Here is a 144,179-nt window from a genome sequence, read left to right as displayed (position 1 = left end):
ATTTTACAGGTGAAGAAACTAATGCCAAGAGAGTTAAAATTATTTTTTGAGCCAACAGAAGACTATAAGTATCCTAGCCAGCACCCAGAATCCTGCCTTGCCCACTCTCTGTTTTCTCGCATTGCTTCTCTCTGATTCTTCCATACCTAGCTTCTCTTTTCAGCCTCTCCACAATGCAGTGCTTGCACAGACATTTGATATGACGGACAAAGATAAAAATATCTATTTCCCCAGCTATGTATGATAGTGACATTTTGATTACCAGGTTAAGATTTCTGCCTGAGTAGAAACAAAAGCTAATACAATATTTAATTTAGAAATAATATGAATCACAAGCCCAATTCCTTTCTCCTCATAGGAGTCTAAAACCATCCTGTACTTATTCAATAAAAAGAAATGGAATGATCAGGTTTCTTGCAATAAATTGTTTCAGCCAGAGCAATGTTTAGTGTGAGCTGGAAATACTTTTGTCTCCTGAATGTGCAGTGAGATTAACAACTGCCACACAAAGAGCTGAGCTTAATACCCTTCTCACAAACAGGTTAATTTGATGAGAGTTGAGTTTTCAAAGACAAAAACCATCTGTATATATAATCTCCATTATTTAATCACACACACACAGTGGGCATTATTCAGAAATAACTATAGTAATTACTCTCCAAGAAGCTATGAGTTATATATGTGATCATACCAAAGAACATTTAGAGATCTAACATTGAACATTTACCATGAGTAAAGGTAAGCTAATTACTACTTTCCAATTAAAAACATTTGAACAAATAGCAAAATTACTCATAAATGTGATTGATCCAGAACCTTAACCTACGTTTGTCCTTTTCTTGAAAAGCAAGGGGGCATATGTTAAGAAATAGTCTCTAAAAACATTAAGGAAATGACATGGCCATAATTCTAAATTAAAATTATTACAACTATCTTTGGTTTCCAAATGAACTTAATTATAGTATGCCTGAATTGCTGCAGTATGCGTGTTGCAGTCCATAGGGTCACAAAGAGTCAGACACGACTGAACAAGTGAACTGAACTGAACTGAACTGAATTTTTTGTTTGTTTGTTTTATGATAACTTTGTTCCAAGGTTTTTGTCTTGAATAGCCTTTTTTTAATATATATCTCTTTTATGGAAAAAGAGTCAAATTAATTTTCTATTTTTGTGTGTATGTACAATTAGCATAAAAGGGAAACTTTTGTGAGAAACTCCCAGGATCTCTTTTCCTCTGGGATTTGGTCGTGTATAGTGGAAAAGGATCTGAAACAATAGGTTTTATAACTAGAATAATGTATCAGTATTTAGTCTTTATATCTTATTCTCCAAATACTGCAGATTTGGTTACTCTTGATTGATTAATCAAAAACACCAGTTCAAAGGACAGTCCCAGTTCAAGGTTGCATTTACTATGGTTTACTCCCAGAGCAATTAATACTTTTTACAATAAATCTAAACTAGAAATGAAGCAGAGGGTGGACATAGCTTGCCATTGCCTCTTCCATTCCTTTTAAGCATGTCTTCAAGCTAAGAGCTCTCAAAAACCTCAAGGAGGGACAAACCCTCAGGGTCAAAGGCTCATAGAATGGTGGGGTCCCTGATTTATATTCAGAATCACATCAGCACATAACATCTGCTCATATTTTTATATAAGAAACCACATCACAAAGCCTGCTTTAAAAGATCTACAATTCTCATTGTATTAGCATAGAGATAATGACTTCTCTCTGTGTACAGACTGTGTATAATTCACAGACCTTGCATATCTTGCTTTTGGTTTTGTTTTAATTCACACAGGGGACTTCCTGAAGAAGACTAATCATAGACCATGATACTGTTCAAGGGAGAAAGACTAATCATAGACTATGATACTGTTCAAGGGAGAAATTTTTAATGCACTTTAATCATCCTTATAGGATGGTTCATCCTTATCATTATAGGAAAATAAATAAGAGCAGAAGATTATTGGTGGTCACAAGACCCTTCATTGCCCCAGCTCTTCTCCTATGAAGAGATAACACTAGGCTAAACTTTTTAAAAAAGGAATGCTGTCTCCATGTTCTCAACGTGAATTATATAGAGCAGCTATCTCCAACATTTTTAGCTTCAGGGTCAGTTTCCTGGAGGATGACTTTTCCATGCACGGGGGGATGGGGAGAGGAAGGATGGTTTGGGGATGATTCGAGCACATCACATTTATTGTGCACTTTATTTCTACTTTGTGGCAACCTCAGAGTATTCCACCTTGACTTAAGGGTTAGGGTTCAAGCTCCTATGAGAATCTAGTGCTGCCACTGATCTGAGAGGAGATGGAGATCAGGTAGTAATGGGAGCAACGGGGAGCAGCTTTAATACAGTTTGCCTGCTGCCCACCTCCTGCTGTGAAGCCCTGTTCCTAACTATCATGTACCCCGTAGCAGTCTATGTCCTGGGGGTTCAGGACCTCTGATACAGAAGGACCTTTAGATGAAGTTCTGAAGTTTTTTTTTTTTTTTTTAATTTAAGCCAGTCTTTAGAGACTGTCAAAAGTCCCAATTAGTACCAAATAGTACAACATTTTTATTTTAAAGCAAAATCAATTTTACAATAAACCAATGTATGTTAAGTGCTTTATATTATTCAGTTGAAAGAAAACTACAAAAAAAAGAAAGCAGATTAATATTCTGGCAACCAATTTTGAAGTCTACCACCATGAATTATTTAAAAACTTGTAAGAGGCTGTTATATATTTCCAAGAGATATTTTAAATTAAAAAATTAAATATTCTTAGTCCAGATGCCATATTGTAAATAATATGACAGTCACTTCAACATATTTTTCCCTTGTCAAAAGAAAAGAAAGAATTGTATATAATTCTTTAATATCCTCTATCTTGTGTAATGATCTTCTGAGTGGCTAGGGACTCAGTTTATTTGAAAGGAGTATTATCAATATTAATGAACCGGGGAATCTGCCCCAGATTCTCCAAAACTGACAGACTGACTCTCTCATATCCAAAAGGGCTTCCCTGGTGGCTCAGTCAGTAAAGAATCTGCCTGCAATACAGGAGACACGGGTTCAACCTCTTGGTGGGGAAGATCTCCTGGAGAAGGAAATGGCAACCCACGCCAGTATTCTTGCCTGGAGAATCCCATGGACAGAGGAGCCTGGCAGGCCACAGACCATGTTCTCAGTTCAGATGGTTAGAGAGACATTGAGGGGGAGAACAGTATTTAGCCAGGCAAAGATTAATTGACACTTTAGAAAGAAGAAGAATTATGTCAAAAAGAATAAAGAACTGGCATTTTACTGGAGAGAAGGTAGGAAACATTGGTTAGGATTAGGTTCTGGAGGATCTTATCTGATATATCAAGCTGGGACTCTATCCAGAACATTGGAATGAGTCATAAAATAATTTACCTAGAGCAGAGAAAGTGAATTCAATGGTATTTTAGAAAGAGAACTCTGCAAGCAATGTGGAGAATAGATTCAATCAAATTAAGACTAAAGACTTAGTTTAGAAGTAAACTAAAATACATTTCTTCCCCAGGGAGAAATGACAACTGATTGTATCAAGGCAATGGCTATGAGAATGGATACAGGATGGATTCCAGAAATGTCAGCAAGATTAGTATTCAGCAAGATGGAGAAGGTAATGGAGAAGGAGAAATTCAGAATGATTCCCTAGTCATTGACTTGAAAAACTATATAGGCTGCCTACTTCAATATTCTTGGACAGAGGAAAACTTTTTCATGGAGAGAGGACCCTGGTCAGCAATAGTCCTTGGGGTTGCAAAGAGTCAGACACAACTGTGTGACTAACACTTTCACCACTTTTTCCACTATTTACAGAGATATAGACTCAGAGAAACAGAAGGTAGATTTAGGAAGTGGGTGGGGTGGGATGGAAAAGATGAATTTAATTAAACTCCGGGTTGTAAAATAATAAAATTAATACTACAGGCTAACAAGCACTATCCTAATCTACTTGTATCTTTACCTCATTTTCTCTGTGAGGTTATTATTATTATTACTCCGTGTTACAAATAAGGAAAATTAAAGAAGCTAAGTAATCTTTTCAAGTATACCCGAATACTTAAATTCCATGCCCAGTACTGTTGTGAATACATAGTTAAATTTAAGAAGAGAATATGCTCAGTTCACTTCAGTTCAGTCTGAGTTGTGTCCAACTCTTTGCGACCCCATGAACCACAGCAAGCCAGGCTTCCCTGTCCATCACCAACTCCCGGAATCCACCCAAACTCATGTCCATTAAGTCAGTGATGCCATCCAATCATCTCATCCTCTGTCGTCCCCTTCTCCTCCTTCCCTCAATCTTTCCCAGCATCAGGGTCTTTTCAAATGAGTCAGCTCTTCGCAACAGGTGGCCAAAGTAATGGAGTGTCAGCCACAACATCAGTCCTTCCAATGAACACCCAGGATGGACAGGTTGGATTTCCTTGCAGTCCAAGGGACTCTTAACAGTCTTATCCAACACCACAGTTCAAAAGCACTAATTCTTCAGTGCTCAGTTTTCTTTATAGTCCAACTCTCACGTCCATACATGACCATTGGAAAAACCATAGCCTTCACTAGACGGAACTTTGCTGATAAAGTAATGTCTCTGCTTCTTAATATGCTGTCTAGATTGGTCATAACTTTCCTTCCAAGGAGTAAGAGTCTTTTAATTGCATGGCTGCAATCACCATCTGCAGTGATTTTGGAGCCCAGAAAAATAAAGTCTGACACTGTTTCCACTGTTTCCCGATCTATTTGCCATGAAGTGATGGGATCAGATGCCATATTCTTAGCTTTCTGAATGTTGAGCTTTAAGCCAACTTTTTCACTCTCCTCTTTCACTCTCATCAAGAGGCTTTTGAGTTCCTCTTCACTTTCTGTCATAAGGGTGGCGTCATCTGCATATCTGAGCTTATTGATTTTTCTCCAGGCAGTCTTGATTCCACCTTGTGCTTCTTCCAGCCCAGTGTTTCTCATTTTGTACTCTGCATATAAGTTCAATAAGCAGAATGACAATATATAGCCTTGACGTACTCCTTTTCCTATTTGGAACCAGTCTGTTCCATGTCCAGTTCTAACTGTTGCTTCCTGACCTGCATATAGGTTTCTCAAGAGGCAGGTCAGGTGGTCTGGTATTCCCATCTCTTTCAGAATTTTCCACAGTTTATTGTGATCCACACAGTCAAAGGCTTTGGCATAGTCAATAAAGCAGAAACAGATATTTTTCTGGAACTCTCTTGCTTTTTTGATGATCCAGCGGATGTTGGCAATTGGATCTGTGGTTCCTCTACCTTTTTTAAAACCAGCTTGAATATCTGGAAGTTCATGGTTCATGTATTGCTGAAGCCTGGCTTGGAGAATTTTGAGCATTACTTTACCAGCATGTGAGATGAGTGCAATTGTGCAGTAGTGTGAGCATTCTTTGGCATTGTCTTTCTTTGGATTGGAATGCAAACTGACCTTTTCCAGTCCTGTGGACACTGCTGAGTTTTCCAAATTTGCTGGCATATTGAGTGCAGCACTTTCACAGCATCATCTTTCAGGATTTGGAATAGCTCCACTGGAATTCCATCACCTCTACTAGCTTTGTTCGTAGTGATGCTTCCTAAGGCCCACTTGACTTCACATTTCAGGATGTCTGGCTCTAGGTGAGTGATCATACCATCATGATTATCTGGGTCGTGAAGATCTTTTTTGTACAGTTCTTCTGTGTATTCTTGCCAACTTGTCTTAATATCTTCTGCTTCTGTTAGGTCCATACCATTTCTGTCCTTTATTGAGCCCATCTTTACATGAAATGTTCCCTTGGTATCTCTAATTTTCTTGAAGATATCCCTAGTCTTTCCCATTCTGTTGTTTTCCTCTATTTCATTGCATTGATCACTGAGGAAGGCTTTCTTATCTCTTCTTGCTATTCTTTGGAATTCTGCATTCAAATGGGTATATCTTGCCTTTTTCCCTTTGCTTTTCACTTCCCTTTTTTCACAGCTATTTGTAAGGCCTCCTCAGACAACCATTTTGCTTTTTTGCATTTCTTTTTTCTTGGGGATGGTCTTGATCCCTGTCTCCTGTACAATGTCATGAACCTCCGTCCATAGTTCATCAGGCACTCTGTCTTTCAGATCTAGTCCCTTAAATCTATTTCTCACTTCCACTGTATAGTCATAAGGGATTTGATTTAGGTCATACCTGAATAGTCTAGTGGTTTTCTTCACTTTCTTCAATTTAAGTCTGAATTTGGCAATAAGGAGTTCATGATCTGAGCCATAGTTTTTTGGTCTTGTTTGGTCTTATTTTTGCTGACTGTATAGAGCTTCTCCATCTTTGACTACAATGAATATAATCAATCTGATTTTGGTGTTGATCATCTGGACATCATGGGTGATGTCCATGTGTAGAGTCTTCTCTTGTGTTGTTGGAAGAAGGTGTTTGCTATGACCATTGCGTTCTCTTGTCAGAACTCTATTAGCCTTTGCCCTGCTTCATTCTGTATTGCAAGGCCAAATTTGCCTGTTACTCCAGGTGTTTCTTGACTTCCTATTTTTGTATTCCAGTCCCCTATAATGAAAAAGACATCTTTTTGGGTGTTAGTTCTAGAACGTCTTGTAGGTCTTCATAGAACCGTTCAACGTCAGCTTCTTCAGCATTACTGGTTGAGGCACAGACTTGGATTACCATAATATTGAATGGTTTGCCTTGGAAACAAACAGACATCATTCTGTCGTTTTTGAGACTGCATCCAAGTATTGCATTTTGGACTCTTTTGTTGACTATGAAGGCTACTCCATTTCTTCTAAGGTTTCCTGCCCACAGTAGTAGATACAATGGTCATCTGAGTTAAATTCACCCATTCCAGTCCATCTAAGTCCACTGATTCCTAGAATGTTTCCCTCTTGCCATTTCTTGTTTGACCACTTCCAATTTGCCTTGATTCATGGACCTAACTTTCCCAGTTCCTATTTACTAGCTTTGTCATTGGTGTCATGAAAGTAGACACGTCCACCCAGATATAATGTATAGAATGAGAAGGGAAATCAAAAGGCAACCTCTGGGAAATAACAGTCTCCCAGGAACAGAGTGAAAAGGCAAGATGTATAAGGGCAGGAAGTCTGTGTAGGAAACATTATTAAGGATGAAATTCTTTAAAGTTGAGAATCTGTGCCTTGATCAGGTACTATAGCATGGAGTACATCATCTGGATTGAGCATGTAGTATGTTAGCTATGCTAGTATGTTAGCTATAGTTTTCCCAGTAGTCATGTATAGATGTGAGAGTTGGACTATAAGGAAAGCTCAGCACTGAAGAATTGATGTTTTTGAACTGTGGTGTTGGAGAAGACTCTTGAGAGTCCCTTGGACTGACTGCAAGGAGATTCAACCAGTCCATCCTTAAGGAAATCAGTCCTGAATATTCATTGGAAGGACTGCTGCTGAAGCTGAAACTCCAATACTTTGCCCATCTGATGCAAAGAACTGACTCATTGGAAAGACCCTGCCTGATGCTGGGAAGATTCACGGCAGGAGGAGAAGGGGACGACAAAGTATAAGATGGTTGGATGGCATCACTGATGCAATAGACATGAGTTTGAGTAAGCTCTGGGAGTTGGTGATGGACAGGGAAGCCTGGCATGCTGCAGTCATGGAGTCGCAAAGAGTCGGACACAACTGAGCGACTGAACTGAACTGAACTGAACTGATTTTAAGAGTAGCTTGGTGCAAAGAAAAGGTATTGGATTTTTCAAGTCCAAAGTCAGATAACGGTGTGTGTGGGCATCATTAGGAGGAGAGAGAGTGGAGAGAGAAAATTAAAAATGAAGTTTTAAAGTGGCTTTGCTACAGATGCAGAGGAAAGACTAGCAAAATCTGATGAATAGGTTGGCTTATTGTGGCATTGTTTTTAGACAGGTGAAATTTGAAGAGAAAATATCAGGGTATAAAGTTAGGGATAAAATGAGAGGACAACTACTTGAATGATGTTCTTTAGGAGACACGATTTTAGTAAAAATGAACTGATAAACCTCAAACAAAAGCAAGCATTCCTATTGCTCTAAATAGAAGGAAAGTTCTTTTCTGTCAAGATCTGCATTCATTTAAGCTTTCCAAACAAGGCAGAGGGCTATATAAATGAAGTTATTTATTTTTGTCTCAAAATATTTTAAGTAATTTCAAGAATTTAAAATCCCTTTTCCCAACAATAGTATCTAGCTAATGGCTGAATTTTCTAAACCAGATTCCTTCCTTTTTGCTTATCACTGACTATATATCTTTTATTTCTAAAATAGTTGTGGAAAACATAACATAGTCAACCTTTTAGTGCAACTGTGCTTTTTTTTTTTTCAAAATACATTCTTCCATTGGAAGCTTAATAGCGATTGTAGGCAAAGGATGACTTACCTCAGAAAAGGATGGGGGATGTGTATTAGAAAGTTTTGTTCACTGTACAGTCCCTGCTTCCTCACAATTATAGATAATATTTATTTTTCACTCTTTGTGACTGACTCTGTGCCTCCAAACTGCATTTCTAATCCTTAGTTGCCTTAGTCTCCCCAGACTGTCACAACATAATACCATAGGCTGGGTAGTCTAAACAAGAGAAACTCGTTTCCTCACAGGCTAGAGGCTGGAAATCCAAGATAAAGGTTTCAGCATGGTTGATTCTGATGAGGACTCTCTTCCTGGTTTGCAGATGGCCACCTTCTGTCTCTGTCCTCAAATGGTGGAGAGATCTCTCTTTCTCTCCTTATATGCCCACACTCCTACTGAATGAGAGCCCCACCCTTATGACCTCATTTAACTTTAATTATATTTCAAGGAGTCTGAATGAACTCCGGGAGTTGGTGATGGACAGGGAGGCCTGGCGTGCTGCAATTCAAGGGGTCGCAAAGAGTCGGACACGACCGAGCGACTGAACTGAACTGAACTGACTGATATTTCAAAGACCTTTTCACCAGATACAGTCATATTGGGGGTAGGGCTTCAACATACAAATTTTGGGGGGACACAATTCTGTCCATGTTATTGGTATTAATGTTTTTTTTTTTTTAATCTACCACCACCATTAATTTTATTTTATTTATTTTTAATTGGAGGATAAGTGCTTTACAATGTTGTGTTGGTTTCTGTCATACATCATGAGTCAACCATAGGTATGCATATGTTCCCTTCCTCTTGAACCTCCCCTCCACCTCCCACTGGTTAATGGTTAATGTTAATGTCCAAGTTAACATCTGTCATTAAATGACCAACCTGCCATTCTAGCTTCATCAGCTATTGATGAGGGTAATATGCAGATAGTATGTTGATCTCACCTGGAAGAGTGTTCACTGGGGAGAACTTAGTAATGAGTTTACATTCCTCCCATTGTCCATAGCTCTGAGGAAGCACAAAGGGACTTAGCAGGACTTGTTGACAAGTAGAGGGGTCCTGGCCCTTGTACTGTGGGACGTACTATCTTAAGTTAAAGGAAACACTAGTGCTTCCTCTTGCAGAAGACAGTGGCACCCCACTCCAGTACTCTTGCCTGGAAAATCCCATGGACGGAGGAGCCTGGTGCGTTGTTGTCCATGGGATTGCTAAGAGTCAGACACGACTGAGCGACTTAACTTTCACTTTTCGCTTTCATGCTTTGGAGAAGGAAATGGCAACCCACTCCAGTGTTCTTGCCTGGAGAACCCCAGGGACGAGGGAGCCTGGTGGGCTGCTGTCTCTGGGGTCGCACAGAGTTGGACACGAGTAAAGTGACTTACCAGCAGCAGCAGCAGCAGCAGCTGTGCTTCCTCTAGAAAGAGTCAGCACCTGGCCAAGGCTTACACTTAAGAGTAGAAAGAGGTATTTAAATCTTGTTCTGTCTACTAGGTAGTCTACTAGAGTACACACACCTTATGTCTTTTTCCATTTATTGACATTCCCTTTCCAAGCAGTCCTTCTATGCTTAAGACTCCTGTTTCCTCTGGACTGCAGCCGTAGGGGACCAATTTCACATCTGGTTAACCTTAACCTCTCATTTTCCTACTCTACTCACATACCAATCACTCAGAGCTGATTATCCTGAAGTAGTTACACTCATCACAATTCCTAGTTTTTGAGTTCTTTCTCTTTGTGTCAGATTTCTCTTTTTTTTTCTTCTACTTGGGGAACGTCTTCTGATCACCTAAAGCATTCTGTATCCACCACAACAGAGCCAAGAGAAATCTCTCCAACTATGTTCCCATATTGTTTGGAGTATTCTTCTATGATGGCACTTACCAAAGTATTTATTTATTAAATATGAATTCATGAAAGACAGAAATCATGTCTCATTCTTCTTGTATTCCAAGGTTTTATTACTATGCTTGATCTTTAGCAAATGCTTGATAAATCTATGTTAAGTAAGTCATTAAGTGAAATAATTTCTCCAGTCTTGGAATTCTTAAAACATTTGTAACTGGTACTTCACATTGTATTCATCCATTCATTCATTCTTCTACCAAAAAGCTTTTTGATACTCTGTGTTCTAAGCATCATGCTAGGTCCCCTGTGTACAATCATGGACAGCAAAGTGGATTCTGGTGTCAGAACTGAGCTCACTTCTGTTTTTTTCCACAGTGCATGACGGTGAGATATTTTACCCCTTCAAGTTTCAGTTTCTCTATATATAAAATGGGAGAAATCAGAGTGCTTTCTTATGCAGTGTGCTATCAGTGGTCAATCAATTTTAAAAGCTTAGCACTTTTTTGCCACATGAAGTGAAGTGAAGTGAAGTCGCTCAGTCATGTCCGGCTCTTTGCGACCCCATGGACTATAACCTGCCAGCCTCCTCCATCCATGGGATTTTCCAGGCAAGAGTCTTGGAGTGGGTTGCCATTTCCTTCTCCAGGAGATCTTCCCAACCCAGGGATTGAACCCAGGTCTCCTGCATTGTAGGCAGATGCTTTCTTGTCTGAGCCACCAGGGAAGTAAGGTGTTTTGTTGTTGTTGTTGTTTTGCCACATAGGACTTCCCTTTTAGCTCAGTAGGACTGCCCTAGTGGCTCAGAAGTATAGAATCCACCTGCAAGGCAGGAGCTGCAGTAGACATGGGTTTGATCCCTGAGTTGGAAAGATCCCCTGGAGGAGGACATGGCAACCCACTCCAGTATTCCTGCCTGGAGAATTCCATGGATAGAGGAGCCTGGTAGGCTACAATCCAGGGGATTGGAAAGAGTCAGACACGACTGAAGGGACTTGGCATGCATGCATGCAAATGCTCAGTAAAGGATATCTTTTTCTTCTTCTCTTGCTACTTCTTAACATTGTTACTTGAAAAAAAAATTCACTATTCTCATGTATTCCATCCGTGGTAAGTACATAGAAGCCCTTTGTGTTGACATAAAGCTGTTGCACATGTGTAAATATTACTTGTATGATTGGATTACAGATTCCTTGGAGGCAGGGATTCTGTGTAAACAGAAACTCTGTGAAGAGCAATGTCTCCTTCATTATGACACTGCAGTATCATTTCTTATGGTCACAATATTAACAAGGATAAAAGTTAGTTGTTCGATGTATGCGTTAAAAAGGGTGAAGAATCAGGGAAGAATCCCATCCAATGGATGAGCGTTAAGTACAATAATAAAAACATGCATTGACAGAATGATTCCTAGAGATCAGACAGTGTTCCACGTGCTTGAGTTCAGTCATAGATCATGTTATTTTATTCTCATAGCAACATCTTCATATACATATACTATGTCCTTGTGGAAACTGAGTCAGAAGTATTAAGTAAGCTGTCCACAGTCACTTCTTATTTCACCCATTCTTTTCCAGGCTAGTGATTCCCAGATTTTAACATAGCTAACAACATCTTAGCACTTTATATTTTATTTTGTGTTTGTCTTTCTGTCTTTCTGCTTCCATCTTTCTGTCCATTCCTAGACTATAAAGCAATATTTAACACATGATAGTTTTTCTTTAGATGCACAAAGTATTTTTGGTTTGTGGTTTTTCTTTTTAAAAAGTGTGGTGCTCTAAAGAATAAAAGGAGTTCTCTAGGAAATAGAAAAATCTAGGTGAGTAAATATGATAAATCAATTAAAACATGTTTAGCACATTTTTGACAATGATAAATTTTTTGATATTAGAGAGAAATAGAGCCCTTTGTATTGACTTTAAGTTGTTTCACATGTGTAAAAATTACTTATATGATTGGATTGCAAATTCCTTGGAGGCGGGGATGCCATGTAAACAGATATAACATTGCACATGTTGGATATGGAGAGTATCAAATATGGACTGGAGCTATCTGTCCCTGCGTGCACCAGTGCTAAGTCACTTCAGTCATGTCTGACTCGTTGCGACCTTATGAACCATAGCCCCCAGGCTCCTCTGTCCATGGGATTCTCCAGGCAAGAATATTGGAGTAGGTCACCATGTGCTCCTCCAGGGGATCTTCCTGACCCAGTGACTGACCCAGAGTCTCTTATTTGTTCTTAAATATGGGCCAGAGGAAACAAAAGTAATCAATGGATGTAATGAGCAATCCCATTAGTTTGGTCATTTTATCTTATCTTAAAGTGCTTTAAAGTCTCTGTTGATGATTATTATTATTTAGATTTGAAATTTTTTGTATCCTCCATTTTTGTTATGTAGCATAGGTGTATTTATAGTGAATGACTAATTGGATACAGTAATCATATGCCCTTATTTAGCAACTGCTCTGTATTTATCATTTTTTTAATAAACCGTTATTATTAATATTTACAATAAAATGACCCAGCATAGATCTGGAAGACCCCTGCTTTATTCTTCCCACTGCTAGCATGACCACATCTGCTGGTTGTAAAGCTTATATGCAGTGAAGAGAAAACACTAACACATGGTTAAACCAGAGATGAGCAATTTTTCTTTCTCAGCTGTTTTTGTGTGCTTATTTGCCAAGTCATGTCTTCCTCTTTGTGACCCCATGGACTGTAGCCTTCCAGGCTTCTCTGCCCAGCTCTGCTTTGGGGGCAATGTCACCAACACCACCCTTTCAAGGGAAACATGCAAAGTATTTTCTGATAAAAAGAGTGATTTTGGACACAATGGCTAAGAGCAGCAAATTCCTTTTAGTCTTTAGTAAATGTAGAGAAGTAGTCACCACTGCTCCCACTATGAGACATTTGGTGAGCCAGCTATTGTACTGGGGCACATGCAGTGAGCTAAGAGATAAGGTGAAGCTGCAGATTATCAGTTGGCCTGTAATATGCTGGACAGGCAAGAAAATAATAATCATTAAAGTGTACATCATAGAACAATGGTCCCCTTAGGTCCCAGTGTGTACATGCTAAGTCACTTCAGTGGTGTCTGACTCTTTGAGACCCCATGGACTGTAGCCTGCAAGGCTCCTCTGTCCATGGAATCCTCCAGACAAGAATACTGGAGTAGGTAGACATGCTCTCTTACTTAGGTCTCTTAGTAATCATTATTCTGGTGTTGAGAGGTCAGGATCACTGAGTGGAAATCTCTAGTATTATTAACAATCTAAATCAACCCATTCTCTCAGATAATGCTTGTCACTCTTGGTAATCCACCATTTATCATGTCCATTGGTAATAAAAGAGGTTGAATTCAATTTCAGTCTCCATTGTAAATGCCCCTGTTTGACATCTCTTAGACGGTGTAACCATGACATTCTTGCAGTTGTTCTTCTCAGTAGATGAAGATCTGGGCTTCTATTATTCATAATCATTCCTCCTGAATATAAAGGCACACTCATGTTGACTACTGAGTATCAGCTCATACCTGTATTTCTACTCAGATGCTCTGATGTCCTGGAGAGAACTTCTGCTTATTTTAAAGCCCCTGTTATTTGTTTATCTGTCTTAACTTTGAGTAAAGTTTGCTGCAAACTTTGGGTTGTGTGCTTTGGCCTACAGAAACTAAATGTTGCTAAATTTAAAAGATTCTCAAGTTCTTGGTTTGCTCTATCAGACAAATCTGTGTCCAATAAAGACAAAATCTGTGGGGGAAAAGTAAAGTAGAGAAGAGAAACACAAAGTTCCTTGGACTTCAGTTTTAAATTAAGTAGTCACAGAAGTTTTCACTGAAAAGATAGTATTAAAGAAAAGATATAGAGGAAATGAGGAAGATATGAAATGTTAAGAAAAGAATGTTTTAGACTGAAGGAAAACTAAAGGACCAAGGCTTTGTATCAAGAGCTTGTGAGATGAGTTCAGAGACAAGCAAGGAAGACAGTTTGGTAAGAAAGGTAAAGAAGTAGCAGGTCAGAAAGATAATGAAGCATAGATTATTTTGAGCAGCACTGTCTAATGGATATCATAAGTCACAGATCAGATCAGATCAGATCAGTCACTCAGTCGTGTCCGACTCTTTGAGACCCCATGAATCGCAGTACGCCAGGCCTCCCTGTCCATCACCAACTCCTGGAGTTCACTCAGACTCACGTCCATTGAGTCAGTGATGCCATCCAGCCATCTCATCCTCTGTCGTCCCCTTCTCCTCCTGCCCCCAATCCCTCCCAGCATCAGAGTCTTTTCTAATAAGTCAACTCTTCGCATGAGGTGGCCAAAGTACTGGAGTTTCAGCTTTTGCATCATTCCTTCCAAAGAAATCCCAGGGCTGATCTCCTTCATGATGGACTGGTAGGATCTCCTTGCAGTCCAAGGGGCTCTCAAGAGTCTTCTCCAACATTACAGTTCAAAAGCATCAATTCTTCGGCGCTCAGCCTTCTTCACAGTCCAACTCTCGCATCTATACATGACCACAGGAAAAACAGTAGCCGTGACTAGATGGACCTTTGTTGACAAAGTAATGTCTCTGCTTTTGAATATGCTATCTAGGTCGGTCATAACTTTCCTTCCAAGGAGTAAGCATCTTTTAATTTCATGGCTGCAGTCACCATCTGTAGTGATTTTGGATCCCAGAAAAATAAAGTCTGACACTGTTTCCACTGTTTTCCCATCTATTTGCCATTAAGTGATGGGACCACATGCCATGATCTTCGTTTTCTGAATGTTGAGCTTTAAGCCAACTTTTTCACTCTCCTCTTTCACCTTCATCAAGAGGCTTTTGAGTTCCTCTTCACTTTCTGCCATAAGGGTGGTGTCATCTGCATATCTGAGGTTATTGATAGTTCTCCCAGCAATCTTGATTCCAGCTTGTGTTTCTTCCAGTCCAGCGTTTCTCATGATGTACTCTACATAGAAGTTAAATAAGCAGGGTGACAATATACAGCCTTGACGTACTCCTTTTCCTACTTGGAACCAGTCTATTGTTCCATGTCCAGTTCTAACTGTTGCTTCCTGACCTGCATACAGATTTCTCAAGAGGCAGATCAGGTGGTCTGGTATTCCCATCTCTTTCAGAATTTTCCACAGTTTATTGTTATCCACACAGTCAAAGGCTAAGTAACTAAAAAATTTTCAGTAAAAATGGAATATGTGAAATTAATATTTTAATAAAATGTTACTTAATACAATATATGAAAATTGTTATCATTTTAACTTCAATCAATTACAAATATTGACGTATTTTACATTTTTTTGTACCAGGTAGGTCTTTGGAATCTGGCATATATTTTTTACTTATAACACATCTCAATTTAGACTCCACATCTGGAGTGTTCAGTAGCCACATGTGGAGGTGGCTATGCTGGACATTGCAGATTAGCGACTTGAGAGCTATTTTAAGGGCCTTGGATTTTACTATGAGATGAAAGCTACTGGAGTATTTTTAGAACAAAAATGAGGTGAGATTTGACTCACACATTTTTAAGGATCACTCTGACTATGGTGTTAAAAGACTGAAGAGTGGAGACTACTGCAGTATCCCATGTGAGATATGATAGTAGCTGAGGTGACAACTGTGGAGACTTGGGGGGTTGCTTGTATTCTGGATCTATTTTGAAAGTAGAGCTCGACATAATTTTCTGGCATATGGGCTGTCAGATGTGGAAGAAAGCACTCAAAAATATAAATTGGGCCAGATATGTTTGTGTATGTATATATATATTACATATATACACATACATATATACATATTCACACACATAAGTATCTCTGATTATTCCAAAGTGCATTATTGGTCTTGTGGCAGTTCCTGTTTATCTATCCTGATGCAATCCCCATTGCTCTGCTTTTATGACAAACTTCTAGACCTAGAAGATTTCTATTTTGGACAGAGATGTGGTGGGATTTGGAACTGGAGTATTCACTTTTATTACGCTAAGGGCTTCCTAGAGCCTTAGAAATTAGGCAATTGGGAAGCACAGTTTCTTTAAGCAGATAAATTCCTTGATTATAGTTTAGAAAGCAGCAAGGAAGAGAAATGAAAATTACTTTGAGGTCTATTTCAATGACCCAGGTAAGCAGTCCATAGCCTTACTTGGGCTAGGTGGGGCTTAGGGTGCTAACCACTTCTTTTTCTTCATCAGAATTCTGGTTAGTGGTTATTGTCAGTGTCTAAACTCATGGAGTTTATGTAGATATATTAAAACTCATAATTTTATGTAGATATATTATTCCAATAAAAACAAAATGACCAATTTTGCTGAAAAGTATCAACATTCACCAAGCTTATAATATAAAGCCAGAAGGCCAATGTTTTAATTTATAGTGAAAAATGCAAGTATTATTTAGACTGAAAAATTGTCTTAACTGGCAGGTAAAACTACATAAGAACCCAAAATACAATCAGAAGTTGGCTGGCTGAAAATGGAATCAGAACAAATAACATTATTAAAATGAAATTGATTACTGGTGTAATTGAGCCCTGAGAGCATAATTCACCCATTCTCACTAGAGACATAGGTCTTAAATATTCAGGTTCGGAGCTGGGCACTATTTTCAATGAAGGGTGCTGAAAACTGTTATGTCTCACTCTTCTGCCTTTCATTGTTGAGCCATCTACCAAGACTGACATAATGTTTTGTTATTGTTTCCTTGAAATAGTTTAGTACCTTAATAAAACCTGGAAATAAAGGTTATTTTAAGATTACTTTCTAGATCTTATTCTAGAATATCTGTATTATGATTCGACTGAGAAAAAAAATTTTTTTTTCAAAGCTTTTTAAAGAAAGTCACATTGTTTTCCTCACATAAAACACATAGCATCTTGGTGAGATGCTAGACATAGCACTTAGGACACACTGAAAAGGCAAAAATGACCTGGAAGATCTTTGCCTTGGAGCATATTATGTCCTTTCATTCAGTTCAGTTCAGTCGCTCAGTCGTGTCTGACTCTTTGCGGCCCCATGAATCACAGCACGCCAGGCCTCCCTGTCCATCACCAACTCCCGGAGTTCACCCAGATTCACGTCCATCGAGTCAGTGATGCCATCCAGCCATCTCATCCTCTGTCGTCCTCTTCTCCTCCTGCCCCCAATCCCTCCCAGCATCAGAGTCTTTTCCAATAAATCAACTCTTCGCATGAGGTGGCCAAAGTACTGGAGTTTCAGCTATAGCATCATTTCTTCCAAAGAAATCCCAGGGCTGATCTCCTTCATGATGGACTGGTAGGATCTCCTTGCAGTCCAAGGGACGCTCAAGAGTCTTCTCCAACACCACAGTTCAAAAGTATCAATTCTTCGGTGCTCAGCCTTCTTCACAGTCCAACTCTCACATCAATACATGACCACTGGAAAAACCATAGCCTTCACTAGATGGACCTTTGTTGGCAAAGTAATGTCTCTGCTTTCCAATATGCTATCTAAGTTGGTCATAACTTTTCTTCCAAGGAGTAAACGTCTTTTAATTTCATGGCTGCAATCACCATCTGCAGTGATTTTGGAGCCCAGAAAAATAAAGTCAGCCACTGTTTCCACTGTTTCCCCATCTATTTCCCATGAAGTGATGGGACTGGATGCCATGATCTTCGTTTTCTGAATGTTGAGCTTTAAACCAACTTTTTCACTCTCCTCTTTCACCTTCATCAAGAGGCCTTTGAGTTCCTCTTCACTTTCTGCCATAAGGGTGGTGTCATCTGCATATCTGAGGTTATTGATATTTCTCCTGGCAATCTTGATTCCAGCTTGTGTTTCTTCCAGCCTAGCATTTCTCATGATGTACTCTGCATATAAGTTAAATAAGCAGGGTGACAATATACAGCCTTGACATACGCCTTTTCCTATTTGGAACCAGTCTGTTGTTCCATGTCCATTTCTAACTGTTGCTTCCTGACCTGCATACAGATTCCTCAAGAAGCAGGTCTAGTGGTCTGGTATTCCCATCTCTTGAAGAATTTTCCACAGTTTATTGTGATCCACACAGTCAAAGGCTTTGGCATAGTCAATAAAGCAGAAATAGATGTTTTTCTGGAACTCTCTTGCTTTTTTGATGATCCAACGGATGTTGGCAATTTGGTCTCTGGTTCCTCTGCCTTTTCTAAAACCAGCTTGAACAACTGGAACTTCACAGTTAATGTATTGCTGAAGCCTGGCTTGGAGAATTTTGAGCATTACTTTACTAGCATCTGAGATAAGTGCAACTGTGTGGTAGCTTGAGCATTCTTTGGCATTGTCTTTCTTTAGGATTGGAATAAAAACTGACCTTTTCCAGTCCTGTGGACACTGCTGAGTTTTCCAAATTTGCTGGCATACTGAGTGCAGCACTTTCACAGCATCATCTTTCAGGATTTGAAATCGCTCAACTGGAATTCCATCACCTCCACTAGCTTTGTTCATAGTTATGCTTTCTAAGGCCCACTTGACTTCACATTCCAGGATGTATGGCTCTAGGTCAGTGATCACACCATTGTGATTATCTGGGTCATGAAGATCTTTTTTGTACAGTTCTTCTGTGTATTCTTGCCACCTCTTCTTGATATCTTCTGCTTATGTTAGGTCCATACCATTTCTGTCCTTTATCGAGCCCATCTTTGCATGAAATGTTCCCTTGGTATCTTTAATTTTCTTGAAGAGATCTCTAGTCTTTCCCATTCTGTTGTTTTCCTCTATTTCTTTGCATTGATCGCTTAGGAAGGCTTTCTTATCTCTTCTTGCTATTCTTTGGCACTCTGCATTCAGATGCTTATATCTTTCCTTTTCTCCTTTGCTTTTCGCTTCTCTTCTTTTCACAGCTATTTGTAAGGCCTCCCCAGATAGCCATTTTGCTTTTTTGTGTTTCTTTTCCATGGGGATGGTCTTGATCCCTGTCTCCTGTACAATGTCATGAACCTCAGTCCATAGTTCATCAGGCACTCTATCTATCGATCTAGTCCCTTAAATCTATTTCTCACTTCCACTGTATAATCATAAGGGATTTGATTTAGGTCATATCTGAATGGTCTAGTGGTTTTCCCTACTTTCTTCAATTTCAGTCTGAATTTGGCAATAAGGAGTTCATGATCTGAGCCACAGTTTTTTGGTCTTATTTGGTCTTTTTTTTGTTGACTGTATAGAGCTTATCCATCTTTGGCTGCAAAGCATATAATCAATCTGATTTGGTGTTGACCATCTGGTGATGTCCATGTGCAGAGTCTTCTCTTGTGTTGTTGGAAGAGGATGTTTGGTATGACCAGTGCATTTTCTTGGCAAAACTCTATTAGTCTTTGCCCTGCTGCATTCCATATTCCAAGGCCAAACTTGCCTGTTATTCCAGGTGTTTCTTGACTTCCTACTTTTGCATTCCAGTCCCCTATAATGAAAAGGACATCTTTTTTGGGTGTTAGTTCTAAAAGGTCTTGTAGGTCTTCATAGAACCGTTCAACTTCAGCTTCTTCAGCATTACTGGTTGGGGCATAGACTTGGATTACTGTGATATTGAATGGTTTGCCTTGGAAATGAACAGAGATCATTCTGTCGTTTTTGAGATTGCATCCAAGTACTGCATTTCGAACTCTTTTGTTGACCATAATGGCTACTCCATTTCTTCTGAGGGATTCCTGCCTGCAGTAGGTGAGGTAAATAAGGCAGCAGAAGGAGCAGGGTTGGGGAGGATGGTGATAGAGGCACTTAAAAACTGTAAATTTTGGGACTTCCCTGGCAGTCTAGTGGGTCACTTTTCACCTTCCAATGCAGGGAGTGCAGGTTTGATCCCTAGTTGGGGAACTTTAAGATTCCACATGCCTTGCAATCAAAAAAATGAAACATAAAACAGAGGCAATATTGCTAACAAATTTGATAAAAACTTTAGAAGTGGGAGTATGTCAAAGCTGTATATTGTCACCCTGCTTATTTAACTTATATGCAAAGTACATCATGAGAAACGCTAGGCTGGAAGAAGCACAAGCTGGAATCAAGATTGCTGGGAGAACTATCAATAACTTCAGCTATGCAAATGATACCACCCTTATGGCAGAAAGTGAAGAGGAACTAAAAAGCATCTTGATGAAAGTGAAAGAGGAGAGTGAAAAATTTGGCTTAAAGGTCAACATTCAGAAAACGAAGATCATGGCATCTGGTCCCATTACTTCATGGGAAGTAGATGGGGAAACAGTGGAAACAGTGTCAGACTTTATTTTTCTGGGCTCCAAAATCACTGCAGATGGTGATTGCAGCCATGAAATTAAAAGACGCTTACTCCTTGGAAGGAAAGTTATGACCAACCTAGACAGCATATTGAAAAGCAGAGACATTACTTTGCCAACAAAGGTCCGTCTAGTCAAGGCTATGGTTTTTCCAGTGGTCATGTATGGATGCGAGAGTTGGACTATGAAGAAGGCTGAGCACAGAAGAATTGATGCTTTTGAACTGTGGTGTTGGAGAAGACTCTTGAGAGTCCCTAGCAATCTCTTGGACTGCAAGGAGATCCAACCAGTCCATTCTGAAGATCAGCCCTGGGATTTCTTTGGAAGGAATGATGCTAAAGCTGAAGCTCCAGTACTTTGGCCACCTCATGTGAAAAGTTGACTCATTGGAAAAGACTCTGAATCTGGGAGGGTTTGGCGGCAGGAGGAAAAGGGGACGACAAAGGATAGATGGCTGGATGGCATCACCGACTCCATGGACGTGAGTTTGAGTGAAACCCTGGAGATGGTGATGGACAGGGAGAACTGGCGTGCTGTGATTCATGGAGTCACAAAGAGTCGGACATGACTGAGCGACTGAACTGAACTGATATCAAATATATATATATATATATATTTTAAAAAATGTAAAGTTTCACGTGATCTATCCAACTGAGTTTACTCTGGATCTCAGACATCCTAGAGGACAAGACAGTTTGAGATATAAATATGTTGATCATTTTGTTCTGAGGGAGAATTTTTGAGATCACTAAGGGAAAGATTGGACTTCTCTAGTGCCTCAGCAGTAAAGAATCCACCTGCTAATGCAGGAGATGCAGGTTTGATCCCTGGGTCAGGAAGATTCCCTGGAGGTGGAAATGGCAACTCACTCCAATATTCTTGCCAGGGAAATCCCATGGACGTAGGAATCTGGTAGGCTACAGTCCATGGGGTTTCAAAGAGTCAAACACAACTTAGCAACTAAAGAACAAGAAGGGAAAGAGGAAGAAGAAAGAAGCATGGAAAGATGAAGAAAAGCGAGGTTTGAGGAAACATTGCCAGCTGGTCTTAAGACTTTCAGTGACTCAATGCACAATGTTTTCTATGGATTAATGAAATAGTTTAGGATCTTGAGATAATTTGGAAAAAAAAAAAAAACTGTAACAGACTGTTAAGAGGCTATAGGTGTGTGCACACAGGAATTTCTGAGCCATTTTTAAAGAGCTTGTATAAGGTTAGACCATATAAAGTCATCCTTATTTTTTTAGGGAAGTTTTCATAGGGTTCATAGCAAAGTTGAGTGGATGATACAGAGATTTCTATTATTCCCTTTTCCCATAGTGAAGTCTTTTAACATATTTAAATCAGTTTTTTATAGCATTACTCAACAGCTACGACTGTACAATATTTTACAAATAAAGGGAAATAGGGAATATGAAGGGCAAGTATTAATATAATCACCATGTTGAATTCCTTAGAAAGAAAACTCAGGGTTCAAGTCTTGAAAGTGGTAGGGTTTGGTTTGGGTTTTCTTTATTTTGATTTGTTGTTTGACAATGAGCTGAAAGATAGTAGGTTGCAGATATGAAATGCTGAAAAATTTCATTAGAGTTTAGAAGATAAAGTACATGAGAGGTGAAAACCTTTGAATAGTCAGTAATGTGGATTTTTGGAGTCACCAAAAATAACCACATAGAAGATGGATATATGGGCATGATATGTGCTTCAAGTGTTCTGGGGATGAGTGATAAAAATAGAAGGAAAGATTGGGGAAGGCTGTACAACAAAGAATTAAAAGAGTGAGAGATGATAACAAAACAAAACACCTCACTAGGAAATAAGAATTCCACATACTTCTTGTGATCAGGATTTTGCAGGTATAGTATACCTGTCCTTACTTGAATAGTTTCAAAGAAAAATGTGTCAGCTGGTTTGTTTATTTTAATAAAGACTGTAATGGTTAAAGTTGTATTTAGAGAATTCTGCTGCTGTCTCATTAGACATTTTTTCTGAACTGTCTATTTGTAGGTTTCAAAGGTGAGTGTTAATGATTTTTTACATTCCACATTCAATTTAGACAGGAAAGTTGTATGTTGATAAACTTACTGACATTCAATCTGCTTATCATTGCTTCCCTTCAAACCCCAAATTGCATATAAACAGAAAAACTAATCAACTGAAGCAGAAACACAGTATCAATTATGTTGATGCTTGGGAACTGAAAAAAGAGCAAACAAAATTAATTCCAATCAGTTTGGTAATAAAAAAATAAAAAATGTGTAGTAACTCAGGATGACTATGCCAGAAAGTAGTTGTATTTTAGCAATGAATTTTTATATAAATGCTTAGAATCCTTCAAAACTGTGTTCATATATGTATCTTACTGTTTCTTATTATTGTTTTTAAATTATTTTCAGAATCACTGTTAAGATGGTTAGGCTGTATGAAACAGAAAACTGAGCTTTTCAAACATCTATTTCTTTTTTGGTGGCTTTATTTTTTGGTGTTTTATTTCAAAGTGAAAATAATAACTAAACATTTATTGAGCATTTGTTATGTACTTTATGAACTTCACACACTTTAAAAAATCATTGTGGTACTCATTCAAAGCATGATGGACATTACTTTTTCATGCCTTGGACAATTTTTCTATAACTATCAAGTTACTGGTAAACACTCATTTGTCAAGACTCACCCCAGTTGCCATCTCCTATATGAAAATGTTTTCAATGCCTCCATGAAAACTGTCTGAGATCTCTATGTTACATCATCTACATCATACTTTAGATCAAGAGGATAGAAGTTCTGTATGTCTTGTCCTTCTCTTCCACGACTAATAGTATTCTCAACATGCAGAACCATAGATACCACTATGAACTAAATGTCACAAAACTAAATATCACTCAGTGCAACCAAGTTGCACTATAATTAGAAGGTTTGAAGCCTGGCTCCATCAGTTAGTAGCTATATAACTTTAGGCAAATTATCTACTAGTTGGAGTTTTATTGATCTCATCTTCTAAATGAGAATAATGTCTAGCACAAATTTTACTGTGAGGATTAAATAAGGAAAAAATAATAGTCAAAATGGTAGTAATATCAAGAACATAGAAAATGTTGAAGGAAGTGAAATTTAGGTGTAAAAGATTAAATTCATGAGCTCTGAGAATTTTTCAGAATGTGTATATATGTATGACTTGGTATATTTCACTAGACCATGGAAAGATTCTTAAATGAGAGTCAAAAATGTCAGTATCAAGTCCTACTGAAAGCAGATGGTGAAAAAGTACAAATCTTTTACTTTATGAAATTATGTTAACCAGAGTAATTCACAAAGCAATTCAAGTTACTTTAAAAATTTAGCTCCAAAAGAAATTTATATGTTTCTTTCTTTGTTCTTTTAGTTTATAAACTACATTAAATGCATTTTTTGGAATTGTGTAATCTTCAGACCCTCTTACCCAGATATTATTAACATTTTTCCAAAGGAAAAAACCATCAAAATATGATAGTTATTTTTAAGAAAATATGATTTAATCAGTGAGAACTTTTTATATTAATGATTATATAAAAAACACAAGGAATGATGCAAGAAAAATTAAGAGACATTGTACTACCCAGCTGGTTACCTACACACATCTGAGTGTTCACACTGAAAGAAATATAGCACTTTGATTCAGAAAACCTGCTCTGTTAATTTTCTTCCAAACCATCAGCCTTCTCATTTTAAAGGAAGAATGAACAAAAAGTTAATTCTGTTTTAAAAACAGACAAAATGTGAGTCAGAAACATGACAATAAACCACTTGAATTCTTCATGGAGGTTTGTCCACAACTTGGTACAACTATCCCCATTAAAACAAGAGAAAAAAGTAATATCAACATATTCTCAAAGGAGGTGTACCACTTCCACACAACAGTTTAATTCCATAAACGTTTTCTTCTAAGTTGGGGTTTTGTAAATTGAGTCATATGTTAAAATCGTGAGAAGGACTAATGATTCAAAGGAATCCTTAGTTCAACCTGTCTTCATAATGCCAAAATTCAGTGGCTTTTCCCTTTTCCCTATTTCATGAACTTGTATCTCCTCAGAAGAGAATCAGGAGTTAGCTAATTAGGATTTTTGTTCTGAATATTCAGGAAATTAAGACCATGGCATCCAGGCCCAACACTTCATGGCAAACAGAGGGGGAAACAATGTAAACAGTGACGGACTTCATTTTCTTGGGCTCCAAAATCACTGCAGATGGTGACTGCAGCCATGAAGTTAAAAGACTCTTGCTCCTTGGAAGAAGAGCTATGACCAGCCTAGACAGCATATTAAAAAGCAGACATTTTTAAAGGTCCATCTAGTCAAGCTATGGTTTTTCCAGAAGTCATGTATGGATGTGAGAGTTAGACTATAAAGAAAGGTGATTGCCGAAGAATTGATGCTTTTGAACTGTGGTGTTGGAGAAGACTCTTGAGAGTCCCTTGGACTGTAAGGAGATCCAACCAGTGCATCCTAAAGGAAACCAGTCCTGAGTGTTCATTGGAAGGACTGATGTTGAAGCTGAAATTCCAATACTTTGGCCACCTGATGCAAAGAACTGACTCATTGGAGAAGACCCTGATGCTGGGAAAGATTGAGGGCAGGAGGAGAAGGGGATGACAGAGGATGAGATGGTTGGATGACATCACCTACTCAATGGACATGAGTTTGAGTAAGCTCTGGGAGTTGGTGATGGACAGGGAAGCCTGGCGTGCTGCAGTCCATGGAGTCATAAAGAGCTGGACACTACTGAGTGACTGAACTGAACTGATTGTACATTCTGATACCAGATATGTAATGGCAGTGTATGACCATGAATTGTGATATCATGAATAATAAATATATCTAATATACTGAGTGCTTGCTTTTTGCCAGTGTGCCAGGTGCTTTATATGGACTATATCATTTGATCCTCACAATACACAAATGAGGTACATTATTTTTTAACAAAAAGGATCATAAATGAGGGAGTTTGCCCAAATTGCAATGATGGAGCCTGGATCAGGCAAAGTTTAATGCCAAAGCCAAAGTCCTTAACAGCTCTACCATCCAGCTTTCCATCTTAAGAGAGGCTTAGAGAATAGTCACATGAAAAAAATAATTTGATCATTAGCCCTCCAAAGATAAAATCCCTCACTTTCAGTGCCCCAATATAAATGAGCTTAAGTAAAAAGATTTGTTTCTCCTCTAATCTTACATGCCCTTTTTTTGGGAGTGTGGAGGAAGTAATGCTTCCTTTATTTTTAGTTTTTCTTGAAAGGATTTGGGTTGCTTTGACTCAATTTGTATAAATGCAAACTGATTTAGAAACTTGTTAAATCTGTTAAATTCACCTGCTACTGGTGGATCTAATTTTGTGGTACAATGAAACATCCTAAAGAGTAAATAAGGAGCTAAATGTGTACTTTCTCAAATACATCAAATAGGGCTGATAAAGGGGTCAACCTGGTAGAACTGTAGGAAGCCTCATCAGGATGGCCATGGTTTCTATCTCATATATTTCTCTCATCAGAAATACTGCATAATTATACTTTATCTATTCAGAAGAGTACACTAGAAATCCTAAGGGGAACAGACTTCTTCTTTAAAAATAATGACTAATTAACATAATAATCACCTCAGTGTTTCTATTAATAAGAAATTTTGTTGAAACCCAAGGGGTTACAAAAATGAAGTCAGACACCAAAAGAGATGTGAGTGAATAGGTAGCTTTTCTGCAAATTATAGTCAGTTCTTCCCAGCTATTTAATTTTCCCCTTTCCTGGTCCTTCTATGAAATAGTGAGCTGGGGGTATATGACTGTTGACATTGCTTTGACAACAGGAATATAATCTAAAAGAAAACAAAACAGTGAGAAATTGTCCAAAGATGAGGTGCAGTTATAGGAAGAATCAATTTTTTTTCTTAAAGAAAATCACTGAACTTTAATCCTCCAGAAGCTAAATTTTAGATGTCTTTTTAGAGCTAAAGAGCCTCTTGATGAAAGTGAAAGAGGAGAGTGAAAAAGTTGGCTTAAAGCTCAACATTCAGAAAACGAAGATCATGGCATCCAATCCCATCACTTCATGGCAGATAGATGGGGAAACCATGGAAACAGTGGCTGACTTTATCTTGGGAGGCTCCAAAATCACTGCAGATGGCGACTGCAGCAATGAAATTTAAAGATGCTTACTCCTTGGAAGGAAAGTTATGACTAACCTAGACAACATATTAAAAAGCAGAGACATTACTTTGCCAACAAAGGTCTGCCTAGTCAAGGCTTTGGTTTTTCCAGTAGTCATGTATGTATGTGAGAGTTGAACTATAAAGAAAGCTGAGCCCTGAAGAATTGATACTTTTAAACTGTGGTGTTGGAGAAGACTCTTGAGAGTCCCTAGGACTGCAAGGAAATCCAACCAGTCCATCCTAAAGGAGATCATCAGTCCTGGGTGTTCATTGGAAGGACTGATGTTGAGGTTGAAATTCCAATACTTTGGCCACCTGAGGTGAAGAGCTGACTCATTGGAAAAAACCCTGATGCTGGAAAAGATTGAGGGCAGGAGGAGAAGGGGATGACAGAGGATGAGATGGTTGGATGGCATCATCGACCCAATGGACATGGGTTTGGGTGGACTCTGGGAGTTGGTGATGGACAGGGAGGCCTAGCGTGCTGAGGTTCATGGGGTCACAAAGAGTTGGACGTGACTGAGCCACTGAACTGAAATGAACTGAACTTAAAGCTTTATGGTGAAAAGACTCACTTGCAAATGACTCACTTTGGGGTCCTAAGTGTATAACTTATAACTGCTGATATTTTAAACTTTGCAAAAAAAGTGAAAAGGAAAATGGAGCTAATAATAAGACTCATTAATAGAACTGAAAAATGAATAATATAAAAAATTTTAAAGCTTTCTAAAATAACAGTGATTGATGGCATTAGGACCTGAGTCTATCATGTATAATGATCAAAACATTTTAAATTTTGGAGGATTAACATATTAAAATAAGAGCTAATCCAGCTGTTTTAATTGCCTTGCCAATTATCAATTATTTAAACTCGATAATTTATAAACCAGATTTGTATATAAACCTTTTTTTCAGAGTTAGGCCAGGGATCTAGAATTAGTGGCTTAAATCTAACAGTTCTATTTGGCTGCTCTTGTAAGTGTGAAATCTTCTAAACCACAAAGGTGCTTTTGGTATCTAGTAATTCCACAGGTAAAAGGATTGGGGATATGTAACTATGTGAGAAACCATTCAACTCCTCAATTCTCCAAAAGAGATGTGTGCGTGTGTGTGTGTGTGTGTGTGTGTGTGTGTCGAGTTTCTCAGCCATATCCAACTCTTTGTGATCCCATGGACTGTAGCCCACCAGGCTCCTCTGTCCATGGGATTTCCCAGGCAAGAATACTAGAGCATGTTGCCATGCCCTCCTCTAGAGAATCTTCCCAACCCAGAGATCGAACTCAGGTCTCCTGCACTGGAAGGCAGATTCTTTACTGATGATCCACCAGGGGAGCCCCACAAAGGAGATGAAACCTAAACAATCCCACATCTCTTTTTTTGTCATCTTAATTTACTCACTGACAAGTACATTTTCTGCCTTCTTGCTAAATGTAATTCTCAAGCCTTGGAAACAAACTTCCTTTTTCATGTGACAAAAGGTCATGTCATTTAGAAACAAGTCACTAAGAGCAGAGTGGATGTTGCCCCCCCCCCGCCCCCGTCAAGAATAATGAATCACAGTGAAGATGGCTTCACTGTGATCCATTATCTCCAACATAGCTTATAACATAACAAAAGCAAAAAGGAAAAACTAATGTCCTTCTCATGGACAAAATATTAGTAGATGCATCATTTTCTTTCTTGTATTTCGTATGCCAAAGATAAAGGTGAAATTGAAGTGGCATTGTATTCTAAAGTAATGAGACTATCTGCAATCAAAACAGAAAAAAAGACAAGGTTTTTTAAAATTACAATTACAACCAATGCAGGTTGAGATTCTCAAGCTGGAATGTGTCTTGCAGAATAATAAAAGTATTTCCTTTCATTACCATCAAAGTACTCACAGCTAAGAAATCTGCCATTAGATAAAAGATTAGCAGTGAGACTTATTTCACTGTTTACATGATTAAGTGCCCAGTGTGGTCTAATGTATACTGGGAGATGCCTGAGTCTCTGAAGGTCAGAGGTTGAAAATACAAAGTAACAGTGAGGAAGAAGATAAAAGCTTGCTTGCAGCAAAAACATTTCAAAGGAAAAAAAAATCTGGTAGTGACTATCATATTTATGGGACTAGAATCTATCTTTACGAACCTTACCAAAACTCATAGGAAAAATGAGAATATATTCTTCACATGATATGAAACGACTGTTGTGCGTGCGTGCTTAGTCACGCAGTCACGTCTTACTCTTTGTAACCCTTTGGAGAGTAGCCCACCTGGCTACTCAATCCATGGGATTCTCCAGGGAGGAATACTGAAGCGGTTGCCATGCCCTCCTCCAGGGATCTTCCCACCCAGGAATCTAACCTGTGTTTCCTGCATTGCAGGTAGATTCTTTACCTCCTGAGCCATCAGGGAAGCCCAAACAATTGTTAGTTAATTCAGTAAACTAGAAGTATATATGTTATTGATCAGAAACAACAGGAGAAATATAACAGTGTATTGGTCTCTCCTTGCTTCTGTAATGAATCAGCACAAACCACAGTGGCATAAAACAATAGAAATTTATTCTTTTACAGTTCTAGAAGGTCCAAAGTCTAAAATCAATGAGTCATCTGGGGCGATGTTTCTATGTTTCTCCCAAAGTCTTCAGAGAGAAATCTTTTCCTTTGTTTGTTTTAGTTTTTAGAGGTTGCCTGCATTTCTTGGGTTGTGGCTCCTTCCTCATGTTACTCCAACTTCTTCCTTCTGTCATTACTTCTCCTACTTACCATCATCTCCTTTTTAAAGGACCATTGTGGTTATATTTAGGACCCACCCAGATCATCCAGGATCATCTTCCCATCTCAGAATCCTTAATCATATCTCCAAAGGCATTTTTGCCATACTAGGTAACATATTTGCAGATTCTAGAGATTAGGCAGTAGCTACCTTTGGGGGGATGTTATTTAGCCTACCATTAATTCTCCAATGATAAATATTAAGTGGTAAAATTACTTATGATTTATATTCATTCATTCATTCATTCATAAGTTATTGCTCTTCAGTCACTAAGTCATGTCTGACTCTTTGCAACCCCATTAGCTGCAGCAAGCCAGGCTTCCCTGTCCTTCACTATCTACAGAGTTTATTCAAACTCATGTCCATTGAGTCAGTGATGCTATCTAACCATCTTCAACCTCTCCCATTCCTTTTTCCTCCTGCCCTCAATCTTTCCCGGAATCAGGGTCTTTTCCAAATTACTCATTCATTATTCTTCATTTCTTCTACATGGAAAATCCTGTATTAGATAGTAGAGATACAGAGGGAAAAAGCACAATTCCTATACTAAGGAATTTAGTGTCTTATTTGAAGAAAGACAAAAAAGTGAAATGTGATGGGTGAATGAGAAAACATGTAACTCATGATTGAGGGGAAGGAAGATGTCAAGGATATTTCCTAGGAGAGATCAGGATTGACATGTGAAGACAAAGCTGGCATCAGTCAGCAAAGGGATAGAGCACAGGATCAGTTAAGGCAAAGATGACAGCATGAGAAAAAAAGTATTCCTTATATTTTTAGTCACATGTTTTAATATTTCAGAGAAAACTGTGAATGCAAGTTATAATAAATATTAAGCAGCCATTTCCTTTTCCTCTACTGATCTCAGCATTCAGTCTTACACAAAAATGTGTATCAGCTTCTGTCACCACTTATTGCTAATTAGACCATGATTGAACTTGAGGACAAGCAAACCTTTACCACTAATAATTACTCGAAATTTCACTCCTGTATGTTGAAACCAAAAGAAACACAGGCTGAGGTTAGTTGATGGTGGGTGCTAGGCTCCAGTGTTCTTGCCTGGAGAATCCCAGGGACGGGGGAGCCTGGTGGGCTGCCATCTATGGGATTGCACAGAGTCGGACACGACTGAAGCGACTTAGCAGCAGCAGCAGCAGCAGCAGCAGCTAGGCTAAAATACTCTAATGTGAAGTAGTGGTATACAAGAATCACCTGCAGAACTCTTTACAAAGGTAAATTTAGAATATCATGCATAGTTTTGTATCTTGAATTCCCACACACAAAAGGACAAACTAAATGCAAAATCAAAACCACACAGAGAACTTATAAGACAAAACTATTTTACTAGTTATCCCTAGAAACTCCAATATATTCTTTACCAGCTGAGCCACAAGGGAAGCCCAAGAATACTGGAGTGGGTAGCCTATCCCTTCTCCAGCGGATCTTCGTGACCCAGGAATCGAACCGGAGTTTTCTGCATTGCAGGCAGATTCTTTAACAACTGAGCTATGAGGAAAGCCCTATATATTCACAGGGGAACACAAATTGCCAACAACTACAGAAACATATATTACTGACGCGAGATCTGATAGAAGCAAAGGGGTGTTTGACCTGAAAATGAGAGAACACCAAATGGCCAAAAGATATTCTTTGGAACATGCAGCAGGACAATTTGAGAACAACAGCTAAAAATGAGGCAGCTTCCTCCACAATAGCAGGTGAGTGAACTCCAGGGGTACCTGGTGAGATCATTGGAGGGGCTGAAACAGCTTGTCCCCTATGAACTCTCAATCTCACCCATGAGAGCTCCCTTCTACAATACAAATCCATATTAAGGAGAAGTAAGAAAGGGAAAGCATCCGGGGGAAAGCTGAAGGAGCCAAAGCATCCAAGAAAAGCTACAATATATACATATAATTTTTTTAATACTAGACATAAACACACAGGTAGAAGAAAAAGCTCTGTGACATTAGCTATCTAGTTCTGTGAAGACAAGTTTCTTAAACCAAGACATTTTCTAAAGATTCAAGAGAACAATAAAAAGCAAAATATAAATATCAGACTCTAATTCCATATAAAATTTAAGTTTACTAAAGAATTGCATGAGGAGTTTGTTAAAAATACATATATCTGGCTCCTTTCCCAGGGGCTCTTGGCTATCAATTATTCACTGTAATATCTCCCCTCCCAACACATATCCAAATTATTTCTTTATTCATGCAAATATTCAAGTATTCTCCATCTTAATGTCAGCAATAAGCCTCTGACTACACTCTTTATATGTGTATCTTACTAGTTTAATTCTCAAAAGGCAATATTTTTCCTACTTTTGTCTATAAATTCATTGCATCCTACTACATTTATAGGATTATATTTACCCTCTTAAAATACTGTTTACTTCTCCAAATATACCTTGATCAGCCTTAATGAAAAAATGTGAAGACAAAGGCATCCAAGGTTAAATCTAACTCACTAGATTATATAGTGCATGAAATGTTTTTAAACATATTGGAAGAAGTTAACAGTGACTCTAAATATATGTTTACTAGCAGAGATAGAGTGAAAATATTATCTAAGTAACATATATAAAAAAAACACATAACAAAACACATAACAAAAATAATTAACTTAACATTTTGACTGTAAAGAACATAATCAAACATAAATTGAATAAAGTACCTATGCTTTCAAACTTTCTATGATAAATGGGCTGTCAAACCAACCCCCTAGGCGACAACTAAAAGCATATCATCACTTTAAAATATTGTATTAAATTTTATAGCTTGTATTTTGGAATTCTATAGTTCAGTATGGCTTAGGTAGAGTGATATGACTTGTATATTGTATATAATCTGAACATATTAAAGCACTGGAGGAATGGCAGGTCAATATGCAATTAGGCAAAAAAATGTATATATGACAGTGTCAAATATATCTGTTACCTGGGAAATACTTAGGATAGATGTTAAAACCAAATGATGATATGAAGTGATGCTTCCAATACCTAAATTATGCTCTGAACTTGATGAAACTGAGCATGACAATCATTCAAAAAACTAACTTAAGTACTTGATGCATAAAATGAATTTCTTACTATTGCGTTTCCTATATTATTATATTCATTTTCATGAATATTCCTAGAATTTCTGCAATTGCCACAAACTAAGGAAAACACAGCTTTCAGAAGACTCTACTTCATGTTGGATTTCTTAAGTTCAAAATATATTTGTAAAATTAATATAATAATATAAAATGTTTAGAATCTTGCTAGTATAAACCTTATGCTGGTAATCTCCATTCATAGCAAATATGAGCATCACCAGTCTTCTCTGAAAACATTATCTACTACATTAACTAGTCCAGGTTCGATGCATGATACTGGATGCTTGGGGCTAGTGCACTGGGACGACCCAGAGGGATGGTATGGGGAGTGGGGAGGGAGGAGGGTTCAGGATGGGGAACACATGTATACCTGTGGCGGATTCATTTTGATATTTGGCAAAACTAATACAATTATTTTTATTGTATTGTATTGTAAAAGTTTAAAAATAAAATAAAATTTAAAAAAAGAATGTTAATAAAGTAATATCTGATTATAATCTAATATATAAAAAAATTAATGAATCCACACTACTAAAACAAGTGAATAAATTAATAAATGAATAGGGAGTGAATAAATTAATAAATGAATACATAAATCTACTGCACAATAAAATTTAAAAAGTATGTAAATATGCAATTCTCAAAAAAAAAAAAAAAAAGTTTAAACACTCAACATTATAAGAAAATCAATACCTTTGACTCATGCCATACATTTAACCTACTGTGCCACTAAAATCTCCTGAGTTACCACCTCAGTAAGTATTCTGGAAGTCTACATAAGAATGAACACTGACATTGTCCAATGTTATCACAGCTGTACTCTACAAAGTGATGTAAAGGCAATTTGTCAGGTAATATGATAAAAATTTACATGCAAATTTGTCTACTTTGACTAATATCCTGAAAATAGCTGTTGACAACTTGCTTCCTTTTATGTTTATCCTTACTTTTCTATGATTTTCAGTGAAGCATTCAGTTTTTTTCTTATTTCTTTTACTCTTAATTTTATGAACTCAAGGTGGAAAGTTGTGTTTAGTTTAATATTCCCTAAATTTAAGTTGAGCTATAACCCAGATCAAAAGTTATTTTATTTTCCTCCAATCTGAAAAATGTTGATTCAATCTCTGTGTTTGGGGGGAAAAAAAAAGATTAAGAAATTAAAGATATCAATTCTGAGTACTTTTTTTTACCTGTATGCCATAGGTTTATTTTTTTCCCAGATTTAAAATGATTCTTTATTCATTAAGATTTTCAAACACTTTATTAAATATCTTTCCTCCACAACTAAAATTAACACTAGGATTTCTCAGAAAAGCTAAATGAGTTAAATGTGTAGTAAATCCACTGTGTTTGAAATCTGGTCATCGTAAAATCTGAGTCTGCTACATAACTCCTTTCTGCCATCAGTTACTTCTGTGCAACCTTCCTTTAGGACTCTAGAACACAGACCATGAATTGGCTAATGCACCACAGCAATCACTGTAATCCTCCGAAAGTAAAGTAATTGATTTGATGACATGCTTATTCGGATGATTACTTACTGGTAAGTAGCATGTCAACCTTATTTACAAGGCATTCATTTTAAGTGCCAATAAATACTAGGCTAGTGGAAAAAAGTTGAAACAAAGCCCTGTCTTTTGATCCCACAAAGTCACATCCAATAAAGACAAGAGAAGGCACATCTGATTTGTCCCAATCAGTCTTCTTAGAATTATCAAAACTTTTCTTCTGGTAAAGATGAATTTGACTTATTATAGAAAGAAAGTTCTTTGAAATCTGCTGCTTAACTCATTTTCTTTTGAAAAAAGTAAACTTCAAGGCACCATAGTGCAAGAGGTAAGTTTTTCATTTATGATTATAGAACATTTATAGACTTCTTGTGCTTCCTCTCTAATTCCCAATTTATTTTAAAGAACAAAAACTACATTTATCATTTACTTTGCTTAAAGTTAACCACATATCCTGGAATCACATCAGAATTAGACAATTTGATACATGGTTGTGCCTTGACATCTGCACACTGGGATGAAAGATGAGGACCCACACACATGAAGTTCCATCAAGGTCTGAGCATAAGGACTCTCCTCTTGGGAGCGTTCAGGGCTCCGAGAAAGCAATTCCGGCCCCCTCCCCAGGATATGTTTTAAAATATTGTCTGAATAAGTAATTAAAAACAAACAGTGCTGAGTGAAGAGTTCCTCTTCTTTAGTTGAATCTGGGAGGTCTGAGTGTTCCCGGAGCCCCCATGGGTACATGTCAGTATTGGCGAATTCCTCGAAGTTGAGTATTCCCTTATGTGTGTGTGGGAGCCAGTGGGAGTTAATCAAAGTTTCATCCTGCTCCACTTCCAGGATACTTCAGTCTGGCATTAGTGAAAGCATAATTGGCAGGGCCCACGGCTTGAGATCAAGGCATAAATACACTTTCCCTGGGAGAAGGGTTGGACGTGGCTTGACTGAATGGGTGAAAATCAAAGTAAGAGGGAGGAGGATCACAAGCCTCTGTATCTGCTAGTGTACACCTGCCTTCAGCTACAAATTCTGGGCATCTGAGGACCAAACATGGTTTCCAAACTTTCAGATGGCATCTGTCTCCTTAGCATCACCTGCTGCAATCTTCTTTCTTGTGCTTTTCTTTGTATTTCATCTGAGTGATTTGTTGTCTTAATTTGTTCGCTTCTGCCTGATAAGATTCAACAACTCACTCACTCTTCTCCACGTCTACACACACTGCCTGTGTGAAGGGTGATATAAACCTATGATAACCCTGATGTCTTTCATTACTTCATCATTGTTAAAATAGTCAAAGTCAGTGCCGTGTTCTTTAGCAACTGGCATGACTTAATATTTGTCACTGAAGACACTTTGTACTCATTCTGGCTAATGTTGCCTAGATTGGCAATAGCAAAGGATTTCCTTTGATTATATTTTTCCTTAATCTGTGAAGAAACTGTTTTAAAGCATAAGGGGAATTGATGGCTGTGGAGATGAAACTGAAGAGACTGAAAAGAAGATTGGTTCTTGGGGAGAAACCTGGGGAGCTGCTTATGGAAAAACTCTCTGAGTGTTTCTGCTGCATGTTTTGCCAGAATCTGTACCCATCAGTAAATTTCTTCATCTGATATTTAAGGATATCATGCAAATTGTCTTCATTAACTTTTCTCTCGCCTAGTGATAAAAACCAAAAAGTTTTGAAGCAGGCTAATAGTTTCAATTACTTGCAGAAATTCTGTGTTGTTGGTTTGTAAGTTACCAATGCTAAAGCTTTCATCTTGTCTTACCTTTTCCAGCAAAAATCCTTCCTTGAATCAGTTCAGTTCAGTCCCTCAGTTGTCTCTGACTCTTTGTGACCCCCATGGACTGCAGCACGCCAGACTTCCATGCCCATCACCAACTCCCAGAGTTTGCTCAAACTCATGTCCATTGAGTCGGTGATGCCATCCAACCATCTCATCCTCTGTCATCCCCTTCTCCTTCCACCTTCAATCTTTCCCAGCATCAGGGTCTTTTCCAATGAGTCAGTTCTTGGCATCATGTGGCCAAAGCATTGGAGTTTCAGCTTCAGCTTCAGTCCTTCCAATGAATAATCAGGGCTGATTTCCTTTAAGATTAACAGATTGGATCTCCTTGCTGTCCAAGGGACTTTTGAGAGTCTTCTCCAACACCACAGTTCTAAAGCATCCGTTCTTCAGCACTCAGCTTTCTTTATAGTCCAACTCTTACATCTATACATGGCTACATGGACCTCTATCAACAAAGTAATATCTCAGCTTTTTTAATATGCTGTCTAGGTTGGTCATAGCTTTTCTTCCAAGGAGCAAGCATCTTTTAATTTCATGGCTGCAGTCACCATCTACAGTGATTTTGGAGGCCAAAAAAATGAAGTCTGTCACTGTTTCCATTGTTTCCCCATCTATTTGCCATGAAGTGGTGGGACTGGGATCCATGATCTTAGCTTTTGAATGTTGAGTTTTAAGCCAACTTTTTCACTCTCCTCTTTCACTTTTCATCAAGAGGTTCTTTAGTTCTTCTTCACTTTCTGCCATAAGGGTGGTATTATCTGCATATCTGAGGTTATTGATATTTCTCCCAGCAATCTTGATTCCAGCTTTTGCTTCATGCAGCCCAGCATTTTGCATGATGTACTCTGCATATAAGTTAAATAAGCAGTGTGACAATATACAGCCTTGACGTACTCCTTTTCCTATTTGGAATCAATCTGTTGTTCCATGTCCTCAGTTCTAACTGTTGCTTCTTGACCTGCATACAGATTTCTCAGGAGGCAGGTAAGATGGTCTGGTGTTCCCATCTCTTAAAGAATTTTCAACAGTTTGTTGTGATTCAAACAATCAAAGGCTTTGGCGTAGTCAATAAAGCAGAAGTAGATGCTTTTCTGGAACTCTCCTGCTTTTTCGATGATCCAACGGATGTTAGCAATTTGATCTCTGTTTCCTCTGCCTTTTCTAAATCCAGCTTGAACATTTGGAATTTCACAGTTCACATACTGTTGAAGCCTGGCTTGGAGAATTCTGAGCATTAGTTTGCTGGCATGTGAGATGAGTGTAATTGTGCAGTAGTTTGAATTGTGAAGTAGTTTGGCATTTCTTTTCTTTGGGATTGGAATGAAAACTGATCTTTTCTAGTTCTGTGGCCACTGCTGAGTTTTCCGAATTTGCTGACATACTGAGTGCAGCACTTTCACAGCAACATCTTTTAGGATTTGAAATAGCTCAACTGGAATTCCATCACCTCCACTAGCTTTGTTCATAGTGATACTTCCTAAGGCCCACTTAACTTCACATTCCAGGATGTCTGGCTATAGGTGAGTGATTTATACCTTCCTTGAATAGTCCATTTCAAGAAATAGTGACCTTCCTTTAACGGTTCCTAACAAATCCTACTTAGGCTGGCATGTCAATGATGGAGATCAAATTGACTCTGGAAATAAAGGACAATGGAAAGCAAATAAGAGTCTGCCTAGCCTAGGCTGGTGCTTGGGTCCCCAGCTTATGATAAAGGCAGACCTCAGAGAAGGCACTGACCTAGGGACCTCAGCGTGGGGCTTGAAGCAGTCCCCATGGGTGTTTATATGTAGAGTTCAGAAAAAAATCCGTTTTATATTTTCAGTATATGTTATCAACCCAATTTAAGATCCTTCAGATTTTTATAGAGGTTTTAAACCATTCAAATTTATTATTCTAATTGTTATTTAGATGTCATCTGCTATAATCCTATTTTATGCTCTTACTTTACTGTTTTCTTAATTACCTAATTACTTATTTTGTAATGTATTAAAAGTTTTGAAATATAGGATATTCTTTTTTCCATGCTGCCTTCAAAAAAAAGAGTTGAACATTTTTATAGCTTCTTGCTTCTCCCTTACCTTCTGACTCTTCCCACATATCTGTATTTCATCTTGAAGTTAGAGTCCATTAATTGTCACTTGTTTTTCTTTTGTATCCTACTCTGATCCAGCAGTTATACCAGTTAAGATTTCAGTACTAGTTCTCCTTTAATTTTGATGTTCTGTATTCTAATTTATTCTTATTAGTCTTTCTCCTATCTTAATGATGTGGTTTGCTGCTGCTGTTGCTAAGTCACTTCAGTCGTGTCCGACTCTGTGTGACCCCATAGACGGCAACCCACCAGGCTCCCCCGTCCCTAGGATTCTCCAGGCAAGAACACTGGAGTGGGTTGCCATTTCCTTCTCCAATGCATGAAAGTGAAAAGTGAAAGGGAAGTCGCTCAGTCGTGTCCGACTCTAGCGACCCCATGGATTGCAGCCTACCAGGCTCCGCCGTCCATGGGATTAATTAAACCTAATTGTTTCTTCTCAAAAACAATAGCCACACTTAGTGGATATTCCATTATTGGTACAAAACAGTACCTATAACTTTGAAAAATCAATCAATTAACTCTTCATGTTCATCAGTGATTCCATGAGTCTTTTTGAATTTCTGAGACATATTTAGGTATACCCTATACAGTATGTTTTTATATATAAGACTAAAGGATGATCAATTTAGATAAAACAGGAATTTGTTTTAAGTGAACAAAATGCTAAAAAAATACAAAAAGAAAAAAGACATTGTTGTTGAGCTCAAAGTGCAGAATTCCACATTTAAGATTGTAGATTACATCTGCCAGTGTTTTATTAAGGAGAGGATATTTAAATAAATTGTGCAATCCATATTTGTTTGTTATGTTATTTCATTGTGTTTAGTATTGAAAATTAAAGTTAAAATTGTTAATGTCTTTCAGTAGTAGCTTATATTTGTACATTTTACTTTGAACATACTAGGTCTTTTTTTAAATTTCTCTTAGTTCCCAATATTGAAAATTTATTTCTTCTAGCTCTAGGTTTTTTATTTTATTTATTATATCTTTGCTTATTTATTCATCCTTCTTTGTTCTGTGTTTTTCTCTGCGGACTTCTCTTACTTACACAGTATATTTTTATTCTCCATTTCCTAGTGGAATAAAATTGCTCCAATCTGTTTTCTATTTCACTTACTTGATTTTTTTCAAGGCTAATTCAATGACACCATGTTAAATGTTTTCAATGCTTATTTTATTTTTTATACAGAAATTATTTCCATCTTTCTTGGATCATTGTTAAGATCCAGCTTCAGTTTACTAGCCATTGATATGAGTTGTTTTTATAAAACTTTCTAGGAATTCATATGAAACTCCCTCTTTAAGAATTCATATTACCTTTAAATTTTGTGATTTTTCTTTTTCTTTGATGTTATAGAATATTTTGTTTGCTTATTTGTTTTAAAGTGAGAACTGAATTTTAAAAATTAATACTATCTATTAATTATTAATACTCTCTATTAATCTTCTGGGATACAGAACTTGAAACAGACATAAAAGTCCCAATGTTTGTAACTGGAAAGTGGACCAGCTTAAGAAGTTCCCTTTACTTGCCTTCAAAACTCAAATATTTTCAGAAACACATTTCTCTTAAAAAAACAACAACAACAACACAACTCTCGATTTCATGTTGGCAATTTAACATCCCAAGGAAGGGATAAATGAATGAACAAAAATGTACTTATATAAATGGTTACTGCAAGCCATATGTTAGAATATAGACAGCAGCACTCTTTCTAACAGCTCAAGCTAGCAAACCAAACAAGTAGCAAAAGCAAATTTTCAAGAACAGCACAATGAATAAATTATAGTATATCCACAAAATGTGATATTAAACAACAGTACTAATGAATAAACTACTAACAATGCCAGTACTCACGCACATAATATTGAGTGAAAGAATCCAGCCACAAAACCAAAACTCATCTGTGGTGAAGAGAAGTGGGCTAGTGTTAACTTTGGTGAGGGCACTTGTGACTGGGAGGGAGCAAAAGGCCCCACTTGGGGACTGGGAAGGTTTTTTTTTTGTTGCTCTGGAAAGGTGTTATATGAACATGTTCACTGTGTGAAAATTTATTGAGAAATGTAATTTATGCAACTGCATATGTGATTTATGCAGTTGTTTGTGTGCTTCTTATACTCAATAGCTTATCTTAAAAATGTGTGGAATGTAGGGGTAACCACACTACATCTGTATCTGCCATACATGAGTAATTAATCACCTGCATTATCAGTAACAGATACGCTGTCTAACGATAACAGGTATCATATGCCATTACACAAGAATAAGTGTTATGCCATAAATGAATGAAAAGAGGCTGAAATAATTTTGATGAGAAAACAGAAATGGCTTTGTACAGGAATTGTCAACGTAGAGGATTGATTAGGTGCATAGAGAGACAAAATTAAAGAAAATCAGTTAAGGAACTACTGTAAAACTACAAGGATCATATCTTAAGAGTTAAGGGTATTGTGCTTTGAGCAGTTAGGTGATTTCTAAATATTTGCTAAATGTGAACAACATTAGACTGAATGCTATCTTTGACAATAAACTGAATTACCATATGGAGGAAAGAAAGCACAAGCTTTTCTCATTAATCATATGAATTACCTTTTGGGAAAATTCTGGCCATGAGCATGGGTTTTTGAAATTTTGATTCTCATTAAACAAAAACACATTGAACAAACTTTTGTTTATATGGTCATTAGTGTGTTGGAAATATGGAAATTAATAAACATCAAAAAAGTGACAAAGTAATTGCAAATTACACATTATAAAGATTTCCAACTCAGTGAACTCATTGATTTATCTTTGCACATGTTCTTTTTCTTTATCTAAAAATTGAAAAACAATATTCTGGAAATGCAGATGTAAGAAAATATAAGAAGAAAAAATTGCATATACCCAAGCGGAGACATTACTTTGTCAACAAAGGTCCGTCTAGTTAAAGCTATGGTTTTTCCAGTAGTCATGTATGGATGTGGGAGTTGGACTATAAGCAAGCTAAGTACCGAAGCATTGATGCTTTTGTTCTGTGATGTTGGAGAAGACTCTTGAGAGTCCCTTGGACTGCACGGAGATTCAACCAGTCTATCCTAAAGGAGATCAGTCCTGAGTATTCACTGGAATGACTGATGCTGAAGCTGAAACTCTAATGCTTTGGACACCTGATGCGAAGAGCTGACTCATTTGAAAAGACCCTGATGCTGGGAAAGATTGAGGACAGGAGGAGAAGGGGATGACAGAGGATGAGATGGTTGGATGGCATCACCAACTCAATGGACATGAGCTTGGGTAAACTCCGGGCATTGGTGATGGACAGGGAGGCCTGGCATGCTACGGTTCATGGGGTTGCAAAGAGTCAGACACGACTGAGTGACTGAACTGAACTGAATTGAAGGTGTTTTCCCTACCGTGGATTAAATGTACCCACTCATCCACTGAGACAGTATCTGTTGTAGAGGGTCTAATTTAACTTTCAGCAGCATTATTCAAAGAACAAACAGAAAAACCCAGCAAGTCTACTAAATGTGAACTTCATCAATCAGCTAGCAAACACAACCAAGTCTAAAACAAGCCAATAATTATTTCTATTGGGTCAGAAAGCAGAAAATCAGATATGTAGCAGCTCTGTATTTCTTCAAGAATGGCAAATTGTCTGAGGTCAACAAAACTTTCTGCAAATGTTGCTTCTCCCTGCAAAAGATCTTATCAGTATCACAACTGCAGACATCCCTGTCATTTTTAATGAATTTGGAAAATGATGTCACTTACAACACTGAACTGTGAAATATAAATGAGAAAGGAAGCAGATGTAGACTCAAAAGAAGAAAAATAACAACAACAAAAAAAACCTCCAAATTTATTCTTAGCTCATGTAGAGGTGATGGTGACAAATAAGAAACCATAGAAGGGAAATAGAGGAGACCAGTGGGGGTAAGACTGAATGAAGAGAGACAGGAACAGCATCAGAAAGCCATGCCACCTCCTCTCCCACCCCATTCCCACTCTTGCCTCATACTTTCTGGCTTGGCACTTTATACAAATATGTAACTGCTTGCAGAACTCCTTGAAGAGGAATTGTTGGGGGGAAAAAACCTCTATTCACTTTCCCTCGGTGGACAACCTGGTTAAATATGCTTGCTTTACTGCAATCTCCAATTGAAAGTAAGTAAAATCAAATGAGCATATGAAAAAATAAGATGTATAAATGTGGGAAGGAAGGATCAGTACATGCATATTTAGTAAAAGAAATTTCTAAAGCCTCATCATATGTGCAGACTATAACAAAACTGATCATTTGTAGATATTTTAAGTCAAGACAGTACCAAATCACTGGCATTCCATAAACCAGAACAGAACTCTGACATGGCATCAATCATCCAGCTAGGTCATGCAGAGCAGCTTAAAGACCAGACTTCAGTTTGTAGCTCATAGTATAATTCTCACTGTAGCCTTTCTGCCCAAAGATTTTAGAGCAGAAAACCTTCATGTCAATAAAGTAACTTTTTGGGGGGGATTGGTTCATTCTTAGGGTCCTGTACTGAGCTAGATTAATAAAAAAGCCTCATGAGCAGAACTGAGACAAAAATGCCCAGATTTTTGTGTTTTATGCTTTGTTTTGTTTTTGGGTTGGGGAATCTATCTTGTCTCAATTCCTAGTACCCAGTGTAGGCAAAGGGGGCAAGTCTTCAGGATAAAGGATATGGGAGGCAATGCCTTGTTTATGCACTTACTCTGTGACCTTAGGCAAGTCATTCCCCCTCCTAGCAACTTTATTGCACCCTTGTACAGTGTGGTTCGTAATAATACCTCTTTCTGGGATTGTTTCAAAAATGTAATTAGATAATGCCTACGAAAGCACTTTGAGAACTCTAAAGTGCTCTGCAAATATAAAGGATAAAAGATTGGAAAGCAGCCTCTGGGTGGCTCCTTCTCAAATATGCCCAGATATTAACATTTTAGTGGTGAAAAAGAAGTGCTAATATTTCTCATTGGCACTTTTGTACTGCAGAAGTAAGGAATCTAAGTAGAAGAAATATATTTTTCCTTGAGACTCAATAAAGCTATTTTCATTTTAATTGGGAATTTGTGACACATAAACATTTTTATTTTCCCTGAATTGACCTTCTTGGAAAAAAAAAAAATTCAAACATTGCTCACCACTTGTCTAATGGAAAAATCCAAAAGTCAAAGGAACCCTGTCCTCATCTTGCCATCAAAACCTTGAGTGTGACCTTGGACAAGTTATTATTCTTCACATCAATCAGTTCTGTGCAACAAATATTTATACAGCCCCAAATGTATGCCAAGTTCTGGGCTAAGCTTGGCCTGAAGAACAAAGAAAAGAGCAGAAGACATCGTCCTTTACATCTAAGAAGTTTACAATTTAATAATTTTTTTCATCTTCCAAACAGAAGGGGTCTCTCAGATGTGTTATGAGGATAAAGGGATTGCGTGAGAGTGCTTGGCAAAATTGGAAAATGATACATATGTAAAGTGGTATTATCACTAGACATGAAACCATCAGTGGCATGAAAATGGTTAAAGAATACTTAAAGATAAGGGATTAATATTTATAGACTTCTGCTCCACATAAAGAGATCTACCTATATTATTTCATCCACACAACAAACTGGTTAGATAAACAGTAATGGCTGCTTTTGACTAGTGGAAAAATTGAGACTCATTGGTTAAAATGACTTAGCTAATGAATTAGAGCTACAATGCAAACCAAGGTCAGTCTCATGCAAAAACTTACAAAAACAGTTGATGCAGATTGTGCATTGCTTCAGAAATCCACACACATTTTCACTGGAAAAGGAGTTGCCCAAACTTAACAAGCAGCAATAATCAGTTGTAGAAATGGCTAAGAAGATATTTTTTCAACTTATTTTTTTTAATGTATTTGAAGAAAAGGAACAAACTGTAAGTTAATTTCACTAACTTAATATATCAATATAAAGGAATCCAAAAATAGTATCACCGTTTTCTTAACTCCCTAGACACAAGTCATGCCTAGAATAATTTTTGTCTAAAAGCAAAACTAATGTTGTTTTCTGAATCTTTAAGTAGCTAGAATGGCTGGCAAGACTGTACATTTCAGCATTCATAAGGTTAAAAGAATTATTTAGAGAGGACTTCGTGAAATAATTTCTGTAATGCTTTCTGTGTGGATTAGCATACCAAGCAAAATACAAAAGGTAGCTTAATGCTTAGATATATTAAAATCAAGAGCTTAACGTCTAATATCCTTTCTCCAATCAGGTATGGATTTACAAAACATTTTACTATGGTTGTTATTTTTCCTGGCTAAAACTCACAACTAAATCCACTAGCCTGAAAGATTGCTGAGTTATATTGGTATGATTTCAAAATTTATCTTCAACCTATATAGCAGAATGAGATAAACTCTAAGGGTATGCAAAAGCTTGAAACTGCTTAGAAACAGCTAAGAGGGGAACATGTAAATCAAGCAATCTGGAATTGTAAATATGTAATGACTATTTAGGGATAAAAAAAAAAAAACTTAAATGATTGACTCCCTTGCTGACCTAAATGGCTATGAATTAACATGGTTCCCTCACAGCAGGAAGAGAGCTACTAATATTTATCTAGCATCTACTAAATGCTAGACTCTGTGGTACATGCTTTTTATACATTATTTCATTTACCTCCCATAAAAACCCTATGAAGCAAGTAATGCTGTCTTTATGTTCAGGCCAGATGATGGAAAACCCTGATGATAGGAATGGGATTTATAATTCAAATAATGATCCAAAACACACAACTAATAAATAGCAGAGTCAAGATTCATCACCTAGTCTGTCTAGCCGCTTCAATATCCTGCATCCCTTTTCATATCAGCTGCCTTAGAAGCTGCCATCTCTTCTCTGTTTGCTGTGTGCAAATACAAAGTCCTTGAAAGGCAATGAAAAGGCAGTGAAAAGAATTCCCATTATAGGTTCATTCATTCACTTAACAAATAATTATTAAGTACCTGCTCTTTGTTGAGCTCGGTGATGGGCAACACAGTAGTGAAGAAAACATATATGGGCTTTGTTCATATGGGGTTTTGCAGTTTAGTCACTAAGTCGTGTCCTACTCTTGTGACCCCAGAGACTGTAGCCTGCGGGGCTCCTCTGTCCCTGGAATTCTCCAGGCAAGAATACTTGAGTGGGTTGCCATTCTCTTCTCCAGGTGATCTTCCCGACCCAAGTATCGAACTTGTGTCTCCTGCATTGGCAGGCAGATTCTTTACCACTGAGCTATCAGGGAAGCCCTCATATGAGGTTTACAGTATGAATTGTTTTACATTTTGAACTCAAGGAGTCTCAAAATAACTCAGAATTGAAAATAAACTAGACTCCATTTTGTGAACCAGATGTTTCTATTCTGTCACTCACTGTCTGGTGACTCAGGCTAAACATTAAGTACATTGAGTGCTGTTGTGTCAGCTAATAAAAGAGAGATAATAAAAGTTGTAGTATTTACCTCAAGGTGGTATTATGAGGAATATATAACACAACGCATATGAAATTACTATCAACACAGATAGATAGATGCATATACCCATATAAGAATTATCATTCAGCTTATTAAGGAAAAGATACACTTTTAGCTTATGAAAAAGTAATTATGTGACATGATGGCAACAGTTTCTACCAGATTGCATAGTTTTGCAGCTCCTGCTCATGTAGACATATAGATGATAAATTGGAAAATGAACTGCAGAAAAAATTGATTTTTTAAATTATTCTAATGATTTGATATACAGTACCAAGGCAATCTGGAACCTCATAGAGTATAACTTTGGAATTTTTATCTTGTGGATTTAATTTAACTGATCAACCCAAATGCTTTACCAACACTGGGTGGTGAGAGCGTACCAGGTTAACAGAAATATTTAACACAAAGAGATGCTCATTGTCCAAGGTGCCAGGCACTGTGATGGGCACAAGAGATGGCCACATTCTCAGGGAACTTGCAGTCTACTGAGGGAGACAGAAAATAGCCAGATGCTATTCATCATTGCTGAATATTAAACGAGGAAGGTTTAGGGCATTACCAAAACACAGTCTGAAGTCATTTAAATCCATTCTGTTGTTGTTGTTGTTACTTAGCCACTCAGTTATATCCAACTCCTCATGATCCTATGGACTGTAGCCTGCCAGGTTCCTCTGTTCATTGGATTTCTCAAGCAATAATACTAGAGTGGGTTGCCATTTCCTTTTCCAGTGGATCTTCCCAACCCAAGGATTGAACGTGTGCCTCCTGTATTGGCAGGTGAATTCTTTACCACTGAGACACCTGGGAAGCCCTAAGAAAGAGGTACCCTGGGCATAAAGACTTCTGAGGATGTGCTGAGCAATGTGAAATTTCTCCTCACAGTAAATATTAGGAGACTTTGATTCTGAGTTGAATTTTGACTTGAGGACAAGCAATAAGATCACAATCAGATTTGCTCTTATGAGCCATCCCACTGGTATCTGGGTGAAGAATGACTTGGTAAAGTTAAGCCAGGAGGCTGATTAGGAGCATGCTGAAATCTCTCAGCTGGAATTTCTGCTGAGTTACCATGACCCAAGACTGATAATAAGTGACTACCATAAAAGTAAATCATAAGCATAGTGAATTATTTGCCAGAGAAATGAAACGCTAATTGCAATGCAGAAGACTAGGGACATGTAGGAAGATCAACTGGAGGAGAAGGACATGGGTTCACAAAACAGCAAAAGTATAGTGAATCATTTGCCAAAGAAATGAAATACTAATTGAAAAGCCAGAAGTGTACTGAGTAAGGTGAGGAAGATCATAGAGGTGATTAAAGTGACTTCCTTTGGCTTAGATTAACTGGACTTCTAGGATTGACTGGAACAATCTTCCTTGCCCTCACCCCTCCAGGCCTCCCAATTATCTTTTTTGTCAGGGGGAGAAGTGCAATTGCTCCCCTTTCAGTAAGTGAAATGTTGGCCCCATCTGTGGGATGCTGAAGGCCAGGCTGATACAGCATTTACTTAGTTGGGGGCAAGGGTCTTCTCTGGCTGAGAATTCATTTGTAGCTTTCAGCCCTTTGTCATCACATTCATAGCACTCAGACTATTTCTTATCTGCACACATCACTGCTGTAGAGCAAGGTATTTTTTGTCTCCCTCAGGAGGATGGATTTATTCATTTCAGTGGTATCATAATATTGAACAGCTGGTCATTGTATCTCACTGTCTCCCTTCTCACACACTTCTGCTTTGTCAGCCACAGTCCCATGGTCAAAGGCTGTGAAAACCAAAGAAAATGTGTTATAAAAGCAACTATGCTGATGAACAAAACACACAGAGCCTCTGGATATAAGTGAAAAATCCAACAATTCATTTATCTGTCCTTTTCCTAATGGATTCTTAAAAAAAAGTTTATGTTGATATAAAGCCTCACATTTGAATGATCTATCTCATATTTTTATAGTTATAATAATTACTGACCTAACTTAATTTGTGACTTTAAAAGGAGTATATTATTAGATAGATCAGTTATGCAACCAGAACATGGAAATTAAATAAACTATTCAGAGCTCACAGATAAATTTAATAACTGCTGATACATAACAGCAGGACACATGACTCTAGGATGAACTGCCAACTCCCACACCAGGTCTAACCCTGGAGAAGGGAATGGCAACTCACTCCAGTGTTCTTGCCTAGAGAATCCCAAGGACAGAGAAGCCTGGCAGGCTACAGTTCATGGTGTTGCATAGAGCTGGACACAACTGAAGCAATTTAGCATATATTCACACCAGGTCTACATGCTCTGGTTAGCTGAACTGGCCCTTTGATCAAACTGTAAAGCAGACTCAAAGATAATCTTTGTTCAAAGTCAAAACTCCATGTGTAAGTCTTCCCATTACTATTTTGTATTATCTGTGGACTTTTGATTGATATTGGAATGATAATAATAATAATATAGTAGTCATAACAAAAATAATGATAATTGAGCAGTTGTCGCATAATGGTTAATATTGAAACAACAGCAACAATAAGGAAATAACAACCCACTCCAGTATTCTTGCCTGGGAAATCCCATGGACAGAAGAGTCTGGGGGACTACAGTCACAAAGAGTCAGACACAACTTAGTGACTAAACAAGAGCAACAACAAGATGATTAAATAGGCAGGTTCTGGTTCACATTTCTAGGTTTAGTGTACTGGCTCCAACACTCTAACACAACGTGTGAGCTCAGGCAAGTTACTCATCCTCTCTGATTTTTCTGTCTGTCTGTTTCTCTTTTTCTAAATAACTGTCATTCATGTGTAAGAAAAAAAGTTCTGTTATGGTTATTGAGGGGAAAGATGGGGGAAAAGAATAGTTATGAATTTTGGAATGGGCATGTACACACTTCTGTATTTAAAATGGATAACCAACAAGGACCTGTTGTGTAGCACATGGAACTCTGCTCCATATTATGTGAGCCTGGATCGGGGCGGGAAGTTTGGGGGAGAATGGATACGTGTATATGTGTGACTGAGTCACTTCACTGTTCACCTGAAACTATCACAACATTGTTAATTGGCCATACACCAATCCAAATGAAAAGCTGAAAAAAAAAAAGAAGAAAGAAAGAAAAAAATGTTGGTAAATTATAATAATACCATCTAACTGATGTATTTTAAGGATTAAAAAATATAATACCTATTAAGTGCTTAGAAAATTATCTGGCACATAGTAAATATTCAATAAATGTTGCATACAACCATTATTTTTAAAATATGTATATTATCTATATAGTATTATATTATTAAAGTATTATTCATATTATTGTCATCATAATTGTTACTTCTAGAAGAGCTGACTCATTTGAAAAGGCCCTGATGCTGGAAAAGATTAAAGGTGGGAGGAGAAGGGGACAACAGAGGATGAGATGGTTGGATGGCATCACCGACTCAACGGACATGAGTTTGAGTAAACTCCAGGAGTTGGTGATGGACTGCGAGGCCTGAAGTGCTGGAGTCCATGGAGTCACAAAGAGTCAGACACAACTGAGTGACTGAACTGAACTTAATCATTATCTGACCTACCTTCTGGCTCACAACAACCTCATGAAGTAGGTGGTAAACACAGCCCTGCAGTTACTCAGCTTATTAAGGGATTGAGTGAGGGTTTGAATCAGATATGCCCAATATAAAAGTCTATAAGGCCTTGCTTATTAATTTCTTATTGCTTCTATAACAAATTACCAAAAACTTATTGTCTAGCATGGGTCTCACTGGGCTAAAATTAAAGTTTGGCAAGTCTGTGTTCATCTGTGTTTAGGGGAGAACCCATTTCCTTGCTCATTCATGTTGCTGGCAGAACTCAGTTCCTTGTGGTTGCCAGACTGAGGTCTCCATTTCCTTGCTGGCTGTCAGCTAACTATTCCCAGCTTCTAAAGATCAACAAGTCTCTGTCTCATGACATCCTTCCTTCAATGTCAAATTGAACTTCACAGAGCAAAGTCCCTCTCATACCTCAAATGTCTCCTGCCTATTCTTCCAATCACATTTCTCTGACCCCTTTGCTTTCCTCTTCCACTTTTAAGGGCCCATGTAATCAGACCCACACAGATAATTCAAAGTAGTCTCGTTATCTTAAGGCCATGAGCTTAATTCCATCTTCCAAGTCCTTTTTGCCAAGTAAGTGTAACCTATTCACGTTTCGGAGCCTAGGGCATGAGCATCTTCTGTGGGCCACCATTCTGTATATTACACTGTGGCACCTCTGATTTGTGTGGGGGACCAGCTGGAGTCAGAGCAGTAAAGCTGCAAGTGATAGAGGAAGAGGAAAATGAGCATTATAAGCAAGAGGATAGGTTAATCAAGCTTTCTAAAAGATAACTCTAATTGCATACTAAGTAAGAGACCAATGGTGAAAGCAAGAGTGTGGGTACAATAGATCAATTTCTTGAGAAACAAATTAGAAATGTATTAAAGTAGTAAATAGGGAAAAGCAAAAAAACTAAAAGAAATTATGGATACATATTAATTTGACAGTACTAATTAATTAATTGGTTGAAAAGAAATGAATTACAAAGAAAGATTATTAGAGGTAAGCAAATAAGATATGTATACAAGAATAATTCAAGGGACTAATATCACAAATTTATTAATATCTCTTACCAATCAATAATATGAAAATTCCAATTGACATATAGGCCAAGGAAATGAATAAACAGGCAATTCATAATTGAAGAAACATCAGTGTTCAATCAATATATGGAAACATACACACACACACACATACATATACACATATATAGAATTACACATCACATTTAGGCAAAGATAAAAATTTGCCCAAGTAAGAATGTTTCCCTGGTGATATAGCTTCTAAATATTTACCTCATGTAAATAAGCAGAAATATACACCAAAATATGTATAAGGATACACATCAGAGCATTATTTACTTATAATAGAAAAAAAATCAAGAAAAAGGGTACGATGAATGGATAAGAAAGCTGTGGTACATATACACAATGGAGTATTACTCAGCCATTAAAAAGAATACATTTGAATCAGTTCTAATGAGGTGGATGAAACTGGAGCCTATTATACAGAGTGAAGTAAGCCAGAAGGAAAAACATAAATACAGTATACTAACGCATATATATGGAATTTAGAAAGATGGTAACAATAACCCGGTGTACGAGACAGCAAAAGAGACACTGATGTATAGAACAGTCTTATGGACTCTGTTGCAGAGGGAGAGGGTGGGAAGATTTGGGAGAATGGCAATGAAACATGTAAAATATCATGTAGGAAACGAGTTGCCAGTCCAGGTTCGATGCATGATGCTGGATGCTTGGGACTGGTGCACTGGGACGGCCCAGAGGGATGGTATGGGGAGGGAGGAGGGAGGAGGGTTCGGGATGGGGAACACATGTATACCTGTGGCGGATTCATTTTGATATTTGGCAAAACTAATACAATTATGTAAAGTTTAAAAATAAAATAAAATTAGAGGAAAAAAAAAATCATTACAAAGAAAAAAAAAAAAGAAAAAGGGTACGTGCAACTAAAATGTTCCCTTGTGTTTGCAATGAATGTCTTATGTAACCACTGTTTAATGTTTTTGGCCAAACATGTGAACATGATTTGGTATAGGAAACAAAATAAAAATCTATTAAAGGTGTTTTAAGAAGAAAATAAAAATCAAGGTATTGGGTTTTCCTAAGAATAAAGATTTGAAAAGTAATCAGAGCTATCCAAGCCATAATGAACCCAATAGGAAGCTGCTTTAAAACCTTTTGGAAGATTTCAAGGTACAAACACAGAACTATTAGGGAAAAATAAGCCAGGATAAAAGCTAAAACACAAATATGAAGCAAGTGTATAAATACATCTGGTTTAAAGCAGACTGGAGCAAACATGGAATTTAGAAAGATACTATCATAAGTTGAGTTAAGAATTAGTCATCAGTTTTCATTTAATGATTCAGAATTAACCATGATTTTCACTTAACGAGTAAGATTTATGGTACTCTACAGAACTGAAAATATTAGTAATTAATACAAAAGGCTTGGTAAAGAAATATGATCACTCACTCAAAGACAATTCAATATTGGAAATGAAGCATGATTACTTTATATCCGGCAGAAATTTATAATACTAAATTGACAGAAACATTTAACTATAGGAAGAGAATTTAAATTTCACTCAAATTTCTCACTATGAGTAATGAATAATCAACTCGGGAATAATTGCAGTCATAAAACATCATTATTCATATACTTCACCTCCCAGGGCATCTCTGCACAATATTGATTATGAAAACCCTGAATCAAAAAATGGAGAAATGGTCATTCCCATTGGCATCTGAAAAGGTTTTAATAGTCAATACCAAAAATACACATGATCATAAATGATCAGTCAATAAAGGACAAGAGATATTAACCAAAAACATGTTTCCCTTACTTCAGGATATTTACCTGGAAAGAATGGAGCTATACTTTTCAGAAAGATTAAATATGAAGACACTTCCATGTACAAAAACACTAATAATTTGATTACCACCATCTTCCTTTGAAGAGCATTTCATTTCCCCCATTATTCCTCTTCTTAAAATCCATTCTTTAGAAAATGTTTCAATTCTGTCCAAAAAATTATTTCCAATAATCTTGCCACTTTAATATTGTTCACAAGCTACAATTTTATACACGGTGTATGAATCCCTGTATCCTGTGTTAAATTTACATTTTCAAAAGTAAATGAGTTCTACTGTCCTATGGAAATAGTATATTACTAAGAAGAAGAAAAATTCAATAGAAAACCTTTTTAATTCCTTGCTTCCCTTTTTGTTTAAGTAGTATTCAAGAGAGGTCAAGCTCCCTACCAGGTCTGCCCTAAATCAAGTACTATGTGAAGCTTCCTAGGAAAGTCCAGTGAATGGAAAATACGGGTTATTCCCAAAGTCAAAGAATACAAACTTCTGAACTTAGAATCTTCCAAAGAGACACGATAACCTTTTTTAATCAGTATTTAATTATAAGCTGGAGAGTTCATGTGAGTCACCTAACAGGGATCATTTTGATAAAAGATTCAAGAGCCTCTTCAATTAAAGTCTTACAGTAAAACTGAGCCTGCATCCACAGTCATCATGGAATAACTACACTACCAAAATGCCAGAGGACTAAAACGAAGAATTGAGAATCCAGAAACACATAAATATACATTTGTAAACCCCATTTAAGCCGCAGGGATGAAGAGAAGGAAGAGATGACTGTTTCAATGACTAAGAAAGTTCATACATTTCTATTTGCTCTTTAGCTCCATAAGTTAAAGTGTTAGCACCCATGCTGTCTATGAGCTGCAATGTAGCCATTTATCCTCACCCTGTAAAGACCTCAGGGCAATACTGGGAGTTTGTCATGTTTTCTGCATATTCCAAAGGGTTAGGTACTGCTAGGAGATTGCACTAATAATAAAGCATGCTCTCATGAATTCACACTAATAACTACAAAACCAACACGAATTGCAGAATTGGAGAGATTAATGGGAATGCAGAGACATACAATAAGCAAATCAGCCCTACTTCATCAAGCAAATGTACTTTGCTGTACAATAACAAAGATAATTGAAGACTGTGCTGGAAGGGAGCCTAACAGTCTAATAAGTACTTGGCTGTGATTTGCTTGCCAATCAGAAACTGAGACATGACAAGTTCTGAAACAGGTAATGCCTGATTTGAGCAGAGGCCTTATTGTTTATTATTTCAAATCTGATTTAGAGGGTTATATTATAGATTAAAAAAAAAAGATTTTGGAGGAGAGACCAATTGATCAACGTGAATTTAACTTAAAGTTCTATCATATCTTAAATCCACTTTTCTGGTCTCCCAGTAATCAAGATATTACTTTTTTATATATGTAAAAGAGGAATGCAAATCAAAGTAATCAAACTGCTGCAGTTTCCCACTCATGGAATAGGCTGCCAACATTTTCGAGTAATGGAATCTTGCTAGTTGTATACCCTTGAGCTAGTTTTCTTTAAAGTTTAGTACACTCTGCTGTAAAACATAAATAATAGTGCCCACCCTGTAGGGTTGCTGTGAGAATTAATTAAGATGCACCATGGATTTGGTTGGTAGCAAATAAAGGTGGGATGTGTAGGACCAATGATAGCTCCCAGCATTTCTTTGCATAAATCTATATGAATTTTATTTTGAGGTCGCAAGAGGAAGAAAGAGGGTGACCAGAGGCAGAGGACACCAAGTTGAGAAAATAGAAAATGAAGTCAATTATCCAGCCACCTCAAGGTCTAAAAAATAGGTGGGAGGCAGAAGACAAGGGGTTATTTTGACAGAGAGTAGCGTGCCACTAGTGGTAAAGAACCTGCCTGACAATGCAGGAGATGTAAGAAAAGCAGGTTCGATCCTTGGGTTGGGAAAATCCCCTGGAGGAGGGCATGGGAACCCATTCCAGTATTCTTGACTGGAGAACCGCATGGACAAAGGAACCTGGGGAGCTACAGTCCATGGGGTTGCAAAGAGTCAGACACGACTGAGAGACTAAACAACCAAAACGGCCTCTCCTCCCTGTAGCTGCATACCTATGGTCCACAGAGTCACAAAGAGCTGGACACGGCTGAGCAACAGCACAACAGTGAAAAACTAGATGTTCAATCAGCCATACACCAGGGCTTAGGGAATAGAGATTTAGGAAGAGCAAAATCCTTCCCATTTTTCTACCAAAGTGGCAGCATCAAGCCAGAGTGTAGAGCAGACAAGAAGTATCAGTAGTGTCGGCTATGCCTGACAGAGAGGCAAAAATTTCAATACCACTAACAGCAGTGGCCATGGTGAAATCTCTTTCAGAACATTTTTGGGTGATAAATACTCAAGAGAATTCTAACAGAAAAGAAAATGAGTAGACTTTTCTTAAGAAAAGTTTCAGAAACTCCAGAGCAATGGGAGAGCTTGGAAGAGAACTGAAGAGGGCCACTAGAAGGAACTGCTGCTACTGCTGCTGCTAAGTCACTTCAGTCATGTCCAACTCTGTGCGACCCCGTAGATGGCAGCCCACCAGGCTCCCCCGTCCCTGGGATTCTCCAGGCAAGAACACTGGAGTGGGTTGCCATTTCCTTCTCCAACGCATGAAAGTGAAAACTGAAGTGAAGTCACTCAGCCATGTCCGACTCTTAGCCACCCCGTGGACTGCAGCCCACCAGGCACCTCCATCCATGGGATTTTCCAGGCAAGAGTACTGGAGTGGGGTGCCATCACCTTCTCCATAGAAGGAACTAGACAGACATTAAAGTCTGGAGCTTAATGTATTTGGTACCTGCAACTAATAGCGCCTGGGTCATCTGAGTTGCACATTCTCCATTGTGTTGTTGTGGTGGTGGGTTTTGCTTTTTGTTAATACCCCAGCAAAAGACAAGCTCCTAGAGATAGGAGCACACCTCAGAGGTTTTGTATTGCTCAAATGTTTTGTATTTCTCACATTGCCCAGCACTGTGCTGGGCACAGGTTAGTTGTTTTACATTTGTATTGACTTTCATAGTGCATAGGCCAGAGGAATGGATCAATAAGTAAATAAGTCGAGAGGATGCTTTAGAAAAAAATTGACAAGACATAAATAAATCACCAAGAACAGATGGCATCCAACCAAATGTTTTTAAAGCAGTCAGAGGACACTGGAATTGCTGGCTGAAATGTTTAATCTTTCATTAGGATTGGACAGTGTACCAATCCATTGGCACATCGCCATCTCGGGTTTTGAAAAGACTTGGAAAGTGACCTTGGAACTGGTTTGCTGCTACAGAGTTGAAAATTAGTAAATTATGTGGTAAATATCCGTCATGAAATAAGCAGTTTTTAGTTGTTTTATAGAAAGGTAAAATAGGCCAAAAATGGAATTAAATTTAACTAAGTGGTGTGTGTATTTTGACGAATAAGAGGACAAAGGGGGAACCAATGGGAATCATTTATTTCAACCTTTAGAAAGTCTTGGGATGTTTCCAGACCAACAAATTCAGTAGAAAATTAGGGGAAATGCTTACTCATGAAGAGAAACCTGACTTCAATAGAGGAAACAAAGGTAAGACTAAACTGTTTTTCTTTATCTGTATAAATGGTGACATTGAAGCATGTGAGGAATAGTGACAGGACAGATATATACATATATGTGTACATATAACATATATATATATATATATATATATATCTTCAAAACTGATTTCAAAGAGGATGCAAACAACTTTAAAGAATGAGTGAGCTTTTGCCAAATAGAGAAGAGAGAGGACAGTTCAGGTGCAAGATACAAGATGTTTCAAGGATACAGAGACTTAATGCTTGTATTGTATCAGGGAACAGCCCCAGCCCAATAAGGAAGGAATGGCAAGGGTGGAGTTTGGTCGGGACCAAATAATCCCCCACTTAGAAACTGGCTCTATCCTTTAGGCAACAGGGAAGGACAGTATTTCCAAGCACAGAATAGAGGTGATGCTATTAGACTTTCTTTATGAAAATAATTTTGGAAATAGAATTTGACTGGAAGTCAGAAGAGATGAAGAGTTGACAGAGATTAGCAGCAATTAAGGTAAAAGGGACAGTTTTTTATTTATTTTTAATTGGAGGATAATTGCTTTACAATATTGTGTTGGTTTCTGCCATACATCAACATGAATCAGCCATAGGTAGACATATGTCTCCTCCTTCTTGAAACTTCCTTTCACCTCCCACTCCATCCCACCCCTCTAGGTTGTCACAGAAGACCAATTTGAGCTTCCTGCATCATACAACAAATTCCCACCAGCTATCTATTTTACATATGGTGATGTATATGTTTCCATGCTACTCTCTATATTCTTTCCCTCTCTTTCCCTAAAGGACAGGTTTTTGGTGTATTTTCAGGTGGTGAAAAGGAGAATTCAAAAATGAAGCTGATATGTTAGAACTTGAGAGGTTGAGGCATGAGATAGATAAATCATATAGTCAGAGAGTAGGCAGAGCAAGCTATAATCCATTCAGTACATACCACTTTAATTACAGGTAGAAATGTTCAATTGGAAGAAATATTGGTTAATAAAAAATAAGAATGTAGACATGTAGACTTGTATCAAGATAAGGATAATTGATATCTGAACAATGTCTATTTTATACCAACTTTTTGGAACACTTCTTACAGACCACAGCATTGAAGATTTCTTTCCTAATCTATCACTCTCCCGAGTTTAAGGCACGGTATGATCATCTCCCCCCTGGACTATCTGAATAACCCATGTACCAATCCCTCTGCTTCCAGTCTGTTTACCTTCAAAATCATTTGCATTCTGTAGTGTGTTTTCACATCTCTGATTCTTCAAGTCAAAGAAACGCTGTCTACCTCCTTGTCTGGGATATTTATGTGGAATATCAACTGTCTCTGAAGGCCCTGGAAGCCCTGTAGCTTAGATATATTCTTCTCTTCATTTAACTCAGCATTTCCCAAATTTATGTGACTACAGAAATGCTGTATTATTTATTCTCACTTTTTGAAGTAAGCTTTTCAATACCCGAGAAACTAACTTTGGACTTCAATCCACTAAATACAGCAATTAAAATGCCACCTTATTCTTATCACTCTTGAATTGAAAGGAAATTTTTCTAGTTTCCTATGCTATACTAAATCAAGGCCAAATGCACAAATTTTCCATTCAACTCTCCAGAGTCTGACACAAATATATCTTCTAGGTCTAATCCTGATTCTTTATTACCCTTTCCCAGCCCTTCCCCTGGGAACACGGTATTTTTGAGAGACTACTATGTTACAGCTATTTATTCATATCAAAGTTTTCCCAACAAGACCATTTTAACTGAGTGTCTTGATGGGAGTTATTTTGAGATAAATAAGTGAAAATACCAACATTCAACTATTTGATTCTGGAAAACATTTATTTTTTACCTTATCCTTCAGCCTCAGCCCATCTCACCACTTGATGATCAACTCAAGCTTTGAGTATGAGAATGGAATAACGCAGAGGCCAGGGTGGGTGTGGGAGGAAATGGGCTGAAGAATGAAATGGTTTGTGAGAAACACCTAGCAGACAAACCACATAGTCAGGAGTCATGTCACTATATTTTTCCCCCCTCAGGAAAACCATAAATCAAAATAAACTGCTTATTCTCTCCATAGTAACATATACCTTATATGAACTATCTCTTAGCCTTTGATTTCTCACTTCAAAACAACACTTCATAATGGAAATAGAATAAATAGCCAGTTTAATAATGATACTTTTCCTATATATACAGGAAATTGTTTTTGGTAAGCTTCCTGATTTGGCCTATCAATGAAAACTATTGCCTGCCATATGAGTAAACAATGATGCTGCAACCATCAAGCCATCACATTATAGCTGCCCAGTGAGGGACCTAGTGAGCCCTGAGGGACCACAGGATGGAGGCAGGATATTCCCTGCATCTAGCAGTCAGCTGCTGCAGTCACCCTGAGGGTGTACCCTTAATGAGACTCAAGATGAGAAAACACAGGATACTGGCCCCAGATAGATGAGGTGCATATCAAAGGAATGATTTCAGTGAGCCCAGACTCTTGTATCTTCCAAATACATAGCAAAACACTACATTCACTAAGTTGAGATATCTGGTTTTCCATAAGTGAGAATAATCACTGTTCCGACTACCTGGTTTTTGTTGCAAATCTCCTATACATCTTGGGTCTCCCACTTGCCTCCTTGGAGCAGCCCCTCAGAATTATCTGAGATGCTGTGTACCAGGTGTAAGTCCTCAGTTTTGTCCCCCAAATAAAATGTAACTCTCAACTCTTAAGTTGTGCATTTTTTTCAGTCAACAGGCCAATGCTATTTCATTGAAAATATTTATTTGAGAAAGGTGATTTATGGGGAAATAGGACAGAGAATTGGGTCATAATATGATCACTTATCTCTGCATCAAATTGCACAGAAAATTCTCAGTGATGTTTCTATTATTTCTCTTAGTAATAATGGCCTTCATATATTGCATTTTGTTAAATGTTTTTATAATAACAAAAATATCAGGTGTTAAACTCCTAAACTACTTTCCTTGTATTGGTTGTTTTCTTGTTGTAAAAAAGTAATGCTCATTGAGCGTCAGAAATGGAGGCTAAAAAAGAAGTCAGGATCAGAGGTATGTGTTGCAGCTTGATGAACAAATAAAAACAAACAACCTATGTAGCCCAAATGAGTCTGTGTTTTAAAACAGATTAGAGGCTCATCTTGGCCTTGTCACATCTAAAGAAACAAATCTAACTCCAATAGCCTTGAAAAAAAATCATACAATTCTCTACAGAAGTACCTTGAAGAGGCAGTGAAGGAGGTAAGGAATATCACACAAAGCCCTCCAAATCCTAATCAGTACTGTTTACCCATCTGATGCCCCCCAAATCTTCTTTGTCAGACAGCTGCTACTCCTTAAACCTCCTTTCTGTCTCAGATCACCAGCCCCCTTTCTCTGACTCCTTGCCCTCGGAATAAATATTCTTGTTTTTTACATAAATCAGTCACACCTCTCCTGTCCTCCAATTCCTCTCTACTGGAAATAGAAATGTTGGTAATATGTCTCTAATGAGAAGTAATTATCATTATCTGATCACCACAACAAAATGGAGAAAGGAAAAAGAGAAAATCCAGGCACTTTTCTTGCAGCCGAAACAGAAGAAAAGCCTCTGAATTTTTGTCATTTGATATAGTTGTCATTGTTCCATCTATTTTGCCAGAACCATTTTGATGCAAATACATAAAAAAAAAAACTAGAGTATCAAAATGGCCCTATCAAAATATCCTGCTTTACATCCTGCTATCGTTAATGCATTTTGAACTCTAGCCAACCACCTTCAAATATTTATTCTGTTACATTTGAGCTTAAGTTCAATTATTGCCAGCCCTGCCAATCCACAGTCACTTCAAGCTACTTGCTGTGCTCTTATTCATTCATTCAAAAGTTATCTACTGAAAGCTTGTGATTACAAGAGATCTGCGGAGGGAAGAGGTAACCAACAACAAGACAAACTTCAGTTTAGCTTTTAGGATATTTTACTTTCTATCAAAATGGAGTGGGTAAATAAATGATAAACACATTCAAGTAAACAAACTAACAAGAAAATGTCAAGTAGCATGAAGTCTTAAAATTTAAAATTACAACAGCTTTGTATTATAGAAGTGAACAGGAAGCTGCTTTTGATGTGTGGTCTGTCTGAAATCAGAATGACAGAAAGGAACCAGTCATGAGAAGATCAGGACAGCGTATCAGGGAAAGAGAAACTAGTGTGAGTAGGTAAGAGTGAGTTGAAAGGAGGTAGAAAATAGAAAGGAGGCTCTATAACAGCTGAAGATGCAGTCTGAGAAAAGCCCAGATTAGGATACAAATGACAGATTATGAAGGGCTTTTTAAGACAGAGTCTTGGCAGGTGGATTCCTAACAGCTAAGCCACCGGGGAAGTGCCCACCCCCCACCACCACCCACCCCCCTACCTTCCAACAAATGGGTAACTAACAACAAATAACAAGTAACTGGTTCACATGAATAGATTTAAGGATATTGTTTTGAATCCAGAGTCTTAGAGCTCTCAACACCTACACATCATAGTCAATTAAAAAAAAAACAAAGTACAGCTTGGCCACAGGGTTTAAAACTCAAAAGCTAAATAGCATCTTATATTTTTCATGTGGTCTAATTCCTCAGTGAGGTAGCTACCCAGGTAGTTCAGTGGTAAAGAAACCACCGCAATACAGGAGACTCTGGTTCAATCCCTGGGTCAGGAAGAATCCCTGGAAAAGGAAATGGCAGCCCAACTCCAGTATTCTTGCCTGGGAAATCCCATGGACACAAGAGCCTGGTAAGCTACAGTCCGTGGGATTGCAAAGAGTCCAACATGACTTAGCGACTAAACAACGATACATGGCCTCTCCTCCCTGTGGCTACATACCTATGTTATGTTCTTTCCCCTAGAGATCAGGTTCTGTTGGAAGGTAGGATATTTGCACAGTTGACCTGCCTCTCAAAATTTTTATTTCCTTTTGCATATCCCACAATGTAAAAGTTACCACTTGCCCATCAAAAAAGAGGGCTCTGGTCAATTTTTCTGCTTAACAACCCACTAAAGCTCTGTCTGATTTAGAAATAGTTTTACATATGTGGATTTTTTCTGTTTCTCTTTTTTTTTTCCCACACATCATGTTCTTGCTAACTTCAAAGCATGGAGGTCGCTTTAAATTCTCTTTTAGGTTGAGGTTGCACCCATTCTTCACCAGTCACTGTTTATTTCTTGCATTCTTTTTTTTTTTTTTTTTTTTTTCTTTTCAGTACAGAAAATGCTGAAAACACATGTATTATTAAACTCCTCCTTACACTTAAAACTGTGCTGAGTCCTGGATTAACCAAAAACACAGCATTGCTGCCCTATAAGAAATGTAAATATATGTGAGAATCACATCTGATTCTATAATCTAAAAGATATACCTATCTAAACAAAAGCAAACAGATTCATATATGCACTAAAAGGTCAAATGGGCAGTCTATCAAAACTATTGCATTGTTAGTAGAGTCACTGCTTTCCATTTTAAATGGAAGCTAAACTCTATTGGTTCATTTGTTGTTTTGAAATGAGAATGTGCCCTTTCCTGTTTATTCCAGAGGCAGCAGTTTTATGAGTTCGGCTGTAGCACTATATTTTTGCAAGGGACAATTATGACCATAAAGGGAATTGTGTGGTAAAAACTACAGAATCTGCTGTTAGGCAAGAAGATGACCTTTTTACTCAGCTGGCTGGCCAAATTTGAACAGGTTCTTAGCATTTGGGAGAGATTTATGACCACTAAAGGAAGCCTGTTACCAACCATAAGACTGAAAGTCCTTTCTTAAAAAAAAAAATCTATGAGCAAACAGTAACAACTCCTTGATTCATATTGGTTCAAGAATGCTCTATTCACTAACACTTTTCTCCTGAGCATTGAGACTTGGAGTTTCTTCTGCTCTGTACTTCATGCCCTGCCCCTCTGCTCAAGGCTATTTCCTCCCCTAAATCCCTCAAGAGTGAACCTATTTAGTGACTGTCTCCATACACACTTGGAAAAGTTAAATTTGCAAGAGTTGAATCTCCCAGGAGAAGCCTCTGATTCAGACTGGAAGGAATAAGCTAGAAATTTCCCAGTCTACTTATTCAGAAGCTCTTGAGAATATATCATAAATAACTTAGCTTTTCCTGATAACCAGAAAGAAAGAACATTAGGGGCCCAGAGCAGGTGATGAAAGGGCCTGATTCTGCATCTTTCTGGCCTGAAGCAGGCATTGATTATTGGGTAGAAAACGCAAGTTGATTTCTTTGCTAATAAAGGGCATGAAGGAAGACAATGTAATTAAGATCCCAATCAAATTCTGAAATAATAACAAATCAATTCTTTAAATATTAAAAAAAAGATGATCGATTAAAATGGTGGATTGAAAGATAATCTTGGAATGATAAACGTTTTTATAAGTAACTCTGCTATAAATTTTAAAAAGAAAGACCATTACTTATTAAAAATTAATGATTTCCAGTGGCTACTTTTTTTAAGTAGGGTATAAAGACTACTTTAAAAAACATTTGTAGCATATGTACATTTTTAAAGAATATATAAAACAATAATAATAAAGATAATTAGTCCAGTAAAAAGAATAAAGAATATAATGAAGAAGTATATGTTGACTTGGGGCCTAATCCATTATCTAGTGTTTTCAGAAGACAAGGAACCATGGGACTCACAGATGCACAGATGAGAAGGGCATTAAAGAAGGAGGAGAGATTATAATTAATAGTGTGACCAACCATTCCAGAGATAACAGAAGCTGGAAGAGACAGGAAAGGATGCAGCCGTAGAGGTTGCAGAGGGAGCATGACTCTGCCAGCATTTTATTTCAGGTTTCTGGTCTCCAGAACTGTGTGAGAATAAATTTGTTGTTTTAAGCTACTTGGAGTTGGTAATTTGTTACAGCAACCCTAGGAAAGTAACACACCAAGCAAATAGCATTAAAAAAAAAAAAAAAGAACCAGCACAAGCAGTCAATAAAAATGAAAAGTCAGTTTGAGCATCTTTTTTATGAAATATTGGCCATTTGTAATTTTGCCTCCAACTTGGCCATCATGTATTCATTCCATTCTCCACTGAGCACAAGAATGTACTTTTAAAAAGTATATTGGATTAAATCAAACTCCTGCTTAAAAAAAAAAAAAAAAAAAAACAGCCAATAGCTGCCATATTAGGATCAGATTGCTTACAATAAACAAAAAATCCAAATATCAGAGGCTTAAACAAATCATGTCACTTCAAATGGGGACTAGAGGCACATAGGTCAGCAACTCAATAGTGACTGGCTGCTTTAAATCCATGAATCTACTCCTCTATTTTCAGATTAATACAACACTATTTCCTATTGCCTGGAAAATCCCATGGACGGGGAAGCCTGGTAGGCCACAGTCCGTAGGGTCTCAAAGAGTTGGACATGACTTAGCGACTTCACTTTCACTTTTCATTTCCTACCCCTTCTCTACTTATCCTTGCACTCTGCTTTCTGCATTTCAAAATCATCAAATCATTATCATCAAAATCCTTAAATTACTTTAACTTCCTAAAACGTTTCCTTCCTTTGGTTGTTTGAATCTTTATCTGCTCTCCTTGGAAGACTGCTTTCTTTGTACTCACTTGTTAGTACTGACTCCATTTCTCCCATGCTCCTCACACTTTGAAGCTATGAGTGTCAGATGCCCTCCCTGCTGTTCATTAGTGAATCATGACCATTGCCTTCCTTCTTCTTTAAATCCCCCAGCTTTAAAGTATATGCCATTAAACTACACCACTAGCATCCTCTCCAGATTTCCATCATCCACAGGTCCTGAATCAAGATCACTCTCTCCAATGTCATTCATCATGCTGTTGTTGTTCACTTGCTGAGTCTTGTCCAACTTTTTGAGACTCCATGGACTGTGGCATGTGAGGCTCCTCTGTTCTCCACTATCTCTTTGAGCTTGCTCAAATTCATGTTCATTGAGTCAGTGATGCTATGCAACCATTTCATCCTCTGCCACCTCCTTCTCCTCTTGCCTTCAGTCTTTCTCAGCATCAGGGTCTTTTCCAATGAGTCGGCTCTTCCCATCAGGCCAAAGTATTGGAGGTTCAGCTTCAGCAACAATCCTTCCAAAGAATATTAAGGGTTGATTTCCTTTAGGATTGACTAGTTTTATCTCCATGCAGTCCAAGGGACTCTCAAGAGTCTTCTCCAACACCACAGTTTGAAATCATCAATTCTTTGGCACTCAGCTTTCTTTAAGGTCCAGCTCTCAATCTGTACATGCCTACTGGAAAAAAGCATAGCTTTGACTATGGATCTTTGTTGGTAAAGTGATGTCTCTGCTTTCTGATATGCTGTCTAGGTTTGTCACAACTTCCTTCCAAGGAGCAAAGTGAAAGTGATGTCACTCAGTCATGTCCAACTCTTTGTGACCCCATGGACTATAGCCTATCAGGTTCCCCTGTCCACGGGATTTTCTAGAATACTGGAGTGAGTTTCCATTTCCTTCTCCAGGAGATCTTCCCAACACAGGAAGCATGAGTTGGATTGTGTAAAATGTCAAAAAGAGTCATGTGAAATATTACTCAGCCATTAAAAAGAATGAAACAATGACATTTGCAGCTACATGGATGGACTTAGAGCTTATTATACTAAATGGAGAAAGTGAGAAAGAGAAAGAGAAATATATGATATCATTAATATGTGTAAACTAAAATATAACACAAATGAACCTATGTATGAAACAGAAATAGATCACAGATATAGACAACAGGCTTGTTGTTGCCAAGCAGGGGTGGGGCAGGGAAGGATTCAGAGTTTGAGATTAGCAGATGCAAACTGTTATGTATAGGATGGACAAACAGCAAGGTCCCACTGTATAAAACAGGGAACTACATTTGATATCTTGTGATAAACCATAATGGAAAAGAAAATGAAAAAGAATATATAGGCGTAATTGAGTTTCTCTGCTATACAGCAGAAGTTAACAAATTAACACAGCATTGTAAATCAACTCTATTCCAATAAAATCTTTAAAAAGGAATTGTGCACTTTTTCAAGTTAAAGCAATGCTAAGTAATATTGCTCAAGAAATAAAAATTCAGATCCTCTCATATAGAACATGAAAACTCATGTTTGCACCAATAAATGAAAGAAAGAACATAATGACTGAGAGAGAGATAAAATGCTGCTATTTAGAGCTGCTGGCATAAGCAAAAGGTACATATGCTCCCTGGAATGTGAAACTGAACTGTGTCTGAGACTTTTAAGATTCAACAATGTAGAAGCCACTAAAAAAATGGCTTTACTTCTATGCCACATTTGCCAACAACGTCATGGATCCTAAATGAGATGGAATGCATTTGATGAATTTTCAATGACCAATCAAAAAATTTAATTGAAATTCAAAGGGAAGAAGAAAAGCATCCATTTTTCACCTTTCATCATTTTAAAGCAAATTAAATTTAAATAAGAAAACTGATGAGACAGAGAATCAAAATAAAGAATGTTTCCAACATTCTTAGGATTTAAAAAAATGTAGAGATGATCTAAGCCAAATTGGAATTACTTAACTCCATTTTTTCCCACTTGCCTGTAGTTCCATAAGAGCAGAAAATATGGCTATCATTATTGTCTTATCTTCATCACCTAGCACAATGCCTGGCACAGAGTTCTGACTCAATAAGGTGACTCTAACTAAGCCTAAACTATATTTATGTCATTGCACAAAGAGTAAGTAAAAATTCGGGGGCTTAACTTTTTAACACAAGTATGCAAATATAGTTTTTACATGATAACGTAGTTTGGTGCTATGGAGTTGACAACAAACATGTTACTAGAAGGAGATGCTTCAAGTAATATGTTTTATAGAAAGGAGAATGGCAATACTTAACAAGAAGTTTGTGTGTGTTCATTTGTGTATCACAAATCTAAGGTTAAATCCTTGTGGTTAGAGGATTGTTAGGGTAGTACATTGATGATTTCTTAAAGAGAAGTCAGAGAGAGGCTACATTTTTTTAATCTATACTAGGAAAGGAGCAAAAAGAAAGAAACTGAGTATTTATGGAGGAAAAAATGACTTCTCAAAGACTCATTTGACTGAAAGCAGAATATCAGAAAAAGTCTTGATGTATCTCTGACAATATCTATACTCATAAGAACAATTCCAGTTCTATACAAATTCTTTTAGAAAACAGAAGAGGGAAGAATACTTTCCAACTCATTTTGTGAGTTTCAACTCATCAATTTAAACTAATATGAAAAGTGGACAAAAAATATTACAAGAAAACTATAGATCAGTATCCTTCATAAACATAGATTCAAAAGTACCCCCCGAATTATTAGCAAACTGAATCCATCAAATCCACCATGACCATGTGGGGCTCATTCCAAGAACGCAATTTTGGGTCAGCATTTGAAAATCAATGTAAATCACCATAGTATTAATAGCAGACTAAAGAAGAAAAATCATATGATAATTTCAAAATATGCAGAAAAACACTTAATGACATTCAGCATTCATTAATGATATGGAAAAGATTTCAGCTATCTAAAAATTAAAGGGGACTTCCTTAACCTGATTAATAGCATGTACAAAAGAAACTTAACAGCTATTGTCATAATTATCATTAAAGTAAACATGTTTCTCACTAAGACCAGGACAAGTCAAGGATATTTTCTTTGATCTCTCATTTCAACTTATAAAAATTGAGAAAATCATTCATAAAAATACTTCACCAAAGAGGACATATGGATGAAAAATTAACCCATGAAAAACTCTCAATATCATAAATCATTTGAATGAAAATTAAAATCACAATGAAATACCTCTACAAATATAATAAAATGGCAAAAACAAAAAATAAAACTGCTAACAATGAGTCTCGGTTGAAGCTGCAAATCAGCTGAAACTCTTAACACATTAATGATAGGAACAAAAAATGCAGCCACTTTTCACAATAGTTTGCTAGTTTCTTATACAGTTAAACCTATACTTACCATCAGTTCAGTTCAGTTCAGCCACTCAGTCGTGTTCGATGCTTTGCGACCCCATGAATCGCAGCACGCCAGGCCTCCCTGTCCATCACCAATTCCCAGAGTTCACCCAAAGTCACGTCCATCGAGTCAGTGATGCCATCCAGCCATCTCATCCTCTGCCGTCCCCTTTTCCTCCTGCCCTCAATCCCTCCCAGCATGAGTCTTTTCCAGTGAGTCAATACTTCACATGAGGAAACCATATAAATTCCACCTTTGGTGTTTAACCAAATAGGAAAAGTATATGCCCACCCAAAAAAATGTTTATAAACATTTAGAGTGGCTTTATTATAATCACCCAAGTATCCCAAATACTCATCTTCTGATAATAGATAAATAACAACACCTGTCAACAAAGGAGACGTGGGTTCAATCCCTGGGTCAAGAAGATCTGGAGAAGGGAATACCAACCCAACTCTTGCCTGGGAAATCCCATGGAAAGAGGAGCCTGGTGGGCCAAGTCCATGAAGTCACAAAGAGTGGGGCAAGACAGCATGCACACCTTTTATGGCATATACATAGAATGGAATGCATGCGTGCATGCTGTCACTTCAGCTGTGTCCAACTCTTTGCAACCCTGTGGACTGTAGCCCACCAGGTTTCTCTGTCCATGAGATTCTCCAGGCAAGAATACTGGAGTTAGTTGCCATTCCCTTCTCCAGGAGATCTTCCTGACCCAGGGATCAAACCTGTGTCTCCTGCAGCTCCTGCATTGTAGATGGATTCTTTACCTGGGGAAGCCCTAAAATGGAATAATGCTCAATGATTAAAAGGAATTTACTGCTGCATTCAACAACTTGGATGAATCTCAAATACATTATATATGAAGTGTAAGAAAGCAGATACAAAAGGCTACATGCTACATGATTCCATTTATATGACATTCTGGAAAAGGCAAAATCAGAGGGACAGGAAACAGATCTGTGTCTGCCAGTGGTGAGGAAAGGGCAGGGAGGGATCGATTAGAAAGTATCAAGAGAGAACTATTCAGGGTGAGGTTGATGGAAATGTTCTGTATCTTGATTGTGCTGGGGGCACAAAGCTGTACACATTTGCCAAAACTCAAGGAACTGTATACCTAAAAAGGTGAATGAACTATACTGTAAAAAACTGTACCAGTCATCTATTACTCTCTAACAAAGCATCCCAAAACTTAGTGGCTTAAAACAATAAACACTATCTTACAATTTCTGTGGGTCAGAAATGCAAACTCAGGTAACTCCGGCTCAGAGTCTCTCTCACAAGGTTGCATGATAACTTCTGAGCTGGTACCACTTCCAAGCCCACTCAGATGGCTGTTGGCAGTATCCCATTCCTCACTGCTTATTGACTAGACACCTCCCTCAGTTCCTTGTAAGGGGGTTTCTCCATAGAGTAGCTCATAGCATGAAAGCTGGTTCCATAAAGTGAGTAAACAAGGGACAGAGAGATCAGCTCAAGACAGAAGCCACAGTGTTCTTCAGTCTAACCTTGGTAATGACTTCCTGTTGAAGTGAAAGTGTTAGTCACTCAGTAGTGTCTGACTCTTTGTGACCCTAAGGACTGTAGCCTCTGTCCATGAAATTCTCCAAGTAAGAATACTGGAGTGGGTTACCCTTCCCTTCTCCAGGGGATCTTCCTGAAACAGGGTTCAAACCTAGGTCTCCTGCAGTGCAAGCAGATTGCTTCCCGTCTGAGCCACCTACTTTTACCATATTCTATTCATTAGAAGCAAGTTGCTACCTCTAGCTCACAAGTGAGGGAAGCAGATTACACAAAGACATGAATACCTGGAAGTAGATCACTGAGTACCAAGTTATAGCCTGTCCACTGCACAAATTATACCCTAAAAAGCTTACCCTTTGAAAAAAAAAGAAGCATTAGAAATAGGATTAAAGTGAAATGTATACTTAAAGGCAACTAAGGTAAGGAGACCAAAGTAAACCTGAATGTGTTAACAACATGTCTGAGATGTATGCTTACATGTCAAGATTGATATCTCTATGGAGAAGATCAGACAGCTGAGGAGGTGGAGGGAAGAATGGTTAGAAACAGGACTTTATTGATTAGACACAAATGGGGTTTTAAGAGCAAGACCTGAGACAAGGAATGAAGACAGAAGTCTCAGGACTTGCAGTGACAAGAGATGATGCCAGCTGTTAATATTAATCCCTCTGGGACAAACTTTAAAGAGCAAAGCAAAACAATCAAGCAACAACAACAAAAAAACCTAGTGACAATATTGGTCAACAAAACCATGGATTAATAAATGCTAAATTGCCAAGCCCCAATTATAGCATTCTTAAAGTTTACTAGTGGCTCTCACTCAGGTCCTCAGGAGTGGCATATGATGGGGACAAGAGCCAGGTAGATCAATACAGAGACTTGACTTGATAGCAACACATGTGAAGAAACTCTGAAAGGCTTTAACTTACAACAAGTTCAATATGTGCCAATAGTGAAATTAATTTGCTTGAAAGGTCAATTCAATATTAGGCTGTACTCAAAGACTACCATGTCCATGCACCTTTATGGTAAGATCACACTAGAATTAAATGACTTGGCAGATGTTTTCTCTCACTGAGATCAATCTTTGAGCTTTAAATGATATGACAAAAATTTTAATAGGGAGTTGAGACCTAAAATGTAAGTGGGTTATATAGCATGATCACAGAGCATGGAAACATACAAATTTATTTTTATATATTAATATATAATATTCATTATACTTAATATATAAATTTTTATTTATATATAAATATGAAACATTTCAAATATTCTGCTCCATTGCCAAAAAACAGTGATTTTCCCCTGTGATAATATTCAGGGAGAAGTAAGAATTCTATTTCAGTCATTTTGCAGATTGAGGAATGCTAAAGACTTCAGTAGAAAGCAATACAGTAGCAGTGCTGTTCTAATAAAGCCTATTCCTTTAAGCACTGAAATATATATTAATATATAAAGAAGGAGAAGCTTGTGGTTTATTTCTCACATGTAGATAATGGGCAAGAATATTTACTACCAGGTTTCCCTTTGTAAGTGTTTAAACATGCCATTAATTTGATTGCCTTCTAAGTGATGAGTTGTTGTTCAGTTGGTAAATTGTGTCTGACTTTATTGAAACTCCATCGACTGTAGTTTTCCAGGCTACTCTATCCATAGGACAGCAAGAATACTGGAGTGGGTTGCCATTTCCTTTTTCAGGGAATCTTTCCAACCTGGGAATCACACCCGAGTCTCCTTCATTGGCAGGCAGATTCTTTACCACTGAGCCACCTAGGAAGCCAATTGATGAGTAGAATTTAATTTTCACGTATGACTTCAATAAGAAATGGAGTCATTTGGGTCTGGAAAGTTTTTCGGTTATTCTTGTTATCCCTTTTCTTATATGTAAGATCCAGAAGATTAGGGACTGGATGTTTACCAGCCCCTAGAGTAAACCTTGCTATATGGTAGGTAGTCAATGTTTGCCTCAGAACTAGGTGATAGCCTCATTACTTTTTCTATTCTGTCACTATAATAATATGAATTCTTGTTGGTATAAATGCACTTGTTCATCTCAAGTGTTACCGTGCGTTAATGTTTTTTTCCAAAAAAGAAGTGCATTTTTTTCACATAATCATCCATAAAATGCATAATTACGTACAAAGTTAACCTCACCCTCTTAAACAACCTGGAGAAGCCTGGAACAGTGGAGAAACAATTACAATAATTTTTCTGAAGATACAAAATTTCCATTGAAAAAATGCTGAGCAAACATGCACAAGGTTAGTTACCATAAAAAAAGATTGTCCTTAAAAAATTAAAGATAAAGTTCAATCAAGTTATAAATTAATTTATAAATTAATTTGAACTATAGCTTAAAGAAGACTGAGATAATTGACTGGATGTTTTAATTCAGATACCATTAAAAATAATTTTAAAAACCTTTGGTATCCATAATGACAGTATATCAGTAAAAAGAGCAAGCATTTATTTTTGGCCAGAGTTCACATATATGACAACATAGGTGTGTACTATACAACCTCAGTGTGCAGTTTGTATACCTGAATATGAATGATGAATCACTATTTGCCAAGCACAGAGTGATTTGCATACAACATTTTGTTTAACAGCAATCTCATGAGCAAGACATTACAACCTCCATTTTACACAAATGGTAATTGAGGTACACATAGTTTAGACGGGATCCCCAAGTTCACACAACTAGTAAAGAGGGGAGCTGAAATTAAAACTGCATCTGTAAACTCCTAGATGCTTCTTAGAGTTGATTCAATTCCTTTTATTTAGCATCTCTATCTGAAATACTACTGCCCAATTAATTTAGTTATTTAAACCAATATTTATTTGATATGTAGAATTTCGTGTTCTGATTTCATTTCTTCAAGATTATACTAAGGTATTAGCCTTATATGTAAATAAAGTTTTAGTTAAAATGATATTTATTATAATATTGTTTAAAAATAAAACAACAATTAACAGAAATATAAACAGACTAAAATTCAAAAATGGGCAAGCATTTTAAAATATTATGAAATACAGGGTATTCTCAAATATTAATGGTGTGTAAAGTGTTCACCAAGTATATAATCTTAAGTGTTTATAAGTACTAAGAAGCTTACAAAGTAGTCTCACAGTAACTTATAACTTTACTGTCTTTTTCCTTGAATACCGCATTCATGAAATTCCATTCAGCATTTTACTTTTTTTAAAATGTCACCGTCTGACTCTTAAATTCTCCTGATCCTAGTTCCATATAGGAAATAGAGCCCTCTTCTCTACAAAAGATAAATTTTAATAATAGAAAAAATATAAGTATTAAATAATCCATAAATCCAGTGGAAAACAAAGGAGCCTTTTTCTAAGCAGCTCTGAGAAAAACTGTGAAAATTTTAGGAAACTGCATTGGGTTAATGACAAAACCTTAGAGCACCAAAAAAGGAAAGAAAGAAAGAAAAATTTCATCAAGCAAATAGAAAAAATAAAATTGCCTTTAGAAAACCTGAACTCAAGGTCTAGATCCACCACCACAGGATGGAGTGAGAGTAAGTCAGCAGGTTGCTCATTCAAGTCAAGCGCCATCTTCCATATGCTTGGCTGTGATGTTTGTTCTCAGCGAATGCTGTGAAATTAACTCTTGAAATAATGTAGAACATGTTTCTTGATTAAGTTCAAGGATAGGTTTTGCAGCCAGAGAATTAGTGGGGTTCCTTGGGTAATTTTACCATGGAATAAGCAAAGGTTACAAAAAAGCTCTTTTTACTTTCACAGAGCTGATCATTAAACATTTAACAGAACATCACATAGCTGCAAGGGAGACTGGAAAATAAAAACTTTTCTTTTTTATTATTGATCTAAGCTGACCATATTTCCATCCCATATTTTGTTGGCAGAGAGGATGGAATGGCAGAAAACTAACAGTAACTGATACATGGAGAGATGTGATTTTAGTTTTTGAAAGTTAAAAACTTGATTACTAAAATAATTTCAAATCTCTGCATAAAGAATAACTTCTTGAAGAACAAATAATACTTAAAATGGAATTAGTAATCTAGAAGAAATATTTATTTTTTTCCACATGTGTGCTGAGTCACTCAGTCGTGTCAGATTCTTTGAGACCCTATGGACTATAGCCTGCCATGCTCCTCTGTCCATGGGATTTTTCTGGGGAAGAATACTGGAGTGGACTGTCATTTTTTCCTCTAGAGGATCTTTCTGACCCAGGGTTTGAACCCCCATTTCCTGTGTCTACTACATAGGCAGACGGATTCTTTACCACTGAGCCAACTGGGAAGCCCATTTGTTTCCATAGTATAGTACAAAATAAAATTAACATAAAACTGTACAGAAAATTTAAACACATAGAGGGTAGATCTGAAAGGTTCAATATCTGTAATAATAGAAATTTCACAAGCAATGTAAGTATTCTACAAACAAAGAATAGAAATAATGGATGAAGAGAAAACATCAAATAGTTAACATAGAAAACTTTCCCTTAGAGACACGTATCTAGGACAAACTTTCAAGTAATCTGGGATGCCAAAGGATAAAGAGAAATTTCTATCATATTCAAAATAAGAAAAATAAGTTACCTATGTTAGATTGAAAATCAAACCATAAATAACTAACATTTACTTAAGAGTGAAAAATGAACTGGATTTTAACTATGGATAGAGTGTAAATTGGGGGCAATTTGACACATTTTACAAAACTGTTAAAAGTGCATATCCTTAGAGTGATGAGATGATTATTCTGGCAGCTATCTTCTGTGAATATTGGCACACATGTTCAAGGACATATGTAAAAAATTGTGGCACTGTGTAGCAAAAACTAGAGTCCACCTAGAGTCTTCTTGCCCAAGAATAGTTAAATACACTTTAATATTTTCATATTATAGAAATCTATATAAGCAGTTAAAAGAAAAAGTGATATCTCAATGTGGTATGAGGAAGGATTCTATACATTAAGTAAGGAGCAAGTTGCAGAACAATGGATATAATTTGCATATGCAGATAAGTGCAAAGGATACACAAAAAGTCATTAATAGTAATTAATCTTAGAACTGGTAAAGGGAGATAACTTCCACTCTTTCTTTCACACATTTGTTTAATCCTTAATTTTTTCACAAATAGCAAACACTTCTCTAGTATTATTTTTTAAAGTTATACTGGAATATATTTATGAGCAAAGGCTAGATTTCCAAGAAATATGGATAGTCCAAAAATAGTGGGGAAAATACAATAATAAAAAGCTGATATCCTTATGAGTTACAATTTTCATACTTGGTCAGAAATCATGACATTTGATAAATGTGGTCATTAGAAAAACTAAAATACAAAACAGCTCCCACCACTAAAGAAAAAGAAAAGAAAAAGTATATGGAAAACAAATATCACAAGAAATTGAAGAAACAACAGCATGTAACATGCATAATAAAGTACTAGATATATGCATACATATATACATATATATAATATTTAAAAGTTCTAAGTAGAATAAAGAGAGTTTAAATAGCTTGTCCAAAATTATATAGCTACGAAAGCAAAGATATGATAAGATTGGAATTTTACTCAGGCAGCATCAGTGAAGGGCTCAAGCCCTGACCACCCTGCCGCCCACTTATAACTAGCAAGTGCTGGCCATAGAGGCAAGTCAGAGCCAAGAGTCAGGACACAACAAGCTCTCTCAGGCCCTATTGGTAAATGTTTAAGTAAGTTCAGAATTTCTGGACATAAATCTATAAAATAATTAAAATACCTTTAAAACATGACTACCCTTTAATTCAGTGATCTCACATGTAGAAATTAACCCTAAGAAAATAATCAGATGAGCATTTAAAACAGTTTTGTGAAATTGTGAAGACCACTTGAATATCTAACAGTAATGGACTGGTTAAAGTAATTGTGATGTATAGATAGATAAAGACCTAGATACACAGAGAGATATTCACACATAGGCATAGAAATTTGTTAACTTTTACATATTTTAAGAGGTGAGAATGTAAGATATTTCATGTGCTCCCATTAATGAAACTATATGTCTATAGAAGTGTGTCTGGAAATATATTAAATTTCCTCCAGACATATTGATTGAGCATCTAATAGAGAAGCCAGCACTATATAGTGGGTATAAGTACCCTCCCTGCAGCCAGGTAGCCTAAATGAATCCCAAATCTGCTGCTTGCCTGCCCTACAGACTTTGGCAAATCATGCGTGATCTCTCAGTGGAAAAGAATGCTGTGAAGAAAACTGCATCAGGAAAGAGGAATAGAGAATGATGGTAGGTCAGTTAGAGTGGCTATGGTCTCAAGAGAAAAATTGTGAGGAGTTGGGGAGCAGAGCGCAAGCTCCCCAGATTTGCAGGGAATATAAGCCTACACAGAAGGAATTTCAAATGAAAAAGCCTGAGGTTTGGGAGTTTGTGGAGGGTTCTGGGAGGAGCAGGAGGTCAAGGTGGCCACAGTAGAGTAAATCATTTCCAAATGTTCATAGTTGAATGCCTGGAGCTAGCTTTCTTTTCACACTTGTTTGGATTTTTGCAATTAGCATGAAGTACCTCTACAATGGAAAACAACAAAAATATTCACATTGGGAAAAAGAAAATAGCAAGTTACTCTATTTCTGATTACTCTCTGCAATCAGCATTATCAGTGTTCCATTTCTTAAAAATACATACTCAAACTTTCTAAGTAAAATTCAAAGCCATCTGCTTATTCAGGCTCTCATGGGAGGACTTAGCAGTGAAAAGTTTTGCTCATGAGTCTGCTCAGGATAGGGCTGTTTTAATGCTTTGCTCTTTACCATGCCTCCACCCTCCAACCATATTTGATTACAAACCATTTTTAACTTTAAATGACTTTTTTAAAATTGGCATTTCCCTCATGTGCCAAAAGTAATAAGCATATATTTTAAAAGAAGAAAATGAATTTGATAAAATATTTTGCTTGGCTAGAAATGTTTTCAGTAGTTTATTAACTGCAAAGTAATTCCCTACTGAATGCCAGAGATCCTGTGCAAGATGTTGCCTGGGGCTAAATAATATGTGTTCACCTTTTAATCACACTGACAGAAGGGAAATGGAAAGCAAGTCTCCCAGTACTCAACATGCAGTCTTTATTTTAGTGGAGAGGAACATTAAGCATGAATAGCACCAAATATCATATAATTCAAAAAAAGTTTATTCTTTTGTTTGGTAGTATAGTATATAGGTATTTCCAATAATCTTGGAATTCACTCCCATTCAAATAATGAAACCATATTGTCAAATTGAAACTCCCTGTCTTATTCATCTTGTCTATTTCTGCCTGATCTTCAAGCTAGTGATGGACAGCATCCTTTCCTTCCCAGAATATATATTCATCATTTTCAAGAGCCATGGCTTGAAAAAAAAAGTATAGGTTACTTTGGCTCATTTTTGCAGTCAGGTTCACAATATTACCAATGTGACAGGGACCCTAGACCTTATTTACTGAGCTGTTGTACAGGTGCTTAACTTTACAGCTCTATTATAAGCAGATTGAGGGCAGGAAATAGTGCCGTATTTACATTTTAACCCTGAGCAACTAACACATTGCTTGGCAGGTAATAAATGTACAATATTTGTTTGTCAAAAGACAATTAAAAGATAATTCTGGACTACGGTAACTTTACACTTCATGTTGTTATAACAGAAATTTGCAGTTTTATTTCAATAGCAATTTTCTTCTACTCTACATCTAATTCTCCAAGTCCAGTAAGAAGGTCAGCAAGGACACAGTCTAATTGAAGAAATTTGTTAATTAGTGAGAACCATTCCAGTCTGAATTTATATTTCCAGTTTTATATCCTTAATGTTTAAAAAAAAATTATTTTCTAGAGGAAGCCAAAAGTAGTTATCATGAAAACTCAACTCATTAACTATTCTGAACTAAAATAAGTCTTGTTCATTGTTTGGCTTTGGACACTATTATGCAAACTTGAAATATTTGGTTTTTCTTTTGTTTATTTTTATTTACTTATTTTTCCCCTCTATATATTGTTACACAATTTTTAAGGGTTTGCTCCCTTTACAGTTATTATAAAATATTGATTATATACCCCATTTGTACCACACATCCCTGTAGCCTTATACCCAATAGTTTGTACCTCTTACTCCTGCACCTCTACATTGCTCCTCCTCCCCCACTGATAACCCCCAATTTGCTCTGAATATCTGTGAGTCTGTTTCATTTTTGTTATATTTACTAGTTTGTTGTATTTCTTAGATTCCACTTATAATAGATAGCATAGAGTATTTGTCTTTCTCTGACTTGTTTCACTTAGAATAATCCCCTCCAAGAGCATCCATGTTGCTGCAAATGGCAAAATATAACTATTTTTTATGATTCAGTAGTATCCCATTGGGAGAAGGCAATGGCACCCCACTCCAGTACTTTTGCCTAGAAAATCCCATGGACGGAGGAGCCTGGTAGGCTGAAGTCCATGGGGTTGCTAGAGTCGGACACGACTGAGCGACTTCACTTTCACTTTTCACTTTCATGCATTGGTGAAGGAAATGGCAACCCACTCCAGTATTCTTGCCTGGAGAATCCCAGGGACGGGAAGCCTGGTGGGCTGCCGTCTATGGGTCGCACAGAGTCGGACACGACTGAAGCCACTTAGCAGCAGCAGCAGCAGCAGCAGCAGTATCCCATTGTGTATATGCATATCATATCTTCTTTATCCTGGAGAATTTGGTTTTGTTTTGCTTGGGGAAAAAACAAAACACAGAGTATAAGAGATTTAATAGAATTAAGTAGATTATCCATTTTATAGGCACCTTCCATCCTCAAACTCACCCCTTATTCTATGGTGATAATTAATCTTCCTATGAAAGCAACAAAGAACAGGGAGGGGACCATTTAAAGACAATCATCAGCCCTGTCATTAACAAAGCACAGGCAAGATGCTTCTATTCAACATTCTCTTCTTACCAATAGGCCATTGAAATACCTTAGTGCAGCCTTCAGGTGCACTCCAGTGGCTACCGTCAGAATTATCTCTATATATTTCTGTTTTTTAACTATATTTTCTTTTCTTCTATTTATTTATTTATTTGACTGCATTCAGTCTCAGTTGCAGCACTTGGAATCTTTGTTGAATCATGCAGGATCTTTCATTGTGGCACACAACTCTCCAGTGGTGCCATGCAGGCTTAGATGCTCCACGGTGAATGGACTCCTAGCTTGCTGACCAGGAATTGAACCCTCATCAATTGCAAGGCCAACCCTTAACCACTGGACAACCAGGAAAGTCCCAACCCCTATACATTTCTTTTTATTCCTTGAAATCCCCACTTCCGTAAAAAATTTAGAAGATAGAGGTAGAGACAATAATCAGCGACCTTTGACTGCATTATGAAGATTTTTCTTCTTCTAATACATTCTGCCAAACTCTAGCTACTAGTAGCTATTAGTAAGTGACATCTCTCTCTTTCACACAGTGGTATACTTCTCTGCCTTTCCTTAATGGGTCTTTGATTTTAACATATCTCAAACAGCAACTTCTGAGTTTCACTGTAGTGATTAGAAGATTTTATAGTTCCTGTCCTTTTATCAGAAACTTCCATTTTGTGTATAAATGAAATTCACCTCCCTCCATGCAGCAGTTATGAGTCTCCTACCACCTCCCATCTTATTCTCACTGCTGAATGCAGCAGCTCTGGACTTCTGAAACACCACATTCTCTATCAGACAATCTACACATTGAAATCCAAGAAAACAGCAGCTAAAGTCTTTTTTTTTTAGATCTAGAACCTCATTCATCATCTGCTAGCAATTTAAAGTTTTAAAATTATACTGTATCATAGTCTTTAGGAACGTTCTATTTATGACACATTGCTCTCATTTCAATATAGTTTTGTGGGTGGGTGTGTCATTGTAGGAGCTGAAGCAGAAGAGAAAGTTCATTAAATAATCATTTCACACTTTATAATATATGCACCTAATAAACACACTGAAAGATTTAAAATATTCCAGGGAGGCTGTATTCATAGAGGCAGTTTTAAATATGATTTGAGCAATTATAAAAATATATTTATCAAATGCAGACAACCAATCTGTGTATTTCATGGAAAAATATTTAAATTCTGACTTCACTTCCTATCCATCATTATATCCATCATATATAGTCAGTGTTCTAATGTTCTAGCATTTTTATTTCTAACACAAACTCACCACCATTTACTCTGTCTTTATCATATCCTGCTTAAGGAAAATAATATATATTTAATTTAGGCATGTATATATGCATATATTAATATAATCAAGATATACAGAGAGTTTGTAACAAACATGGGGTGAAGATGAAACTGAAAATATATTAAATAATGAAAAAACTAAATGAAACAAGTTATTAGCATGGATTATCTTTTTGAATGGATTAATCTGACAGCACAACAAATAATGATTAATCTACCTTTGAACATGTATCTATTTTGTCTTTCCTTTCTCACTGATAAAAGTTAATATATGTGTTAAAGAATGTCTGCTTAGGTGGTCATCTAACATTTTGTTAGTGCTGTTAGCAAAAGTCTGGTATTTAAAGAGATCAAACCCTCTATACCTAACACAGACATAAGTCTCCTCGATATTACTGTTTTTGCTTTGGGAAGAATAATTCATGTGACTTCTTGAATAACAAATACAAGACAGTGAGTCCCCATGGCTTTGGAGAAAGCTTTTGCATGTTTTATTCATTTTTGTCTTTGTTTTTAACAGAGGTTAATTAACCCCAAATTTCTTGGAATATAGAATTTAATTTTCTGGGTATAATGTAAGAAAATTAGCATAAGACATGAAGACCCATCTGAGAAGAAAATGATTCAGATACCAACCTCTAATCTTTAAGAGGAAGTACGCGGGGCAGATGATCTGGTCCAGTTCCAAACCCACCAGAGGCCCTCAGACAATTCCATGGAGACCTCAGGAGCTGAAGTGGCACTTCAGTTTTCCCACATTGAAGCACAGGGTCCAGGACTTGTTGTCCCCACAACAAACAGACACTGGATGCAGGCTGCTTCACAGGAAGGGGGCACAGCTTTAATTGGGGAAATTGAAGGGATGCATCTGCAAGCAGCTTGGCAGCCTTAGCTGTAAGTTCCTTCACTCCGGAGAGAATATTCTAGGTGAAATTAGCAGGTGTTACACAAGGTTCTTTCAACCATCAAAATAAAAATGGAAAGATGAAGAAAATATCCAGATAAAATTCTGGAACAAATATCACATTGTGTGTTTTCTGAATAAAAGAAGAGAAGAGGGCAAAAGATAGAGAGAAAGAGAAGGATGAGGTAACATCTTTATATACTTATTCTCACAAAACATCATGCCTTATATATAATAGATATGCTGAGTAAATAAATGAATGAAAAAAGCTACTCTTTTCATTCTATAAAAATACCACATGCATTTCATGTTTAGATTATAAACATCTTCAGTCAAGAAACTCTGCCTCACTCACTGTCATTCTGAAGATAGAAGTTTGGTTCCTTGTAAATTTTTCTGAATATTATCTTATAGGAAGAGTTAATTTATATAAACATATTTAACATTTGACAGGAAATTTACTTTCCTTAATCAATACAAAGCAGACAACTGGGTTTTACTTTTTGAAAAGAAAACTGAAGCAAATGAAACATATTTAATAAACCGTTTTGTAGTCTTCATTGGTCTATATCTAGCCATGTTAGTGGTATCTTAAAATCAGTAATTAAATGTGCTTTGAAATAACTCTTTAAATATTCAACCATTACCATAATTTATATAAATAATATCTCCTCACTTCTAACCAAAGGACTTTTTTCTTAGTTTCCTTTGTATGCATATCAAATGATACCATTTATTGTTTGCAGGTATATTAAAATTTTGAAGAATGATAAATATTTACCAAGTATATTTAGATTTTATGATTATCCTTTAGAAGCAGTTTACTTTTGAGCTATTATTCAATATAATTTCATATTTTCCTTTACAGAAAGTTTAATGATGCTGCCATAATAATCCATAATCTTTAATTAAAAGGAGTTATGAAGCACAAAACATAAAACACCTACTTACAAGCTATATCAAATAGTCTTAAATGTAAGAGCTTCAAAAAATTTTCACATTCTTTGTAATATAAAGATTATTTCAAGAAGAAGCACCATTATATACTAGTAAAATACTAAAGTTTTATTTTGTAAATCTTTGAGGTGTTACCTGGTCAAAACATCATGCTAGATGCTATAGAAATAAAGTGATAAATAAGTTCTTTTATCTGTATTCATAAATGTTATAACACTGAAACTAATGTATCATATTGAAAAATTATGAAAATAGTATATCATACTGCAAAATAAATTAAAATAAATAAAATTAAATTAGTATAAGCAAAGGGGAATGATGAAATTATTTAAATCATAGGGACAAGGGAAGATTTTATATTAACCTCTGATGAAATATTTATCCATTGCAATTATTTCCTTCTCTTCTTATCCCACTAAACTGTGAATTTATAAGTGGAATTAAGTGTTCACAGTATTTCCTAAAGCGTATCCACAGAGCTCTGAGCTAACAAATGACCTTTTAGCTTTTAGGTGAGTTAATATGCAAATTACTTACATCTTGAAGGATGAGTTCCAGTTCCATAGAGAACTTTCCAAGTTGAGCTGGAGGTGTTGGCTTGTTCACAGTCAGCTGCTGTATGTTTAATGTTCATTTTGAAAAATGCAGAGGCAAATGTTTCTGAAGTAATAGATTGATGGCATAGTATAGAATACCTTGAATGCCATACAACAGAATTTGATGTTTACTTCTTTTGTAGGTAAAGCATTAGGAATTTTACTCACTGTTAAGTGGGAGGATAAGCAAAGGGAGGAGGTTAGAATGATCCATGTGGTAAGAGATTAGAGTCGGAGACTCTAATAAATTCATGTTTAGTTTAATACAGACACAGGTAGGCATTTACAGAGAAATATTTGTAGATGTGTATGTATAAAAGAGAATAGGTACATACATCCATGTCAGTTTAGAGGGCCTAAAAACAACAAGAACTCAGTAGTAATAAAAACACTCAATGTACAGATCTTGGTTTCTTATACCATTTTCCTATAAGAAGAATCAGAGCTCCATTAAAAAGCATTGATTCTAGAAATGGGGTAGGAAATATTTAAGATGAACCTAGAGCATCTTTAGTGCCAGAAGATAAGCACTCAAAAGAAAATAATGATCAGTTCAGTTCAGTCACTCAGTCGTGTCTGACTCTTTGTGATCCCATGTTCTGCAACATGCCAGGCCTCCCTATCCTTCACCAACTCCTAGAGCTTACTCAGACTCATGTACATCAAGTCGGTGATGCCATCCAACCATCTCATTCTCTGTCGTCTCCTTCTCCTCCAGACGTGAATATTTCCCAGCATCAGGGACTTTTCCAATGAGTCAGTTCTTCACATCAGGTGGCCAAAGTATTGGAGTTTCAGCCTCAGCATCAGTCCTTCCAGTGAACATTCAGGACTGATTTCCTTTAGGATAAACTGGCAGGATCTCCTTGCAGTCCGAGGGACTCCCAGAAGTCTTCTCTGACACCAAGGTTCAAAAGCATCAACTCTTTGGCGCTCAGCTTTCTTCACAGTCCAACTCTCACATCCATACATGACTACTGGAAAAACCATAGGCTTGACTAAATGGAACTTTGTTGGCAAAGTAATGTCTCTGCTTTTTAGTATGCTGTCTAGGTTGGTCATAGCTTTCCTTTCAAGGAGCAAGCATCTTTTAATATCATGGCTGCAGTCACCATCTGCAGTGATTTTGGAGCCCCCCAAAATAAAGTCTCTCACTGTTTCCATTGTTTCCCCATCTATTTGCCATGATGTGATGTGACCAGACGCCATGACCTTAGTTTTCTGAACGTGAGTTTTAAGCCAACTTTTTCATTCTGCTCTTTCACTTTCATTAAGAGGCTCTTTAGTTCTTCTTCGCTTTCTGCCATAAGGCTGGTGTCATCTGCATATCTGAGGTTATTGATATTTCTCCCAGCAGTCTTGATTCCAGCTAGTGCTTCATTCAGCCTGACATTTCACATGATGTACTCTGCATATAAGTTAAATAAGCAAGATGACAATATACACCCTTGATGTCCTCCTTTCCCGATTTGGAATCAGTGTGTTGTTCCGTGTCCAGTTCTAACTGTTGCTTCTTGACCTGCATACAGATTTCTCAGGAGGCAACTCAGGTGGTCTGGTATTTCTATCTCTTAAAGAATTTTTCATGGTTTGTTGTGATCCACACAGTCAAAGGCTTTGGCATAGTCAATACAGCAGAAGTAGATGTCTCTCTGGAACTCTCATGCTTTTTTGATGATCCAACAGATGTTGGCAATTTGATCTCTGGTTCCTCTGCCTTTTCTATATCCAGCTTGAACATCTGGAAGTTCACGGTTCACATACTGTTGAAAATAGTGATGGGTTTGTATAAAAGAAGCCCCATAGCCAACTAAAAGAGCTCCTGAGGATTAAAGCTGGAATAACTTGAGCAAAAAAAAAATTCTAACTAAAATATGGACTTAATAATAATAATGATGATGATAATCATTATGATGATGATATATCAATATCAGTTTAGAAATAGTGACAAATGTATCTAGTAATCCAAGTTGTTAGTAATAGGGAAAATTATGGATTCAGTATATGAGGACCCTCTGTAGTCTTTTTATAATAATTCTCCAAACCTAAAAGTATTCTAAAATAAAAAGGTTATTTTTAAAAACAATACACTCTCTAGAGCTACATATATGTTTATGATTTGAAGTATCTATGGACAGAAAACAAAAACACATCCCGAATATCATTTAAAGGTCTTTTACTCAGGTTTCAAATCCATTAAACCTACAAGATGCTCTAAGTACATAGTCTAAGCCAATTGTATGCCAAAAGACAAGCCCCAAAACATTTCCAAAACAGTTTTTAAAATGCATTTTTTATCCATAAAGTCAAAACTTATGTCGTGCATTTTCTATTAAATTAAATTTTAAATTTCTTTTAATCTTTATTGCTTGTATATGAAATACATTGCAGGTTTCAGAACAAAATTCACTTAGTCAAGTAAATGACTTTTGTGCTGTATATTTCCACACATTAATAGCATAATTTGCATGCTAAAGAATTGAAATTTTACTCTGCTGTGGCCACCAAGGATTAATTTAATGAATTGAATATATTGAATTGCCTTCTGAGAAATAGAAGGTTAAAAAGCACATTTTGCTAAATATTTAAAATCTTTAACTTTTGTGGTATAGATCTCCATGATTTAAAAAAGAAAAAAACAGGTAAAGCACAGTTGTATTTTATAAACATAATTTTCTACAGAATATCCAAATGTGTTTTTCAGATTGTCTATGCTTCTGTTTTATCAAACCTGGGTGTATAGTGGAAACATTTATATATGTGCAAATGTCATAAAGACATGTCTCTTCAGCAGCAACACATGGGATCATCTGAGGATACAATGATTCCATTCCTAAATGAATGGTCTTCATAGTTCTAGTTAATTTTTGAATTGCTCACTTGTGGAAAACTTGAGAACTATTTTTTTAATTTGTGTTCTTGAAACTTTTATATCAGTTTATTAGTTGACATCTGGTATTCTCAGTCAAACTTAGGGGCAACTCATGTACTAGAGGCTTTTATGAAGCAATGGACACCATATAGAACATCATATTTTTCTTTGATTAAATAGTCTCTTCACACAATTAGTATATTATAGAAAATCTATCAAATGCACAAGATGACAGGTATCTCTGTAAATATCTAATGTAGTGTTCTGAGAAAAATTGATTAGAACAATCTCATGATAGGAAGGAAAAAAATAAGTTTTAAGTGAGAAATTAACACAAAATGTGCTTTATATTCTTGATATAATTAGAAAAGCATATCTGGAATTCAGTATGTAATAATAAAGACAAAAATTTTAAGTAATATATTTTCTTGAATCATGAAATTTAATCCAACCCACAATATTTATATTTATTATTTCATTTAGCATTTAGAATAAAGTAGGCTCCTTTTGAGGGCTTCCCTGGTGGCTCAGATGGTAAAGAATTTGCCTGCAATGCAGGAGACTTGGGTTCGATCCCTGGATTAGGAAGATTCACTGGGGAAGGGAATGGCAACCCACTCCAGTATTCTTGTCTGGAGAATCCCATGGACAGAGGAACCTAGCGGCCTACAGTCCATAGGGTTGCAAAGAGTCAGACATGACTAGAGTTGACTGAGCACCCATGCAAGCTCCTTTTGAAGTTTGGACCTAAATGGACTTTTTATACATAAATATACTTTATTGTTTTGTTATTTTTATACTTTTATATTATAAATGTGTGTGGTGTGTGTGTGTTAAGTTGCTTCAATCATGTCTGACTCTGCTACTCTACGGAGTGTAGTCTGCCAGTCTCCATTGTACATGAGATTCTCCAGGCAAGAATACTGGAGTGGGTTACCATTTTCTAGTCCAGGGGATCTTCCGAACTCAGGGATCAAACCACGTCTGTTTTGTGTCCTGCATTGGCAGGTGGGTTCTTTGCCACTAGCGCAACTTGGGAAGCTCTGTATTAAAAATGTGTGTCAGTTGCTCAGTTGTGTCCAACTATTTACGATCCCATGGACTATAGACCACCAGGCTCCTCTGTCCGTGAAATTCTCCTGGCAAGAATACTGGAGTGGGTTGCCATTTCCTTCTACAAGGATCGAACCCTGGTCTCCTGCATCACAGGCAGATATTTTACCATCTGAGCCAGTATATACATGTTAATATCTGAAAGACAAAATATATATTTTTTTAATTTTTAAATATTAACTGTCCACAGAACACACTGTAGTTACTCACTACCCCAGACACCAGTCTGTCCATCACTTCCATTCCAGTCCTTTTCCGGAAGTCTTTGGACAAGAATATGTAGACTTGAACTGCTGGAAAGCCTTTCCATTCCAGCCAGATTGAAACTGATTCTTTCCAGAAGGATCTTTGTTTGTCTAAATATGATATCTGGCCCCTCTCACATGAAATTTCTGTTGTGTGCTTTCTTTCTCTATGTATGGGTCATATCTGTTTGCTCTTTGCATATATCATTTTTTCTGTTGTTGTTATTGGCAACTGGACATGTTAGGTAATATATTGCTGCAACTCTAGCTTTTGCTTTCCAACTCCCTCTCCAGTGCTAGCTTTCATTATTATTGGCTTTTTTGTTTAGTGACTAGGTTAGAATATTTCTATGAAATGTATTAATACCATTGTGTGAAATCTCCAAATTCCTCCTTCTAAGGTATAAGTGAAGTCACTCAGTCCTGTCTGACTCTTTGCAATCCCATGGACTGTAGCCCACCAGGCTCCTCCCTCCATGTGATTTTCCAGGCAAGAACACTGGAGTGGATTGCCATTTCCTTCTCCAGGGTCATAAGGTATGGCCCTGGGTAAATGCACATCACCGTGGGATCAGAGTTGTTTTAACAGGGCCTCTGTTATCTGTCTTTCCCTAATCTCAAGCTGTCTGTCTCTACTGTTACCATATCCAGCTCTTAGACTCCGCTAGTTATGGACTGATTTCTCTGTTGTTTTTGACAGTATCCTCAGACATAAACTATTCCACAGCCTGACTCAATTAAATACGGGCAGGTGTAGTTTTAAGACCAAGTTTCTTCTGACTCTAGGAGGGCTTTTCTCATCCCTGCTTGTCTCTGGTAAACTAGCTGGCCAATGGTTTAGCTTAGTGATCCCACAGAGCTAACAGCCTCTTAATTATTTATCACCTAAATTTCCATTGTTTTGAGAGTGTTCTTAGTATTAAAATTATTCACACTTTCTACTGAATTAATTCCTTTGGTGAAAGCTTTGGAGTGCTCTTTTTCTGGACTGTCCCTGAGCAACTGCTCTGGACAATGGGACGTGTCTTCTCAGCTTGCTTCTCCGGGGCTTTGAACATTTGCTGAGTGAGCTAGGGTAAAGGTGATAAAAGCCTTAACATCCTTGGCTTGCCATACCTAGGTGGAGCATCTTCCCTATGAGTGGAGTCTCTGACTTCTCAACTGCACTCACCAATAATTTAGACTCTCCAACTCAGACTTGAAGGGAATTAGAAATGTTGATAGCCTACTCTTCCTAGGAGATAGTTTCCCTTGATTGAAAGCTTAGAAGAGAGGAAGTGCTGTCTTCTTGGTCTCATCTACCCCAGTTGGAGCTTCTGTCAAGCTGAGCTGGTGGTGGGGAGTAAGTGAATGAGGGCAGAAGAGGGACATGAGATGTGGCTCACTTTCACAGTTTCAGTGTATTTATCAAGTTTTAAGTATTTTCTTAAATAAATGTTTCTTTATTTATTTGCTATAAAATCTTAGGACAATTTCCAGAGTCTTTAAATACTTATGTACATGTATATGTACAGAACAGATATATCATTCTGCTTATATATGTACATATGTATGTATATATGTATCCATCTATTTCATGACCTTTCAGTATGAAGCAGATCCATGGAGCTCCTCCTGCTGCCAATCATAAAGTGGAATGCCTGTCAATATTGTTAGTATTTGAGCCAGCTGTGCAAAGCTATTATCAGTAGTAACGAGATCTTCTATGCATGCTTTTTTTTTTTTAACCAAGTCAATCATAGGGTCTTGTAAGAGTTGAATGCTGGCGCCTGCAGCTTCAGAGCTCTTTCTTTTCTCTCAAATTTTCCCAGAAGAACAAGAGTCTCAACCTCTCCAAAGCCTGATGTATACAGAAAATATGACTTTTAGTAACTTTCTATCATGAGAAAATATGCAGTAAATTCTGTTATAGATAATATATTAAACTCTCTAGCTTATTTTGTGCAACAAAATAAGAATTTTCTAATGGATAAACACAGTGTGTCATAGTCATATGATAAAATACTATTCAGCAATAAATAGGAAAAAACTGTTGATCCATGATTCAGGGTGGATGAACCTCTAAAACACTATGCTAAGTGAAAGAAATCAAATACAAAATACTACATATTACCTGATTTATTTTTATGAGATGTTCAGAGAAGGCAAATCTTTAGAGACAAAGAAATTAATGTTTGCCTGAGGTCAGGGGAGGGAAAGGAGATTGCAAATACACACAAGAGATCTTTTGGAGTAATAAAAATGTTCTCAAATTGAATTTTAGTGATAGTTCCAGAACTCTGTAAATTTACTAAAAGTCACTGAATTGTACACTTAAAATGAGATGATATACAGTATTAAAATTATACTTTATAGAAGTCATTAAAATATGATTGTCTTGTCTTTATAATCCCTATATTTTACACAAATGCCTAGGACATATATACATGTTCAATAATGCTGATTAGTTGAATGAATGAATGAATGAATGAATACAACATCCCACTAGACACAGAGATCAACTCCTTGCCCAGATGGTAGTGTCAACAGAATTGGAGCATCAGGCATCCATGGATTTACATAAATTCACCAAAAACTAGGAGATTAAAATGAGTAACAAAACACATGAAATGGAAATAACACAAAATTAGAGGCAAATCCTATCTGGGCCTAGTTCTGATGATCAACTAGGTATTTACTTTAGGACTGTTTTACCCTCAACCCACACATCTACTAGGGAGAAATGTACACAAAGAAGGATGAAAAGTTGAAGAGGAAAGGACCAGTATTACCTCTCCACCCACCATATTTCAATAAAAGGAGATCACTCCTCTCTGATTTTGTACTGTTAAGATGTCTAAGTTTTCATTTAAAGAAACTCAGTATGGCCCAAAAATAGACAAACAAAAAGTATATAAGCAATTTTGAGTAGTAACGCGTTTATGTTGATCTCAACACAAATTGATTTTAAACACACTATTTCCTGATTGACTTTAGAGATCATTTCTCAGGAAGTCCACTTTGACCTCAAGTATTAGTAAGTATCCTTTGGTTATCTGTTTAACATAGGGCCAAACATACATCAAGTTGGGAAGAGGTAGGCAAGCACTTTCTCATTCATCAGTCTACTTCTGGGAACAGTATAGGTACTTGAATATATATTTATTGCATGATTTAATTAAATCTTGATGTGACTATAACACAATGCCAAACAGACAGTATTGCAACATATCTTGCAACTCTTAAATGGCTGAACAAAGCATAATATCCATTTGCCAATTTGCCATAGGTTTCATTACCCTCTTACACCCACGTTGAGATGTTGGTATGTTAAGAAATTTACTGAATAATCGGTGACAGTTTATGTACATGCTATTCTGTTCACAGGACCATTTTGCCTGATAAAAACCTATGTTAGACCAGTATGAAACTATGTTTTCCAAAATTGAAGTTTTATAAAGATTAGCCTCTAATGATAATACAAAACCAGTTAAAGGTACATTTCTTCTTTTTTTCCATAAAGTTTTCAAAATTACTCGACTAACTACATTTAAAAGGTTTGGTTTAATCGCTGTTTTAAATACTAGAAATGTTCTTGGCATCCAATCTCTGACCTGTCCCTAGATAGAAGACAGGTGCCTTTTGCCTTCTGCTCTTTATTAACTTAGGCATTTCTATTCCCACTGAAGTGAGAAGAAAAGAGAAAGGAAGTGAAATTTAAATGAGAAAGTTTTGTTACATGATTATAATGCCAATAAAAAATTTGGTATGGGTTGAGGTTGAGAAATATTGCTAAATGCAGCTTTAGCAATTATCTATGGATTTCAATTATCCAGGGACCCCTCTCCTTTATTAGAATAAATAACTGTGAGTTAATGTAACTTATTTGGATAGAATTTAAATCTCACCATGTTCAACTTCATTATCTGGAACTAGGCTTTCATTTTCAAATATTGAAGAGAATTTAAGAAATTACATTATTGTTAGTTTTTCCTTTCTTTGAAAAAGCTGACATAAAGTGTTTCATGCATCAAGGAAACAATAAACCAGAAAGATTGTCAGTCTCTTTTTAGTGCTTCATTGATTTTAAGATATATTTTATCATATTCATGAAACTTTAATGACTATGATACTTGAAAAACATGTTGAGACATAAGATGCATTGATACAAAAGTTTCATTTATGTATATTACATACACATACATGAATATGTGTGCATATTCATATTGCTCTAGCACCAAAGTCTTGAAAGAAATGTCTATTTAAATAATTGTATATGAAAATATTCCACAAACGTTTACTTCCTTCCTGAATAAAGGTTCAACATTAACTCATGGCTTTAGAAGGCACTGATTAAATCATGCTTAAGAAAATATAATACAAAAGAGCTTATTTACAAAACAGAAACATACTTATAGACACAGAAAATAAACTTATGGTTACCAGAGAGAAAGGGGAGGGAGGTAGTAAAAATTAGGAGTTTGGGATTAGCAGATACAAACTACTGTATATAAAATAAACAATAAGGTCCTACTATCTAGTATAGGGAACTGTGTTCAATAACTTATAATAACATATAATGGAAAATGATCTGAAAAAAAACATAACAAATCATTTTGCTGTATATCAGAAACTAACACAACATTGTAAATCGACTATACTTCAATAAAAACCAAACAAACAAACAAAAGAACATGAGCCTAGGAATTTGACCATAATTTCTCTGTGTGTCAGTTTCCTTCTGGCTAAAACAGATGTGAAATGTTGTTTTTCTATAAGAATTAAATTATGTGTTTGTGTGTGTGTATGTGTGTGTGTGTGTGTGTGTGTGTGTGTAGTAGGCACAGTGCCTTATGCATAACTAAGTAGTAGTTGCACTATAGTTGTTATTTCTTTCTTCCTGATAACTTTGCCCTTTGGTTTTTTTTTTTTTTTTTTTTTCCTAATACTTTTGTTGTTCAGTCGCTAAGTCCTGTCCAACTCTTTGCAACCTGATTGACTGTAGCACACCAGGCTTCACTGTCCTTCACTATCTCCCTGAGTTTGCTGAGATTCATGTCCATTGAGTCCATAATGCTATCTAACCACCTCATCCTCTGCTGCTCTCTTCTCCTTTTGCCTTCAATCTTTTCCAGCATCAGGGTCTTTTCCAGTGGGTCAGCTCTTCACATCAGGTGGCCAAAATATTGAAGCTTCAGCTTCACCATCACCATCAGTTCCCCCAATGAACATTCAGGATTGATTTCCTTTTAGATTGACATCTCCTTGCAGTCCAAGGGACTCTCAAGAGTCTTCTCCAGCATCAGAGTTTGAAAACATCAGTTCTTTGGCACTCAGCCTTCTTTATGCTCCAACTCTCACATCCATATATGATTACTGCAAAAACCATAGCTTTGACTAGATGGACCTTTGTCAGCAAAGTGATGTCTGTTTTTTAACATGCTATCTAGGTTTGTCATAGCTTTCTTTCCAAGACGCAAGCATCTTTTAATTTAATGGCTGCAGTCACCATCCGCAGTGATTTTGAAGCCCAAGAAAATAAAATCTGTCATTGTTTCCAATTTTTCCCCTTTTATTTACCATGAAGTGATGGGACCAGATGCCATGATCTTAGTTTTTTGAATGTTGAGTTTTAAGCCAGTTTTTTCACTCTCCTCTTTCATCTTCATCAAGAGGCTTTTTATTTCCTCTTAGTTTTTAGCCATTAGAGTGGTATCATCTGCATATCTGAGGCTGTTGATATTTCTCCTGGAAATCTTAGTTTCAGCTTCTGATTCATTGAGCCCAGCTTTTCAGATGATGTACTCTGCATATAAGTTAAATAAGCAGGGTGACAATATACAGCCTTGTACTCTTTTCCCAATTTTGAACCAGTCAGCTGTTTCATGTAAGGTTTTAACTGTCAATTCTTGACCCGCATACAGATTTCTCAGGAGACAGGTAAGATGATCTGGTATTCCCATCTCTTTAAGAATTTTCTACAGTTTGTTGTGATCCACACTGTCAAAGGCCTTAGTGTAGTCAATGAAGCAGATGTTTTTCTGGAATTCCCTTGCTTCTTCTAGGATCCAATTAGTGTTGACAATTTGATCTCTGGTTCCTCTGCTTTTTCTAAATCCAACTGTACATCTGGAAGTTCTAGGTTCACATAATGCTGAAGCATATCTTGAGGATTTTGAACATAACCTTACTAGTATGAGAAATGAGCACTGCAAGGTAGTTTGTAAATTCTTTGATACAGGCTTTATTTGGGAATGGAATGAAAATTGACTTTTCCCAGTCCTGTGGCCACTTCTGAGTTTTCCAAATTTGCTGACATATTGAATGCAGCACTTTAACAGCATCATCTTTCAAGATTTTAAATAGCTCAGCTGGAATTCCATCACCTCCTCTAGCCTTGTTTGTAGTAGTACTTCCTAGGCCCATTTGACTTCAGACACCAGGATATCAGGCTTTAGATGAGTGACTATACCACAATGGTTACCTGGGTCATTAAGACCTTTTTGTATAGTTCTCTGTATTCTTGTTATCTCCTCTTTAGGTGGTAGATTAGGTTGCTTATTTGAAGTTTTTCTTAATTCTCGAAGAAGGCTTCTTTCCCTTTGAACTTCCTTCTAGGACTGCTTTTGCTACATCCCATAAATTTGGGGAAGCTGTGTTTCCATTTTCATTTGTGTCATGGTAGTTTCTGATTTCCTCTTTGATTTATTCATTGACCCTTTGATGATCATGTTTTTAATAGCATGTTGTTCAGTCTTCATGTGTTTGTTCTGTTCCTGATTTGTTTCTAGTTTCATACAGTTGTGGTTGAAAAAGATGCTTGATATCCTTTTTATCCTTTTAAATTTGTTGAGGCTTGCTTTATGACCTATTATGTGGTGGAGAACATTCCATATAAACTTGAAAAGAATGTACAGTAAGTCTGCTACATATGAACAGGTTCTGTTCCAAGAGCACATTTGTGAGTATAATTTGTACAATCAGCTATATAGTATTACAGTGTATAATCAGATCAGATCAGTTGCTCAGTCGTGTTCAACTCTTTGCGACCCCATGAATTGCAGAACGCCAGGCCTCCCTGTCCATCACCAACTCCCAGAGTTCACTGAGACTCACATCCATCGAGTCAGTGATGCCATCCAGCCATCTCATCCTCTGTCATCCCCTTCTCCTCCTGCCCCCAATCCCTCCCAGCATCAGAGTCTTTTCCAATGAGTCAACTCTTCGCATGAGGTACCGGAGTTTCAGCTTTAGCATCATTCCTTCCAAAGAAATCCCAGGGCTGATCTCCTTCAGAATGGACTGGTTGGATCTCCTTGCAGTCCAAGGGACTCTCAAGAGTCTTCTCCAACACCACAGTTCAAAAGCATCAATTCTTCTGCACTCAGCTTTTTTCACAGTCCAACTCTTGCATCCATACATGACCACTGGAAAAACCATAGCCTTGACTAGATGGACCTTTGTTGGCAAAGTAATGTCTCTGCTTTTAAATATGCTATCTAGGTTGGTCACAACTTTCCTTCCAAGGAGTAAGCGTCTTTTAATTTCATGGCTGCAGTCACCATCTGTAGTGATTTTGGAGCCCAGAAAAATAAAGTCTGACACTGTTTCCACTGTTTCCCCATCTATTTCCCATGAAGTGCCATGATCTTTGTTTTCTGAATGTTGAGCTTTAAGCCAACTTTTTCACTCTCCTCTTTCACTTTCATCAAGAGGTTTTTTAGTTCCTCTTCACTTTCTGCCATAAGGGTGGTGTCATCTGCATATCTGAGGTTATTAATATTTCTCCCGGAAATCTTGATTCCAGTTTGTGTTTCTTCCAGTCCAGCGTATCTCATGATATACTCTGCATATAAGTTAAATAAACAGGGTGACAATATACAGCCTTGACGAACTCCTTTTCCTATTTGGAACCAGTCTGTTGTTCCATGTCCAGTTCTAACTGTTGCTTCCTGACCTGCATACACATTTCTCAAGAGGCAGATCAGGTGGTCTGGTATTCCCATCTCTTTCAGAATTTTCCAGTTTATTGTGATCCACACAGTCAAAGGCTTTGGCATAGTCAATAATGCAGAAATAGATGTTTTTATGGAACTCTTTTGCTTTTTCTATGATCCAGCGGATGTTGGCAATTGGATCTCTGGTTCCTCTGCCTTTTCTAAAACCAGCTTGAACATCAGGAAGTTCACGGTTCACATATTGCTGAAGCCTGGCTCGGAGAATTTTGAACATTACTTTACTAGCATGTGAGATGAGTGCAATTGTGCAGTAGTTTGAGCATTCTTTGGCATTGCCTTTCTTTGGGATTGGAATGAAAACTGACCTTTTCCAGTCCTGTGGCCACTGCTGAGTTTTCCAAATTTGCTGGCATATTGAGTGCAGCACTTTCACAGCATCATCTTTCAGGATTTGGAATAGCTCAACTGGAATTCCATCACCTCCACTAGCTTTGTTCGTAGTGATGCTTTCTAAGGCCCACTTGACTTCACATTCCAGGATGTCTGGCTCTAGGTCAGTGATCACACCATCATGATTATCTGGGTTGTGAAGATCTTTTTGTACAGTTCCAACAACACAAGAGAAGACTCTATACGTGGACATCACCAGATGGTCAACACCTAAATCAGATCGATTATATTCTTTGCAGCCAAAGATGGAGAAGCTCTATACAGTCAGCAAAAATAAGACCAGGAGCTGACTGTGTGCTCAGACCATGAATTCCTTATTGCCAAATTCAGACTTAAATTGAAGTAAGTAGGGAAAACCATTAGACCATTCAGGTATGACCTAAATCAAATCCCTTATGATTATACAGTAGAAGTGAGAAATAGATTTAAAGGCCTATATCTGATAGATAGAGTGCCTGATGAACTATGGAATGAGGTTCGTGACATGTACAGGAGACAGAGATCAAGACCATCCCCATGGGAAAGAAATGCAAAATGGCTGTCTGGGGAGGCCTTACAAATAGCTGTGAAAAGAAGAGAAGCGAAAAGCAAAGGAGAAAAGGAAAGATATAAACATCTGAATGCAGAGTTCCAAAGAATAGCAAGAAGAGATAAGAAAGCCTTCTTCAGCGATCAATGCAAAGAAATAGAGGAAAACAACAGAATGGGAAAGATTAGGGATCTCTTCAAGAAAATCAGAGATACCAAAGGAACATTTCATGCAAAGATGAGCTCAATAAAGGACAGAAATGGTATGGAACTAACAGAAGCAGAAGGTATTAAGAAGAGATGGCAAGAATACACAGAAGAACTTTACAAAAAAAAAAGAACTTCACAATGTATAATACTTTCACACAAATAAAACACAAAACAAGCAAAAGTAAACATTTTAAATGTTATAAGACAGTAAGAGCACAACAGCTGGCATACAGGCTGGCACTGAGTGAACCTGCAAGAAGAGTTACTGATTGGAGGAGGGAGAAAAAGTGGGAGATGGTAGAGCTGAAGGATCATTGGCAATAGGAGATGGAGAGCGAGCTGCAAATTGACTTATGCCTGATGTTGATGGCACTGGTTCCAGTTCTTTGCTGAATTCAATTCTATCTACCCTCTTGAAAAAAAATGATCCAGTGATGTCTTGGTAATAGCTTTATTTTTCTTGTCATAGATGAGATGGTAGCACTGTACTGCATTCTGAACGGCTGCTGCAACCTTTGTTGCATTCAGTTCCTGTGACTCAAAACAACAGTGCTCCTCAAATAAAGAAAATTCCCTTGCCATTTCCTGCATCATGAATCTCTTAGTTCTTCTGTTTCTTCTTCTTCCTTTTGTCTCTCTTCATCCTTTCTCTGGGCATCCAATTCCATCAGGTCTTCATTAGTAAGCTCCTCATGTTATACAGCAAAAATAATATACAGTAAAACCCACAACAGCACAAGCACTTGTAGAGGATGCACACATGTGACAGTGTATACCAGACATGTGAACTAATATGATTCCACATGCAAATGCACAGTCACATCTTTGAAAGTTCACAGTTTGAAGGTTTGTATGTAAGAGACTTATTCTGAAAGCTCAGTTACTAAGTCATGTACAACTCTTTGCAACACTATGGACTGTAGCCTGATGGGCTCCTCTGTCCATGTGATTTTCTAGGCAAGAATACTGGAGTGGGTTGCCATTTCCTCCTCCAGAGCATCTTCCCAGTCCAGGGACTGAACCTGCGTCTCCTGCATCCCCTACATTAGCAGGGAAATTCTTTACCACTGAGCCACCTGGGAAGCCCAGGAGACTTACTGTATACTCTGCTTTTCTTGGATGTAATGTCCAGTAGATATTGGGTTGACCAAAAAGTTAATTTAGGAAAAAAAAAAAAAAAGTTAATTTGGGTTTTTCCTCTAAGAGGTGAGCAATTAAGTCCAGCTGGTATATTGTTCAATTAAGTCCAGCGATCTATTGCGTCATTTAAAACCTGTTTCTTTATTGATTTTCTGTCCAGATGATCTCCTCTTTGATGTAAGTGGAGTATTAAACTCTCCTACTATTATTGTAGCATTATCAGTTTCTTCCTTTATGCCTGTTATATGTCAATAAATGTAATATACTTTTCATGCATTGATTCTTTTATCATTATATAATGTCCTCTATTTTTCATAACTTTTGTTTTAAAGTCTGTTTTGTATGATATGAATATTTCTACCCTTGCTTTATTGATTTTGTCCATGTGAAATATCTATTTTAACCCTTCTGATTTTAGTCTGTGCATGTTTCTTGCCTTGAAATGAGTCAGTCTCTTATAGGCATTATATTGAGTGGTCCTTTTTTTTAAATTTAATCAGCCACTCTAGGTCTTTTCATTATAACATTTAGTCCATTGACATTCAAATTATTGATAAGTATGTGCTTAATGCCATTATATTCCTAGTTTTCCTATTGTTTTTGTAGTTCTTATCTCTTTATTTCTTCTTTTTGTTTCTACCACTGTGGTTTGATGAGTTTCTTTGTAGTATTGTTGAGCTCCTTTCTTTTTGGTTTTTGTGTATCTATCAAACTGTTTTTGATTTGTGATTACCATGGCATTCATATATATTGACCCAGAATCATATCTACTTGCTTTAAATAGATAATCATTTAAGTTTAAACACAGTCTGAAAAATCTATGTTTTTACTCTCTTCATCCACATTTTGTGTTTTTGATATTATACTTACTTTACATCCTCATACTTATCACTTTACTGTTTATCATAGTTATTTGTTGTTGCTGTTCAGTCACTCAATTGTGTTCAACTCTTTGCTACCCCACGGACTGCAGCATGCCAGATTTCCCTGTCCTTAACTATCTCCCAGAGTTTTCTCAAACTCATGTCCACTGAGTCAATGATGCCATCCAATCATCTCATCCTCTGTTGCCTCCTTCTCTTCCTGCCCTCAGGGCCTTTGCCCAGCATCAGGGTATGCAAAGACTTGGTTCTTTGCATCAGGTGGCCAAAGGATTGGAATTTCAGCTTCAGCATCAGTCCTTCCAATGAATATTCAGGGTTAATTTCCTTTAGGATTGATTGGTTTGATCTCCTTGCAGTACAAGGGACTCTCAAGAGTCTTCTCCAACACCACAGTTCAAAAGCATAAATTCTTCAGCACTCAGCTTTCTTCACAGTCCAACTCTCACATCCGTACATGACTACTGGAAAAACTATAGCTTTGACTATATGGACCTTTGTCAGCAAAGTGATGTCTCTGCTTTTTAATATGCTATAGGTAGGTGATTTTATAATTTTTTTTGTTTTTATTCTACTTATTGGCTTATTCAAATGACCTTAAATTCTTAGTATATATTTGCCTTTTCTGTTGAGATTTTTCCTTTCTTATAAATTCTTCTTTTCTGTTAGAGAAGACCTTTCAACATGTCTTTTAGGATAAGTTTAGGACTGCTGAATTATTTTAATTTACTTGTTTGAGAAATTCTTTATCTCTCCTTCTGTTCTAAATGATGATCTTGTTGGGGAGAGTATCCTAAATTCCAAGGTTTTCCTTTTCAGGACCTTCAATATATCATGCCACTCCTTTTTGGCTTGCAATATTTCTTCAGAGAAATCAGCTAATAGCTTTATAGTGGTTCCCTTGTATTCGACTCTGTTTATCTCTTGTTGGTTTTAGAATTCTTTTTTTTTTTTTTTTTTTACCATTAACTTCTTAGCTTTAATTATTCATCTGGTATGGATCTGTTCTTCTTGTTTGGGACCTTCTATGTTTCCTATTACCGGATATCTGTTTCATTCTTTCGGTTTGGGAATTTTTCAGCCATAATGTGTTCAAATACATTTTCAATCCCCTTCTCTCTTTCTTCTCCTGCTGGAAACCATATACTGTGGATGTTGAAACACTGGATATATCCTGGAGATCTCATATGTTGCTTCTGATTTTTTTTTTATTTGTCTTTCTTTCTGCTGTTCTGACGGGGTGATTTTTTTGTTTAATTTTATCTTCAGGATCACTTATGCATTCTTCTTTATCATTTAGTCTGCTTTCATTGTTTCTAGAGTGCTTTTGTCTCAGAAATAGTCTATTTTTAATTAGGTCTTTTTTATAGTTTCTAGTTCCTTATTAAAATGATCCATGCTTAATTCAATTCTCTTTCTTAGTTCAGTTAGAATTTTTTATTACCAGCTTTTTTAATTCATTGTCACATAGACTAATTATCTATGTTTCATTGTTTTTCCCCCCAAGGTCTTCTCTTGCTCTTGGGTGTAATTGGGTGTAATTCCTCTACCTTTTCTTTTTTTTTAATTAATTATTTTAATTGGAGGCTAATTACTTTACAATATTGTAATGGCTTTCTTCATACATCAACACAGATCAGCCTTGGGTGTACATGTGTCTCCCATGCTGAACCTCCCTCCCACCTCCCTCCCCATCTCATCCCTCAGGGTTATCCTAGTACACCAGCCCTGAGTGCCCTGTCTCATGCATCAAACTTGGACTGGTGATCTATTTCACATATGAAATATACATGATTCAATGCTATTCTCTCAAATCATCCCACCCTCACCTTCTCCCACGGAATTCAAAAGTCTATTCTTTACCTCTGTGTCTCTTTTACTGTTTCACATATAGGATCATCATTATCATCTTTCTAAAAGCATATATATGCATTAGTATGCTGTATTGGTGTTTTTCTTTCTGACTTACTTCACTCTGTATAATAAGCTCCAGTTTCATCCACCTCCTTAGAACTGATTCAAATGCATTCTTTTTTAATAGCTGAGTAATATTCCATTGTGTATATGTACCACAGCTTTCTTATTGATTCATCTGCTGATGGACATCTAGGTTGCTTCCATGTCCTAGCTATTGTAAACAGTACTGCTATGAACACTGAGGTACACATGCCTCTTTCAATTCTGGTTTCCTTAGTGTGTATGCCCAGCAGTGGGATTGCTGGGTCATATGGCAGTTCTATTTCCAGTTTTTTAAGGAATCTCCACACTGTTCTCCATAATGGCTGTACTAGTTTACATTCCCACCAACAGTGTAAGGGGGTTGCCTTTCGTCTGCACCCTCTCCAGCATTTACTGTTTGTAGACTTTTTGATAACAGCCATTCTGACTGGTGTGACATGGTACATCATTGTGGTTTGATTTGCATTTCTCTGATAATGAGTGATGTTGAGCATCTTTTCATGTGTTTGTTAGCCACCTATATGTCTTCTTTGGAGAAATGTCTGTTTAGTTCTTTGGCCCATTTTTTTATTGGGTCACTTATTTTTCTGGAATTGAGCTGCATGAGCTGCTTGTATATTTTTGAGATTAATTCTTTGTCAGTTGCTTCATTTTCTATTATTTTCTCTAGTTCTGAAGGATGTCTTTTCACCTTGCTTATAGTTTATAGTTTAGTTCGTTGTGCAAAAGCTTTTAAGTTTAATTAGGTCTCTCTCTCTCTCTTTTTTTTTTTTTTTTATTTCCATTACTCTGGGAGGTGGGTTATAGAGGATCCTGCTGTGATTTATGTCAGTGTTTTGTCTATGTTTTCCTCTAGTAGTTTTATAGTTTCTGGTCTTACATGTAGGTCTTTAATACATTTTGAGTTTATTTTTGTGTATGGTGTTAGAAAGTGATCTAGTTTCATTCTTTTACAATGGTTAACCAGTTTTCCCGGCACCACTTGCTAAAGAGATTGTATTTTCTCCATTGTATATTTTTGCCTCCTTTGTCAAAGATAAGGTGTCCATAGGTGCGTGGATTTATCTCTGGGCTTTCTATTTTGTTCCATTGATCTACATTTCTGTCTTTGTGTCAGTACCATACTGTCTTGATGACTGTAGCTTTGTAGTATAGTCTGAAGTCAGGCAGGTTGATTTCTCCAGTTCCATTCTTCTGTCTCAAGATTGCTTTGGCTATTCAAGGTTTTTTGTATTTCCATACAAACTGTGAAATTATTTGTTCTAGTTCTCTGAAAAATACTGTTGGTAGCTTGATAGGGATTGCATTGAATCTACTGATTGCTTTGTGTAGTATACTCATTTTCACTATATTGATTCTTCTGATCCATGAACTTGGTATATTTCTCCATCTATTTGTGTCATCTTTGATTTCTTTCATCAGTGTTTTATAATTTTCTATCTATAGGTCTTTTGTTTCTTTAGGTAGATTTATTCCTAAGTATTTTATTATTTTCATTGCAATGGTGAATGGAATTGTTTCCTTAATTTTTCTTTCTGTTTTCTTATTGTGAGCATATAGGAATGCAAGGAATTTCTGTATGTTAATTTTATATCCTGCAACTTTACTGTATTCATTGACTAGCTCTAGTAATTTTCTGGTGGTGTCTTTAGGGTTTCCTATGTACACTATCATGTCATCTGCAAATAGTGAGAGTTTTACTTCTTCTTTTCCAATCTGGATTACTTTCATTCCTTTTTCTTCTCTGATTGCTATGACTAAAACTTCCAAAACTATGTTGAACAGTAGTGGTGAGAGTAGGCACCCTTGTCTTGTTCCTGACTTTAGGGGAAATGCTTTCAATTTTTCACCATTGAGGATAATGTTTGCTGTAGGTTTATCATATATGGCTTTTATTATGTTGAGATATGTTCCTTCTATTCTTGCTTTCTGGAGGGTTTTTGTCATAAATGGATGTTGAATTTTGTCAAAGGCTTTCTCTGCATCTATTGAGATAATCACATGGTTTTTATCTTTCAATTTGTTAATGTGGTGTATCACATTTGATTTGCAAATATTGAAGAATCCTTGCATCCCTGGGGTAAAGCCCACTTGGTCATGGTGTATGATCTTTTAATATGTTGTTGGATTCTGTTTGCTAGAATTTTGTTAAGGATTTTTGCATCTATGTTCATCAGTGATATTGGCCTGTAGTTTTCTTTTTTGTGGCATCTTTGTTTGGTTTTGGTATTAGTGTGATGGTGGCCTCATATAATGAGTTTGGAAGTTTTTCTTCCTCTGCAAATTTCTGGAAGAGTTTGAGTAGAATAGGTGTTAGCTCTTCTATAAATTTTTGGTAGAATTCACCTGTGAAGCCATCTGGTCCTGGACTTTTGTTTGTTGAAAAATTTTTTATTACAGTTTCTATTTTGTGCATGTGATGGTTCCATCAAGATCTATTTTTTCCTGGTTCAGTTTTGGAAGGTTATACTTTTCTAAGAATCCGTCCCATTTCTTCCAAGTTGTCCAGTTATTGTCAAATAGATACTTATAGTAGTATCTTATCATTTCTTTGTATTTCTGTGTTGTCTGTAGTGATTTCTCATTTTCATTTCTGATTTTGCTGATTTGATTCTTCTTCCTTTTTTTCTTGATGAGTCTGGCTAATGGTTTGTCTATTTTATTTATCTTCTCAAGATTCATCTTTTAGCTTTGTTGATTTTTGCTATTGTCTCCTTTGTTCCTTTTTCATTTATTTCTGCCCTAATTTTTATGATTTCTTTCCTTCTACTAACCCTGGGGCTCTTAATTTCTTCTTTTTTTACTTGCTAAGTGTATAGTTAGGTTATTTATTTGATTTTTCTTTATTTCTTGAGGTAAATTTGTATTGCTATGAACCTTCCCCTTAGCACTGCTTTTACTGAATCCCATAGGTTTTGGGTTGTCATGTTTCCATTTTCATTTGTTACGTTCCATGTTTTGATTTGTTCTGTGATTTGTTGGTTATTCAGAAGCTTGTTGTTTAGCTTCCATATGTTTGTATTTTTAATAGTTTGTTTTTTTTTTTTTCCCTATAGTTGATATCCAATCTTAATGGCATTGTGATCAGAAAAGATGCTTGAAATGATTGACTATTTGAATTTACCAAGGCTGGATTTATGGCCCAGGATGTGATCTATCCTGGAGAAGGTTCCTTCCGTATGCCTTTGAGAAAAAGGTGAAATGCATTGTTTTGGGGTGAAATGTCCTATAGATATCAATCAGGTCTAACTGGTCCATTGTATCATTTAAAGTTTGTGTTTCCTTGCTAATTTTCTGTTTGGTTGATCTATCCATAGGTGTGAGTGGGGTATTAAAGTCTCCCACTATTATTGTGTTACTATTAATTTCCCCTTTCATACTTGTTAATATTTGCCTTACATATTGTGGTGCTCCTATGTTGGGTGCATATATATTTATAATTGTTATATCTTCTTCTTGGGTTGATCCTTTGATCATTTTGTAGTGTCCTTCTTTTCACAGCTTTTATTTCAAAGTCTATTTTATCTGACATGAGTATTGCTACTCCTGCTTTCTTTTGTTCTCCATTTACTTGAAATATCTTTTTACAGCCCTTCACTTTCAGTCTGTATATGTCCCTTGTTTTTAGGTGGGTCTTTTGTAGACAACATATATAGGGGTCTTGTTTTTGTATCCATTCAGCCAGACTTTTTCTTTTGGTTGAGGCATTCAATCCATTTACATTTAATGTAAGTATTGATAAGTATGATCCCATTACCATTTACTTTGTTGTTTTAGGTTTGAGTTTATAAACATTTTCTGTGTTTCCTGTCTAGAGAAGATCCTCTAGCATTTGTTGAAGAGATGGTTTGGTGGTGCTGAATTCTGTCAGCTTTTGCTTGTTTGTAAAGCTTTGATTTCTCCTTCATATTTGAATGAGATTCTTGCTGGGTACAGTAATCTGGGTTGTAGATTTTTCTATTTCATCACTTTTAGTATGTCCTGCCATTCCCTTCTGGCCTGAAGAAATCAGCTGTTATCTTTATGGGAATCCCCTTGTATGTTATTTTTTGCTTTTCTCTTGCAGATTTTAATATTTGTTCTTTGTGTTTGATCTTCATTAATTTGATTAATATGTGTCTTGGGGTGTTCTGCCTTGGGTTTATCCTGTTGAGGACTCTCTGGGTTTTTTGGACTTGGATGGCTATTTCCTTCCCCATTTTCAATTATTATCTCCTTAAGTATTTTCTCATGCCTTTTCTTTTTGTCTTCTTCTGGGACTCCTATGATTTGAATGTTGGGGCATTTAACATTGTCCCAGAGATCTCTGAGGTTGTCCTCATTTCTTTTCATTCTTTTTTCTTTTTTCATTTCTGCTTCATTTATTTCCACCACTCTATCTTCTACCTCACTTATCCTATCTTCTGCCTCAGTTATCCTACTGTTGGTTCCCTCCAGAGTGCTTTTGACCTCAGTTATTGCATTATTCATTATTGATTGACTCTTCTTTGTTTCTTCTAGGTCCTTGTTAAACATTTCTTGCATCTTTTCAATCCTTGTCTCTAGTCTATTTATCTGTAACTCCATTTTGTTTTCAAGATTTTGGATCATCTTTACTATCATTATTCTGAATTCTTTTTCAGGTAAACTCCATATCTCCTCCTCTTTTATTTGGTTTGGTGGGCATTTATCATGCTCTTTTACCTGCTGAATATTTCTCTGCCTTTTCATTTTGTTTAGATTGCTGTGTTTGGGGTGCCCTTTCTGTAGGTTGGAAGTTTGTGGTTCTTCTTTATGGTGGAGGTTGCTCCCTGTGGGTGGGGTTGGATGAGTGGCTTGTCAAGGTTTCCTGGTTTGGAAAGCTTGTGTCTGTGTTCTGTTGGGTGGAGCTGGATGTCTTCTCTCTGGAGTGCAATGAAGTGTGCAATAGTGAGTTTTGGGGTGTCTGTGGGTTTGGTGTGACTTTGGGCAGCCTGTATTTTAATGCTCAGGGCTGTGTTCCTGTGTTGCTGAAGAATTAGTGTGGTTTGTCTTGCTCGGGAACTTATTGGCTCTTGGGTGGAGCTTGGTTTCAGTGTAGGTATCGAGGCTTTTGGATGAGCTCTTGTTGATTAATGTTCCTGGAGTTAGGAGTTTTCTGGTGTTCTCATTTTGGATTTAAGCCTCCTGCCTCTGGCTTTCAGTCTTTTTCTTTCAGTAGCCTCAAGACTTCTCCATCCATACAGCACAAATGATAAAACATCTAGGTTGGTGGTGAAATGATTATCCACAATGAGGGACACTCAGGGAGTTTCACAGAGTTACATGGAGAAGAGAAGAAGGAGGAGGGAGATAGAGGTGACCAGGAGGAGAAGAGAGGGAATAAAAAGGAGGGGGAGAGCAATCTAGCCAGTAATCAATTCCCTATGTGCTCTCCACAATCTGGAACATCCAGAGAGGTTCACGGAGTTATATAGAGAAGAGAAGAGAGAGGAGGGAGATAGAGGTGACTAGGAGGAGAAGAGGGGGAATCAATAAGGAAGAGACCAATCTAGCCAGTAATCAGTTCCCTAAATGTTCTCCACTGGAGAAGGCAATGGCACCCCACTCCAGTACTCTTGCCTGGAAAATCCCATGGACAGAGTCTGGTGGGCTACAGTCCATGGGGTCGCTAAGAGTCAGACATGACTGAGCCGCTTCACTTGAACTTCTCACTTTCATGCATTGGAGAAGGAAATGGCAACCCACTCCAGTGTTCTTGCCTGGAGAATCCCAGGGAAGAGGGAGCCTGGTGGGCTGCCATCTCTGGGTTCGCACAGAGTCAGACACGACTGAAGCGACTTAGCAGCAGCAAATGTTTTCCACAGCCCAGAACACCCAGAGAGATTCACAGAGTTAAGTAGAGAGGAGAAGGGGGACGGAGGAGATGGAGGTGACCTGGGGGAGAAAAGGGAGACTCAAAAGGGGAGAGAGCAATCAAATCAGTAATTGCACCCCTAAGTAAAAATGGGTACTAAAGATTAGATTCTTAAAGGTACAAAGTGGATAACAAATACCACAAAGCAAAGATTAAAAATCTAGTGTAGAGGTTAAACTCTCAAAACTACAGTATTAAAAATACAAATCAAAATCAATCACAAAAATTATAAAATATATGTATATGAAATTTTTCTTTAAAAATATTGTCTCTTTTTTTTTTTTTCAAGGTAACAGTAGGTTATAAAAGTGAAAATTAAAGGAGTAATAAAGAACTTAAAATAAAAAATTAAAAAAAATTAAAATGATAATAGTAAAAATTTATCTAAAAATTTCTCTGGAACTGTTAATGGTAATGTGGGGTCAGTTCAGTTTCAGATAGTTCCTTGTTTCAACTTATACTTCTTTTCAAGGTCTATAGGCCCCTTCTAATGCTTCAGTTCAGTTCAGTCACTCAGTCGTGTCTGACTCTTTGTGACCCCATTAATCGCAGCATGACAGGCCTCCCTGTCTATCACCAACCCCCAGAGTTCACCCAAACTCATGTGCATCAAGTTGGTGATGCCATCCAACCATCTCATCCTCTGTCGTCCCCTTCTTCTCCTGCCCCCAATCCCTCCCAGCATCAGGGTCTTTTCCAATGAGTCAGCTCTTCGCATGAGGTGGCCAAAGTATTGGAGTTTCAGCTTCAGCATCAGTCCTTCCAATGAACACCCAGGACTGATCTCCTTCAGAATGGACTGGTTGGATCTCCTTGCAGTCCAGGGGACTCTCAAGAGTCTTCTCCAACACCACAGTTCAAAAGCATCAATTCTTCGGCGCTCAGCTTTCTTCACAATCCAACTCTCACATCCATACATGACCACTGGAAAAACCATAGCCTTGACTAGACGGACCTTTGTTGACAAAGTAATGTCTCTGCTTTTGAATATGCTATTTAGGTTGGTCATAACTTTCCTTCCAAGGAGTAAGAGTCTTTTAATTTCATGGCTGCAATCACCATCTGCAATGCTTAGTCAATGTTAACTACAGGGTTTTAATCCATTGTACCTGCCACTTCCAGAACAGTATCCTCTTCCTTGTTTATTTTGGCTTCCTCTGTTTGCAAGTCTCTTCAGTGACTAATTTCTGCCCTGGCACAAGGGGGTGAAAGTGGTCACTTATTTAGGCTCACTTGTTCAGTTGTGTTGTGGGGAGGGAGAAACACTGCAAATAAATGTCACTGGTGTGTGTGGGAAGTGCTTGCAGTGTATGGACCACCGTGGGGTTGCCCCAGCTCACAGCGGCATGTGCTTTCCCACTCCACACTGCTCAGGCTCCAGATTGCTCTGTAGGGGTGGTGTCGAAAGTAGGTCCTGCATTTTGTGCACTTCCCAGGTCTAAGCTACTCAGGTTCCAGTTCTCAGGTACTTCATAAAGGCACAGACTTGGTTGGGTGTGGGTTTTGTGCCCTTCCCAGGTCTGAGCAGCTCAGGTGACCAGGTGCTTGGCGAGTGCACTGTCCCAGATGGACCATGCATCTTAATCACCTCCCTGGTCCCAGCCACTCAGTTTCCCAGGTGTGCTGCGAGAGCACCATCTCAGGTGTGTCGTACATTTCCTCTGCGAGCTGATCTCAGGCTACAACCCTCCTGGCAGATGTCAACCATCCAGGATCCCAGGAAGACTTGGTTAGCAACTGGGAACCTGCTCATAGTTTGGTGGAGGATGACATCTCTGGGGCCGAGATTGCCCCTTGCCTTCCAGCTCTGGCTGTCGCCTGCCTGTCTTTCTGCCTCCACTGGGTGCAGGGGCCAGTCCACAGCTGGCTGGCTTTCCTTTGGCATTGGCTCAATCCTTTGTTCTATGAGTGGGCCAGGCTGCACCTTAGCTTAGAGCTTTTCACGGGAAAGTTCTCTCTCTCTCTCTCTCTCTTTTTTTTTTTTTCTCTCTCTCTCTGGCTATCCTACAGTTTGGGTTGCTATCTCATGTTAGCTCCCTCAGATTGTTCTCAGGGCATTCAGGCCCAGTCCTTACCCTAAGTAATGCAGCCCGTGCCTCCCTGTTCAGCCCCTGCTTGCTTGTGGCAGATGTAAGCTTCTGGGCTACTCCTCTGCTGGGAGTTACAGTTAGGCCTATATTCTGTGGGTGTTTTTCTTTTTTTTCCTCTGTTATGTTGCCCTCTGAGATTCCTAAACTCCCACAGACCCGTCAGTGAGAGGGTTTTCTGCTCTTTGGAAACATCTCCTCCTTCATGACCCTCCCCCCACCTCCCCAGGACGGGTCTCCATCCCTAGCTCTTGTCTCTCTTTTTGTCTTTTATATTTTGTCCTACCTCCTTTCAAAGAGAATGGGCTGCCTTTCTGGGTGCCTGGTGTCTTCCGCCAGTGTTCAGTTCTTCTGTGGAAGTTGCTCGGCATCCAAATGACCTTTTGATGAATTTGTGGGGGAGAAAGTGGTTCTCCCCGTCCTATTCCTCTGCCATCTTAGGACCATCCCCTAAATTTTCATTTTATTTAACTTTTTATTTCTCTATGAATTTAGATGAAACAGTTATCTGTTGTGGTATTAAGGGATGTTTTTATGTGGGAGCATCAGCGGACATGAACTTGGGTAAACTTTGAGAGATAGTGAGGGACAGGGAAGCCTGGCATGCTACAGCCCATGAGATCACAAAAACTCATACATGACCATGCAGCTGAACAATACCACCAATCCCTATGTAGACTGTGTGTGCCCAGTGTCTGATGTGAGGGCTGTATTTGATGTGGATGCCAGCAACATTTTTCCTCAGGGTGAGCTGGCCACTATCGCCTTGATAGGGAGTGTGGCTAGCATTGAAGGAGCTACAGTCTACACAAGATGTAAGTGAGAGTTCCTCCCTGTTTAGTGGGAGTCCCTGCCCTGTGAGGGTTTGGAATCTGCTCCAGAGTTGCTAGAGTGGATGCCATGAAGATTGGGCTCAAGCTGGTTCTGTTCTCTTTAAGTGTGTGTTTTTCCTTCTCCCCACACTGGCACCTTTGCCTGAAAAAGGGAAGTGTTGAAGCAAGTGGGGCTTGTGTCCTTACATAGGTTCAATTTGTTGTCTATGTGGCTATCCTCAGACATAGCTCAAGATCGCCTTCTTTCCACTGTTATTGTCCTTCCAAACCTAGTGCAAAATTGTGGTATGGGGTCGAAGGGGATGAAGCATTTGCTTGGCTGGGACTGGGGGTTGCAGTCTGCTGGTCACATGAGTTCAAGTGGCTGTACTGTCATTATAAGTCTGAGTTGCTTCTGTGGCTTTTTTTGAGTAAGCACCAACGTTGGCCACCTCCACTTCTCCTGGACCACATTGCAGGCCGCCAGGTCATTAGATCCAGTGCCAAACTGTGGTGTAAAGCGAATGGGGCCAGGGTGTTTGCTCAGCTCAGATTGGGGGTACAGTGAGGCAGCAGTCACTAGAGCAGACTTCTCTCTGCCCTGTCTGATGGCAAGCCAGCACCCACACATTTTTCATAAGTGAAGTCTAGGCCTCTCCAGGCTTTCTAGTTGTCCCAGCAGTTCTCCAAGCAGCCAAGGGGACTTGTCTCCTTTGTGAAGGACCCCAGGACTGGGACACTCAGTCTATGGTTCAACCCACTCACTCTCCAGAACAAGTGTCTGCCCATGCATTCTCCCTTTTTTTCTTAGTCCCCTCCCAGGGGCACAGGTCCCAACCCAGTGCTGTTCTTTCCATCCTACCCAGTTACGTGGGGATCTTTCTTGCAGCCTTAGGCTATGTAGGAGTTCTTATGCCAGTTTCCAGTAGTTTTCTGTGAGAATTATTCCACTTGTAGATGTAATTTTGAAGTGTTGGTTTGGAGGGGGAGGGCAGGAAGGTGAGATCCATGTCCTCCTACTCTGTTGTTGTGATTCCCCCTCTGAGCACCATGGATCTTATTAGTGACTTTGACTCTTTTCTTTCCTTCACATTCATATAAAGTCAGCTGAAAAAATCATCTCAAGAAGTCAATTTCTATAGTGTCTTTCAAATATGTCCAGTCCTCTTTTTCCACTCCACTATTCTTACCTAAGACCATAGAACTGTTTCTTGGTTTATTAAGATATTCCCATAACTATTTCTCCCATTGTCCCTCCCGTAATCTACTCACAGTCCTGCAAGATTTATCTTTTAAGTATAGAGTTTTAAGGATGTGTTACTCCTTGGAATAACAGCTTTAATGCTTCACCATATGTCATTAAAATCAGAGCCTTACTTTAGCATTCAAAGTCACAATGTGCTCTAATCAACATTGTTAATGTCTTCACCCTCTGTACCATATTCTGTCTTTCTTCCTCATCCATCACCCCAAAACACATCCCAAATCATGCTCCCTGCCTAAGGACAATATCTGAATTTTTCCAATTCACAGCTTTGGCTTGATATGTTCTCATTCCTCTTAAAATTCCTCCTTTTATGGTGAAGATCTAAACATCCTATAAAGAGACACCTAATGCAGAATTCTGGTCTTTGCAGGCACTGGCTCTCATCCATCTTCCAGAATTCCTATATTCTGCATTTTGGCATGTCTCACATTTGCTGGAGCTCTGAATCAGAACTGATTTTTGTTTATCTGAAGATTCCTTAAAGTGACACTTTATTATGATTGCATGTTTGATTTTCCAATACAATTCTGACACTAAACAAGGGCTTTTAGATATCTTAATAATGCTCTTGAAAAAGCCTCATGCCTAAAACACTCACTAGCTCTAGAACACCAATCTGAACAAAGCATCCAAGTCCCATTTTACATAAGAGGGAATTTGGGACAATCTGTTCCTCTCTTCCTCCTATACTCCAAATAATGTGTCTCTCAAATTTCTACTATGTATTTTATCCCTCTCAAGAAGCATGTCACAGACCCTTTAGTTGAAGTGCTTTTCCTCTTATCATTCAGTTGAACTTGGCATCTTTCCTACAACTCAGATCACATATTCCTTTTTCAGAATTTTTATATTTGCAACTTTTTCTTTTACTATATCACATGCTGTTTTAAAAGGTATTTATTTTACTTTCTAGAATGCCTACATCAGTATCTGTCACAGAGCAAATATCCAATAAATGCATGTTGAACTGATTTAATAAGATTATCACTTATTATTTATAAAATAATTTATACTTTTGAAAATAAAACTATAGATATAGACATATAGCCAAGCAGGTAATATCAGTACCCAGTTACAGATAAGAACATTAAGACACAGTGTTATAAATATATTACTTCGAAATAAGAAACCTAGTTCTAACAACTTGCCCTGAGTTTTCCACAAGATCAGCTTTCTAGCTCAAATATAGCTATGATTCAAATTTTTGTGGTGGCACTCTAATATCGTAGAGAAATATAATAGAAATCAAGTTGTTACATATGCATCCTTCCTTCCCCAAATGAAAATAATCTTATTGTGGATTAAGAAAGAAATGATTAAAATAAAAGAAGATATATGGTCATACTGCACGATGGTATGTATCATTTTGGAAGGAAGAGGTAGAACTAAATATGTTAACATGGAAGTGTCTCTTAGACATATGGTTGAGTTAAAAATTGTTTCAAAATGACAAAACAGTGTTACCTCACTTACATATTAAAGTTATAAAGTATATGAGACTATTTATTCTCCAGGAGTACATATGTATATATGCAAATGCACAGCAAAAGACCTGGAAGAATATGCACCAAACTGAAAAGTTGTAGCCTTTGAGGAGAATCAAGGAAAGGTAGACTGGGGTTGGGATGCTGGTCATCAAACTGAACTTTAGTTTTTCTTTTTTTTTTTTTTAATGTAAATAATATTCAGAGTATTTTTAACAAGAAAAATAGGTATTTTGGGTGTAAGCCAGATGCCACAATTCAAATCTTTGCCATTTACTACTCGTGTGAACCTGAGCAATATATTCTTTCTACATGTTTCTCATCTGAAATATTTATAATACAGCTACATAATAGGCAATGATGCCTTCATGAACATACAAATACCTTCTAAAAGAGTCAGTTGTTTTGTTAAACGGCAGAGTTTTTTGTAGAAAAAAAATGTCACCACTCCCTCAAAATATATTTACCTTTTAGATGTTCCATGTTGCATCTTTACATATATACCACAGATAAGAGCTGAAAATGAAAATTACCTGTTCCAATTTAGAGATGCAAATATACTTTGATCATTGAATTGAATTGCAGCCTAATAATAGACTGGGGCTTCCCAGGTGGCGCTGGTGGTAAAAACCTGCCTGCCAATGCAGGAGACATAGGATAAACAGGTTCGATCCCTGGGTCAGGAAGATCCCCTGGAGGAGGAAATAGCAACCCACTCCAGTATTCTTGCCAGGATAATTCCATGGGCAGAAGAGTCTGGCCGGCTAGAGTCCATAGGGTCATGAAGAATCGGGCATGACTGAAGCGACTTAGCAACATGCACAGCCTAATAGATTAAACCGTCATTCCAACAATACTTACCACTGAGATCTTCAAGTGAAAATTTTCAACAAAAATTTAATAAATTCTTTTTCCATTTGAATAATTATGTTGAAGACACCTTCTCATATATAGTAACATCAACTTCCCACTCTTGGCTACATTTTTTCTTATAAAAGAGTTCTCCTCAATGGTTTGAATTTATTTTTATTATTACTGTCCTCTCAAGTTTAGAAAGTTTTGACACATGGTAAAATGATTTCCTAGAGTCTAAGTATATATGCAAATCTGGTAGAAGCTGCTCAGATAATTAATCCAAAATGAAGCCTATATCATACTTGAGTGGGTCTTCAAAAACTACTCACTGCTGTATAAAGAAAAGAAAAGAATTACCATGTTACCCTCTGTCACTGTTACTTTACTTTACATTTCCAGTTTAATTAAAAATGGAGTTGTCAGGCCTTGTTTTTCCTGATGACCAAATTCCCTTAAAACTTTAGTCTCCAATTTTTTGTTCCTTTTGTTTTTCTAAATGTTCTTGTTGTTGATAAAATCCCTATTGGAAATATCTTTGTTTGGTACCATCACACAATGTTTTCTGAGCATATTCATGGGCCAGAAATTGTTTCAGATACCGGTAGTAGAGATAATAAGTGACATTCCTTGCTTTTTGAAATATGGAGAAAAAGACAAGCAAACAAGTAATTTTTTGAAATAAATTTATCTGCAAGAATTAAGGCCCATGTGCTAACAATTCATTCGTTCAGTCATGTCCTACTCTTTGCAACCCCATGGACTGCAGCACACCATGCTTCCCTGTCCATGGGCTATACCCACAAATAACAACCAGTTCTTTAAAAGCAATTATCAGTTCAGTTCAGTTCAGTTGCTCAGTCATGTCTGACCCTTAACGATTATATTAAGCAATTATATTAAGCTGTAAACATACTATTCTGGAAAAAAAAATGGCAAATTTAACCCTAACAGTGCCAATGATGTTATATATTAATTCTCTGTTATCAGTGAATTTTTTCTTAAGGTCTGACTTCCTGGCTTAAGACATTATTCTTCAACTATTTTCTGCCTTGATCTATGAGTGTGCGTGCTCAATTGCCCAGTTATGTCCCACTATTTGTGACCCCATGGACTGAAGCCCACCAGGCTGCTAGGTCCGTAAGATTTTCCAGGAGACAATATTGGAGTGGGTTGCCATTTCCTTCTCCAGGGGATCTTCCCCATGCAGGGATCGAACGTCTTAGAGTTAGCACGCAGATTTTTTACCACTGAGCCACCTAGGAAGCCCTGCCTTGATCTATAACTACAGTCTAAATATTCCTCCAAAATGTATTATGAAAATATTTCAATCAAAGGATCAATTCACTACATGACTTCCTTTCAGGCTCTGCCTTATCTTAGATCAGAAGACTTAGATCTTAGTTAGCATAACATCTTTTGTCATGGAGCCACAGGATACTTGGAGTTCAAAAAATCTTAGCATTTAAGAAGCAGTTGAGATCTGTGAAGATTACTGTCCTGTGGACATCTGTTATAATTCTGAGTAAGCAATACCTTGGCAACATTACTTATTTAATATAATCAGGCCTGACCACCAGCTTATGTTTCTGCCAAGTCTATTATGTATAATTTTTCGATGATACAATTCTCTTAAAACCAAATCAAAATGCTGTGCTGTAAATAAAGCTCACTCTTCTTCACAGCAGGCAACTGTGTGATTATTCCTACTAACTTTATTTCTCTACCTCTGCAGAATCTTTCATATCACCAAGGAAGTGCCCTGGGTGTAAGAGGAAAAGAATAGCACATTCTTGCACTGTAATGATGTGTACTTAACAGCCATTGACTTGCACAATGAAAGACGTAGTAATTGCCTAATGCTGTGTCAGGTGACCTTTGGGTTTTACATATAAAAGAACTCAGAGGCGATAATACATAACAGCAAAAGTGACATTTTCAATATCACAGCTGGATCAGGGCAACCTACTATTTAGTCTACTATTTCCATGTGAACACCTAGTGCTTATGTAGGCTTTTGCATCTAGTCACAAATTTGACTACATTATTTAGAATTTTGAAAAATTGTAAATAAGCAGGATGGTTACTAATTTCGAGTAAATGACTCTGGTCATGGATATTTGCAGTGTTTCCATTCCCTGAGGGAGAAGGAAATGGAAACCCACTCCAGTGTTCTTGCCTAGAGAATCCCAGGGACAGGGGCGCCTGGTGGGCTGCCGTCTATGGGGTCGCACAGAGTCGGACACAACTGAAGCGACTTAGCAGCAGCAGCAGCATGTCTGTCCCAACACTGATTAACTTGCACATAGTAGCTTTTTGATGAAAAATTTTAGATTGGTTGAATCTCATAGTTTCTGATCTATTACACTCACTACTCAGATGGTGAAAATAATGCATCAGGAAGGAACTTTAGCCAACTTTGCAGAGAACAATCAAGCAATTTTTAAAGGAAGATTAGGTACTTGGCAAAAAAAAAAAAAAAAAGGAAGTAAACTCATAAATCTTAAAAAAATTTCCTTTCTGCTACTTATGGGACATCATGCAGTTTGATACAAGAACCAGATATACTTTTAGAACACTAAATATTTTGCAAGAGAAAAGAAAAAAGTGCTTCGAAGGACACACAGCATTCAAGACCATATTGAAAAAACTGTCTGCTTCTAAATTAAAAAAAAAATGAGCTATTATGTTAAAAAAATTCAAAAAGTTTGAAATATATTAAAAATGAAGGAAATTATATTGATATTTTTATCAAATAAAAACTTAAATTAACAAAAACCTCTTATTTATTGAGTGCCTGTGTTGAGCCTGTATGACATTATTCCACAGGTAATTAGGACCCAGATATTAATGTACTTCCTAAAATATTCTAGTTAATATTAATATGAATTAAAGATAACATGGAATCTCTATTTCTTAATAAAAAGCTATTTATTAACAGGCAAAAGAAATGTCCTTATTTCTAATGTATGTGGAGATATCCATTAAAACCAAAGTATTTTGAGGCATGGGACATAGTTCTTAAGCATTTTCAAGAGGAATTGGACAGCTGTCCAAACATAAAGTAAAACAAATAAAACTTCTCATGGGTTTATGCAACCTCATCCATTTCCAACTGTCCTTTATTAAAGCAACATTTACCTTACGTTGTTACCCCAAAAGAATATCAGAAAGTTCTGTTTTCTCCCCCTGTGATTGCCAGTTAAGAATTTTAATGGCACTTTCAGGTCTGGATGAGGGATTTACATCAATCCTCCTCCAGTCTCCTTTATTTCTTGACAAATACCTCTTACCACTAAAACCAATGTGGTTTCCACTCAATCCCTCAGGCCACTGAACTCCCACCCTTTGAAAGGTAACTCCAGAAGGCATTAGGCCATTTTCACAGGGACAGTAATTTACCTCAATACACCCTTCAAATATGTTAAGTGAGAGTAAACCTGGTGTTCCTTTTGTGCTGTAGTTCAACTGTGAACTCAAACAACTGTCAAAAGCTAAAGTGGAGATACACCAATAGCATGACCACCTGCTGTTCTTTGTGACAGGCACCACTGCCCCTTGACCCTGAAAAGCCTAGCCCTGTCACCCAAAACCAGGCATCTCAGAAGTTTGGGGATAAATATATATATCCACACACATATATATGCACTGCAGTGTACATTATCTAAGGATTTATGCTGTCATTATAGTACTAAGGGTACCAATAACCTTTGTTCTCAAATGTGTGTTTGCAAAATTGTCAAGCCAAGTGATTTTTTTTTTTTTTGCATTAGTGGAAATAGTTGCCTTTTCCAACATCAGGCATAGCTTGCTTTTGTAATTTTAGGTCTAAATTAAAGCAAATGATGGATCTTAAGATTATATGTATGAAGAAAGGTAGCTCTCCTCTCACTTTTGGGGGAATTATATATCATAAACATATTTTTTACAGTCCTGCCCAACTATATCATCAAGATCCTTTCTTTTCTAAGTACCCAACAATCTATTATTCAAGCCAAAATGTTGTAAGCTTTTTGGTTTTTACTTATTATTCAGATCAACTGTCTCATGACTATGTAACATCTCATATCCCATCAGTGTCTCAAGTCTGAGAAAAGGTAGATGGGTTTTTCTCTTATCTGAATTGTTAAATTCAAATAAGTGTGAATCAAAAGATTTAAACCTTTTTTGATATCAGTTATTATGGTCTGCTGGCTGACAGATTAAAAACAGGACAGTTCAGATCAGCTCAGGCATGTTCAACTCTTTGCAACCCCATGGACTGCAGCATGCCAGGCTTCCCTGTCCATCCCAACTCCTGGAGCTTAATCAAACTCATGTCCATCGAGTTGGGGATGCCATCCAACAATCCCATCCTCTGTAGTCACCTTCCTTCCACATGCAATCTTTCTCAGCTTCAGGATATTTCCCAATGAGTCAGTTCTTTTCATCAGGTGGCCAAAGTATTGGAGTTTGAGCTTCAACATCAGTGTTTCCAATGAATATCCAGGACTGATTTCCTTTAGGATTGACAGGTTGGACCTCCTTACAGTCCAAGCGGCTCTCAACAGTTTTCTGCAATACCACAGTTCAAAAGCATCCATTCTTTGGTGCACAGCTGTCTTTATAGTCCAGCTCTCATACATGACTACTGGAAAAACCATAGCTTTGACTAGATGGACTTTTGTTGGCAAGGTAATGTCTCTGCTTTTTAAAATGCTGTCTAGGTTGGTCATAGCTTTTCTTCCAAGCAGTAAGCATCTTTTAACTTCATGGCTGCAGTCACCATCTGCAGTGATTTTGGAGCCCCCAAAAATAAAGTCTCTCACTGTTTCCATTATTTCTCCATCTATTTGCCATGAAGTGATGGGACCAGAAGCCATGATCTTAGCTTTCTGAATGTTGAGTTTTAAGCCAACTTTTCACTCTCCTATTTCACTTTCATCAAGAGGCTTTTTAGTTCTTCTTCACTTTCATAAGGGTGGTGCCATCTGAGGTTATTGATATTTCTCCCGGTAATCTTGATTCCAGCTTGTACTTCATCCAGCTTGGCATTTTCCATGATGTACTCTGCCTATAAGTTAAATAGGCAGGGTGAGAGTATACAGCCTAGATGTACTCCTTTCCCAATTTGGAACCAGTGTGTTGTTCCATGTCCAGTTCTAACTGTTGCTTCTTGACTTGCATATAGATTTCTCAGGAGGCAGGTCAGGTGGTCTGGTATTCCCATCTCTTGAAGAATTTTCCATAGTTTGTTGTGATCCACACAGTCAAAGGCTTTGGTGTAGTCACTAAAGCAGAAGTAGATGTTTTTCTGGAACTCTTGTGCTTTTTCAATGATCCAATGGATAGTGGCAATGTGAACTCCAGTTCTTCTGCCTTTTCTAACAGCTTGAACATCTGGAAGTTCGAGGTTCACTTACTGTTGAAGCCTGGCTTGGATAATTTTGAGCATTACTCTGCTAGAGTCTGAGATGAGTGCAATTGTGTGGTAGTTTGAACATTCTTTGGCATTGACTTTCTTTGGGATTAGAACGAAAACTGACCTTTTCTCAGGTCAAACAACAAGGAGGGAACACAGCCCCACCCATGAACAGAAAATTGGATTAAATTTACTGAGCATGGCCCCACCCATCAGAACAAGACACAATTTCCCCCTCAGTCAGTCTGTACCATCAGGAAGCTTCCATAAGTCTCTTATCCTTATCCATCAGAGGGCCAACAGAATGAAAACAACAATCACAGAAAACTAATCCAACTGATCACATGGACCACAGCCAGGTCTAACTAAACGAAACTATGAGCCATGCCACGTAGGGCCACCCAAGACAGACTGGTCTTGGTGGAGAGTTCTGACAAAACGTGGTCCACTGGAGAAGGGAATAGCAAATCACTTCAGTATTCTTGCTTTGAGAACCCCATGAACAGTATGAAAAGGCAAAAAGATAGGACATTGAAAGATGAAATCCCCAGGTCGGTACGTGCCCAATATGCTATTGGACAAGAGTGGAGAAATAACTCCAGAAAGAATGAAGGCATGGAGCCAAAGCAAAAACGACACCCAGTTATGGATGTGACTGGTGATAGAAGTAAAGTTCTATGCTGTAAAGAAAAATATTGCATAGGAACCTGGAATGTTAGGCCCATGAATCATGGAAAACGGGAAGTGGTCAAACAGGAGATGGCAAGAGTGAACATTGACATTCTAGGAATCAGTGAACTAAAATGGACTGGAATGGGTGAATTTAACTCAGATGACCATTATATCTACTACTGTGGGCAAGAATCCCTTAGAAGAAATGGAGTAGCCCTCACAGTCAGCAAAAGAGTAGAAAATGCAGTACTTGGGTGCAATCTCAAAATCAACAGAATGATCTATATTCCTTTCCAAGGCAAACCATTCAATATCACAGGAATCCAAGTCTATGCCTCAACCAGTACTGCTGAAGAAGCTGAAGTTGAATGGTTCTATGAAGACTTACAAGACCTTTGAGAACTAACACCCAAAAAAGATATCCTTTTCATTATAGGGGACTGGAATGCAAAAGTAGGACGTCAAGAGATACCTGAAGTAATAGGCAAATTTGGACTTGGAGTAATAAGAAATAGGTCAAAGGCTAACAGAGTTTGCCAAGAGAACATACTGGTCACAGCAAACACCCTCTTCCAACAAGATAAGAGAAGACTATGCATGGACAACACCTAATGGTCAGCACCAAAATCAGATTGATTATATTCTTTGCAGCCAAAGATGGAGAAGCTCTATACCATCAGTAAAAACAAGTCCAGGAACTGACTATGGGTCAGATCATGAACTCCTTATTTCCAAATTCAGACTGAAATTGAAGAAAGCATGGAAAACCACTAGACCATTCAGGTATGACCTAAATCAAATCCCTTACAGTTATACAGTAGAAGTGACAAATAGATTCAAGGGATTAGATCTGACAGACAAAGTGCCTGAAGAACTATGGACGGAGGTTCATGGCATTGTACAGGAGGCAGTGATCAAGACCATCCTCAAGAAAAGAAATGCAAAAAGGCAAAATGGTTGTCTGAGGAGGCCTTACAAATAACTGAGAAAAGAAGAGAAGTGAAAGGCAAAAGAGAAAAGGAAAGATATACCCATTTGAATGCAGAGTTCCAAAAAATAGAAGGAGAGATAAGAAAGCTTTCCCCAGTGATCAATGCAAAGAAATAGAGGAAAACAATAGAATGGGAAAGACTAGAGATCTCTTGAAGAAAATTAGAGATACCAAGGGAACATTTCATGCAAATTGGGCTCAATAAAGGACAGAAATGGTATGGACCTAACAGAAGCAGAAGATATTAAGAAGAGGTGGCAAGAATACACAGAAGAATTATACAAAAGAGATCTCCATGATCCAGATAACCACAATGGTGTGATCACTCACCTAGAGCCAGACATCCTGAGATGTGAAGTGGGCCTTAGGAAGCATCACTATGAACAAAGCTAGTGGAAGTGATGGAATTCCATTTGAGCTATTTCAAATCCTAAAAGATGATGCTGTGAAAATGCTGCTCTCAATATGTCAGCAAATTTGGAAAACTCAGCAGTGGCCACAGGACTGGAAAAGGTCAGTTTTCATTCCAATCCCCAAAAAAGGCAATGCCAATACAGAGGCTATTTAATGAAAAATTATATTCAAAAGCAATAGCAATTCATACATAGCAGCCTTATCAGAAGTAAATAAAAATATATAGATACAAACATGACATCATACTTTCTACTCCCATGTGGTCCTCCTTTGACAGGCAGAGCCACTAGATAAAAGAGAAAAAAAGTAAAACTCTCATTTTCATTCTATGAACACATTATGATTATATAACTGAAATGAATAGGAGAAATAATGTGTTGAATTTATTTATAACATGGGAATAGAGTTTTGCCTATTTTTATTTTAAGAAGAAATATGATACCTGTTTAATGCTGCTGTTGATTTAGCCTGTGTCCTTATCTTTTATGGAGAACTCACAATAAATGAGCTAAAGGGAAATTTGGATAATTCATAAACACTCTAACATGACTAAACATGTTCCCTATATTTTTTAAATCACAGAATTTTCAGGTAGATACCAAGGGACCCTGTGGTGGTGCATTGGATTAATTCATCAGCCTCTCATGTCTTTAAGTTTCCAAAAGACTAAATCTTTAAATCTGACATATGGGAGAGAGGTGATATATTGGATTAATTCTGTAGTCCCTTACTTTTGTTTGAAGTCCCATGTGTTTCAGTGGACATTTGTCTCCATCACAGCCACACCACACTAAGCATCTGATTTGTCAGTTCATTTGGTCAAATAACACTCAAATCTTGAAGTGCTTAGGACAAGAAGAGCCTAGCTCAAGAGCTGCAGCCTATTTATGAAGTTGGTCTCAGAGGTTTCTTTCCTTCCAATTTCTCAGAATCCTGACTCTGTATTAGATCCATCCAGGACTTCAAAGGGATATTTACTTTCTCAACCTCTTATCCATTTTCTCACTAATGGATCGACAGGTACATATTTAGTATAAATTTTCCCATATTTTATTTAATGTTAAACACAATTGTTTTCAGGGTTTTTAGTCTCACTTCCTTGGATGTCATTCTTTTTGCTATTTAATCTCTGCCTAACATTGTAGTTTAAATATGCTTCCCACATTCTGTTTGCCATGACAGGCATGGAATATATGTTTATATGGACAAATAACAAGAGATCAGAGAAAACATTGAGAAATGTATACACACTCTGTCACCATCTTTGAAATATTCTGAAACTGGCTATAAAGCAATTAATATCCATAGTTATATAGAAAAGAATTCTCATATGCAGTATTTCACATAACCCTCATGGCAAAATGAAGTGATTTTCAATCCCAACATAAATTTACATGTGGAGAAACGGAGTCTGACAGGTTAAGTAACTAGTCCAAGACCACACAGCTGGTAATGGGCAAAGCTGGGAATTTAACCAGGCGTAGTGAATTCATATAATTTCCCCAAATCATTCTTCTCCTCAGTGAAAGAGAAATTGTGATTTAAAACAATAAGATATAAATTAGCATCCATGAGAACAGGCAATATACAGAGTAGCTATGATCTATCGCACCTTTCCAGCACAGTAGAACACAAGTGAATACCTATGAAGTATGTATATCATTGCACTTACAAAGAGGAAATATGAACCCTTTCAGAATATGTGAGCCAAACACAATGTAAAATGCTCCCTATGGTTGCCCTTTTGTGAAGCTCACACAATAATCACATATTCAATGTCTATCTTCCCCACAAAACTGTAATCTCCACAAAGCGAAACAAAAATTCTCCTAAGTATACACACTGAGCAGGAAAATAATTTTACTTTTCATTCTATATTCTGGCCATTGTCAACTCTGGAGTCTCTAGGTTGCCCAGGACTGTACCAAAAGCTTCTATTTCATCCTAAGCACAATATTGAAAAATACACTTAAGTTGTGAACATGAATTCTCTGAAAAGTGTTCCTAAACCCAGGCATGGAGTATCTAACACAAGGCACATACATTTAATACTTTTTCAATGAGTACTCTGAAAAGAATACCTTAAAAAGTGGCAAACAATTTAATCAATGTGAAATGGTAAGCTGTGTAGATATATGGGCATCATTAAAAAATACTTGATGGATAAAACATGATAAGATGCATATACTTAGGAGAATTGTCAAGAAATGAAGTCAAGAGTTATGCAAAATTAGATGGAAGAAGCAAGGAGGCAGTTTCTGGTGAGGTGTCCAGTGGAAGCCTTGCCAGAAGCACTGAAACATGTTGGAAAGAGCTTTTGAGGCAGAAGGTGTGGTTTCCCTATATACTAGCCATGCAGCTTTAGACAATCCATTTAAATCCCCTGATATTTGTGTGGACTTGGTTTTGCTGCCCGGTCCACACAAAAGCATACCGAGAACCATAGACTACAGCAAGGTTTGTTAGTTTTATTTTGTTTTGTTTAGCTATGTGGGTCTACGGACCACTACTACAATGTTTAAATCAGGCTCGTCCTTCCTTCTGTTAACAAAGACAAAGAAAGACCAGGTCCATCCTGACTACCTCAGGAAATGTTGCTTTAAAGATAATAAGCTCTTTTGGCTGTGAAGTAATTCATCCATTCAGAAAAACTGCCCCAGAAACAGGTTTGAAAATGAGTGAGCAGCCTTCCCATCATTAGGTAGGCCTACAGGAGACCTACCTTCCTTTTATCTGACACTTTGTGACCCATGGACTGTAGCCTGCCAGGCTCATCTGTTCATGGAATTCTCCAGGCAAGAATACTGGAGGGGGTAGCCATTCCCTTCTCCAGGGAGAAGGATCTTATCAATCCAAGGAGCAAATCTGGGTCTCCTGCATTGCAGGCAGACTCTTTACCATCTGAGCCACCAGGGAAGCCCTTGTCTGATGTAATAAGGAATATTCTTGGGATCTTGTCAGAGGACTTACTGGTGGATGAGGATGAACTCAAACTATGTCACAGTAGGCAGACTGAATGAATGCATGAGTCCCCCAGTATGTTGAGAAGTGTGGAGTTACAAGCTATGCTATGCTAAGTCACTTCAGTCGTGTCCAACTCTGTGTGACCCCATAGACGGCAGCCCACCAGGCTTCCCCGTTACTGGGATTCTCCAGGCAAGAACACTGGAGTGGGTTGCCATTTCCTTCTCCAATGCATGAAAGTGAAAAGTGAAAGTGAAGCCGCTCACTCGTGTCCGACTCTTAGCGACCCCATGGACTGCAGCCTACCAGGCTCCTCCGTCCATGGGATTTTCCAGGCAAGAGTACTGGAGTGGGGTGCCATTGCCTTCTCCGGAAGTTACAAGCTACCTTCAAGCAAATGTATCTAGACAAAATGCCTGTGAGATTATTGAGAGTTACAGAGACCTGACATGCTGTTTTCAAATAAGATTCAAGCAAAAGGGAAGGCAGATTAAAGATAACATGTTGCTGTTGTTTGGTCACTCAGTCATGTCAAACTCCTTGCAACCTTATGGGCTATAGCCCTCCAGGCTCCTCTGTCTATGGGATTTCCCAGGCAGGAATACTGGAGTAGGTTGCCATTCCTTCTCCAGGGATCTTCCCGACCCAGGGATAGATCTTCTGCATTGGTAGGTGGATTCCTTACCACTGAAAACCCCTTTCCCTGGGTTACCAGGGAAACCCAAATGAGAACAGGCAATACACAGAGTAGCTATGATCTATTGCACCTTCCCAGCACAGTGGAACAGAAGTGAATACCGTGTATTTTACAGAGCAACGCAGTTGAGGGTGAGAAATTGTGGGTGGTGGATGTTTAATTTGGCTTCAGGAGACCTGGATTATAGTCCCAGTTCTTTCAATAAACTGATGGTGAAACTGGGAAAGGCTGGCATAAGTAATATTTTAATGAATTTAAAATTATAACATTGTATCATACTTGAGAACCAAAGAAAACACCATTGTTCACCTTTTGGCCAGTCCCAATGGTTATTTCTGTTCTAAATCTGTCCAGAAGGTCAGAAGCAGAGACTGAATTAGGACATCTCTCAAAGACAAACAGCAGGGGGCATATTCAATATCAGTTTATTCAGGGCACACCAAAGGTATGATCTAAAGTTTATCTTCTAACTAAACCCTGAGTAGCGACTTTGAAACTGTTCTGTGTTTTCAGATCTCTTTATTTAATATTTTATAGAATCTGGAAACTGTAGAGCAGAAGGAATCACTATTTTTTTTTTTTTTTGTCAGTCAACGTGACACCATGACAACAAGTTGAAAAGTGAGAGATTGTCAAATCAACAATTATTTTGTCTACAAGTAACAACCAGTTTGATTGATTTGTTTTTTAAGCACAAATTTGTTCACTTGTTGAAGCATGTAGCTACCAGCCTTTAAATAATCATACCTTTTATTTTCTTCACAGGGTACAGACCAGTTTCAAACAAATTACCTCATTTTTATTCTGAATTCCCCAACAAGCTCAAGGCTATCGGTAGAGCAAGTATTATTACATTTGTTTTACAAATGAAGATTATAAATGGGGTTTACATAGCATAGACATAACTATCTCAATTAATTTGCTCTACTTTCTCTAGGTGGAACTGAAAAAACTACAATGCTTTGCACATGAAATAGTAGTGTGTAAATTTTGCCTGGCCCAAATAAAATGTTCAGTAAACAGTATTCAATTAGATTCTCTTATTTTCCATCATCAAAACAGCAGTCTCCATTTCCCTGCAGGATCATTTCCCTTCCATCTACAGGCATATACTGAATATCCTTATTGCCTTAAATAGCCTCGATCCTGTAAAAGCAAGTTGTTTTCTATTTGATACCCAGGTTTGCTTCCTTTATTTCCAGTTAAAATAGGTAGCCCCTTAAATAATATGAACTTTTAACTCAGTTCCAATAGACTCATTCTACCAAAATGTCTTAATTAACATTGTAAAGATACTGAGGCTTAAGAAAGTAATTTGGTCAAGATCATTTGGTGGTGTTTAATCAGTACATCCTGTCTATATCACTATAAAGCCTATTCTTCCAAACACTTTAAAAAATATATCTTTTCAGATTTTATGTCAAATTCTAAGACTTTTGGGCTTCCCTGAAAGCTCAGTTGGTGAAGAATTTGCCTGCAATGCAGGAGACTCTGGTTCAATCCCTGGGTTAGGAAGATCCCCTGGAGAAGGGAAAGTCTACCCACTCCAGTATCCTGGCCTGGAGAATTCCAAGGACTGTATAGTCCATGGGGTCACCAACAGTTGGACACGACTGAACAACTTTCACTTGACTCAGACTGGTTATCCTAGAGATTCCCATCCATTGCATCGGTGGTTTCCTATATTCCCTGGGAAGGACATATACCAAGTAGAAGAGAAAACTGTCATTCAGCTTTAATGTTGTTTGCTCTTATTTTTTAATCCATTTATTTTATTTAATTCCTAGACACAGTTGTTCTTAAAAACCAAATATTATTGAGCAACAAGATGATTTTCTAAATTCTTTGGCTCCCTTTAAAATGGCAGTGGGTTGGCCCTGGATCTTTGAGTTATAGAGAGAGAACCTACTATTTAGATCGGGCTAACCTGTGATCTCTTCATTCAACTACTGAACAGATTTTGATGAGAGTCAACTATGCAAGGAACAAGATAGAGTCACAGAACTTCACAGAGCTTGCAATTCAGCAGATGGCTCAGATGTTCACTAAGTAATAAGGATAGTGATGTGCCAAAGTGCAGGATGCCTCCAGCGTCATTTAACAGGAAGTGAACTTTCTCTGCCTTTTCTGAATCCAGCTTGTACATCTGAAAGTTCTTGGTGGTTTACTAAACTGACATAACCTTCTTGACTTCAGTTTTTATTGCTTCAATTTCTAAAGAGTTTTTATTGGTTCTTTATAATCTACTAAATAAAATCCTGACTTTTCTTTGTATTTTGTAAAATTATGAAGAATCATTAGAGATAATGCTATGTGTTATCTCCCACTACTTTCTTTTATTTATTTATTTTTTTTACATGAAAGATCTAAATCCTGGCTCTTTCAGCTTCTCTCAACATTCCATTTTCAAACCCATCTCTGTTCCTTTACTCAGGTCCTTACTCCTGCCTCAGTGTTCCTCCATACCCTTTTCCACCTTCTCTGCTCCTACTCAAGTTATATAGCCCATCCACTTTCCCAAATCTTTCCAAACTTGTTTTACACTATACTTAATGTTGATATCAAAACTTAAGTTTGAGATTTTTATGCAATTGTTCAATGTATTTGACACTCATCTCTCAACTATACCATAAGCTACTTGAGGACAATGATTATGTCTTACATTTTGCAAATGTCAAAACACAAAGAACAAAATGAGAAATGATAAAAGCTGTAAGTACTATGAATAAGAGCATCAGAGTGATGAAAAGAATTTCTGAATCAGCAGGGGTTTGTTTTTGTTGTTGTTGCTTTTTATCCTGGTGTGGAAATATATTCAATGAAACAAACCTCAAAGCACAGCTCTCAAACTTGGAGCATCATGACCACTGAGGATGGTGTGTAACTACAGGTCACCAAGCCTGTCCTTCAAGGATTCTGGGGTGAGGCTTTGGCATTTATGTTTTTACCAAATCAATCAAGTGGTTCTGCTTATGAAAGTGAAAGACAATCTTGTGAGAAATACTGCTCTAGGGATAAATGATGAAACCAGTTGTCCTATGATGCAAGACTGAGCAGGAAGGAGAAAAATCAGACTTTAGCCAGGCTCTCAGATATTCTCCACTTCTGGTAAGTTATGAGCTGGAACTTTGGACTGTCAAACTCTCCAACTCATCCTAACTATGAAGTCTTCAGTTCCTCACTTGACAATCTGACCTTAGACTTGCTTGTTCTAGTAAGACTTATACACACATATTCATGCTTTTCAATGAACAAAATATTATGAGCTAGAATTTCTTTACTCTCCCTATTTTACTGGTGAAGGAACTAAAGCACAGAGGGTTAATGAACTTGCCTAAGGCCATAGACCAAGTACATAGCGTTGATCATCAAAGTCAGGCAACCTGGCTACAGAGTCTGCACACTTAACCACTATAAAACCAGCAAGGTGTACTGCCTCACAGACTCTACATTTTGGATATACTGACTGCATTCCTTTCCCAGCTGCTAGTATCATTAAAATCAAAGAATAAGTATTCAACACCTACTTTGTATGAGATGCCATGGTAAGTGCTGGGCATACAATCCAGAATAAAACTCCATCCATTCCTACCTTTAAGAAGCCTGCATTATAATGGAGAATCCAGGCCAAGTATTCTAACATATAACCAAATGTGTTAATAAGCGTTATCATAGGAATAAGATCAGGACATAACAGGAGGACACAGGAAGGGAACCTATCTTAGTCTTGGGAACCAGAAAGACTTCCCAGAGGAAATGTCATTTAATCTGACATCTGAGAGAGTTCCTGTATGCAAGTTAAAGTGATGGGCTCATGGTGTTTGTGGTGTTTAGAAGAGAGTTGTCATTAGAGAATATTACCGTCAAAGGCAGGACATGTGCAAAAATACAAGATAAAAGAAAATGTGGTACATTCTAGGAACTTTAAGTAGCTCATTGTCACTGTAGAATAAAAAAGATAAATGGTAAGATGAAGACAGATGAAGGAGGAAAGCTTTCAAATGTATTTTCTTGATTTCTTTCTTTCACTGCTGACTTTAAGAGATCTACTCAAACTCTTGATTACTCTCTGTGCTCAGTGATTTAGTTTGAAGGTTTCTTGACCCATGAAATAGAATTAATCAAATCCTAGTGGCTTAGTGAAGCTCACCTTTCATTGAAAGTAAGATGTGCTGATGATTAATTAGTCTAATAAATGCATTTCTGAGCATACCAGGTATATAACTGAATATAATCCTCTTCAGATACCAAAAATATGAAAGAGAATTCAGAACTCTGTGTGTAAATATATCCAATAAATGAAAGCTTAATCTAATACTTGAATACTTTTTGAAAGTTGTTAAACACTTCTAATTTATAGTTAGGGACCTTCATTTTCAATCTTCATTAACAAGTACAGGGCAATAAAAATGGATCACTATATTAATAAAACAGAATTATTATGTGTTATTTATACAGGACAGCAATAAAATCAGACCAAGAAGATTAACCACTCTAACATGCTGTAATTGATGTCAAAGTAATGTCCTACTTTGAAACCAGATTCTGTCTTAAACAATGAAGTAGTACAAATATTTGAAACAGCAAGGGGGAATAGAAAGTTTAAAAGCCAGCTTCATGTTGAATATTGAAAATCCTTTGACCAATATTAAGGACAGACCACTTGAGGAATATAATCTGAGACAAAGGAAGGCTTCTGACGGCTCATCCTTTCTCTCTTAATCTTCCATATTTAGTCAATGTCATTTCAAAAAGTACCTTCATAAGAACAAGTGAGGTAAAGTCTTTCAAATGTCCTCTAACTACTGTCTGATGCTCTGGTTGGCCCTGACACCCTGAGACACTAAATAAAACACTTCAGTTTGATTTTTGTGACCCTGTGGACCATAGTGCACCAGGCTCCTCTGTTCATGGGATTTCCCAGGTAAGAATGCTGGCGTGGGTAGCCATCGCCTTCTCCAGGGGAATCTTCCTGAGCCAGAGATTGAAAGCAGATCTTCTGCACCACAGGCAAATTCTTTACCACCTCAGCCACCAGGTAAGACTTCATCAAATATCAGTTTAGTTCAGTCACTCAATCGTGTCTGACTCTGTGACCCCATGGACGGCAGAACGCCAGGGTTCCCTGTACATCATCAACTCCTGGAGCTTACCCAAACTCATGTCCATCGAGTCAGTGATGCCATCCAACCATCTCATCCTCTGTCAACCCCTTCTACCTCCTTCAATCTTTCCCAGCATCAGGGTCTTTTCTGGTAAGTCAGTTAGCATCAGATGGTGAAAGTATTGAAGTTTCAGCTTCAGCATCAGTCCTTCCAGTGAATTTTCACAACTAATTTCCTTTAGAATGGACTGGTTGGATCTCCTTGCAGTCCAAGGGACTCTCAAGAGTCTTTTCCAACACCACAGTTCAAAAGCATCAATCCTTCAGTGCTCAGTTTTCTTTATAGTCCAACTCTCACATCCACACATGACCACTGGAAAAACCATAGCCTTGACTAGATGGACCTTTGTTGGCAAAGTAATGTCTCTGCTTTTTAATATGCTGTCTAGGTTGGTCATAGTTTTCATCCAAGGAGCAAGTGTCTTTTAATTTCATGGCTGCAGTCACCATCTGCAGTGATTTTGGAGCCCCCCAAAATAGTCTCTCACTGTTTCCATTGTTTCCCTATCCATTTGCCATGAAGTGATGGGACTGGAAGCCATGATCTTAGCTTACTGAATGTTGAGTTTTAAGCCAACTTTTCACTCTCTTATTTCACTTTCATCAAGAGGCTCTTCAGTTCTTTGTTTTCTGCCATAAGGGTGGTGTCATCTGTGTATCTGAGGTCATTGATATTTTACCCAGCAATCTAGATTCCAGCTTGTGCTTCATCCAGCCTGACATTTTGAATGATGTACTCTGCATGTAAGTTAAATAAGCAGGGTGAAAATATGAAGCCTTGATATACTCCTTTCCTGATTTGGAACCAGCCTGTAATTCCATGTCCACTTCTAACTGCTGCTTCTTGACTCGCATACAGATTTCTCAAGATGCAGGTCAGGGGGTCTGGTATTCCCATCCCTTTAAAAATTTTCCACAGTTTTTTGTGATTCAAATAGTCAAAGGCTTTGGCATAGTCAGTAAGCAGAAGTAGATGTTTTTCTGGAACACTTGTGCTTTTTTGATGATCCAGTGGATGTTGACAACTTGATATTTGGTTCCTCTGCCTTTTCTAAATCCAGCTTGAACATCTGGAAGTTCATGGTTCACATACTGTTGAAGCCTGGCTTGGAGAATTTTGAGCATTACTTTGCTAGCGTGTGAGATGAGTGCAATTATGCAGTAATTTGAGCATTCTTTGGCATTGCCTTTCTTGGGGATTGGAATGAAAACTGATCTTTTCCAGTTCTGTGGCCAGTGCTGAGTTTTCCAAATTTGCTGACATATTGAGTACACCACTTTCACAGGATCATCTTTTAGGATTTGAAATAGCCCAACAGGAATTCCATCAGTTTCACTAGCTTTGTTCATAGTGATGCTTCCTAAGGGCCATTTCACTTTGCATTCCAGGATGTCTAGCTCTAGGTGAGTGATCACACCATCATGATTATCTGGGTCATGAAGATCTATTTGGTATAATTATTCTGTGTAATCTTTCCACCTCTTCTTAATATCTTCCGCTTCTGTTAGGTCCATACCATTTCTGTCCTTTATTGAGCCCAATTTGCATGAAATGTTCCCTTGGTATCTCTAATTTTCTTCAAGAGATCTCTAGTCTTTCCCATTCTATTGTTTTCCTCTATTTCCTTGCATTGATCACTGAGGAAGGCTTTCTTATCTCTCCTTGCTATCCTTTGGAACTCTGCATTCAAATGGGTATATCTTTCCTTTTGTCCTTAGCCTTTCACTTCTCTTCTTTTCTCAGCTATTTGTAAGGCCTCCTCAGACAACCAATTTTGCTTTTTGCATTTCATTTTCTTGGGGTTTGCCTTGATCACTGCCTCCTATACAATGCCACAAACCTCCATCCATAGTTCTTCAGGTACTCTGTCTATCAGATCTAATCCTTGAATCTATTTGTCACTTCTACTGTATAACTGTAAGGGATTTGATTTAGGTCATACCTGAATAGTCCAGTGGTTTTCCCTACTTTCTTCAATTCCAGTCTGAATTTGGCAAAGAGTTCATGATCTGAACCACAGTCAGCTCCTGGTCTTGTTTTACTGACAGTGTAGAGCTTCTTCATCTTTGGTTGCAAAGAATATAATCAATCTGATTTTGGTGCTGACCATCTGCTGTTGTCCATGTGTAGTCTTCTCTTATCTTGTTGGAAGAAGCTGTTTGCTGTGACCAGTGCCTTCTCTGGCAAAACTTTGTTAGCCTTTGACATACTATTTTTGTACTCCAAGTCCAAATTTGCCTGTTACTTCAGGTATCTCTTGACGTCCTACTTTTGCATTCCAGTCCCCTATAATGAAAAGGATATCTTTTTTGGGTGTTAGTTCTAGAAGTTCTTGTAGGTCTTCATAGAACCATTCAACTTCAGCTTCTTCAGCATTACTGGTTGAGGCATAAACTTGGATTGCTGTGATATTGAATGGTTTGTCTTGGAAATGAACAGAGATCATTCTGTTGATTTTGAGATTGCACCCAAGTACTGCATTTTCTACTCTTTTGCTGACTGTGAGGGCTACTCCATTTCTTCTAAGGGATTCTTGCCCACAGTAGTAGATATAATGGTCATCTGAGTTAAATTCACCCATTCCAGTCCATTTTAGTTCACTGATTCCTAGAATGTCAATGTTCACTCTTGCCATCTCCTGTTTGACCACTTCCAGTTTTCCATGATTCATGGGCCTAACATTCCAGGTTCCTATGCAATATTTTTCTTTACAGCATAGAACTTTACTTCTATCACCAGTCACATCCATAACTGGGTGTTGTTTTTGCTTTGGCTCCATGTCTTCATTCTTTCTGGAATTATTTCTCCACTCTTGTCCAATAGCATATTGGGCACATACCAACCTGGGGAGTTCATTTTTCAATGTCATATTTTTTGCCTTTTTAATACTGTTCATGGGGTTCTCAAAGCAAGAATACTGAAGTGGTTTGCCATTCCATTCTCCAGTGGTCCATTCTCCAGTGGACCACATTTTGTCAGAACTCTCCACCAAGACCCGTCTGTCTTGGGTGGCCCTACATGGCATGGCTCATAGTTTCATTTAGTTAGACCTGGCTGTGGTCCATGTGATCAGTTGGATTAGTTTTCTGTGATTGTGGTTTTCATTCTGTTGGCCCTCTGATGGATAAGGATAAGAGGCTTATGGAGGCTTCCTGATGGTACAGACTGACTGAGGGGGAAACTGTGTCTTGTTCTGATGGGTGGGGCCATGCTCAGTAAATCTTTAATCCAATTTTCTTTTGATAGGTGGTCTTGTTTGACCTGAGGCCAAACTATGGTGGAGGCAATGAAGATATTAGTGACCTCCTTCAAAAGATCCCATGCATACACTGCAGCACTCAGTGCCTCTGACCCTGCAGCAGGCCCCTGCCAACCCACACCTCTGCCAGAGACTCCTGGACATTCCCAGGCAAGTCTGGGTCCATCTCTTACAAGGCCACTGCTCATTTTTTTTCTCCTGTGTCCTGGTGTACACAAGGTTTTGTTTGTACCCTCCACGAGTCTGTTTGCCCAGTCCTGTGTAAGTTCTGGTGGCTCTATGGTGGGGTTAATGGCAACCTCCTCTAAGAGGGCTTATGCCATACCCAGGTCTGCTGCACCCAGTGCCCCTGCCCTGGCAGTAGGCCACTGCTGACCTGTACCTCCACAGGAGACACTCAAACACAATTCTGGCTCAGTCTCTGTGGGGTCTCTGGGTCCTGGGTCCTGGTCAAACACAAGGTTTGTTTGATCCCCCCGAGCATATCCGGAGGGTACAGGGTTTGATTCTAAACTCAATTTTGCCCCTCCTACCATCTTGCTGGGGCTTTCTCCTTTGCCCTTGGACATGGGATCTTTTTTTGGTGGGATCCAACATTATATCAGCATATATAGAGATATCCAATTCTTAAAAGAAGAATTTCCACAATCAAAAAAAAATGGCTTTAAAAAGAAAGCTAGTGCTAAAGAACAAGCTGGAGTCTTTATCCTACTGTGTTTATCTGGACTAAAACTATAATGTATCTCTTTGAAATAAAATTTTGAGAATAAATGAACAATATGGTTTACTGCAGTGTTTCTGAGCCCTGGTTTTGAAAAATGCTTTGAGACTGTAATTTTTAATCTGGGACCCCACCAAGAAGTGTGCTTCCATATATCAGGGGGAAGTGATAGCCTGAGATATAAATCTGTTGTGTCACTCTGGAGAATCACTTTCACCAAATAATTTTGGGAAAAAGTTTTGCTCTTTTTTTACACTTTGAGATTTTGTCACACCTACATACAACCAAAATTACTTTTTGGGCAAGAGCCTAGAAAGTAGAAATTTTTCTGGGCAGTAAGTGACTGTCAAATTTTGTCCTTTTGTGTTCTAAGCCAAAGATATTAACACTGCAGCTGAATTAGAGAGATTGAGTCTTCAGTGGAAAACAGAATGTTAATAGATTATGGTCTTTTCCTAGCATTCAAAGTTCATATTTTTTTCAGAACTGAAATTTGCCATTCTTTTCTCCCAAGTCTCCTTTTTTATCTCTCTCTCTCTCTCACACACACACACACACCCCCTTTGGGTCACCAAAAGTATCTCAATTTCAATTTCATGTCATAAATGTATATATATATATTTATTTATTTATTTATAAAATACAGGACTTCCATTTTTCCATTATTGTAGAACAACTAGAAATTCTGAAGTTTGACAATGTATGTGATTTTAGGTTTATGTTCCTTTTCTGTTTTAAAAGTCACATGTTTTTTACAATGGACAAGGATTTACGGTTCAGAAGGGAAAATATGAAAGAAAAAAAAAACTTCTCTGAATCTCAAATATTATCTGCAAAATGTGGATAACACTTTCTATAAACTTTCACAGTGTGTGATGCATGTAGGTACATTAAAATGTGTAGATCATAATACATGTCAAGTGAGTCCATCAGTTAGAGAGATTGAGTCCTCAATGGAAAACAAATCATTGCCTGATCATACTCATTGCCTCATTTAGCCTTCTCATACATACATACATACATTTTTAATATAAAAATAAAAAATAATTCAGAAACATGTAGTCATATTTCCTTGAAAACTAATGCAAAAGACAGGAAGAGCTTGCCCATCATTACTAGTGACCAGCACAATGTCTGACACTTTTAAATATTAAATAAATAAATTTATTAAATAAAATTTAATTAAAATAAATTATTTAATATTAAATAATTTTTAAAAAATATGCTGAGTATTATATTTTCTATCTGCAGTCTGGGGATATAAGCCACACCAGTTATTGTAGCTGTGCTGTACTAAAGAATTTAAAGTGTATAAAGTAAATGTTATGGTATCATGGATATAGTAACTTCAAAAGGAAGATGTTGAAATGATTTAAACTTAGAATCTAAGGAAGAGCTCACACAGCTGACACTCAGACTTCTGAGGATAGAGATATGTGGCTGGTGCATCACCAAGATTAGCGGGAAAGAGAAAAAACTGCTAGGTTGAGAACTCTGAGGCAGTGGAGGAAATTATTTCTTCCTCCAGCTCTTCAGCCTCCCGCTTGAATCCCATATTGGTGGTGGTTTAGTCGCTAAGTCATGTCCGACTCTTGCGACCCCATGGACTGTAACCTGCCAGGCTCCTCTGTCCATGGGATTTTCCAAACAAGAATACTGGAGTGGATTGCTATTTCTTTCTCCAGGGGATTTTCCCAACCCAGGAATTGAATCTAGGTGTCCTGCATTGCAGGAAGATTCTTTACTGACTGAGCTATGAGGGAAGCCCAAATTCACTTAGCCTAATACAGAGTCAGATACAAGCTGGCAGAGTAGCAACATGGTGAGCAGGGTTCCAGCACCAGCATCACAAAGCAGAATTTGGAAGGGTGGATTTGGAGCTGACGCAGTAGTTCACATCTGGCTTCAATACACAAATGGCAGACTGAATGAAAGATAAGGTAACAAAAAAAGAGTAAGAATGAAGGAATGAATCATTCATTTAGTCAGTGGCTAACTGGTTAAGAATCTAAGTTCCCTATAGAGCATTCTAATGACTGAGTCCCCAAAAACTAGATATAAGCTGAAATTTATGAATCATATCACATTTAAATTCACTAGGGAAGTTTGCTATTTAGAGAAATTTTATGGCAAATTGTTTTACAACAAAAATAATCCCTCACTAATTTAACCTGTGCATAAATAACCATTTTAATACATTTGGTTTGCTTGAGCAAATTGGAACTATATTGTAAAATATGAGATTCATGAAAAAAACATCATTATAAAACCTCTAATACTTTTTGGCTCACAGAGAACTTCAATATGTAATAATGGGCTATGGTGTGGTAGCACAATTTTAGTCCCTGGCAAAATGATAAAAAGGAATCTTCACTCCTACCTGGCCCAGCACTGAAGATGCAACAGAAGAGATTGATGGAAATTGATTGAACTGATAAAACAATCTTTTAAACTGTGAGGAATATTAAGGAAAAAAAGATATGTGTGTGTGTGTGTGTGTGTGTGTGTGTGTCAGATTAATTGTGCTGAAGCATCCTGGAACAGAAGGTATGATACCTCAAGAAGAATGGATTGTGGGACAGCATTTTGGTTCCTTTATTTTGCCTTACTGCATACTCTCCTGTGCAGATCTTTCTTTTCTCTTCCTTCATGTCCATGACCATCAGGAGTTTAAAAATTATGATACTAGCAAAGTATGATCATAGATATGACATAATAAGTACAACTGAAAAGCAAAGTAGTAAGTCTTAGAGCATTCATTCTACCATTCCCCACTCCCTCTACAAAGGAAGAATAAGTAATTATATCCTTAAGAGAAAATTTTTGGAGAATATAATTTCTGGAGATAAGTGAAAATTATAAAGTAGTCAAGCAAGAACTCTGCGGTACATTGTACCCACTTCTGACTTCCACATTCTAAATCCACTGGGAAGTATACAAACTAGGACATGACTTTAGCTTTTCAACCACATTACACATTTCCAGACAATATAGTTAGTTGCTCAGTCATGTCTGACTCTTTTGACCCCATGGACTGTAGCCCGCCAGGCTCTTCTATCCATGGAATTCTCCAGGCAAGAATGCTGGAGTGGTATTTTCTTGCAACACAAGAAATAATTAAATAATTGAGAAGGGCAAAAACTACAATACAACAATAATTCAACAATTGAGATGAAGCCTAAGTATATTACAGCAAAAATTAAGAACAGTAAAGACAAAGAGAAAAATCTAAAAAAATTTTCAGAAAGAGTAATTGCCAAAAAGAAAGACAAAATAGATTGGCAGCAAACATCTCAAGAGCAAGACTAGGTGCAAAAGAGACAATGGAGCTATATTTTTAAATATTTAGAAGAAAGAAACTGAGCCTAAGCATTATAGCTAGCTAAATTCTCATTTTAAGTATGTTAATCTATATGTACAAATCTTAAGAATATTTTGCACACAGAAATCACCATTGAAAACATTCTTGGAAAAATATAAAAAATCCAGGATCTAGGATGTGTGTGTTAATTGGTAAAATTTACCATTACTTTATAAGTCAATCAAAACAATACCACTGAAATAAATCCAAAATTTTTTTTACTATTCATAAAATTATAGATGATACCAACATGGCAGAGTAGTGGAAAGTGGATGGCATGGGGTAAATGAGAAGGAAATGAATATATAGATTAGTCTTATTTGGAACAAAAATATAAACATTGTTAAACTGGAAAATCCCATGGACGGAGGAACCTGGTGGGCGGCAGTCCATGGGGTCCAGAGGAGTCGGACATGACTGAGAGACTTCACTTTTACTTTTCACTTTCATGCATTGAAGAAGGAAATGGCACCCCACTCCAGTACTCTTGCCTGGAAAGTCCCACGGATGGAGGAGCTTGGTGGGCTGCAGTTCATGGGGTCACTAAGAGTCGGACATGACTGAGCGCCTTCCCTTTCACTTTTCACTTTAATGCATTGGAGAAGGAAATGGCAACCCACTCCAGTGTTCTTGCCTGGAGAATCCCAGGGACGGGGGAGCCTGGTGGGCTGCATAGTCCAGTCTATGGGGTCGCATAGAGTTGGACACAACAGAAGCGACTTAGCAGTAGCAGTAAACTTAGGATATTTAAAATGAAAAACTGATAACATATATATGAGATTTATTCTATGTAAGAATACAATTAGAATATGTAACATTCATGACAGCAGTAGAACTATAGAAGATATGCAAGAAAAGAGGAAAAAGGGGAAAAACATAAATGGTAAAAAGCCTGAATAAAACAACAATGAAAATACCTCAATAGTTAAAAGCAGTTAATTATCATATTGAACAATACTAGTAACTACTATACATTACATATAAGTAAAGGATTAAAACTTAAATGATAAGAAAGTTAAAATTAAGAGGAAAGGGAAACATATGCCACACATGAATCAAAACAAAGATTAGTTAAGCATTTTAATATCAGAAGTTAGACTATATATACATGAATATTATGCATGTACACATATGTATAAATACATAATAAAGAACGCAAGGTAATGTCAAAAGAAAAATGGATCAAAACAATATGGGACTCACACATATGTATGAACCTAACAACATAACCTTAAAAAGATATCACACAAAAAAATAACAACCACCAAGAGAACCTGGAAACTAAGAACTGCTTAGTTCATGTTGTTTTGCTTTGTTCTCAAGGAGAAAAAAAATCAAAGTGCATCTTTACAGAAATAAGTTACAGGTGGATTAAAAATCTAAATGTAGAAAAAATAAAGGTAATAGAAGAAATTTCAGAACATTTCTGTGACCTTTGGATGAAAGGACTTTTTAAGTTAAACCCTAACAGAAACTCCATAAAGTATATGGCAACAACAAAAATGCTTTTGACTACTTCAAATGAAACTTTGTGTTGAATGAAAGACAGTATAGGTAATGTAAACAAACGAGTGATATCCTAGGGACTAAAATGGTAAAACCTAAAACTAAAAACATATTAATACTGGAATATAAGTGGAATTCTAGAAGAACAAAAAAAATTTAAAATCCAGTATAAGTACAGAGAATGAACAGGAATAGGCCAATTTCAAGCTTTTCGGAAAAAGGCAAATTAAAATAAATGTGAAATGTAAATTTTTATCCACTAAAATTGGCCTAGGCTTCCTAGGTTGGCACAGTGGTAAAGAATCCACCTGCCAATGCAGGAGATGCAAAAAATGTGGGTTTGATCTCTGGGTCAGGAAGATCCTCTGGAGTAGGAAATGGCAATGCACTTCAGTATATTGCCTGGAAAATTTCAGGGACAGCAGAGCCTGGTGGGCTACAGCCCATGGGGTTATAAAAAGTCGGCCACAACTAAGCATGCACACAAAATTGGCCCCCTTCCCCCAAAAATACATCTAAGTGTTAGACGGTAGGTAGAAAACTTTGCATATTGCTCATGGGAATATTGTGAAATACTCCTCCTAGATACCACTTAGCGACTGAACAAACAACAACAATCCCTCCTATAAATCTGAAAACTACAATAAATACAGTGTATAAAATCAGTCATTAAGTCAACTCCCAGGGATATATACCCCAGATAATAGAATATATTTATTTTCCATGTTTTGCTGGTAATGATTGCATACTCTATCATGAAATATCTTATGGCTGTAGTGAATTAGAAGTTTACACTATAAATTGAGCATTTGAAAATAGAGTCAGAAAGTATATTGGTAGATGCAAGGGTCCAGGGGTTGGGGAGTGGGGAGGAGGAATGGGCAGTTAGTGTTTAATGGGGACAGGGTCTCTCTAAGGTGAGAAATTTGAGAGATGGATGATAGTGTGAGCTGTACCACAATGTGAATGTATAGTGTCACCCAATTGTATAGTTAAATATGGTTAAAATAGTATGCTTTATATTATGTGACTTTTATCACAATTTTAAAAAAAGTTAACAAATACATAACATTGAAGCTTTATTAAACTGATTATATAACAAAAATATCAATATTTATAAAATATAACAAAAATCAAAATATTTTTAAAACTTATGCACACAAAAACAACACTGTAAAGGGTAAATGTTGAGTTGACCAAAAATTTCATTTGGATTTCTCAAAAACATCTTAGGAAAAACCCTAATGAACTTTTTTGCCAACCCAATGCACATCCAAGCCTCAAAAAGATAAAAGATAAACGGTAAGTCCATTAGAAAGGATGCCTATGGGAAAGGAGAAGAAAGGTAGTAGAATTAATGAACTGGAAGAAATTAAATGAGAGATTCCTTGCATGGACTGATGATGTGAGCAGGCCATAACAGGAGAGAAGTATTTATTTAATTTTCTGTATGTTTTCTAATCTGTTAATTTAAACAAAAGTAGAAAAAAATGGACTTTGTGGAGTTTATGTCACATATTCTCATACATTTCTGGTGAAGGAAAAAGTAGGAGCATTTTTGGCAAAAGAAATTAAAAACCCGTTACTAAGTACTTTCTGATACTTTGAAATGTGGCCCAAACTCATCTACCTAGCCAACATTTAAGGACTTCCCTGGTAGCTCAGGTGGTGCTACTGCTAAAGAACCGCCTCCCAGTGCAGGAGACACAAGAGATGTGGGTTTGATCCCTGGGTTGAGAAGATACCCTGGAGAAGGGAATGGCAAACCACTCCAGTATTCTTGCCTGGAGAATCCCATGGACAGAGGACCCTGGTGGGCTACACCCCATGGGGTTGCAAAGAGTCAGACACGACTGAGGGACTAACACAACCAAGAGTGAAGCCAGGCAGAATAATGGCTCAACACTGGAGTCTGAGGTACCCTAATGCCACTGTGGGGAAGCAGCGAAATGGGCTGGTTCTGAGAGAAAAGCAAAAAGAAAAACTTGAGTCCAAAATCCAGACTTTCAAAACATGTGAAGAACATTAAAACTCCAATAACATTAGTAATAAAATAAAATGAATATAATACACACTTGAAGATTCTACAATGAATATGCTCAGAATCTCTCATAGACATATATGATTGTTTGCCCCTCCTTGAAGAAGTATTTTAATTATTCACTCTGTTGAACTCAGATGTGGCTAAGTTACTTGCCAAACATATAAAAGTAAGCAATATAATCCCTCTGAGTGTTCCTGCTTGATGAACTCAGATCCATTTTCTACGGCTTCTATATAGTAATTCTGTTTTTTCCTTTAAGAGAAACAAAACACAACTTTTTCTTATACAGTATATCTCCTTGGATATTCTATAACAAATACCCGTATCTTCTTTGTCTTCTGTTCTACCAACTGAACATCCCCAACCTCATAGCTTTTCCTTTAGTGGCATAGAAGTCAAAGTTCTTACTATTGTGCTTACCTTATTTGTTTTTCCAAAATATTTTGTGTGGAAATATTAAAGTTGAGTAATCAAACTTTACATTGTTGGGGAAAAAGTTATGTGAAACAATTATAAGCCTGAGCCTACAGTAGGCTTGTGGTACTGATTTTGGTACTTGGTACTCATTTTTTTCATAACCATTTAAAGAACTATCATAAGAAATATGGCCCTAAAATCAGAACAAAGAAGCTGAAGTACGGTGGTAAAAAAATATATTATTCTTAGTCAAAAGTCTGGATAAAAATTCTATTTCTGCCCTTCATAGGTTGTTATTTAACCCTTATGACTCTTGGTTCATATGAGGATTCAAAATATTTGCTTCCATTATAGCTTACGGTGCAAGGAATTATATAAATAAATGAGTTCTGCTTCAGAGTATTTGATAATAATGACAGAATATATTTCAAGAAAGCACTACAAAGCTTTAAATCATGCATTTTGACAAAGTATTTAAGTTCAGCCCTTCCCAAAGTGTGAATTATATTCACCCAATAGCAGAGATTAGTTTTGAAAAGATATGTCTAGCAGCAGTCATTTTAATCTAGCTCATTTGGATTATTTCATGAGGCAAGCCAAAAAAACCCTCCTCATCTATTATTTTTTCCAGTTCTCATGTTTCTGTATGATGTACATAATTGAATGGGACTCATTGGAGAAGGAAATGGCAACCCACTCCAGTGTTCTTGCCTGGAGAATCCCAGGGACAGGGGAGCCTGGGGCTGCCATCTATGGGATCGCACAGAGTCGGACACGACTGAAGCGACTTAGCAGCAGCAGCAGCAGCAGTGATAGAAGGGATACAATATTTCATAAACTTAGTTGACAGTTTGCAATTGATGGGGAGGGTGCCTCAGTAAAAGGGAAATCTGGAGCTGGAAGTCAATAGAGGAAAAATGTGAGAAGCATAAAAACTCCATGTATATAAGAAAATCGCTGATTTTTATTGGAATCAGAATAAAAATTATTATTCTAAGTATGAAAGTGTCATGTAGTATCTTGATCCATCTTGGCTACCTGAAAGTAATCTTTTAAAGACTGTTTAAATCTGTACAGACAAACATGTCATGAATATCCGCAGGGATGCAATAAAGCAGAGCATAAGTAGGCACTCACATCTCCAAAATTCTGGGAGGAAAACACTGTTGCCCAAATGTGACAATCTGTGATTCAATCAGTCAGGCAGTCGTTGATGTTTTGGCTTCAGAAATGGGTCATTCCTGTCACCCAGGAAGGCAGAAAGGGATTTCAGGTTGTCAAGTCAAAGAACAATCTCAAAGCCTCAGGTCCTTGAGCAAGCAGAATGTGATAATTTCCTGAATGAGAGACACAGGATGACAAAGGAGAGAGACAGACACTTTCTCAGCCATTAGACTGCCTCTGCAAATGGATCCTTTACTCTGCCTTAGGAACAACAGCAGCTGTGGGCTGCCCTTTTCTTCAAGAAAGAAAAAGAGAGTGGCCATAACAGCTGTCACTGCCAGAAAGGGGATATGGAGAATTCAAAATAGGATGAATAGGTGTTGGCACTACAATAAAGATGTAGAGAATTAATAATGCACCAGGCAACTTCTCTCAATCTCCCTAGCCTTCTATCAAAAGCAACTGGACTAATCAAATCAAGCCAAGTATTTAAATTGACAAAGGACAGGTCTAGCGATGAATTCTTCCATTTGATATGATTAGTGTTGCATTATACAACAGAAGGCCACTTGGTAAGTGGTTAAACTATGATATCTTTGACATTTATGAAAGAATTTTGTCGTGTTGCAATGATGTGTTTAAAGCTTGACCACACAGTGTTGAGTCAGCTTTGATAATGCCCTGCTGAAGGCCGTCTGTGGGAAAATAGCAAAATAGTTTTATCCAGCATGTAATCAGCCCTGCTGTTATCAACACTGAGGCAAGATGTTAGAGCACTTGCTCAATTTCAGATCAAAGAAAGCATCCTGACTTACATTCCCATATATTTCTTTAAAAAATGCTTAACAAATTCTGTTGACATAAATGTTCAAGTAAATATTATTATTACTATTACTATTTCATTGATCCTCGTGCGTGTGTGTGCTCAGTCACGCCCGACTCTTTGTGACCCCATGGACTGTAATCTCTGTTCATGGGATTTCCCAAGCAAGAATACTGGAGATGGGTGTCATTTCATCCTACAAGAGGTCTTCCTGATCCAGGGATTGAGCCCATGTCTCTTGCATCTCCTGCATTGTCCGGGATTCTTTACCACTGCACCATCTGGGAAGCCCATAGTAGCTCATACTTTTATTAAAAAAAATTATTCTACCAGTTTTCTCAATTTTGTTCCTCCACTCTAATTTTTAAAACAAATTTGCCATCTTCAGCATATTCATGTTACATGGAATGCTACATATATTACCATAAGAACATGAAGAAAGGACCACAAATACCCAAAACTTCTCAAACCTAACAAAGCTTCGGCTGTTGAGCAATGGAATTGTAAGAGTTAAAGCAAGACTGGCAAATTAATGTGTTATTCTTAACAGATGAGTTTAGAGACTAGGGAATGCTTTTTTAAAACATAATAAATGTTACAGGAAAAGAGAAAGAGATGTTATTATAGAATGTATACAAGTACCATTACCACAAAGACAGACTTGCGTGAGAATCTATTTCTAAGCAATGCTTCCTTTTAATGATGTCCATTTCCATAAGACCTTTCACTTTAAGTTGAACCCTTTCCAAATTTGCATTTGTCATTATGGGTTCTCTTTTTTTCTAAATTCATTTTGGAAAGCTAAAGATGGCCAACCTAATTAGTCTACAGGGTAATAACTTCTCACACATAAGAAAAATATTCATATCTTCAGGCTCAGATAGAAGAAAAATTATTTAAATGGAAAGTACATGGTAAATTTAGTGTAAAAGAAACTTAGAAAAAAGAATTTTGATTAACCAAGGCTTGCATTGAAATAATTAGGAATAAACCATTGCACCCTGTAGACTGGAAAGTTGAAATAGGAGCATGCAACCTTCTTCAATATATTGTACATCTCCCATTACGTTATTCAGTGTTTAACACTTACTAAAACAGAGCATCAGTACATATAACAGTACCTGTGTCTCCCAGACCATAACAGTTACATTCTCAAAATAGCAAGCAACATTAAGATTGGTATGACAGAGTAGATTTTAAAACATCCAAGTCTGTGTATCATTGTGTGGCTATTGTTAATGGAGGTTGAGGCAGGCCACCTCCAAAGGTACTGCAAAATTCATCAGGAATATGCCTATGTGCTATATATTTCTAAGCTTTTTCCCAGAAAATTTCTGTGTCTTCAGTGCTCCTTCTAATTTTAAATTGAAACAATATACCTGACCTAGTTTATAAAGCAAAGAACTTGAATTCAACTAAGCAGAAGCTCCCAATGGCATCACCTACCACCTTGACATGAGCTAAGCAGATTCTCCTCTAGTCCATCTTGTTATCTGAAGTCTTCTTTCCAGGTGTTAGCCCAGTCAGGTAGAGTGGTCAGTATTTCCCAAGAAGAAGCCTTATTTCTGAGTTTTCAAGTTCACATTTGATTATAAGGTTGGCACTCCTAACAATCTTCCTCTTATTCTCTCTTCCTGTGCAAAAGACCATTGGTAGCGCAGCCAGGCTAAAGTTGAAGAGAACTGTTCTTCAGAATTCTTAAGTCTAGGAAAAATTGTTAGGAAAGTTACTCCATAAAAATTGACAAAATCCACTACTGATTTGTGTCATTTGCTAAATAAAATTCCAAGATTGCCTGCATTATTTTGTTTATTCCATTTGAACGATTTTTGTGGGGAGGATTTATAAATCAAAGATAAAAATTATATTTTAAGTACACTAGTATATATACAATATCTCCAAAGACTTAAAAGGCATGATCAACTTTTATAGAAGTGTTTGTATATGTATAAAATGCATATTTATACATGTATCAAGTTCTAATTTTAAGGTGATTTGTATTGTTATTATTTTTTCCTCATTTGGATCATGAGTTTTGATTCAATTTCTAAAACTAGCTAAACTCCTGCATTATACTTTCTCATTATTGATTGCCAAGATGATACTTTTAATCCTCTTCAGTTGAATATTATGATTCAAGTTTATCTAGTTAAAGATTTATAATTATTCCAGGAAAGATTCAGTGAAACTACCTACCTTTCCAGGGAAAAAAATTCAACTTTTGATTACTTACTTTTATTTTTTATGCTAGAGAGCATCTGAATCTTCCCTTTAGGTGATTTTGGAATCACTATTTAGATGAACCTTTTCATTATTTAGATGAATCTGGAATTACTACTTTCCAGAGCAAACTGCCATTATCATTCACCTTTCTAAACACTTCTATATCATCCCTCCTGTGTACACTTTACCAGGATTACAGAACAAACCAATTTACTCTCTGATGCTTTACAGTATCTTTACAGTATATTTCACATTGGTCTCCCTTTTATACAATACTTATATACATAGATCAAATAAAATATCTGCAAAAGGCTGGTTTTACAAGAGAAACTTTGATTATACAAATTTACACTGTAAAGTCTGTGCACAGTCTCTTATGTCTACATCTATATATATATATCTAGATACATAGATAAAGGATAAATAGATGCTCTCTTACCTTTACTTTATGTAAGTCAAATTGCCTGTACTGCAGCCATGTGTTTACTTGACTATCTTTAAGGTAATTTAGTTTATTATGTGTGTGCGTGTATCTTTCTGTTCTTGTAGCACAATTTCTTTTGGTTTATGGCTTAATAAATAAAACATCCCATAATTTAAACTGGCTCTAACAGTTTATATCACCTAGATAAGGATGTGGTGAAAATGCTATTACATAGTCAGTCACAGTTTCAGTGGGAGCTAAATAATAAATTCTCATATTCTCTATTCCCTTACCCTTCCTTATTGGGCAGTTACTGGCAGGTAGGAAATGAATGATATATATTTGATAAGAAGAAACTGAATACTCTCAATTTTCTAAAATATAACTTTACCTTTTCTTCGTTAATGTTGAACTAAACCTTTTCATCATTTACTAGTTCACTCAGAATTATGGTCTTGTTTACATGTTTTTCTCTTATGATGAGCGTAAGGCTGGTTTCATTTCGTTTTTGTATTAACTTCATTATGGATTTGTTAACCTCATCTAAAGACCAATTTTGTAATTTAAACTCTTCTACTCTTCTGAAGGAAATGTTGGAAAAGGAAATGGCAACCAATTTCAGTATTCTTGTCTGGGAAATCCCAGAGAGAGAAACCTGGCGGGTGACAGTCTATGGGGGTTGCAAAGAGTCTGACATGACTTGGCAACTGAACAGAAACAACACCACTGTTCTGAGACTTTTACTCTCACCTATTTTATCAGTTTTTTCTAATCAACTAACAAGTGTTTTCATTGAATATTTCAATTAGAAAGCACCATAGTTCAGTTCAGTTCAGTTCAGTCCCTCAGTCGTGTCCGACTCTTTGTGACCCCATGAATCGCAGCATGCCAGGCCTCCCTGTCCATCACCAACTCCCGGAGCTCACTCAGACTCACGTCCATCGAGTCAGTGATGCCATCCAGCCATCTCATCCTCTGTCGTCCCCTTCTCCTCCTGCCCCCAATCCCTCCCAGCATCAGAGTCTTTTGCAATGAGTCAACTCTTTGCGTGAGGTGGCCAAAGTACTGGAGTTTCAGCTTTAGCATCATTCCTTCCAAAGAACACCCAGGGCTGATCTCCTTCAGAATGGACTGGTTGGATCTCCTTGCAGTCCAAGGGACTCTCAGGAGTCTTCTCCAACACCACAGTTCAAACGCATCAGTTGTTCAGCACCCAGCTTTCTTCACAGTCCAACTCTCACATCCATACATGAACACTGGAAAAACCATAGCCCTGACTAGATGGACCTTTGTTGGCAAAGTAATGTCTCTGCTTTTGAATACGCTATCTAGGTTGGTCATAACTTTCTTTCCAAGGAGCAAGCGTCTTTTAATTTCACGGCTGCAGTCACCATCTGCCGTGATTTTGGAGCCCCAAAAAATAAAGTCTGACACTGTTTCCACTGTTTCCCCATCTATTTGCCATGAAGTGATGGGACCAGATACCATGATCTTAGTTTTCTGAATGTTGAGCTTTAAGCTAACTTTTTCACTCTCCTCATTCACTTTCATCAAGAGGCTTTTTAGATCCTCTTCACTTTCTGCCGTAAGGGTGGTGTCATTTGCATATCTGAGGTTATTGATATTTCTCCCGGGAATCTTGATTCCCGCTTGTGCTTCTTC

General features: G+C 37.4%; 1 pseudogene; it reads right to left on the bottom strand.

Annotated features, from left to right (window-relative positions):
• Positions 1-34,784: 34,784 nt before the first annotated feature.
• On the bottom strand, positions 34,785-105,654 carry LOC138985436 (BRISC complex subunit Abraxas 2-like; annotated as a pseudogene).
• Between the last annotated feature and the right edge of the window lie 38,525 nt (positions 105,655-144,179).

The sequence above is a fragment of the Bos mutus genome, chromosome 3, assembly GCF_027580195.1.
Source record: "Bos mutus isolate GX-2022 chromosome 3, NWIPB_WYAK_1.1, whole genome shotgun sequence".
NCBI classification, from domain to species: domain Eukaryota; kingdom Metazoa; phylum Chordata; class Mammalia; order Artiodactyla; family Bovidae; genus Bos; species Bos mutus.
The sequence above is the reverse complement of the archived record's forward strand: the minus strand, read 5'-3'. Positions and strand labels throughout refer to the sequence as shown.